Below are 143,162 nucleotides of genomic sequence, written 5' to 3'. Positions count from 1 at the left end.
CCGAGAGTTTGATGAGAAGGTCGATACCACTCTCACGTCTAATAGGAAGCTACAGCCTGCAGCCAGTTATCTTAGCCGCTTCCCAGTCTTTATGCTAAGCTAAGATAGCTTCATATGTACCATACATACATGGGGGTGATACCAATCTTCTAACTCGCATAAAGAAAATAAAAAATGTTGAACTTTTGCAAATTATCTGTTGAGATGCAAAAGCATTCCAGATGTTATTTGAAAAATGTGTGTGAAATTATGCAGCTCCATAGTTTTGTTGCTAATTTGTGTTAGCTGCTAATGTTAATTAGTGCCACTGTGCTGTGTTGTGCTTGTCAGTCTTGATCTTGATGCTATATTTAATTGTTGTAAGCAGTCATCTGGTCTTTCAGATCTGTTTTACATCTGTTGGTTGGCTCTCTTTATAAAATGTTGTCTCAGGCTGGGCTTTGTATTTTTAAAGCTACTATCAGGAAGCTGAGTCATTTCTCTGAGACGTTGGGGTTTGTTTTCCTTTACGATTTTATGTGTTGAAACTGAAACTGGCTCTCACTCCAACAGATGTAACATAAGAAAAATATTTGAAGTAGCGCCTACGCTGAAATCAATCCATCATTGTGTTTAAGCCTGCAACTGTACAGCTGTATGAAAAGACTGAAATCTAACTTTAACTTCTGCACTATCAATATATCTAAAGTGTGTAATGCTTTTAACATAATGTAACAATGAATGAGTGTTGTAGTCTTCAATAAAGCATCATCTATGACTATTAGAAGAATTGAGTGTCTTTGTTTTGATAAGAAAGTTGTTTATACTGGATGACAGTGAGTCATATTTCCTTTCAGAAGGTCTTCATGATTCAATGGTGCGGTTATAATTTTGTTTTGTAAAAGGGATACCACGGCCTCAATCACCTTCACTTTTATATAACGCTTCTCATTGCATACTGACAAAAAATACTGCTTATATTTTATCTTCTAAATTATTTGATGGTTATTTTTTTTTAAGGCACATCAAGTTTGTTATCATCTTGAGTTAGCATGACATTTAGAATAGATTAGGATAGCATTACACATGAATTAAGGATAAATCAGTGTAGGGATACATCCGTTTTTATTCCTTATTTATTCAGAATTTACTCATAAATTGATTATTCTAGTATCTCAACAGCAAAGCATAGACAGAAGTACTGCGGACTGTATAAACAGGCAATAATCCTGACAAGTAGTTAAATCAGATGGATGGGTACCACAACTGCACATAATGCAGTGAGTGAATCTCCCTTTTGGCCTTGAGGAATGCTGTGATTACAGGAAACCACTCACTGTATCAGTATTACATGAGTGATCATTTTAGTTGTCAAGTATTGAAATAAACTTCCTTTAAAATAATTATTAGACACAATAAAGTAACACTTCCTTTCAGATGAAGTGAACGCCTGCTGTCTGCAGCTTTATCTTCCTCCTCCACATTTGGTGCTTCAGCTTGTTTCTAATATGCGCACGGAACAAATTTTTGAGGGTTTTGATAAACAAGTTGATATATTGAAGCCCTTGGCCATGGGTGTGGAAGAATGCAACTATATATACAAAAACGCTTGCAGCTGATCTCTCCTCCAACTCGCTGTGTACTCTTACAAGGAGCTCAGTGTATACAGATGAGTCCTGTTCCACATGCCTTTTTCATTAGCATTTTGACCATTGGAGGAACATTTTCATGAAACTTACGGTAAGAACTTTTCATGTTCCGTCCTGTTTCTTATTTTAAGCATCAAAGTCTGTCGTCTGAAAAATGCTAACACGTGCTACGCAGTCTTCACATTATTTCTTGTCGTATTTCTGCCTTTTAATTACATGAAAAAATTTAAGGTACTACATGGATGGACAATAATTACTTAAGTTTTGAGTCTGATTGACGAAAGAGAAATTAATCAACTATTTCAATGATGGCTGCCTGTTTCCCTCAGCAGATCTAAAGCAGCCTAACTGTGAATAAACATGACATTGTGTTGGCTAAATTTTTAGCATATGTGTATCATTTCACAACATGTTTTATTTATTTTATTGCATGTAAACTGGAAATGATTAATACACATGTTCAAATGTAATCTAGGGTCACTACTTCACATATGATAATGTGTTTTAGATCAGATTACTTTATTTTTGTCGGCATTTTACTGATGAATTATCTACATTTGTTTCCTAGCCCATGGAGCCAGTGACACTTGCATCTGTGGTGAAATTGTGGTCTGAAAACACCAGTGCGTCCCCATCCTTTGATCCATCAGAGTCTCCAGTCTCTGCAGAATGGGAAATTGTCCGCACCATCATCCCCCCCTACATCTTCACCTTATCCGTGCTGGGCATTCTCTTTAACAGCTTTGTCCTGGCGGTGTACCTCGCCCACAAGGATCGACTGACTGTAGCAGAGATCTACCTGAGCAACCTGGCACTGGCTGACTTTATTCTCCTGTGTGGCCTCCCCTTCTGGGCGATGTACATCGTCAATGACTTTAACTGGCTGTATGGAGACGCCTTGTGCAAAATAGTCAACTCCATCATCATCATCAATTTCTACACCAGCAGCTACACCCTGGTCATGATTAGTGTTGATCGCTACCTGGCACTTGTGAAGACTATGAAGGCCAGGTGGCTGAGACGGACGTTTTATGCCAAGGTGATCTGCCTCATCTTGTGGATATTAGGGTTCTTACTGAGCACACCAACCATGGTTTACAGAAAGGTGAAGTTCATTGAGGACTTTGAGACAATGTCCTGTGTGCTGGATTATAATCATGGCAGCTATTGGAAGTTTGCCCATCAGATACTGCTGAACGTGGTGGGCTTCATGCTCCCTGTTCTGATCATTGTTTTCAGCAGTGGGAACATAATCAAGTCTTTAGCTCAGAGGAAGGAGAGTGTAGGTTTTCATGGCCTCAATGACACAAAGGCTACAGTACTGGTGTATGCAGTCACACCACTATTCTTGCTGTGTTGGGGTCCCTTCCAGGTATTCACCTTCCTCGACACTCTCTGTGACGTCCAAGCATTGGATGAGGAGCTGTGGTCCCACACCCTCAACATCGGAGGCCAGGTCTCAGTGTATCTGGCCTTTCTCAACAGTGCTCTGAACCCACTGCTGTATGTCTTCTCAGGACAATACTTTAGGAAGAAAGTCAGTGCCATCTACAGGAAGACTAGACAGCATCGCAGAGGATCAGATATGACAACATACCAGCGCTCTGTTGTGTCAACCTACATCAACAGAGTGGAGCAAATTAAGCCTGTAATTATTTTTAATGCAAATGATTAGATGTGATTCTTCATGACATCCTGTCCTCAACTTCTGTTGCTGCTTATGGAAAAAGAGATGCAATTCACGGGATATGATCCTCAGATTGTTATTTCTAACACAACAATAATGTTGTTATGGGGTTAAGCAGTACTAACAGATGACGTTTTATGCTGTGTAATGGACCCAATCAGAGGTAATGGACATAATCTGTAGAAGAAATGGACTTATGTCTTGCTCTGTGGAAACACAGTATCTGCCTGAATCTGTCTCTTTGAACTGTTACATGGTCTTACTGTTGTGATGTTTAATGTTAAACACACAAGACAAAAACAGACATTTTTTAAATGTTAACTCATGTTTGTCGTCGAATGTCTTTTTTTTTTTTTTTTTTTTTTCTCGTCCATTCCTTCTCCTGACTCCACAAAGCAGTTTACACTCTGCAGGTTAACATGAAAGAATGGCCACATGTGTACCTCGTGTACATTTACATCGCACAGTATATCTCAGCGTGTACACAAAAAATCTATTCAGTAGTAACAATCATCAAAACCCATTACTTTAGCTATGCCTACATATCACTGGAATAATTTGTGTCATCAAATTAACTGAACAGCTTAAGTACTATAACAAGTGATAAAAACATTAATCCTGAATGCTAAGACATGATGTAACATGAGGTATGGTAGGCGTCCTCAACTGCAATTGTCTAAGAGGCAGTTTTTTTTCTAAGCAGACACTGGGGGCCGAACTTAAAAAAGAAAAAGAAAAAAAAAGAAACACCTAATTAGCCAATTATTGTTTAATATTTTCACTCATTTACCAAATTAATGTTATTTGCTATTTAAGTGTCTAAATCAGTGTGAACGGGCCAAAAAATCCATAATGATCACTAAATACTGAACTCGAAAATGATCTCAGATCAGTGTTCGGGACAAAGCCCACAGCTCAGCTAAGAATGAAAGAGTCCTTATCTTAACAAAAACACTCCTCTTCGGTTCAGGATCGCAGGAAGCACGCAGAAATACTCAGTTTCAGACTCAATACGACAAAAGTGATACCTCATCCATATGATAGATAAGCTTAGTGAGTCTCTGTGAGTATCCATAGAGCGGGTGAACTATGAATTATGCACATTTTGGCTTGTTGCCAGGGGTTGGAAAGCTAATCAACAATCACTCCCAGGGTGAAATGGACTTCTTCCACCAGTTAGTACCATTAGATGCACACATTTTATGAATTCATTAATATTCTATGTGCCGGATGGGAAGCTTTAGCTGGAAATTTGAAAACAAATACAGTGTACAACTTTGGTAATTGTTGGGCTTTGAGGAAAACTGACAGCAATCTGCTTGTCTTTGCAAGAGCAGCACCAGCAGTAATACCACTTAGAAACACTGGGGGGAGCTTTGGGAAGTTGCGTTTCCACTTTAAACTGGACCATGTTGTAAAAAGGGAGTCTGTATGATTTGGAAGTTTATGTGAGCAGTCCTGCTCTTTATTGGGTTTGGGGAAATTTATCCAAGACACATTTGCCAAACTGGTTTATTAATCTTCTTGTGAATGTAAAAGTGAAAATACCTCAAAAATCATAATTCTCACCTTTGTGTAAAAATAACAATGCTGCCTTCATCTTCTTCTGCCACCACTGTCCTTGTACACTGCGTGTGTGTTGTGCCAGAATGGAAGGTCTGAGTCTGAACAGTAATTGTGTCACAATCTCGGTCTCTCACTCCCTCTGCTCCACTCTACCTGCCAGCCACGCCCACCTCATCAGCTCTACTCTGCTCACCTGCCGACACAGCTGCAGCTCATCACAATCAGCTCTGCATTTAAGTCTCTCCAGCACTCTCACCCGTTGCCAGATCGTTCCTCTGCAGCATGCGAGACTTTCCAGCGCTTTCCAAATTGATCACCCGTTGCCGACCTTGCCTGTCCCCGACCTGCTCTCCTCGTCTGCCTCCCGGTAAACTTACCTGCCTTCCGTCCCTGACCTCGCGCTCTGCCTCAGCGTTTCTGGTGTCTGACTGCTCTGCTGGTAACGGTTCATCCGCCTGGCTTCGGCTTTCCTCTTGCCTGCTCCCCCTCGGTACTTCTGCTTCCGTGGACTGCTCATCTGGCTTCGACCCCCCCGCCTGCCTCCGACCACCCCTCTGCTCTCTCCTCCCCGGCACCGCTGTCCGATCAGCTGTTTCTTCAGGCGGCGGAGCTCCCTCCTCGTCATCCGCGGCTGAAGAAGGTTACTCCGCTGCACGCCGGCTCGATCAGCTGTTTCTCCAGGCTGCGGAGCTTCCTCATCATCATCAGCGGCTGAAGAAAGATACTCCGCTGCGCGCCGGCTCGATCAGCTGTTTCTTCGGTGGCGGAGCTTCCTCCTCGTCATCAGCGGCTTTGGTAAGCCACTTCTCGTTCCCTCGCTTGAGCCCCAGAGACATTTTGAGAACGCTCAGCCCGGAGAACGAACTTACTCTGATCCATACCTTGTTTCTGGTGGTATTCAATAAAAGTCATTACCAACTGTGCCCGCTCTCCGTTGTACTGCATTTGGGTCCAAAACACACCCGTAACAGTACGATCTGGCCAGAAATGGACCCAGCAGATCCCGCCTCTCCTCAGTCTCGCCTAGCCCGGGTGGAGGGAATGCTCCAGCAGCATGAGGCTCAGCTCGCCTCCAGCGCGGCGGAGGCTCGTCAGTCAGCTTCGGCTCTGGAACAAGCGCTATCTGCGCTAGCCACGCAGGTTCAACAGATGGCCGCCTCCATGACTCAACACGCCGCCTCTGCTTCAGTTCCAGCCCCTCCTGCTCCTCCCCCGGGGCCATCTTCGAGCACCACATCCGAACCCCGGGTGGGGGCGCCAGAACGCTATGCCGGGGACCCTGAGGGCTGCAATCCTTTCCTGACTAACTGCTCTATTCTGTTTGCCCTGCAACCCCACACCTTCGCCACAGAGGGAGCCAGAGTCGCCTTCGCCATCAACCACCTCACTGGAAAGGCACGTTTGTGGGGAACGGCGGAGTGGGAGAGAGGCACGCCAGCCTGCGCCTCTTTCCAGGCTTTCGCAGGGGAGCTCCGCAAGGTTTTCGGACCCGTTTCCTCAGGTCCTGATGCTACTGGGGGACTCATGAGCCAGAGGCAGGGGGATCAGACTGTTGCTGACTATGCCATAGACTTCAGAACCCGGGCTCGTCTCAGTGACTGGAACACTGCTGCCCAGTGTGACGCTTTCCTCAACGGACTAGCTCCTTACATTAAGGATGAGCTGGTCTCGTTTGACCTCCCTAATTCCCTGGATGGACTCATTGAGTTGACCACGAGGCTGGACAGGCGTATACAGGTGAGGAGGAGGGAGCAACGACAAGAGGCAGCAGACCATCGACCTCCCATCCGTCAGCGTGGGTATCCTGTTGCCCCCATCCTTCCCTCAGAACCTGCTCACGGGGGGGTGGAGCCTATGCAGGTGGGACGCACCAGTCTAACGCCTGAGGAACGAGAGCGACGACGCCGAGGGAATCTCTGCCTCTATTGTGGCCAGGCCGGTCACTTCGTCTCCAGGTGTCCAGTAAAAGGGAGGGCTCAGCAGCAAAGAGGGACATCCTGCTGAGCCGATCCCAGAACTCTGTCCCCAACTCACGACCACAGTTCCATGTTCAGCTCCTGCTGGCAGGGGGATCCCATACCCTCGCCACCTTCATTGACTCTGGGGCAGACGTCAGCCTGATCGACGAGGAACTCGCCCGTCAGCTGGAGATTGAGCAGGACCCTCTTCCTCGTCCTGTGCCGGCCAGCGCCTTGGATGGTCATCTTCTGGGGACCGTCACCCATCAAACCACACCTGTCACCATGCTCCTGTCTGGCATCCACCAAGAAACCATCCGCTTCCATATCCTGAGGTCTCCCAACCTTCCGCTGATCCTCGGCTACCCCTGGCTCCGCCGCCATAACCCCCATATTGATTGGGCTACGGGGTCCATCCTGGGATGGAGCCCCTCCTGTCGCCAGGTCTGCCTCAGACAGGCAGGGGCTCCTACTCTGCCTGCCAGTCCCTGTGCTACTCCAGACCTCTCCAGGGTACCCCCTGACTACCACGATTTCCAGGAGGTGTTCAGTAAGGCGAGGGCCACCTCTCTGCCCCCTCATCGGCCCTACGACTGCGCCATCGACCTCCTGCCCGGCTCCACACCTCCCAAGGGTCGTCTCTACTCCCTGTCTGCACCTGAGAGGGAGGCCATGGAGACCTACATCAGCGACGCCTTGGCTGCTGGGATCATCCAACCCTCCTCGTCTCCTGCTGGTGCGGGGTTCTTCTTCGTCGACAAGAAGGACGGTTCCCTGAGGCCCTGCATCGACTACAGAGGCCTGAACGAAATCACGGTGAAGAACCGTTATCCTCTCCCCCTCATTGCCTCAGCTTTCGAACTGCTCCAAGGGGCTACCATCTACACCAAGTTGGACCTCCGCAACGCCTATCACCTGGTACGCATTCGCGAGGGGGACGAGTGGAAGACGGCCTTCAACACCCCCACAGGACACTATGAGTACCTGGTGATGCCGTTTGGACTCACCAACGCTCCAGCTGTTTTCCAGGCCCTCATCAATGACGTTCTAAGGGACATGCTCAACAAGTATGTGTTCGTCTACCTGGATGACATCCTGATCTTCTCCCGGTCCAAGCAAGAGCACATACATCACGTCCAGACTGTTCTGCAACGCCTGCTGGAGAACTCCCTGTTCGTCAAGGCAGAGAAGTGTGAGTTCCATGCCTCCTCTGTCTCCTTCCTGGGGTACATCATTGGCCAGAACCGCATGGAGATGGACCCCGCCAAAGTCTCAGCCGTCACCTCCTGGCCAGTCCCTGACTCCCGCAAGCAGCTGCAACGTTTTCTGGGGTTCGCCAATTTTTACAGAAGGTTCATCCGGGGTTACAGCGCGGTGGCTGCTCCCCTCTCTGCTCTCACCTCCTCGAAAGTTCACTTCCGATGGACCCCAGCCGCCGAAGAGGCGTTCCAGCACCTTAAGGGGCGGTTCAGCTCGGCCCCCATTCTCCTGATTCCTGACCCCGAGAGACAGTTTGTGGTGGAGGTGGACGCTTCTGATGTGGGGGTGGGGGCTGTCCTCTCTCAACGTTCTGCGGAGGATCAAAAACTGCATCCCTGCGCCTTCTTCTCCAGGCGTCTGTCCCCGGCGGAGAGGAACTACGACATCGGTAACCGTGAACTGTTGGCAGTGAAGCTGGCGTTGGAGGAATGGCGCCATTGGTTGGAAGGAACCAAGACCCCCTTTCTCGTATGGACCGATCACAAGAACCTGGAGTACATCCGCTCTGCAAAGAGACTGAACTCTCGCCAGGCCAGGTGGGCTCTGTTCTTTGCCAGGTTCAATTTCACCCTCTCCTACCGACCAGGCTCCCGCAACGTCAAGCCTGACGCCCTGTCCCGACAGTACATGGTCGGGGAGGAGAACCCCTCCCGTCCGGACAACATCCTTCCCACTTCCCGCCTGGTGGCCGTTCTTACCTGGGAGGTGGAGGAGCGGGTAAAGGCTGCCCTGGAGGATCAGCCGGGGCCCAGCTCTTGTCCCCAAGACCGCCTGTTCGTCCCTCAGGAATTGAGGTCTGAGGTCCTGCAGTGGGCCCACAGCTCCCGACTCACCTGTCACCCGGGGATTCAGCGTACCAAGGAGGTTCTGCAGCGACGGTTCTGGTGGGCCACACTAGACGAGGACACCAGAGACTTTGTTAATGCCTGCCCAGTCTGTAACCAGAGCAAGGCCCCACGTCGGGCCCCTGCCGGTCACCTGCAACCTCTGCCTGTTCCTCATCGACCCTGGTCCCACATCTCGCTGGACTTCGTCACCGGGCTGCCACGGTCAGGTGAGTATACTGCCATTCTGACCATAGTAGACCGGTTTAGCAAGATGGCTCACTTTGTGCCCCTGCCTAAGCTCCCATCGGCCAAGGAGACTGCTGAGCTGGTCTTGCAGCACGTGTTCCGGCTCCACGGCCTTCCATCTGACGTGGTCTCAGATCGAGGCCCCCAGTTCACCTCAGCATTCTGGAGGGAGTTCTGTCGTCTCATGGGAGCCTCCACCAGCCTGTCCTCTGGGTTTCATCCTCAATCCAACGGTCAGTCCGAGAGGATGAATCAGGAGTTGGAGACGGCACTCCGCTGCATGGCCTCCAAGCACCCTGCCACCTGGTCCAAGCAACTGCTGTGGGTCGAATACGCCCACAATACCCTCACCAGCTCTGCCACTGGGCTCTCTCCCTTCCAGTGTGCCTACGGCTTTCAGCCTCCCCTGTTCCCAGCCCAGGAGAGGGAGACCGCCTGCCCGTCTGTGGAAGCCTTCATCCGTCGCTGCCGCCGAACCTGGACACAGGCCAGGTCTGCACTCCTTCGGACCGCAGATCGGTATTCGACAGCCGCCAACCGTCGCCGCTCCCAGGCTCCCCCTTACCAGGTGGGCCAGAAGGTGTGGCTGTCAACACGGGACCTTCCGTTGAGGGTGGAGTCAAAGAAGTTGGCTCCCAAGTTCATTGGACCTTTCCCCATCGAGAGGGTCATCAACCCTGTGGCTGTTCGGCTCAAGTTGCCCCGTACCATGCGGATCCATCCCACCTTTCATGTCTCAAGGGTCAAGCCCTTCCGGGAGAGTCCTCTGCTGCCTGCCTCTCAGCCACCCCCACCTCCTCGCATCATTGACGGGGCGCCTGCTTACACGGTACACCGCCTGCTGCGCTCCCGTCGTCGTGGAAGAGGCCTGCAGTACCTCGTTGACTGGGAGGGGTACGGTCCGGAGGAGCGGACATGGGTTCCGGCCCGTCAGATCCTGGATGCACGGCTCATTCGGGAGTTCCATCGCCAACACCCTGACCAGCCCTCTAACATCGCCTTGGCACAAGGGCGGCCCAACACCAACCCTCCTGTATCAGGGACATCTGGGTCTGAAGAGGAAGACGGGGAGTCAGCCTCGGAAGAGGACGATTCGCTCTTGGAGGGCGAGGAGGCTGGGACAGAGGCCTCTGAAGAATTTTAGCCCTCCTCCAGGCCCCCTCCACCCACCCGGCTCCACTAGCACTGGTTGGGACGTCAGGGGCCGTCCCTTGAGGGGGGGGTTCTGTCACAATCTCGGTCTCTCACTCCCTCTGCTCCACTCTACCTGCCAGCCACGCCCACCTCATCAGCTCTACTCTGCTCACCTGCCGACACAGCTGCAGCTCATCACAATCAGCTCTGCATTTAAGTCTCTCCAGCACTCTCACCCGTTGCCAGATCGTTCCTCTGCAGCATGCGAGACTTTCCAGCGCTTTCCAAATTGATCACCCGTTGCCGACCTTGCCTGTCCCCGACCTGCTCTCCTCGTCTGCCTCCCGGTAAACTTACCTGCCTTCCGTCCCTGACCTCGCGCTCTGCCTCAGCGTTTCTGGTGTCTGACTGCTCTGCTGGTAACGGTTCATCCGCCTGGCTTCGGCTTTCCTCTTGCCTGCTCCCCCTCGGTACTTCTGCTTCCGTGGACTGCTCATCTGGCTTCGACCCCCCCGCCTGCCTCCGACCACCCCTCTGCTCTCTCCTCCCCGGCACCGCTGTCCGATCAGCTGTTTCTTCAGGCGGCGGAGCTCCCTCCTCGTCATCCGCGGCTGAAGAAGGTTACTCCGCTGCACGCCGGCTCGATCAGCTGTTTCTCCAGGCTGCGGAGCTTCCTCATCATCATCAGCGGCTGAAGAAAGATACTCCGCTGCGCGCCGGCTCGATCAGCTGTTTCTTCGGTGGCGGAGCTTCCTCCTCGTCATCAGCGGCTTTGGTAAGCCACTTCTCGTTCCCTCGCTTGAGCCCCAGAGACATTTTGAGAACGCTCAGCCCGGAGAACGAACTTACTCTGATCCATACCTTGTTTCTGGTGGTATTCAATAAAAGTCATTACCAACTGTGCCCGCTCTCCGTTGTACTGCATTTGGGTCCAAAACACACCCGTAACAAATTGAGAGGAGAAAGGTGGAGCAAATGGCCAACTTTGACCAGCTAACCTGGTTGCAGTAATTGGGTGGAGACATTCATCAGCCTTTTAGTTTTCCCTGTGTTTCCTATTTGTCCCCTGCCTTGTGTTTTTGTGTCTGTGATGAGCTGGTCATGGCCACTTCCTTCCTCCTGCTGCCTGTCCAACTGCACACCTGAGGCTCATCAAGCGCAAACAATCACTGCAATACAGAAACCCAGCTCTTCACTCCAGTCTCCACCAGATCATCCATTAACCCTGTGTGATAACTTTGCTTCAGTTAATTCTTTGATTATGGATTTGACTCTTGAGTTTTTTCCCTCTCCACCTCAGACTGCCTCGAGCTATACCACACCGGGATCCTCTGCCATAAGCCAGCCAACTTTCTCTCTCTGTCTCATTACTCCTGCCACTCCCCAACAGCCACTTGGCACAGCACGCCTGGATCAGAACGTCATATTTCTGTATTTCTGCAATAAACTCTCATAAGCTGTATTTCCTGTTCCCGTGTTCTTCTTGTGGGTTTCATACAGCAGCCACCATGACATTCAGTGTTCAATGTCAACACATCGGTTCATTAGAGGTTATACTTACAAAAGTATTAAACCAAGTTTTGTAAGCTTTGAGCTAAATTAACATGTCATGCGAACATGCTAATGTTGGTATGCTACTGTAAAGTGAAGTAATTACCATACCCACAGTATTACTGAAATTCTTTAATAGGCCAAGTGTCTTATAATATTTGTATATTATTATATGTCAGTTCAACATTTAGCTGTTGTTAAAAACACGTGTCAGCAATTACATCTGCTGTATGTTCCATATTGATATCCATTTCCAGGGACATATTATCTAAATCTAATAACATTAACAATCATAGTTAATTACTGTGAGGCTTGGTTTTGGCCTGGTTTGATCTTGTTTATGCCCATCCATTGTTGCGATCATCCAATTTCCACAGCTTGCTACGCCTTTAATTACTTGAAAGGTTCTTGGAAAAGACTCAAGTGTATTTTACAGTGGAAGTCCAAGTTATGTAATGCATTTGTGCTGTGCAGACTCAAGACAATACAGAGAGACTCTATGAATTATAGCTTGTGTTGTCAATATAGATATATTTCAGCTGAATTTTGCCAGATGCGCTACCTCTATGGGGCTAGAACAGTGACTGTAAAATTTGGCATCGAAAATCAAATCTGGCCTTGAAAAAGGAAATGTTATGATTGCATGTCCATTCATGCTGTTACAATACAGGAGTGACCTAAAAAGACAAACAAAGACTTACAGAAACAATGTCTCACATTTTATATACCAAATAAATATAAATAAAAAAGGTGTTTTTCACCGAGAACCTAACATTAGCTCTGATAGCTGACATTAGCCTGCGTTCGCTCTGATAGTTGATTGTCTAATGTTAGCGCTCGTTCCAGTAGACCACTGTCACACCAGCATAACATCAGTAAAAAGTTTACTTTAATGCAGACTGAAAACCAGTGATACAAAAGAATAAAGTACAGCATAAAAAAACTGTCATTGAAAAAAGACAGACATGTTACGTTTGTATTTTATTTTTGTGTTTCAATGACAAGCCCTCCGTTTCCTTTTTCATTGCCAAATTTTATTGTCAGTGCCAAAATTTAAAGTCACTGTTCTAGCTCCATACATCCTCACCATTCTCTTTTCACATGGCGCTGATTCTCCCTGGATTTTGACAGCTTATGCAACAGTCAGATTGATGAGAAGGGGGAGGGAGAATAAGGTGTGTGTGAGTAATGTTTATCTAAAACATATCTTCAGCGAAGAGAACTTGCTAATAACAACAACATTAAACAACTATTAACAACTTGAAAGGGATTTGGCATGTGCGGGGGGGTATCTTTAATGCCTGGCATGTGTAGAGCAGATAAAATACCACCCACATTTGTGTAGACACATCTGCATCTAAGTCAAAAATACAGTCTTGACCTCGAAGAGAACGCAGATGATTAAAATTAACATCTCTGAGATCATGTAAAAAAACAAGAATCATGAAGACGCAAATGTCACTGCAAAGAGACAGATGTGTAGATAATGCTATTTCAAGTATAACAGGAAAAAAAAGAAGGTGGGGGAGGGGGTCAATACAACACACCCAGTGATGTTTCCAAAGAGTTGTCTGACATCACTTTGATATCAGTTTCCTTTCTCCTTTAAGAGACTGAGTCAGTAGCAGAGAGGACAGCAGCAGAAGGCACTGGAACAGAGTCGCGTATCTGGACACTCAACATCTGAATAACATCAGAAACAGGAATGACTCCTCAGCCGACAAGGTATGCATAAACTTTATTCGATCTTTATTTTACTTTTCTAGATTTTGCCACTTTTCGCTGTAGTTAACAATGCTCAATACTAGCTCCATTCCATTGTCTGTGAATGTGAGTATGCAGACGCTTTTTGACAATGTACTGAGCTTTATAAAAAAAAAAAAAAAATCCCTATAACAGAAAACGGTTGAATCTAAATACACATGGGCGGAAACAAGCTGTTCACACAAAAGCCAGTATTATCCTGTTTTATATCCAGCCCACAGCCCTTTCACTTTATCTGTCTCAACACGTTTGCAGGAGATAGAATCAAGAGTTTAAAAAAGATGCCTTTATGCATTTAAAGAGAAAGTATCTTAACCCTTAAGAACCCGGACCCATTTCTCCTTCAAGGAAAGTTATGGGGGACATAAAACAGACTAAATAGACCACATAGAACACATTTCTGACATTTTTGTCAAAACAGCGAAATTGTTTTATATATATATATATATATATATATTATTTTATATTCTAAAAATTGTTTTATATCAATTTGTTCAAGAAATGTGTTCACAACAGGTTAAATGTAATTAAGGACATGTTACGTAAGCATTAGAATTCTTAAATGGCTTGAATCTTACCTTTAGCAACAAAAAACAAGCTTTTTAAATTTAGCTAGTTCGGTCATGTGTTAACCTGGCACACACACATCTTGGAAATGTTGTTATGGGAACACAAAATCACATGACCTGTCACATGACCATTAAGGATGTTCAGTATGCGTCACTTCATGAGTTAAAGCCAAGGATAAAGCTGTATGAGGAACTTTCCAGGGCATTTAAAGGACTTGTGACACCTGTGTCACTGTGGGTTCTTTTGGGTTAATGCTTGTAAATGTAGGCGAGGACATGCTGAATGAATGGATACCGTAAATTTCAAAGATTAGGTAAAGTTAAGAGCTAAATAGTAATACACAAGACAACAAATGCATAGCCTATGCACACAAGTGGGGAAAAGTGTGAACTGTGGTGTTACTAGTTTACTTCCAGGCAACTGATTATGTTAGTATGTCAGTAAAAGATGTCAGAGAGCTACAGAAAACTGTAAAAGTTTGTGTTTTGTTAATACATAAATATATTTATACATGTATTAAATTCAATTAAATTACACTTATCATGAATGCAGTATTTCAGATGTGAAATTTGTGGTAAATTGCATGTTCAGACAGACAAAGGTGTTGGACAAATGCAACAATAGCTTTTCCATAGAAAAGAGGACCTTTGTTGTTGACATGCAACAAACGTCCTCAGCAGGAAAGGAAACAGAAACACTGCAGTTCATAGTCAGCATCCCCAAGGCCGGCAGGACATCCCACTCAATGTTATCTTTCAACGCTTATTGTCAAGGAAGCTGCCACCTGGCTGATTTTTGTTCACCTTGTTCATTGTTTGCACGAGTGACTTTGATTTTCTTTGTGAGACTTATCCTGCTACTAATTCCAAATTTTTTTGGCCTGGTTTTCATTATTTTGTTAAGAGTCGTGTCAGCTTGCAACACCAAGAAAACAAACAAACAACCAAAAAATAGTACGTCAGGTATCCAACAAATAATAAGTGTTTAAAAACGATTTGTTAAAGATTAGTTTATCAGCACTTAACATCTTATAGAGGACATACAACAGAATGATAATTAATTTGATGATCTACTTACTTACACAAATGAGAAATTGTGAATGAGAAGCTTTAATTAACAAAAACAGATTTATTCGCTTTATGAATCTTTTCTTTTTGTAAAGTCAATCAAATCTTTTTTGGGGGGGTTTTTTGACAAAAACATTGGGTGTACATCCATTACCACACACAGTCTCAGTACTTCGTTGTAAAATTCATAAATATCTGATTCATACTCAGCCTAAATTTTACCACCATTTTTAATCCACAGACATCTTCTCGGGGAACTGCATTATACTGTGAAAACATGACTATTTTACTACTTTTTCCATGTCACTCAATGTTCAAAAATGTTCAAAATCGTCTTTGCTTTAATGTTTTGTGTTGTTTGCCTTCCTGTCTCTCCGCAGCGTCCCTGCTAACAACACGAATTGTTCTCAAACAGCAACCCAGGAATGGATCATCACTGTGGTGCCGATATATATCCTAATCATCACTGTGCTGGGAATTGTGTTCAATGTGTTTGTCCTGATGGTTTTCTGGTTTCATAAGAAGCCCTGCACCGTGGCTGAGATCTACTTGAGCAACCTGGCTGCGGCTGACCTTGTCCTGGTGTCTTGTTTGCCATTCTGGGCGGTCAACGTATCCAATGATTTCAAATGGCCGTTTGGTCCGTTCCTGTGCAAATTCGTCAGCCTGGGCATCAGCATGAACACCTACTGTAGCATCTACTTCCTAGTTCTGGTTAGCATAGATCGCTATGTGGCACTGGTGCATACCATGTCCTTTGGCAGAATGCGTAGGTCAAAGGATGCCAAAGTGGGCTGTCTGATGGTGTGGGGTTTGGGCTTGCTCCTGAGTGTCCCCACACTCATCTACAGAACGAAAACAAAATGTAATACTTGCACTGCTAAGCACCCAAATACCTCTGTATACCTGCTGTCTGAGGGGCTGCTAACTATATTCATCTTCATCATCCCCATTTCCATTATTTCTTACTGCACTGTAAAGATTATTCAAGCTCTAAATAACCGGCTAAAGGAGCGGTCAAACAGGAGCAGACGGGAGCACAAGGCCACCTCTCTGGTGCTGGCAGTCGTCCTGGCTTTCCTGATCTGCTGGCTGCCATTCCACCTATTTAGGATGGTGGGCATGCTCGAAAAAGCTACACTCCTGAGTGTAAACTCAACAGCCCTAGACACCTGCTTCCAGATCTTCACCTACGTGGCCTTCTTCAACAGTGTTCTCAACCCCATCCTCTACGTCATTATAGGAGACAACTTCCGCAAAAAAGTCAAGGAACTCTCGACGAAGTGGAGCAGTGGAGTGACTTTCAGCATGGTCTCTGTACACTCAAACATGTCCACCACAGGTGTCCCAAGCTGATCTGCAGGATTGAATTGTTTTTTAAAAAAAGAGCTGAAACTAGTATGATTTTATTTTCAACACTTTTACATAATGAAAATGGGCTGCTTTTTTCCCACAAGCAAGATAAGGAAAATATTTGAAGTTATGTCGAAGTTATGTTTGAGTAGTCTGAATATATGAGTATTAAGTAGCATTTCCGCCACACTTTGCAAAAAAGCAAACTCCAGGCAATGCTTTATGTATTGCCATTAGATCCTGCTTAGTATGACTGTAGCATGATTGCGCGCTGAGGGTGGAACATAACCCATGGTTTTATCTAAGAGGAGGGAGGGTGCTGCTCACAAGGCTAATGAGGCCACAGCACTGGTGTATGCTGTCACACTACGCTTCTTACTGTTGTTGAGGTCTGTTCTGAGCCTTTCTCTTCTCTGAGCAACTCTTCAGGAGGGAATTTGGGGAGAAGGAGGACAGAACGTGATCATATGCAGCCACATATCAATCATCCTATCAATCAAGGATGTGGTCATTCAGCACAAGAGATTCGATCTGCCGTCCTTTTGATTTTTCACACAACTTCTGGTGCAACTTCATATGATGTCAGACTCAAATGACTTTATCTGCCATTCTAACACAATAAAAGTACTGCTACATAATTAAACAGTACTACCAGATTTTTTTTTTTTACTGCAGAAGTAATGGGCTCAAGCTAATCTAATGGAAATGTACAAAAGAGATGGACACAGACTTTGTGTCTCTGTGTAACCACAAGGCTCGACAGTTGTAATATGACACTTTAATGATAAGATGTTTGTCTGCGTGCATGATATGTTTCTGAATCTGTTTCTCTGTACTTGTGGTACTCTGACTGTCTTTTTTAATGCTGAACACACCGAAAACAAAACCCGTTTGTGTTTTATATCCATGTAATATTTCTCCTTTGCATCTTTCCTTTTGCCTCCAAAACCAAATTTCACTATGCTGTCTACAAACAAACATGTCCATGCTTGTAAAGTTTGTTGCAAGGCGGTTTATTTACTGCTTAGTGCCACAGGAGTATCGTGTTGGTATCTCTCGACTCTGAAAACAACCCTTGTGTATCAACTGTGATACTTTTTGCATAATCTATTTAATGTAACACCTGTAGTGGCATAAATGCAAAAGTCTAAGATGTTATTTATTGCTGACCTTTTTGTCTGCAAAGTTTTGACACAGATGAATAAAGTTAGACTTCCTTCTACCTCGGGACATAAGTCTATTTAACAAATTCAAATTGCCAACAGCAAAGGCCTTTGTTTCTTCCCCGTCTGCAAACTATTGAAGGGTGTTACCAATGAGGAACGTGGGAAGTATCTCTCCAGTTGGCATCTGTGATCAGTTATCACATTAAGTAAATCCCAGAAATTTCTAACCACATCACTAAAAAAGCGTCAGACCAGGTAAGAAACAGAAGCGGTATGAAAGGGTATGGTTCTTGGCCAGTCCCCAGAGTAATTGTACCCAGTGTACCCAGAGTTTAGCAAATAACTTAGTGAGTTCAGTGTTTATATTGCCAATAGGAAGAATAACCAAAAGTGAGGAGGAAAAAAAAAACAGACTTGTGTTTTAAAAGGGAACATTTTTATGCATCAGAGTGTGTTTACAGGTCTTGGGGAGTACCACTGCAGACAGACTCCAGAGGGCGCTGATGAGAAGTTGTTTGAAAAAGGAAAAACTCTGCAGGTGTGAAGTGAGCTGACCAGACCTCCTCATCTCTGCTTGAGGCTGGAGGCTTGAGGCTACATTAGCAGCTCTTAGCATGACACACCCAAATCTCAGAGTGCACTGTTGGTGGCTAAGTTGCATTGTGGGTAATGTAGGCACCAGGTTTTGACACAGAAGAACGAAAAAAAAAAAAAAAGATCTCTGGTTCTGGATCATTGATTTACATTAATGTACATCATAATTAAAATCTCCACCCTTCTATAATTTAACTGATTTTAGTGTTAGCCACATTCAAACTCCTAAAAATGATCAGGCACTGATTATTCATGTTTTTTTTAACCTTAATATCGAATTACAGCTCCAGCACATCCACCATGCCTTTATTTGAACTAAAAACTCAGTCTCCAGGCTGCTCAGTGTCAACAGATTCCTGTTGTAACGTAAACAGCTCACCAGATCACTATTCCATCTGATGCCGCTTGGCAGTGGCTGCCTTGTCTCAGTGCAGAACACTTTCAAACACAACTGAACTAACAGGATCCTCCACTGCACCACACAAACACGGATGACAGAATATGCAAATACATGCCGTTCCTGGGAAGCCTATCATATACTTAGTTTGTTTTAGCACAAGCTGTCACCTTTTTGCTTTGGTGGAAGTATTCAAATCCTTTACTTAACTAAAAGTACCATACTCCATTTTTAAGTAAAAGTTCTGCATTCAAAATTCTATTTAAGTTAACATACAGATGTATTATCAACAAAATACACAAGATTATCAGAAGAAAAAGTACTCAAAATGCAGAGCAAAGGCCCCCATGACTCTTAAAATGTATTATTAAGGTATCCATTACTATGTCCTACAAACATCTGGATACAGTTTGATCTTTGGGTTGATCCTGTGTCGCACGTCAGCACAGCGGTAACAAAATGACAGCCACACTGAAAGCACTGGATGCTATTTTCATTTTTATCACTGCCAAACATGTTTTGCCAGGAACTATTTGCATTGCGGCGCTTATCTCCGTTCAACACAGGAAAGAGCTTTCCATTTCCACGCTGGCTCGAGGTTTGCTCATCATCACATTAGGATGGATGCAGCTCTTCTCAACCACACAAACACATCTACCTCCTGCGCCATGGAGTCCAGAGTGGGAAAACACATGTATCCAACCGTCTATTCTCTTTTTTTTATTGTGGGCTTTCCGGCTAACTGCCTGTCTCTGTATGTAGCCTGGATGCTGATGAGGAACGGGAACAACATGGCAGTCTACCTCATCAACCTGTCCATCTCTGACCTGCTCTACACAATCTCTCTGCCTGTGTGGATAGAAGTGTCCCTGCTGAGGCCTCTGGGTGGCCTCTGCAGTTTGGTGGCTGTGGTCATGCACAACAGCTTTTACGTGGGCTCGGGCCTCCTTTGCTGCATCTCCGTCGATCGCTACCTAGCAGTGGTCTACCCTCTCCACTTCCACTGGGTCCGAGAGGTGCGGACTGCAGCAGTTGTGAGTATGGCTGTTTGGACCGTAGAGATCACCATCCACATTATCTTGCTCGACCACACGGGGGCGCTGCGAGCATTCTCCTCAAGATGCTTGTGTGAGGAGCGTGTACCAATGACAAAGGAAGATGCCAACCTCGCCCTTACACGAGTCACCCTGGGTTTCCTGGTCCCTATCCTCATCATGGCCTTCTGTTTTCACCAGATCATGCGATCACTCCGACAGAGCACCTCCATCCTGGCACAGGAGCGCAGGAAAGTGGGACTGCTGTTGCTTTTCCTTCTCACAACCTACATAGTGGCCTTTGTGCCCTACCAGACTGTCATGCTGCTCAGGGCCATACTGGAGCCCGGGGCCTGCGTCTGGGCCACGAGGCTCAGAGATCCATACCTGGTCACAGTTGCCACGACCACCATAAACAGTACACTAGATCCTATAATATACTGTTTAATTAGTGAGAGTGCTCATAAAGTGATTGGGGAGGCTTTAGAGAAAGGTAGGGGAGTTTTTAGGAGGAGGAAATGGAAAGAGAACTCTCCTGGAATTCAGTCAGTCTCATAATCACTGTTGTATTTTTGGCCATTAACTGCGAATCAAATGGAAAACTATATATTATTTGGGACTATATTTGTACATTTGTCAATTCTGAGGTAATACCAGAGGTGGTAAGTAAGCATTCACACACATACACACACACACACACACACACACACACACACATATATATATATATATACTGACAATGTTATGCTGTTTCAAAGGTATGGAAATAGGGTGGAGGCATGTCCCTTAACTTTTCACACTTCACTTGTTGATAAAGTCGAACTTAAAACAGCAGCAGCCAATGCTCCGAAAACCTTTTGGCTACAAACAGACTGCCCAACCTTACTGCCGTCTTTCTGTTTCCACAGTGCATATTTGCTTTTATCAACATCTTTAACTATTTTACTACCTTTTGTGCAGCTCTTTCAATAGCTATTTTATTGTCTTTGTTAATTATTTTATCCTGTTTTTATTGTCTTGTGGAGCAGTTGGTAACATCCGTTTTGAAAAGTGTTATATATCAATTATTATTTTTCTTTGGTTATGACGTTTGTCGGGGATGAATGCAGCTTGACAAATACCTGCAGACTCTACTTACATCTTAAGAAAAAATAGGGCCAAACTTTACATTATATTTTCTGTGAAAGAAAATGAAATCTGTTCTTTACAGTTAATGTTTACTTTAAAGAAACACAAAAATTGAACATGAGTCAAAGATAAAGCACAGAGCTCCTTGCGGTGTTTCTTTTTTGTGCCCCCACCCTTCCCAGAAGTGTGTGAAACATTTATTGTTTTATTGGACAAATCATCTCCTTTATTGCAGCAATGTACGGTGGTTGAAGGTGGCGTAAACAAGATTGCATTCACAATTATTTCTTAATGGATTTTTTGAGTTGAATAGAGGAAATGGTGCATATTGCATGAATGGATACTATGTATGGGGTTATTGGTCTTTTTTCTTCGTTGTGCTTCAATGAGCAGTGTTCATTTGCAGTGCCGCAGCAGAAGGATACCAACACTAAGAGGAAATTCAGTACTAAACCACCTAACTTTGGAAGATCCCAATTTTATTTATTTAATTTTGCTGAAGCCTCATATTAACTTACAATGCACAGACATAATAATTTGTACCTATCTTTCATTACGCTGTAACAACATGCAATGGAAACAGATGTCAAGCCGATGTAATGCTTTATCAGACAATAATCAGCATTACCTTTACCTGAGTTCATGTGGGTATTGACACACCAAACATAAAGACCAGCAGCCTCACATAGACTTAGTACCTGAATTATAACACCGGTAGTTTGCTCTGTCATGGCCTGTCACCCAGTACATGGCATACAGTCGTCAGGGACGACAAGGAGGCAGCTGCTGCTTTCTTTAGGCTGTCTGATGAAGCAGTGGAAGGCATCCGAATGAATCCTCTCTGCATCTGTGTTAATGTCTCCGTTTGAACTATTATTGATTTGGAGCAGAATTACAACCGAATAAAATGTGAGTAAACGTTCAGATGAGTTGAGCTGAATTAATGCTTTTCCCTGTAAAATGCTTGCTGAGTTAATGTGTGGTTAATGGTTTAATGTATTGGAAAATAAACTTAATTAAGTGTACTTAGATACTATACTTAGATTATATTTCTAATACTCTAAAGTATACTGCTTATTGACCTGGGTAGAAAACCCTAAACAAAGCCTCAGAAGACATTTTTCAACTGTTTTCACAGGCGGACCAGCACTCTTGATGAGTAATTTGAATTTAATGTGTAGAATCCGTGGAACGCCCCTTTAATTTAAAGTATTATTATGCATTGCTGTGTTGCTTCCTTAATTTCTTCTTTGTTTCTCTACAAGGTATGAGTATTTGAACACCACATCTGCAATGGAAAACTTAACTCTGGACACCAGTTTCTCAAAATGTTACACAGTTCGAAGCATGCTCGAGAGGAATAGGCTTCAGCTTTTCTACCTGGCTATCATCATCGTTAGCATCCCGTCCAACACCTTCTCCCTCTACGTGTCCTGGCAGTACATTAGGCAGAAGAACGAGCTTGGCGTGTATCTATTCAACCTGGCCCTGAGTGACCTGGCCTTCACTATCGGCCTTTGCATGTGGTTGGACTTCCTTCGGAGAGGAGTTTGGGTCCACGGACCCTATGTTTGTGTGCTATGTATCAGCATGCTCTTCAGTAACTTTTACACCAGCGATGCCCTCCTCTGCTGCATTGCTGTTGACCGCTACCTGGCAGTGGTTCACCCATTACAGTACACTTTCTTGAGGAAAGTTGGCACTGCAGCAGCGGTCAGCGTTGTCATTTGGGTGTTGGTGGTCTGTTTCAATGTCACCACCATCACCTGGGAGGAGCTATACCATGAAAACAACAAGTTTCCAACATGCTTTGATTTCTACCTGCCCATTTCAGAGAGGTTGGCTCGGGCTAATGTTGCACGCTTCTTCCTGGCCTTTATTGTTCCCGTTCTCCTAGTGGTGTTTTCCACCGTTGGCATCTGTGAGGCAGTGAAATCCAACCAGGCTACAGAGAAACGGGAGCGTAAACGGATTTTGAAGCTGCTGACGGTCGTTATGCTCTGCCATTTGATATTCTTAGGACCTACCCACATCACGATGCTTCTCACCGCACTAGTGGATGACTGCAGCAACGCTCAGTGGCTCTTCTACCTACATGAGGTCAGCCTAGCTATGTCAAGCCTCAACTGCCTCATGGACCCTGTCCTTTACTGCTTCATTACCAAAATAGGGAAGGCAAATGTCGATCAGCTTATTCTCTTCTTCCAGATAAAGAAAAGAAGCAACAATCAAGATGTGGTTTAAGTTAAATTAAGTACAGGACTAAATAATGTAACAACCTCATAGTAAAATTTACATTTAGACATTAAACAGGAAAAATAATCCTGAAGAACACAGCTTCAAATGTGAGGCATCTTGCAAACATGCTGTTATAAAGCTTTCTATATTTCTACATATAGATCTAGATTTGTCTTATTGTCAGAAAATCTCATAAAAAAGACAAAAACAGTGGATTTGCCTGTCTCTCAAAGCTTTCTAATTCATTCCTGATGAACACATGGATTTTTAACATGCAATAATTCTCTGCTTTGAATGAAAATCTGAGCCTGATTCTTGAACAAAAAAGGTTCAATTAGCTTGTTAAAAAGTTTTAAAATGACTATCAACAGAAATCTATGTTTAAGGAGTCTCAGCATCAAACCTGTCTAAGTGGCAAATTGGACTTTGGCTTCCAAAATAGCCACGAGGTCACAAAACCGTGCTTGTCCTATCTGGATTTTAACAACCTACTTACACAGATAACCTTTATGGTCATTTTCCTGGTGAGGAGGCTGGCGAAAGCTCAACCCTCGTATCAAAGTTTGCACTTAATTTGCTTCAAAGCTAATAAAACCACATTGTAGTGCAATGTGTTTTAACTGACAGTTTACTTTTGCTTGCACTGTACATCTGAGCAGGGTACTTTATTAACATCAGCATGTACTTCTTATCAGCACTGCGTCACGGAGCACAGCTGTTCCATCATGGACTATTTGACAAACATCACAGTCGCTCTCTTCTGTAAACCTACTCTTAACAGACTTTTTAATGTAAATGTGATGCTATATAGTTAATTTTTAACCTCTAAAACTTTTGTCACTTGAGTATTTGGCAAAGCATTTGTCTGTTATTTCCCTTTAGCTTTTTGTGTGTGTGTGTGTGTGTGTGTGTGTGTGTGTGCGTGTGTGTGTGTGTGAATTCAGTGCCATGGGGAGGGGTGATTACCATCACTACCGCCACTTAATGACAGCAACAACAAATGCGTGGAATCATTCAGTAATAACAGTTTACAGTTCCGATGTGCAGCCTCCAGTGTGCAATTTGTGAACATCTCCGCTTAAAATTAAACTGTGTGTGTTTGAGTTTATGTTATTTGACATTTTTGTCATGCTTGCAAACTCCTCATGACATCAACATTTGGGATTTCCTGCATGTTCAAGGAAAAATAAAAGTCATAAGAGAGCTTTCTTACCCTGATTCTGATGATTTTCCCATGAAGTCTTACGATTCTGAAATGAAACACTGGCCAATAAGTCATGCATGTTTAAAGTCCCTTCACAGACAGTTGAACATACCCAAAAGTGTACCTGTAATTGTACCCAAAAATGTAAATGTAATTTAAAGATGTGACATAGAAATCTTTTCTTTGTCTGTTGGCTGTCTTGTCTGTAATGTAAAGTGCGTTTGATTGCCGGTTTAATGTGTAGCAAACTCAAACGTGGATGTATGAAGCTCTCTAGTGGACAATTATGGAAGTGCAGCAAGTTGTCTATTTGACTATTGGACCATTTCAGATCTCTTCACTTTACTGTGACTGGTTTCTCTACTGCGATGAACACAGCAAACGGCCAATCGCATTTTAGAAAAGAAAAGAAAATTCATCCACTTCAACGCTTAAAAACAAGTAACTGCTACCTCATTGAAATGTGGTGGAGTAAAAGTCATTAAGTTTGAAAAAATATTCGATACCTTATTCAATATTCAATACAGATGCTTGAAAAATACACTTAAGACAAGTAAATGCACTTCTTTACTGTACACCCCTGCACATATAATGTGTTTTATTGCAGCAAGCACACCTAATATAGAAATTCATGTGTTCCATTAACATTGCACCTGCTATCTTTATTTATCTTGCATAACACAGTAACCACACACAGACAAACACGTCCCCATAGCTCATACACACACGAGTGAAGAACATGCAAACATACACACAGATTTGATCAACTAAAATAAGGACTAACTTTATGACCTCAGACAGCAGGTGACTCTACATATTGTTTTTTGTTTTAAAGAAGTGTGACTCCTCTCATTTTGCCATCACACCTTCAAAACAACAAAGACTGGAAGCACATGTGCGCTTCCATGTGAGTTCTCCTCCTGCCTCTTTCTTCCCACCATCCATCCATGTCAAATAATATGCTTCACCTAACACTGAATAACCTGCATCAGCAGAACCTGGGGGCTATAGAGCCTATCTAAATACCCATTTTCTCAACTCTCACCTTCCACTGTCCTTGACTCTATAACAGACAGCCTTCTTGAGATATAAAGGACCCACATGTCTGGAGACGGAGGGAACTGAAGATCAATATGTTTTGTCAGTCAGCCCCAGCCTCCACCTGGATGTTGGCAGAGTTTCAGCAGTGGCACGTGTGTGAGTCTGCCCCCTCTCAGGCATGATGAATGAATGGGGCTGTAATCTCCTCTGGTGATCTAAGTGTATGCACACACGTAAAAAAAAAAAACAAACAAACACCATCCTTGTTGGAATAAAAAGGTGAGTCTGTGTTCAAAGTCAAAGTGTTGGTGCAGGACAAAACCTCAGTGGTGAATCTGGATGTGTTTACCAGATTACCTTGTCACTAAAATGGCCCACCTCACGCAACAAGCCCTTTGAGATTTGGTTGGGAGGAAAAATGGGGCTTGAATCGGGAGGCACAGTCCCAGTCATGGCAGCTGTGAGCGGTGCTGGGTGTTGGCAGACAGGCTGTGGGAATATTTGCAGTTATATACACATACTGTACACGTGCTGCAGAGAATATCTGAACCAAATAACACACGTGCTAAAAAAGGAAACAGATGGACAAATATAGCAGTGTAGAGCTGCACAGTTCCAACATTATGTAAGATTTTTGTAATGTAAGCTAAGAATAGAATCACTCTGGTTTTACTGTATTAACTGCAGTAGGTTTAAGAATAAATCAGCCGACCAATGTGATTTTATTTAGATATTAGAATGTTTCCTTCCTCGTTGATTCTTTAGCCTGAAATCTCTTTCCTCCTTCCACTCCTTCTCCACCGTTTTGTCAATTTCATTCATTATTCTAATCTAAAAGCTTTTGTAAATCTGCTTTTCCCACACATATCTCTCTCCAGCTATCTCCCAATCTATAAGCCAAACTGTCCCGCTGTCTCCCTTTCCCACTTGTCTGACTCAGCCATAATAACAGTTATCTTTAGTCACCGGAGAGCAGAGGAGCGAAGAGCTCTTTGTTTCGCTGCGGCTGCTTTCAAAGTATCTGAATGGTTTATTAGTTTGTGCGACAAACTAAAAAAAGACCTCTGTGAATGTGAGCGTTTTTTTTTTTGTGACAGGGGCATCAAGGCATATTCAGCTCTGAGCAGGTTGCATTCATTTTTAATAAAATTATTAGAATTACGCCTTTTTTTCACTTCGAACTGGATTGTTTAAAGATAACATATTTCTGTTCCCATCAAGAGAAGTCTTAATGAAGAATCACACGATGGACATACCGCATGTACATGTACATAATCAATGATTAATCTAATGAATTAAACATGATATTGATGATGTGTTTTATCTGTTTTGTGTTGCTTTGCTTGCAGCTTTTTAATGCGTCCCTCTTGTCCCAATGTCCCTTGTGAAAGAGGTTTACAACCTCACTGGGACCTGGTTAAATAGAGGTTAACAGATCAATTAGTAGTATTATTTATTGTATTCGAAATATAATTTAAGTATAGAAAAGTCATTACAAGTACACTTTTCCTTTTTGTGTTTAATTTGAAGTATGTTTGACATATACATTTAGAAAACATACATTAAGTTATACTTAAATTATTGAAAATTAATATACTTATTCTGAAATACTTAAAGTGGTATTTCAAAGTACTTATAAAAAGTGTACTTTAGTATAAGTGTATTATAAAATGCACCTAAGAGGGCTTTTAAAACTCTACTTAACTACAAATACTTTTAATAGTAACAAAGTATACTTCATTTTAGCTTGTCTACTTAAGTATATTTCCAACACAGTGGTGATATAATACAATATAATTGTGGTAAATTGTGCCCATTGCCCCTTTAAATTTGCATCAATGTGGAGGAAAATAGAGGAAATGACTCCAACTGGAGATGTTGCATTTACAGTATCAGACCCGACGGCCATCAGCACGCAGTGACATTTGTTATCTTTACCTAAACAGTTTCACTGTCGCTGTCAACCCCCATCAATCCAAAATCTGTCTTAAATTCAAACCCAACTCTGGGTGTGAGCTGAAGCCCTCTGCAACACTTCAGCGCCACATGATGCACTTGATTTGTCAGTTTCTCCTGACATCATATCACACTTCACTTTAGTATCTCAGCTGCCAGACACATTGTCAGGCAGATTTCATATCTGTCTCCTGTGGATGTGGAGCGTGCTGGGCTCCTCCGGGTGACTGTCTGACACTCCCTCCAGCCTTTCCTCCTCATCATCCTCCCCGTCGCTCTCAGCACTTTCACACTTCTCCCTTCCTCACGACAGCCCCTTGTGCTGCCAACAACATCTCAAAATCTACAGAGTGAGGAGATTATAATCACTTAAAGGGGAGCAGCAACTCTTGGCATTATAATGCAGTCATATATTAATGTATTAGATGAAATTCTGTCTCTACTTTCAATTTTCTACAGGTTCATGCTCCAGCTTATGTCATCTAGACCAAATACAGACTCAACAATCTGAACAATGTCTGTTTTTTGAAGTCAAAGTTGTGATGTGTTAAAAAGATGAGAAAATGTAAAAACAAGTAACAAATCAAATGGTGGCACAGCTGAAGCAACCAGCAAAAATAATCAGCAATGTTTGAAAAGCCAGGCCTTTATAGGCTCCAGTGGTGCAGATCAGTTGCAGCCAATCAATTTGACTGATTATCTGTCAAATTAACCTGTTTCCATCTTACTCCATATTTTGTTTTTTTTTTAATTCGGTTCATAACTCAGTGAAATGACCTGGAAATATTTAAATGTCAGCCAATGATAAGAGCTGGCTGAGTTCTCTAAATGCCAAGGAAAGGTGCTTCAGTGCTTCCTCTTTTATCTCCTTCAGCATACACTGTAAAATATAATAAGTTGCTAAAAAAAAAAAAAAAAAAAAAAAGAGAAAGAAAGAAAGAATAACTCATTGCCTCAGTAAAAATTCTAAATAATAATTTCAGTTGATGGACACACTGCATACGCATCCTGCATTGTTTGATTCAGTGAAAAACATTTTATTTTTTAATAGGCTACAGGTGGAAACCCTTTGTTATGCATAAATGCCTCACATGGCAGGATCAGATCCCAGTAAACCCAGTTAACAGGGTCAAATCGTGGTGGGACTGATAGTGTTGCTGGAATTATATGGGTTGCTACCATAATGTAGGTAAATGCACTTTGGCTATGTCTAGCTAGCTATTTTTACTGTTTCGGGGATTACCTGAAATAGCTAGAATACTTCCTCCAGGGAGGTCAATCCCACCCACAGCCTTGGTGAGTCACAGTACATTTTTGGGTCTCTGCAATAGAGGAATGGTTTGAAATCCTACTTATACAAACAAGAGCAAGCCAAGTCCGATTTCTGCCACAGGAAGGCTGCAGAATAGCCTGCTGCATGTAAGCAGAACTAAAGATGCACAAACATAGGGGGTTGTGTTAGCCCCCATAGAAGCACTCCTTCTGGGTGATTCATGGCCCCTTTGAACATGGTTAAAAGGAACTGAAAGTGGGCAACTTTCACCATTGGCAACAGGGGACGAATCCATTTTGAGCCTTTCATCATTCAATTCAAAAGGGAGTAATTTTTCTGCTGTAGCAGTGGCTGCCCTCACTGAGAGCGCCTTTATTTAAGAGCACTTTGTAAACATGGTAAGATTAGGATGTGTGCCCATGCATGCTAGGCCACCCTCTCTGGGCACGACACTCAAGCCTTTGTTCTCATTCACACACACTCTAAAACAATTCTAGTTTGATGGATTTGTGATTCTGCAGGATCCCTCGGGGTGAACTGCACAGCTCTCTAATGGGGAAAAGAGCAGTAAAGCTACGACACTGCGGATAATGTGTCCTTAACTGCCAGTATGTTAGAAATAAAAGATCCTTTTTTTTCCATCAGGGAAGTTTTAGGACTGAATCTGGCAAAGTGTCCTAATTTAGATAAAGACCAGATGGATGAAATTGTTTTGCCAAATGAATTTTTTTTTCTGTTGCATTCAAACTTCAGCCTTGTTTAAACGTCACAGTAAATTTGGGTCTTAATCGTGTAAAAATTATCAAAAACTTAAACACAACATGATAATGCAACTTTCAGTAGATATACCACTATGAGGATCGTTGTGAGGTATAAATCACAAGTCTGGTCCTCAGGCAGCGAGATGGAACTCTTCCTTCTCACCTTCCACTGTGACGAGTCATGAACGAAGGCCTGTGGGTGCATTCGGATGTCAGTACCACCCATCACAGCTGCCATCCTCCCCTACAGGTCGTAGAATAAGTTAATAGATGTTTTTAAGTGGTTTTGATTGGTTCACATGGAAGCAAGGAAGCAAAAGAAGTAAGAAGACATGAAAGCACACAGACAGATAAGCAGCGGAGGGAAGGACACCAGTCCGGTGAGCAGCGAGAGCAGCAGATGTGGGTGCAGTCTGCAAAGGGAACGCATGCAACAAGAGCCGGAGAGAGCTGATGCCTCCAAGAGTGAAAGTGTAAAATTACAGTTACTTTCACAGGGTTGCGTGTATGACCCAATAATGTGTCAACGCACCCACTTGAGGCTGCAAAAGCAAAATCGCAGGTTGTGAATGTGCAGGAAAATGAAACATGTCTTTAAATTATATGATTATATAAAATGTTTTTTAGTAAGTTATTTGGGATTCTTCATCTATTTCAAGCAGTGCAGCACATTTAACCACATGTGAAGGTGCACTCCAACACCAAAATGCAACACCATATCTACTTCAGCAGCTGATTCATCAGAAACATGCCATGATATGACACAATGTAAATATTTAAATGTTTTTAAATGGGAGGGTGTGTGTGTTAAAAACACTCTCCATTGCCTCAGAGCAGTGATATGCAGTTGAGGGTTAATATGAGCCTCAAAGCAGCTGGATCAAACACTGTGAAATCCAACACAACAGCCTCTTTCTCAGTTTTCACTGACACTGTGCTTGCAAGGTGTTGATCATCCCTCGGTCTGTATTAAGTGGTTGTGCTGTATGGTGTTACAGTATATCGAGAAACGTTTGTACATGCCTGGTTACTGTAAATACTGCACATGATGGGGGCAGATACTTAAAATGAGAATTATTCTTGGAACACGTAAATGCTTATTTTCATCTATAACTCTTCAGTTGTGTATATGTCTGTAACTTATAAGGTCGAAAAATATACTTTCAGAGCATTTTGATGCACCGCTCAATGTTTTATGGACAGAGATTGATATTTTCCTGCTTCCTGCTTTGCAGAAAGATGGACTCCATGAGCTTCTTCCATGTTGACAGCTGATTGAGTTAATAGACTAATGAACGATGCACAAATAGAAAAAAATATTAATAAAACACTGTGAGGATAAACTGATGGATTCATCATGTGTGGGGGAGGAAAAGAGATACAGAAAGATAGTGAGAGACAGACAAAAGAGAATCGGAGGAGGGGGGTTGAGGTCACTTCCACCTTGAAGATAAAACCTCCACAAACACACACACGCATGCACACACCCACACCCTTTCCATTACATGAAATTTATAGCCCTGCCTTTTCTGACCTGCCTCCCTGATTAATTTCTTTTGTGGTGCTGTCAGCTGGGTCTTTTTCCTGGGTGCCATACACATTCTGACACACGTGACTGTGGCTCCGGGCTAGACATGCACGGACCGGAGACCTTGGGCTCCAGCATCCTGCAACGGAGTCACTTACATAATAATGAATTCTGTCATGTAATTACCCAAAAGCTGCATCAAGGCAAATCCACAGTGATAATGTATATTTAAAAAGATTGGCTCGGCTAAAATTTTGAGAGGAGTGAAAAGAGGAGAGGGATAAAAATAAATTCCAGTGCGCAGAGAAGGGATGCTTTGTTGACATATTGTGTTGGAATAAATTCAGTAAATTGAGAGCATTTGCAGTGAGTCCTGACTTATGGGAACATGTGTCACGACTTTTTTTTTTTAAAAGGGCAAAACTCCGAGATCATTAAGTAGATCGGTATATAGTATTAGTACTGGCAGGGCACATAGTAGCACTTAGCATATTTTTAGTGAGTGTAGAGATTTGGATAATGATGTTAAACTACATAAAATGCATTTAAAAAAAATAGAGAAGATGTTAGCAAGGGAAGACTTTGTGTAACACAGTAACACAGTCTGTAACCTGTGAACTTACTTGTGAATGACTGAGCCTTTCCAGGATGTCCCTTTCATACACAATAATGATACTATCACCTGTTACCAAAGAACCTTTTACCTGTGGAATGTTCCAAATTGGTGTTTTTGGAGCATTCCACATCTTTCCCAGTCGTTTGTTGCTCCTGTCCCAACTTATATGAAATGTTTTGCTGGCATCAAATTCAGAGTAAGCAGATATTTACAAAAATCAATGAAGCTGATGAGCTCAAACATTAAATATATTGTCTCTGTGCTGTTTTCATGATAGATATTTTGACACGTCAAAGTGAGAAAAGCACATGCATGAATAATAAAACCAATGATGGCTGAATCCCATTTAGCAGCTTCAGTTTAAGGGTCCTGTTATCGTGCTCCCTGTCACAGTGCCATGATTTACTGTCGCTTAAATTGAAAAATGTTATTAACTTTAATGTGGTAACACTTGTTTCTATCATGACAAGTCCTGTGATGGCTTTAATTCTGCAATCTAATTTTGTAGCAATGCCCTTGGAAAAGCAATCCCCTTACAGGACACCCTGCAAGACCACCGGTCGGTATATATCGAATTAATATGCTAATGAGTATAGCAATAACCAGCTTTTGAATTTCTTTCACATGTTTATTTATCTGGAAAAAGGCACTCACTACATTTAATGTGATCTGTTCATAAAATAAACCGTACACAACAAATATTCGCTCACAGGTCATGGTCATGGAAAGGTTAATGATATTCATATCAGGTGAACAGGTTACAAGTACAACCAGTGCATGTGTAATCCAGCTTTGGAAATGCATGCAGTGCACGCCAGTGATACATTTTATAATTCTGTAAAATTTAAAGTAGGTGTTGGGTGTATTGTCTGTTTGTAAAATGCAAATAAAGTTTAAAATGGTCATGTGGGCGTAAACGTCTAGGAACTACGGGAAAACATTCAGAAAGGAAACAGGAAAAAGAAACATGGTATATTTAGTTCATATTTTACAGCTCAATGGAAAATTCAACTCAAGTGCTTGGCTGATATAAAAAGGAGTCAACACAGATGCAAACATGCTTGGTGAGTACAAAATCAACAGCATCAAATTCATCAATTAAAAAGTCACTTAAGCAGTCTCAAGACATTTGTGCTAAAGTTGAATGTCATATACAAAAAAAAGAAAAAAAAAATGTGTTTTCAACATTCCTGACAATCTCATGGCCAAAGGTGGTTAAACATGTGTCTGTCGGGTGAATTCCAGCTCAGCGTTGATCCACAACTAAGAAAATGGAGCCAATCATTACTGAAATACATGGTTTTTTTCACCGTTTGAATAAAAGCTGTACATTTCATTTTACTTAAATAAAACATTATTACAGCTGTGATTCCAAGCTTTCAAGTTAGTTTACTGTTAACTGCTATGGTTGTGTTTTTAATAACCATGCACAATCAAGGCGAGTATTTTGTTTTTAGGAGCTCTTAGTATGCAGTGTGCCCTAGGGCTACATTTTCAAAGTCACAAACCATGTAGGAGTAATTGTACATACATGTCAGCTCGGTAAATGCTCGTATCGTCTATTGATCCAGCAGAAACACAACCTCCCACCCTCCATTCATTAAACGTGGAAGTCCTTTTGCAGCAGGCCTCTGAGCTAAAAATAGCCAGTATGAGATGACAAAGTGGAGATCGATAATGTTCCTGAAGATGGATGACATGAAGCTAGCTCTCGGGAAGTCTTGCCCACGCTGTTAAAAATAAGATTTAACATTAGCAGACAGCCGTGGCCCGAGTGTCTCGCAAAAGTCATCGGGGCTGAAAGACGACGAAGCTGTGAAGGTAGCTCCTGTAGAAATCAAAGTTCTTAAGTAGCCCATTCTACAGTAACATCCAGTATGAGGTATTTAACTACAGCCTTTTCTGTCTCTTCTATTCATTCATTTTTGGCAACACTCTTTCTCCCCACGGCTATGGCACGATGACTGAATTTCCTGGGAGCAGTTCCAATCCAAGTATAGGAAACAGAAAGGCACATTTCTCGACTTTTCGCAGGACCATGCACTCTTGTTCTCTGTCTGTCTCACTCTGTTTCTGTCTCTGAATCACTCTTCCATTCAGTATCTAGTCGTTCTCTCCATCTTTGGCCTGTACTGGTAAGAACCCATTCAACTTGGTGCGGTCCTTTGCGTACTGTGACAGGTTTGTCAGACTGGTGTTTCCCTCTTTCCTTTCTCCGCTCTCCTCATCTGGCTCCCCGTCTTCTTCTTCCTCTTCCGTCCTCTCCTCACCCAGCATGGCACTGCCGTTGTTTATGCCTACGCTCGCCCGTCGCGCGTCCTCTGGAATGTTCCTCCGCAGCTCGCGGTTCTTGTTGCGCCTGGCCAGCTTGGTGAGGGATCCGAAGCGCAGGTTGAAGAGATTCTCCTCTGAGGAGGACGCTGTCTGTTGTGTTTGCTCTCCCCCCTGATGGTCGTACGGCTCACAGGCCCCCTTCAGCCTCAGGTTGTTGAGCTTGGTGTCAATGCTCTCTTGGGAGGAAGTCTTGAAGCGGCCAGCATCCAGGCTGGCAAACAAGGCCCTCTTCTCTGGAGACAGCATGTCCAGGGAGTGAGCTCGCTGCTCCAAGCCAAGCTGGCGGCGCTCCATGCTGCGGATGGTAGCGGCCCGCTGGAGCTTGTCATGGATCTCAACACTCAGGCGACGCCGCGTTTCACGGAACTCCGCTCGTACATTTGCTTTCCATTCAGCCGCGTGAGCTTTAAACTCCCCAACCTGTGATGACAGTGCAGTAAGGAAAGGATCAGGAACAGATGAAGAAAGCATGTGAGGTACAAGACATCGTCACTGTGTTAAACTACTTTTTGCTAAAGGGCTTGAACCAATTTTTCAATCAGCTTCTTAGTATGAGTGATGGGCTCCTGAATGAGTGTGTTCACATTTGCACCAGGATCCTGGTTAGGATGTAGTTTTTGGAGTTGGGTTCAGGGGTAGGTTCTGTGATTTGTGCATGTAAACAGCTTATCCTGGTTTCACAAACCTGGATAAGACTTATTCTGGTTTTGAAAAACCTGAATTTGCTACCTGGGGTAACCAGGATGTGACATGTCAACACCTTATGCAGGTTTCTGAACAGAACATAGTGACTGAGATGTTGAGAAATCAAGACACAACTTCAGGCGAACGACAAGAAAACCTGGATCCTGGATACTTATGACTTTGTGCACTGGGTTTTTCATATTCTTTGTAAACACCATATCACAAATGTGACATTTGAATGTGGTGTCATTAAAATGTGATCAAACCCTAACCACACACTGATGGAGGATGTTTGCTTTTTTTTATCCCCAAACTTTGATTTTGAACTTTGATTGATGCTTATTTAGACATAAATATTTAATGCTTTAGAGAAATGCTTCCAGATGATGGATACTGAACGTCATTGTCTCTTCTGTCTGGACTTCTTTAAAAGAGCTTGAACACCTCAAACAATAGCAGCCTGTTACAAAAACCTTTTGACAAAGTCTGAGCAGCAATTATTAGGGAAAATGCGAGAGCAGACAGGAGACACGGAGGAAGCGGCAGCTGAGTGACCTTTTATTTTCTGCCTCTCTAATGTAATACTGAGAGGAGTAATTGAATGAACCCCACCTCCTCTTTGGTCTTTTTAGACAGTACTCGAAGCCAGTCTCCAATCATGCTGAGGACAGCCGCAAAGTACGCCAAGCCCACCAAGATCCAGAACCACACCAGAGGCTTGTACCACTTCATATAGTCGATCCTACTGTTTCCACCTGGAGGGGGAGGGAAAACAGCAGTACGGTCAAATGTAAGTCATGATAGTATGACGAAGCAGTTCGTGACAGAACAACCATAGCTCTACCTGCCACATAGTCTCCAATTCCCACTGTGGTGAGAGTGATCACGACAAAGTAGATGGCCTCCAGTGTGGTCCAGCCCTCGATGTGTTTAAAGATGACAGCAGGGATGGTGACGAAAACAATGCAGCCGGCCAGGATGAACAGGATGGTGGACGTCACTCTGATCTTAGTCTGGCTGATCTGTTTGTGTTTTTGCTGAAAAAGGACAAAATAGGAATAAGGTTGGTATTAGAACTAATACAAGTAATAAAAAAAAATCATCTGAGGGCAAAAAGTGGTAAATATGACTAAAAATAATTAAAACTAGCTTGTTGTTAGCTGCAGTTTTGGAATAATAAGAACTACAAAGACATGAACAAAGAACAGGCAAGTCAATGTGATACTTGCAACTCACCCTGAATATCTTCTCAACTCTCAAGATGCTTTTCACAAAGATGGTCCCCAGCTGGTCTCCAATCCCCGCCAACAAGAAGCCAAAGAGAGGGATGCCAAATATCGCATAAAGGATGCAGAAGATTTTCCCGCCCTCTGTGCTTGGAGCAATGTTTCCATAACCTGTCAAAACAAGGAAAGTGCAGGGGAGAGGAGAGAGAGAGAGAAAGGGGGTGAATGAGGGAAGAAAGGAGGAGGAGGAGGTGGTAGAGCATTAAGTGTAAGATGAGAAGCAGACAATCAAGACTTTATGATGGAACATAATCAACCGAAGCCCTTATATAATGCCTCTTAGTTCCTGTAGCAGGGGTCTGCAGTAAATAAGCTCCTAGAGCGACAACAATTAGGTTCCCCTTAGATATAATTGCATTAATTATGGCCCTACAGTGACAGAGCTACCATGAAGAAGCAGGGCAGGCAGGGGACAAAGCATACAGTATCTTTTACCCAGCTGCTCCCATTTCAACCTTATGTGGTTACAGTATTAACATATCCTGTTGTCAGGAGCATGTTTACTTCCATCTTCATGTGTTTTTCTGATTTTCTCACAGTTTTATCATGAACGTTTTGCATTGAATTTTATTTAAACTAGTTTGAGCACATCTTTATGTTTTGTATTTGGACTGTGAGTTAATCTGAATTTGGAAGTACTAATCATTTAATTAAAATTTCTAATATTTCATAATAATATAGCGGTGAAGTAAATGAAACCACTGAAGGCCACGGCTCAGCAGCATATTAGCAAATGCCATAGTTAATTAAATCTCTGAACCAAAGCACAACAACAGGTCAGGGACATTGTGCTTTTCTAGTCCCTTAAATGAAGGGACATTCAGCCAATAGAGAGAACACAGACACTTAAATGCATCAGCTTTGATGTGAAATTGTGGCTCCTAAATGGAACTATATGTATTATGAGTGGTCTCATTGGATCAAAGCTTCCAGGTTTGTCGCTCGCACTTAAAAAGGATTTCGATTCACAGATTAAGAACATGTTTGTGTTGTAAAAGCCACAAAGCATTTGAAGGGGACAAGAGCGTCTAGAGAGTGTTTGACATAAAGTAAAAGCACATGGTCTATGGCAGCAGTGTTTTGTCAGCATCCTCGGTAATGTTGATCTTCACAGGTTGTCAAATCCCACAGTGCTTTGGCTCTGCATCATTTAGCAGCAGCTCATTGGGGCAGAGGGATTTGTGAAACTCACCTGAGGGCAATAAGAGGGAAGGATTTACAGCCGTACAGACAGTTGTAATGAGAAAACACCTTTGACAAAATGAAAGGACAAATCCCATCTAAAGTGCTCCATTCAAACATGAATTATTGCCCATTATCCCTTAATTTATACGCTCATATAGTTTGGTGGAGAATTTTGTTCATCACCAAATACATACAACCAACTGTTTAAGATCAAGATTTTGCATTTGTGACAATGTAATAATGTTTTTTTTTTTCTCCCTACACATCAGCAGAGCCACCAGTGTTCAGTTTGATATCAATAAATAAGCCATAATGAATTAGATATTTAGATACTGATAGATATTTATTTCTACATTATTTGTTAACTTATACATAAACCACAATTAATTAATATGATCATTCATTTCATAATGTTTTTTTATTTCTTTAATATTGAACACTTTGGGTTTCCATAGCTTTCTGTGCAGACAAAATTATTTTGTGCAGCTTTTGATAGTTTGGGCAGTTGTTTTGTACCATTTCAACAATTAGCATTACACTACTTTATAATGCATCTGCCCCCCCTCTGCTCATGTGACTGGCAGTGGCGCGGCAGCAGCAGGCTCAGAAGTCATTTCAGTTCATCAAGTCTTAGCTGAAGCTTTTTATTCTTATTCAAGTTATTCCTAAGTCATATCTCTGTGATAATACTGTGTAAGTACTAATAGATCGGAGCATATAAAGGGAGACTTTTGGCATTTAATGTATTATAATTCAAAAAGGATTGTGGCGATAATTTCTCATCATGTGGTTTGTCATTAGCTTTAACCTTTACTGATTAAACAGAAGACTGGAGACACGTCTTTGGATCAAATGCATAATTTCCCTTAAAGAGATTGTCTAAAATTCTGTCTGGGAATGTAAAAGCATTAACTGAAGTTGAAGGCACTGAGGCAGACATGTTAAAAATGAATTATGATACTTCAGCACGTGTAAGTTCTTCAATGGTTAATTGGTTAATTAACAGATTTGACAAGGGTGTTAAAGAGTGGATGATTTAAAACTTCACCTATGGTTGTGATGACAGTTCCAGCGAAGAAGAAGGCACTGCCCAGGTCCCAGTAACTGGAATTGTATGATGTGTCTCCAATAGGACTCACTCCTGCACTCACAGCATCTATGGCATGCTGGAAAGAGCAAAACGCACAAATTATAGTCATCATAATTATCGTAAACAGAGGAAATCAGGGTTATGATTGCGTGCCAGCTCAGCTGATGGAACCACAACAAACACACGTGTCCTGATGGCTTGAAGAGAGTGAGCACGTATGTGTGTGCATGTACAGGTGTCTGTTGATGTGTGTTCATGTGTGACCCCTGTCACTGATTGCATAACACTCCTGATGCAATTGAGGATACATCGAGCGTGATTATCTCCAGATCAACCTGGAAGGTCACGCTACCTGATAAAAGAGAGTGAGAAAGGAGAGGAATGAGCGCTGGGAAGGTCCTGAAAATGGGGGAGGGGAATATGAATGAGGACGGAGAGAACTGAATCAGTCCTAGGCCTGTTTCATAAAAGTGTAATAACATGGGTAAGTGGACCCCCATGTTGGGAACCACTGTCCCCCAGCATGGTCTTCTCTGTTTATTTAAGAAAAAATCCCCTGCATGCAAAAAATTCTGTTCCAGCTATTTTTAGATTAAAAGTACTCTGCAGTACACATCACTGTTTTTTTATGCACATGGAAAAACAACCATTGCAATCTCCGTAGTGCAGTAGATATATGTACAAACACGTAGCACGAGATCTGTTGAAATTATTCAGTGTCTGGCTCCTCACATGGAGCTGTTGCTCCTCTCAGCGTTCCGTTCCGTTCACACTGACTAAATCTACACAGACTTTCTCTTGCAGCAGAGAGACCTTTATCGCTCTTTTCTTCAATGTCAGCCGTTTTCTTTAGTCCCCCAGCTTTTCTTTATCCCCACGCCTGTGTACTGGCAGGAAAACATTAAGAAGCCACAATGGCTTCTGCGTTTACTGCATCATTATTCCCACTGATCTCCCTCTGTTCTCCATTATGTAGCCATGAGATGTTAAGATACTTGTACCCTCTCTCCAAACTCCCTGTTAATGGGTATTTTTATGCGAAAGGCATTTATTTTCTTATCTCTGTGGAAATGTATAGTTTGAATTATGCCTCTGGGCACAAATAAACACCAGTTATGATGGCATGGAAGTCATTGTGAGGGATGCCTTTGGTATGAAATAGCTTCAGTGCATTTACCAACATTCCTGGCGGGATATAACACAGAACCTCTTCATTCAGAGCGACCCCCAAACTATCCATGCAAGCTGTTAGTGAGATGCACGTCCATCTAATGAAATATGTATCAACTCTCGTGACATACATTTCAGAGCAGACAGAGAGGAGGACCACTTCCACAAGCATCGCTGCACATGCCTACTCATAATCTTGCATGTGATTACCTCAGCTCCATCAGTGCAGCCCCCCCCTTAATGAGGCTGATTTTTGTATCTAAAATTAGCCAATTACAGTAATGCTATTTCATAGGTTTTAGCGGATGCAGCTACTTTGCAGGAGCAAAATCAAAGCGGTAATTATAAAATAAACCCCCAAATAACCTAATTCTGGACTCAAGGGAGGGCTATAAATAGCCTCACAATGTATCTGAATACTTTATGAGAGGGCCTATTTTTGTCCCTCGCTGTTTTCACAGCCAAGTTCACGCTGCATTAGAAATGTGGAAAATCCTCCCTCTCCACGTGCACTTTTGAGGCATGAGGATGATGACTCTGATTGTGTTGCAGCCTGTTAATTAAATCATCAAATGATGTTTTTGTTTCGCACAGGCTCTCCTCCATTTTGACTGCACCAGCATATTCCTGCAGACACACAATGGTGACGGGCTCTTTTCGCTAATGTGTGTTTTCATTTTCCACACTGCAGGGTCATTAGAGAGCTAACTCACTTCAGATCTTTATCCTCTCAGTGTGTCTTTCTGCCCCACAGCAGGTGATGGCGGTGATCCTGCCAGCATGGTGCCCCACGCTCTCCTTCACCCACCTTCACTGTGAGCTGGTGCCAAGCACTCTCCTCTGCAGCACGTTCACTAATATCCATTGCTTTACCACCTTGAAGCATTAAAGCTGCACAAATGACTGCCAAACAGGAAGACTGGTCCATCTCAGATAAGGCTGATCAAACTGTTTTTGAAGTGAGCACTGAACGCTGCCTGTTTTTGGCCTTGCTTTGACAATAAGGACACATTTTTTCTGATGTTTTATTTATGTGAAAGTAGAACTACCACACTGGAAAAATACTCCATTATAATACTATAATAATTCTCCATCTGCAATACTCCTGCATTCAAAGCCTTAAGTACAAACACCAAAGTATTACCAGCAAATTGTACTTAAATTATCCAAAGTAGAACTACTCATTATAGAGCTCCTGTCTTTGGTACGCCTGTAAAACCTAATGCGATCCATTAACAATAACTCTGCCATAAAGTCCACCTTTTCAAAGATAATAATGTTCGGTTTTGATTGACCGTCAGAGAAGTGTTAATTAACTCTTTGTTAATTATTGAGGCTGTGATTTGCAGTGGTGCTGAACTAGGCTGCATTGTAATCACATGTGTTTCTAATATTCTTCCCCCCCTTGTGTTTGTAAATGGGGTCAATGTGGCCACCGAGTTTATATTAAAGTGTTACAGCATCAGCATTTAAGCTGAATTTTTAAGTTTGTGCAGGGTCAAAGGAGAGCCAATTTAACTACTCTATGTATTGTTAGGTAGTTTAATTTCTGTATGTAAAAATGAACGCAGTGGAGCAAAAAGCAGAGTTCTTCCCTCCGAAATGTGGTGAAGCACTAAATGGAAATCAAGTACTTCAAAATCATATTGAAGTGCAGTAATTGAGTTGTATTCCACCACTGCAAAACCAGTAATGTGTGTTGAGACATCTGAAGACAGGGTCAATAATAACTGTACAGTTATGTCAATATTTATAGTATTTTCATTACTGAGTTTACATTGTGCAGATACCTGAACAGCTGATTCATCATTAGTCACTCTTTGATAGCACTCCACACAAACAACTATAAATTCATATGTTTTAAAAAAAACAATTGAAAATCATGTACTTCATGCTTTGAAAGCTTGATGACGGTGTTGGTTGTGTGTCCTGACGTACTTTTACTGCAGGTAGCTCAGTGTTTATGAAAGTTTATTTGTAGGTAGGTGACTCATCAATAAATGAGGCTTGACTGGTGTCAATAACAGCGCAGCCCCACATCGCGCCACAGTGTGAGTCATCCCGACGGCGCTGAGAAAGCCAATAAGGTCTGCTGCCTTTGTGGGCGCACAGCGGGTAGGTGGACAGTACACATAGTGAAGCAGACGTGAGGGTCAACAGACACACACTCACGTACATTAAGTAAACACATGCTGTGGACCTTCCTCTAATACATCGTCGTCTTCCGTCTCACAGACACACACGCTGCATATACACGCACACTTCCCAAGGTTGCCATTTTTCTGTCAACTCCTCCGCCTGATACTGTGAGTCACCACTGCTGTGTTGCCACAGAGGATCTTTGTCTGAGTGACAAGCTTGACACAGCACCAACAGCCCGATAATGGCACCCGTTAGAGGACCAGACAGACTCTTTGATGGAGTGCTTGCGAAGCAGCATGTCCTGAAGGCCTTTTCTTCAGACAGCCAGGAAGAAAAAGGTGTTATTCGTCAGGTTGAGCTTCATAAATGGCCGATATTTGTGATTTTAACAGTTCTTATATAGTATGGTAATAAATCGATATTATTTCTTCTGATTTAAATTGCTTGACATTTTGGGAAACACACTTACTCCTTTTCTTGCTGAGAGTTAGCTGAGAAGGACGATCCCACTTTCACATCTGTACAGTAAATATGAAGCTACAGCAGCTGGTTAGCTTAGCTTAGCACAAACACTGGAAACATGCCCACCAGCACCTCTAAAGCTCATAATTAAACTGTCACATCTTGTTTGTTTAATGAGCACACAAGCAGAAATGTAAGTACAACAAGCTGTGTTTTAGCAGCAACTGCTCCCAGCAAGAAAATTATGTTTCACACAAAGCACAACTTCTCATTTTTACCTTTTTGTTTTATACAAATGAAACAGGGAAGATAAATATATGTTAATTTGTGTGTTTTAGAGATTCTATTTGGCAGGTTTTGTTATCTATGGACAGAGCCAGGTTAGCTGTTTCCCTGTGTTTCTAGTCTTCATTCTAAGTAAAGCTAAGCTAAGCTAACTGGTGGCTGGTGGTAGCTTTATATTTACTGTATTGACATTAGACTGGTATTGATCTTCTCACCTAACTCCCTGCAGAAAAGCAAATATTCCAACACTGATTATTCTTTTAATACATTCAATTTGTCAGATGTCATAAGGAAATTTCAGACGGGGAAATAACTTGTTAGCCTTTAGTTGCTGGTGAGACATGTCATAAATTATCTCACATATCTGAATTTGATCATTTGTCCAGGAGACAGTCTTGTCTATGATTCAGCTGCTGCTGCAAGTGTTGCTTTGCAGCAGGAGGTCTGTGACTGCTGGCCTGTGCAATGAATAATTGATTCCCTCTGGACCCCAGGCACACCATGCTAAAGGTTTTCATTTCCACGCTTCTCCTCAGGAAACACTGTCATTGATTTTTTTCAAACTCATAATAGCACTTTTGTGGCTCAAAGGTTGAGCACTGCAAGCGAAGAAGAAGAAATGATGCTTCTCCGAGAGGGGAGAAAAGAACAGAGGTGGGTGTTGAGAGGAAGAAAGAGACAGTTAGGCAGTCCAGTATTCACTGGAGCAGTGTTGAAGAAGGTAACATCAACTGGAGCCATTCTAGCGGAAAGTGGAGCACACCAAATGCCATGTGGTTCGTCCTCTCTTGGGGTTTTTTCAAGCTCAGCAGAATCAGAGGAGCCCACTGTGGCACTAATCTGAATCTTGTATTTACTATTCTCAGATAAAATGAGGAAAACATGGAAAGCACATTACTTCCAAAATGTTCTGCTCTCTGATGTGTGTCACATACTGTGGTTCTGCTTCAAATATTTGCAGTGCATTTACTGTATTTCTATATGGTCTCTGAAGAATTACTGCAAAGTAGATTGTCGTGTCAATAAGAGGGATTTGACATCTGGTCCTTCTCTTATCTTTCTGAGCAACTTCTGCAAAGGAGTGTTTGTCTGATCTGAGTCCCACTCATTTTCTATCGCCGCACCCCCTCACAAATCAAACTTTCCGCTCTGCCAACTGCACGCCGACACACCTTAAATCATTTTCCAATCCCACTTCCAGTTGAACATGTCAGCTTGATGTAGTGACCTTAAGTCTTGACCCATAATTCTGGACGTGATACCAGCGAGCAGCGTGAAGCACCGCCATACCCTGTGTTATAAAGTGGCTGACACCGTAAAAAGACATCGTAAAATGCACAGTTAAGTCATGATGTGATGGAATTTTTTTTCATTTTATTTTCACAATCTGCTTGCCATGTGGTTCAGTTCACTCAGGCACAGGAGCAGCATGTGTCAAGTCAGCTTAAATCAGCCTCGGTGTCACAGTTAAAGGGTAGTCAGTCAAGATTTTAACAGGCTGTTTTATCAGGTTTGTAGGTGAGAGATCCGCCACAAAATGATTCATTCTCATAGATGCCATATTCAGTTTGACCATCAGTATCCTAATAATATCCTTTCTACTCAATCCATCCCTCTTTGTGAACGACTGAGCCTTTCCAGGATGCCCCTCTCATACCCAATCATGATACTATCGCCTGTTATCAATGAACCTGTTTACCTGTGGAGTATTCCAAATAGGTGTTTTTGGAGCATTCCACATCTTTCCCAGTATTTAATTGCTCCTGTCTCAATTTGTTTAAAACATGTTGCTGCGTCAGAATAAGCAGATATTTACAAAAATTAATCAAGTTGATGGGGCGTCCCCACTTTTTTGGAAACAGGGTTGTAGATTATTAAGTGTCATAGTGTGACTCGGATCCTGAAATCTTCTTTCAATCCCCTACATTTTACTAAATTTCTACTTAAAGTACAAGATACACCACAGATAGTATTGATAGAGAAACTGACAACATTTCCTCCAGTAAAAATAACAGTGCTGCTGTGGCCGTGAGCTAGTTTCCTTATTTAAAACGTGTGGGTGTTGTTAAAGCCTTGCTCTGGAATTTTATACCACGCTAATACATTTGTTATTGAGGGTATTCAGATACCACTTTGTTATAAAATCTATTCCTCATAACAACCTCTTATGTTTTTGTAATAAAAAAAATGTTGGTCTTGATTTCTTTTTATTGCTTTCTGTTTGCCAGACACAACAAAATCAATAGAGCTTACAACACACAATTCTTGAACGGATTACCTGTGGATTCAGCATGAAGGTCACCTTATTTTCGATCAGGATAAACATCTTAGGGCACAGACAGTTATGTGCCCTTTTCTCCGAGATTTCTTTAATGTACCGTTATGTAACATAATACTGGCATGTGCAAGCATGTACTGTATACAGTGTTTGCCAGCATATGTGAAGTGTCACAGAGAATTATGGGTATCTCTGCTAAAGGATGGAGCTGCCTCTAAGTCTGCTCATGACATTTACCCATCAACTGTCAGCAACCAGGGGGCACAGAGCAGGGGGTGTTTCTTCTGATGGAGCTTTAGTCATTATATAATCAATTCATCGACTCATCGCCGCAGCTGGAAGAAAGCTAGTGAAATTGCTGCTAAAAAGATGTGCCTGGGTTCTATGTAGCTATTAACACTTGTAAAATCTCATCCAGGTGTCTCTGATTTCGTGAGTGGATGAATGCAACCCGCCCACGTGCATCTATGTGCTCAGTGCACCTAAATAGAGAAGTATAATACTAAAAATCCAGAGTACAAACTTAGAATGGCGGTGTTTCACAATAGTAGAGTGGCTGAGAAGTGGAGCTGCATTAGGTATGACAAGCTGACAGCAACTTCCAAAAAGATCACTCTCAAGCGTCTGTCTCTGCAGGAACAACTGAACTGCTCCCAGTAAGCACTTACACTCTGTAATTACAATGCCTGACGCCATAAATACACATTTATGAGAGGAGAACAAGCAGCCAACATAAGAGAAGTTCATTCTTGACCATGGGAGCAGTAAATGTGACAAAACAGTTTCAACTGCATGTCAGAATTTTTATTAACGAATGGATCTGACACAGGTGTCATCAGCATATAAGTATCCATATATGATGTTCCACTCTTCGGTCATGACATGAACCCTGAGCTGGTCCATTTGCTGATCAGGCCCAGAGCAACATTTGTTCTCTGCCAACTCCTGAAGGGAATATCTGGTTCTTTAGCTGCTAAATGCACCACTATGTTCACCAGATGCTCGCTAACCGTGTCTGTCTGCTGCAAGTAGTGTAAAGTGAGTTTATTAAAGCTGTTTTCTCTGAACACAGCTGCAGCAGGCAGCTGAAAAGATGCATGAGAGCAGTGAGAGTGACAGAAAACAGCAAAGTTGCAGGTTGGGCCGCTAAACGATGAGCTGAAACTTATTAGAAATCACCGTAAAGCTGTGGAGAGCTTCAGGTTAATTATTGTAAAAGATATCCATTATCGCCACTTCAAGTTTAGGCTAGTGTGTTATAAATACAGGCAATTTCTGAAACAGAAAGCTGCTCCCAATCAGTCCACTAAAGAGTCACAATTTTTTACTTAATAGTCAAAAACAGATGTCGATGGACAGTGGACACTTCACAGACACTGGAATTAAAGGGTTAATTTGCTGGAGGGCAGTCTGGACATGAAAGGAAGTATCATTCAAGCTCTTCAAGATCATATGACAAGCTAATGAAACCAAAATTAATTACCCTGAACGCCTCTAATTACCCCTGATAGCAATCACCATCTAGAAAACTGCAGCTGTAAAGGTCAGTCCTCTGACTTTCTTCTTTTGACATTCAGTATTATTATAAGAGATCATTTTCATGACTTCCTGTCTTTTTACAAACTAATCAGTTGGTGATGAATGGATTCAACACATGCAATGTACTATTCCTATGCTGTCTGAGGAGCTGGAAGGAGAACACAAGAAAGGCACATCTTAAAGACTCCAAAAGCTCATCTCCACTCACCTTGATGAGCGCCTCCAGCTCATCAGGAGTAACGCAGGGGTGTCTCTCCAGGAAAGAAGCCTTCTCCAGAGTGATGCTGGTCTTCTGGTTGCTCTCAAATGGCTGCTCCAGCGCATTGAACGCCAGACCTCCACAAACCAGGTAGAGAACGACCACGATGAACACCGCCAGCACCGTCTTCCACTTCATCACAGAGTGGAGCGCCGCGGCCGAGCCGTCGCAGCTGGCGTCCATGCTGGCCACCACGCTGGCAGAGCGGGAGGAGATGGACAGGCGTGGCAGTGGGCAGTGGCCGTTGGTCTTAGAGTCACAGCCCATGGGGTTCTGCATGGTGGCCACGCTGGCCTGGACTAGACTGGACTTGGCCATGCCAGGCTGGACCTTTTTGGGAGGGACCAAGTTGGTCTGGACCGCCACTAGGAAAGAATGAGAGGCCAGAGAAGGTTCATTTATGTTTTATTTAGCTTGGAAATTCTTAATTTTGGGGTGGAGATTCTGTATCTTCTGGAAGGATTGTGATGATTTATTATTAATTATTACTATTATTTATTTATTAACAGACTGTTCCAATAATTGGTTAAATTAATCTGTGATAGATTGGACAGGAAGAAATGTGACAACAATCTTCTGACATGTTGTTTTCTAAGCAGCCTTTGAGGTTTTTTGAGTGAGTTTGAAATGACTCCACAGGGCTGATGTGTTTACAGACCCCCTGTCTGTGATAACCAGAGTGTTGCAATAATAAGACGAATTAAAACCAATGAATGGAATGTGTTTAATTGCAGTATTTTCTCCAACATTTAAGCTTTCATGTCGCTTGATGTCAAATATAGTAACAGCAAAGGAACAGTAGGTTATAAAAGATTCCTCGTTCCCAAAGATTTGCAACAAAAAAGCACAGCTTCATCAGGCACAGAGACACCAAAATAAACTGATTAACTTCTTTAAAACATTGTACTTTTCCTGCATGGAATAACGTAATTCATTTTACAGGTGTTGTGAGTCACCGTACAGGTTTAGTACTTCATAATGGCATAAACACAAGCTCATTATAGCCATTGAAAGCCTGTAACCTCCTGCACAAAGCATTACAAGGTGATTTCCTTCCATTACTCTGAGCGAGTAAAGGACTCTTCACAAAGCTGACACTCAAATGCCTGTTATCCAGCATACAGCTGTGTCAAAGTCAGGCCACAGCGAGACTCCGTCACCTCAACATCTCCCCATGCTGAGAATCTGTTTCGGGTTCTGTGCATAAAAGCCATTAGTCGTGTGAAATGGAGCCACAAACAACCACAGCGGCCACCTTAATCACAAATGCAGAAAGCCACGTCATTAAATGAATGAATGGCAAACCTGGAGATTCCTGAGTTGAGGGCAATAATCAGATCTGAAGATTATATGGATGGATATGTACAATAAGACAAAATAAGAAAAACATTTCAGGCACACACACCACTTTGCAGCTAAACCCTTACAGTACTGCTAGGTGGAGGTGAAAACTGAGTTACCCTCTTTGCTGGGAGGCAGGATTCAATTTTTCTAATAGACTGTAAGAGAGGGATAAGTGCCACTTTCAGTCATTGGCTCCTGGATGGGGTTTTATAATAAATGCATGTGTGGTGGAGCAGGTCAGCCAAGTGGCAAGCAGCACCTTGGAGGTAGCCAAATTTAGATTCCTTTAATGTGCATAAAACATTGAATAAGCTATTCAGAGCTTGGCCTTCACCCCATGACGCCCCCACCTGTCTCAGATCTGATGACCTGCCTCACCGCCATGGGCGGAGTCTGTCATCTACAGTGGTGCAACTCTGGAATGTAGGAATAAGAAATTGATCTGTTTGAGAGAGGAACTCTTTTGTTTAATGGCATAGCATCACTTATGGGATATGCTGAGTAAAATGCATGCACTCAGACACCCCACCCCGATGAGTCAAGGACATCCAGGAAGTGTCTCGTTCTCTGATCCAGCAGCTATGAATCCTGTTAGTTAACCCTTGTATCGTGGTATCGTGAGTGAGCCAATTACAGCAAAGTGGTGTCACAAGCTTTGGTAGGTGCAAAACTGCCACTTTCAATTTACAGTATGTGCCTTTAAGGGCGGTGGTTATGGCTATTTTTAGAACATGAGATGAATTAGAAAATTAAGAAGAGAGGTGAAGCAGAAAGACTGTGATCCGACATCAATATCTTCTGCTTTTTTTTGGTGCAGTCGTTTTGATGGATGCAGTAGTAAGCTGGTAAATGAACTGCAAAGACCATGACTAGTCTTACCAAGACATTAATTGCCTTTCATCTCATCTTACGAGGGAGCTAAATTGAATAAATCAGATATGCAGCAGGGCAGAGGCAGCCATACACTGAGGGGTAGATTGGAAAGCTGTCTCTGTTTGACTCTAGTACAGCTAAGTGATTAAAAGAAACAATAAAATCATAAGTAAAGGAATAAATTTTACACCACAGAGGCAAAAGAAAAACTATGAACCTAATTTGGTTTCAAATTTCTTAGGCTGTGTCATCAATCTAACATCGTTTCCATGCCACTGAATTTGCTTCATATTGATTTTTGCAAATTAGATAAGAGCTGAGTGGAAAGCAGTGCTTTCTATCGGATACTATCTGATCCTCCCTCTCTCTCAGCCCTCACTCTCTGTCTCCAGTCTGGTCAAAGCAGGGGAAATGTTCACCAAAGACTCAAGCCCATCATCCACTTTCCTCAATTTAGCCACAAAAAGAATGGAAAAAAAAAATGTGGACCATAATGAGGATAGATGATGGTGATAAAATGTTGCATCAACCATTTACCAAACTGTTTAGTGGGGCACAGTTGTGGTGGGACTTGAGATTGTCAACACTTCAGCATGTCAGCTGCGTATTTTGTGCACAAAGGCATTATTTACCCACTGATGGACAAAATTCAAAACTAAGTCTAGGCATAGTAAACATGAGGGCCAATTTTGGGTTGGCTCAGGTCGGCCCTTGGCTCAGTTAATCCCTAAGGCACTAGACAGGTTGTAGGCGTTTTACTCACCAGCTGAGCCTCAAAATGAAGCGTCGAGTCAGACAGAATAACACAACTTCCGGTGAAAATAATTTCAAAATATAACGCCCACTGAGGAAGTTGCAAAGAGTGTATTAATCTACTGATATGTATTTAAACAAAATTGAGCAAAATGCCCCTATACGTCACATTTGATGGTATCTAAGAGGAGTTGTGGCCTATTTCCTGTAAAAGGGCTATGAGCCATCGTATTGACCAGCCATGTCAAAACATGGAAATTATAGCCTCACGCAGAGAATATTGGGCAAAAAGTTTGTCACGCAGCATTTGTTATGCAGCAATGTTACATGCTTTTATTGTATTTTAACTTCCGGTTTCGTGCTCGTTATTTCTGTTAACTTTACGCGGTTGTAGCTCCGCTCCCAGCAGCGCTGCCTTCCACAGCTGAGCACAAGGAGGATGGAGAATAAAGAAATACCCCCAGCCGCTTTGTCTTGTGTTAAAGCTCCTTTTTTCCAGAATAGAAACGTACAAATAAGAGAAAACGTATCCCGAAATGAACAAAATTATGAATCAGAAATTGTGCAAAACTGTTCAAGAGGGTGAATGATGTAGCTTGATGTAATTCATTGTGTCATGTATCTCAATAAGATACTGCTGAGATTAGGAGTAGCTATTTAAGGACAAATATCTAAACTTATCAGGCAATAAAAAAGCAGTATTTACCGACCTTGTTCGGGGTCCCAGTTAACTTGTTTCCTTGGGTTTTCTATTGGGAATTTCATTTCTATATTTGTTCTCAGTCAAAACGTAGAAGAATTTGTTCAGCGCGATTAGAAAAATACAGGAAAAACAGCCAAATCACGAGGAATTCTTCTCCCACGTCTCCGGCACATCATGATTTCGTGGATTGTGGGTGTAATTTGTTCGGAGGAATAACCCGCATTGTCTGCTTCTGCTGTCCCCCCCTCCTCTTTTTTCTCCACCTCGCTTGGACGCGTGGTGTTCGCCTGACAGACTGAGATACTTGTGAGACCATCACTGAGCTGGCGCACCAAACCGCATCCCTTCTCACACTCAAACATACACACACACACACACACACACACACAAACACACACACCACAGCGGTCCGGTCCACAAACACAGCCGGAGTGCGTCCAAATGAACAACTTTACCCATGCGTTACACCAGCGGAGAGAACAACGGGGAAGGATGCTCGCCTCCGTCTCGTTCCCAAAGCGCACCGCTCCACCTGCCTTTCAATGTAACCAGCTGGAGGAAATTAGCTTCTAGCTTTGCACCACATACATTTTCGTTCATTTATGTAAGCAATTTTTAATACTCACTCTTGTGTTTTCACCCCAAATAAGGATTATCTTCTCATCGTTTGGCAACCGGTGACTGAGCGCATGGCGCAGGGTGGCAACTCAGAGATGTTCGCCAAATCAGCAGCAGACTTGGACCATTACATCATTCACATGTATGAGAAACAGTGCATTATTTAACAAATCGCCTCAGACCCGTCAGCCCCCCCTTCCTAAACTGTGTAGCCTGCTAAGTCCAATGATGAGGCTGGTCATCGGGGAGCAATTTGTAAAGACCTCGGATAAATTATTTTCGGGGAATATTGATCAGAGTACAGAAAAAATCTGTAGAATATGTGAAACTCAAAACTTTGCGCTTTTGTTTTGATGCTTATGAAGCCAAAATGTCCCTTATTTTGTCAAGGTTGTGTTATTCTAACCACAATAAAATCTTCACTTGCAAATGCATCCTAGTGCTACTATTACTACTACTAATGCTAATACTACTATTAATAATAATAATATTTATTTGACCATTTTTACATCACAGTTAATTGCCTTACAACAGACACAAAATGAGCTGAATGTAACATGTTAGCGAGAGAAACACTAGAGAAAATCAAGCACAATATAAGAAACTAAAGTTGCTCATTGATTAAATAAATTACATTAAATTATATCCACCTTTGATTGATGTGACTGCGCTGAGTGCAAGTACTGAGACAACAAAATGCAGTTCAGCATCTGACCACAGGTGCAAAAAGCAGTTGAGTGCAGAGTAATGTGAATACATACAGTTTGTGTGTGTGTGTAATGAAGAGTGTGATTTAGTATACAAAATAAACAACTGGGCATATGATATGAACATAGTGTATACACTACATATCAGATATATGCAGTCGAGACAGATATGAATATGAATACAGTATAGGCCAGGTATGGACAATCTGGACAGTAGTATATGTATGCATGGGTATGTGAAAACATATACAGTAACAGTTAGGTCTATGTGCGGTGATGTGGCAGTAGTGAGTAAGTTGGAAGAAGATTCAAAACAATCTGGCTCTTATCATTATTATTATTATTATTATTATTATTATTTTCATTATTATTGAAAAAGTGTGCAGTAATGTCAGACTCAGCATGCAGACCCAAGGCAGGGGAGGACAGGTGTGTATTTACAGAAAAAGTGGAGTAAAACTGTTGAATAGACACTTGACTTGTCAGATGAAGGTGAAAATAATAACAATGACGACTACATGGTATTTTAGTAACGGCTGCAATGGAACCATTGTTAATGTCCTGTGTTCTACCTGTGCTTTTCCTGCAAAGGTTCTCTGAATCTGATTCACAAGGGAAAGATAAAGACACAAGATTAAGATTCAGGGTAGCAACATTTATTCAGCCAAATCACATTAAATTGTTTCAGGGCAGAAAAGGTTTCGGAGCCTTAACGGCTCAAACTGTAATTTTTGTGATCAAAGCCAAATGAGGATTTTCTCAGCTCATCATAATTGAAAATAAAGCCCGGTACACTCCAAGGATAAGCTGACTAGTCTTTAAAGACCTTAAACAGCATGAGAAAACATTAGGGATGTAGGTATTGCTTAGTGTGTTTCAATCAGAGAGCGCAGCATGATGTATGAGTTGACCAATTTAAATAGATTTAAATGTTAATAAACTGAAAACACTAACCACTTAGCTAAATACGCCGTTCAAAAGGTCTGTTTCACATATTGTCGGTTTCACTACTAAGTAGTTCACCATCCTTTGTTGGTAAATGACGTGAGGGGTTAAAAGGTCAATCAAACAATACAAGGAACATGGCAGAACTAACAATGTGCTGCTGACAGAACGTTCTCATGACAGTGGGTTGAATCAGAATTTATATTTGTTGCACCGTGTTTTCCCACATCGGTCCATTTTTCACACTATTACTATAAATGAGGCAACTTTGAGTGCTTTTTGTTTTCAGCAGGCCAGATGGTGTGTGTGTGTGTGTGCCGCAAACTGCCAGGAAACAGCACACTGGTAATAAACAAGATGGCTACCAGCCATCTCATGGTTATTCATAAACGTGGTGCACCTGCTAGATGTTTTGGACCCTGGAGCACTTGAAAAGACCGTCGCCATCATCATTGTCCCTGTGTCTTTCCACCTATGACAAGTCAAAATGCCTGCTGAGAAAATGGTCTATAGTTTGTGAGAACTGTGTACACAGGTAATGTGCCTATTCCTCCTTCACTGAAAGAGAAATGTAACATCTTCAGTTGCAATTTGCCCCTAAGTCCCATTTTCTAATGACAAAATAAAATCCCAAAATGTTTTATGCATCATTCTACTGTCTACTCTCGTCTTGATGCCAGACAGAGGTCCCTGGAACATGTCAAGTGTTCTAGACCAGTTCCACTGTTTCCGGCCCTTGAGAGCTGTTTTCTGAGTAATGAATTTCTAGCTGCTGCCTTATTTCTTGATGAGACAAATTTAAATAACTGAATTATTTGGAGAGCAGTTGTATATAATTGCACATCAGTGCAAGTACAAGGCCATTTCTGAGTCACCCTGCTCTTAATTAATTGCTCTTTTATGACCAGTGAGGACAATATCGGCTGGCTGTGACTCCAAAAATATCACAACCCCAGCCATGAATCCCATAATGTTGAAACACAATTATACATGTGGGATATTAGTCATTTTGTCTGCCTTTCTTTCTGCTGTCATTAGCATATGTGTTGCATACTATGGACTCAAACAGTTATTTAGAGTTGCTGGTGGATATCTGAAGAGAAGAGAAGAGAGAAGAAGGGACAATCCCCTTTATTCATCACACAGATACATATCATGCCCACACACGCCCATGCACTGGTGAAATTTAACTTCCGCCTTTAACCCATCCTGGTCGTCCTTCCTCCGCGGCAGACCAGGAGCGGTGGGCTGCCATCCAACCGGCGCCCGGGGACCCAGTTCCTTTGTCACCATTGGTCAGGTGGTGATCTTCTTGCATGTTTTTAGTGGGGGTATATTTTATGGAGGATACCCCAGGTGAACACGGGGAGAACATGCAAACTCCACACAGAAAGGAGTTTGCATGTTCCAATCTGTATTTGGGATTAAAATAAAGTCAAACATTTATTGTATGACAATGCTTTAGATAATTATTAATCTGCTGGATTTTATTGAATTAGTTGAGTTAAATCGTTTCTGCCATGGTGTTACTTCAGTTCACTTTTCCCCGTTAAGTGACAGGTGTGTGTGTGTGTGTGTGTGTGTGTGTGTGTGTGTGTGTGTGTGTGTGTGTGTGTGTGTGTCTGCGCACGCGGGGATGGACGGTTCGTTGCGTGCCCTTCCTCTTACGCACGAGCGTGATGACGAAGGCAATCATAGCAACCAGCATGGCGACGGGGAAGCTTTGCACCCCTTCTCGTCTGCTAATGAGCTAGTATTAGGTCGTTACCTTTACGTTACTTGATTATGTTACAGCGTTAAAATGTTCACAGTCACGTACACTGTAGTTTCTAGATGTATCCAAGCTCTGCCGCCGCTGCCCCAGAGTATTTCTAAGGAAAATGGGATACGCTGAGGGCAACATTGTCATGGAATCGAGAATAGGTATGGAGATGCTATTAGCATTAGCTAGCGGTTTGGCTAGTTAATCGGCAGATGGAAGCAAATTCAAATTATGCTGAGACAGCAGCTCAAAGATAAACTCATGCTGACAGAGTAGACTCTGACTAATATGGCTTCAAGTTTATTTAGACAGCGTTCAGCCTTTTACTCGCGTTGCTTGTTGTCAAGACTTAGCTAAACTTGAAGACCAGAACTATAACAGTAACGCTAGCTCGTAACACGACGCTTCAGTTAACGGAAGTTCACGTAAGGCGACGTTATTCTGTTTTTTGAAATTTATAATCACTTTACGTGTTTGCTGTGTGTATTAGTATTTACATTACTTACGTTGGAAAACCAACTACATACTACTTATGATACTACTAATAAAAATTAAACGCAAGAGCCAGAACAGAAATATCACAGGATAAACACAGGATAAATAGTAATTACTCTGACTGAAGGACTGTAGGATTTTTTTGGAGTATTAATCAATGCAGTTATACTGATATGGTTACTTTTGATTGCTTTATCAGTAAATGCAATAGTGACACTTTGCTCTCACAAGCCATCAAAGCCTAAAGCAATGTCTTAAAATCGCTTGATTTCTGACCATCAATGTTATTGACTTTACAAAGATGTAAGCTGAATGCACCAAAGGCTTGCTTGATAAATGATGTAAATGTTAAGCATTTATTAAAATCTCATTCATTTTAGGGAGTGTATCATCTGGACTGGGATGCAGCCCTGGTATGAGAGGACAGACTTTGAAAAGTAGCCGTAAGTATTAATATGTGCTAAAATTATAAGGTGAAATAAGTGAAATGAGAACTGGTCATTTGTGAGATAACAGCTTGATTTTACAGCGTATTTAATGCTGTTCTCTGTTCTGTGTTTTTAGCTTTCTGCCCTCGCTCCTCCAGCAAGTTGACACAGTCAATCATTAAAGACCACATGGTGTCTCACTACAAAAAGGTTTACTCAGCTAAAGGTGAGCTCCATGGCAGAAATACATGATGATGTTTACAATGACATTCAGTAGTCCTAATATGTTGCAGTGTTTAAACCTGTATCTCTGCTGCATAAAAATGAGATAAATAATGTGTTGTGATTCTATATTTTTGCCTTGTTCCTCAGCTGCCATTGATGCCTCAGTACCCAAAAGCTTGATACATAGTGTAAAGTGTAAGTACCCAGGCATCAAATATTAAATGATTACTTGAACTCAAAACACCTTTTTGCCGTTGAAATGAGGATGTATCTTATATTTCTGAGCTCATTTTTCTAGGTAGTATATTTCTCATTTTTAATAATGAAAGTCATGCTTTGCCATTCTTTCACATACCTCACAATCAGGTGCAATGACTCTTCGGTTGTCTTCTCAGGGCGACCTAAAGTCATTTGAGGGCATGAAACAAATCACACAGCAGGTAGAGGATATGTGGGTTCAACATTAATGTAAATTTAATTTTATGACAGAAGAACTCATGGGAGATATAGAGAATCAGTTTATATAATTGTGTTAGATTATCCAAAGGTGACTTTTTTCTTTTAAAGTTCCTCTCGTAGCATTGATTTTACCCCTAAAAACTCTCCATTCATCAAAGTTAAAATATAAAAGTTTTTCCAAAAAAAATAAAAAAAACCCTTCATGCCTAAAAATGGCTTAGATGTAACTCTGTACCTTTGCCTTCATTTACTGTGTGTGGACATATGAAGCCCTGAAGGGAAACTTCTCCCACGTGCTATATGCATTACCTAACCTAACAGCTTATGAGGGTGACCTTTACCATGACGTGCTTTCTTCATCAACAACCCCAATGTCATGTGAAGTTTTCTGTCAGAGTTATTGTAATGAATGTAGCCATCGCCTCATTCAGCCGCTCAGCTATCTGACACTATTTTGAGTAACACTTGCTGTAACTTTCTTCGTCAACACCCTCAAGCCATATAAAATGTTCTGTCAGCATTCGACATGAATCATCATGTAACTTGGCAGGCTAACATTGGCTAACATTATCTAGCACACTGCAGATTTGTTTGAACACAGTCAATGAATGAAACACTAGAAAAATAAGCTTACCAACATGTTGGCTCATGCTCGCTGTGTCCCTGTGTGTGATAAATGGATGGAACAGCGTCAGGCTTCAGTTTAAGCTTTGTGGCAAAACGATGCTCTGGAAAAGTTCTTGCATTAAAAAACACCATGTGGACAAGTTAACAAGATTTAAAACCTGTGTCTGTTATTTTTTTCATTGTCTGATTGCAGACAATGACCAGATCAGACAGGAGCGGTTGAGGAAAGGGGGTCGTCCTCAGTCGGCCCACTCTCTCTCACAGAGGAATAGCAGAGCCTCCTGCTCCTCAGCCCAGGTAAAAAAATCAAGTGCTCAGAAGCTTTAGATGCAAAGCCTACATTATTATTTCTCATTCAAACTTTTCACTATGGACAGTATCTGATAATATGCGATATGTTTGCTTTTTAGAGTAGATTATCTGTGCAGTATGATGACAGCCGCTACCTCTGCTCAAGGAGTTCCACGGTCTCCAGCCCAAGGTTCAGCACTTCCTTTCACGCCAAGGAGATAGTTTATCCGTCGTTTAAAGTCGCCTCACAGAACCAGTTTCATCACGGCTGTCCAGCATCAGAAAGAAAGTACCGGAGCCCAGAAGCGTCTTCGCACAGAAAGCAGTCAGCATGTTCACTGGCAGCTCTAGGAGAGCAGAGTTGCGACAAGACCTTCCAGGACCCCGTTCAGAAGACGTACAGCGGAGACTTACTCCAGAAACATTCACAGCACTTTACCCAAGACAAACCTTTCACCCCTAAGACGCTGAAGTCAGATAAGAGTTCATACCTGTCAAGTTATCGCTACTACAGAGCACCAAGGAGGAAACCTACTCAGGATTGCACTCAGTCAACACAGATGCGAGAGGAGACATTTCATGGAAGGTACCAAACATCTCAGTGAATCTCAAATAGATTTGTGTCTTCAAAACAATCAACAGTATTTTCTAATGTGTTAAAAATAACTTGAATTCTGATGTTTTACGCAGCACAAAAACCAAGGAATGCACACAGGAATTGTATGAGCCATCTCAGGTAATTTTGAGGATTTAAACTGATTATTCCGACAATTTTCTTGTGAGTCACAGACATCTTTAAAACATGTGTCGAAGTGGTTGGACTGATTTTTAAATGTTTTGCCTCAGATCATTGGCGATTAGTGATCAGGGTTTTCTTGCTTGCACTGCACTTCCTGGGTATATTGTGTAAGATACAGCTTCTACCAGGCCTAAAATCTGATCCAGGCCTTAGTAGTTATTGCGTAATTATTTCAGTGAACATTACTACAACAAGTTAAGTATTACTCACAGCAGATGACACAGTACCCAAACAAAGACAATCAAAAGCAGTGAGCCGTAATTATTTGTTGCTTAAGCTCAGTAATCTTTGCTTTTTTTATCGTCTCTATAAACAGCTCTTAAACCGAAGTGTTAACAGCCACGTTAAACATTTGGTCATGAGTTAACCTTGACAATACTGAATATCCCTTCTCATCGTACAGTCCTTTTTGTGTTACAGGGATTTAGCACAGAGCACGCGTGGTCTGAGGATGACTTCAATGGCACATATTTCTCAGCATCTCGACAACAGAGTCGAGCAAACAAGAGCCGAGACCGTGATTTCTTTGATTTCTTGTCCGGGTAAAATTATGACATGCAAATACTGTGTGCCACTTTAAGCCCAATGTTATATCTTGTGTATTTTCTGTGTGAAGTTCTAAAATAATTTTTAAGTGTCATCCTCTAGGGTCTCACCAGATGGCGGGAAATCTCCCATTATGAAGACTGTATCTGCAGAGTAAGTTCTCTGTGATGATGTCTAATGCTTATACAACTTTTACTGATATGGTGGGAAATGTTTGCCATACACATAAAGATTTGACAGCATGATGCTTCTGTGAATCCTAAGAACCATCTGAAATAATGTGTGTGTGAAGAGAATCATCTGTTCTTCAACAGGGAGGAAGAACTGATGTACCTTGAATTCATTTCTGCTGTAACAGAGGACATCTTGTCTAGGGGGCACATTTCAGACAGGTTTGTTGTTGAGGTGTTGAAACGTCTGTGCTTTAATGTTAGTTTAACATGTGCAACCCCGATGACAGTGGCTAATCCCTGTGACTGCCTCCAGTGTCACTGCTTTAGTCCAAGTGTCTGTGTCCTCCTCCAGGGTCTTAGACCGGGTGATAAAGCGCCATATTGACATGAATCAGCATCAGCTTGATGAGGTGAGTGTGTAGCATCATGCAGAATACTAACTATGTGAAGCAAGTCTTGTTACAAAGGGCTCCTCAGCTTCTTCTCACGCATTTGATTGCGTTGTTTGTTTTTAGGGTAAAATGCGCCACCTCCTGGAAGTGCTGCGTAAAGATTTTAAAGAGCCAGTCAACATATCCACCTTCAGCACAGAGCTTGAAAAAGAAGAGAATGGTCTGCTTGATGCATTCCTACCACATCAAGAATCAGGGGGGAACCAAGTGAAGACCACAGAAAACAATGACTCATTCCCTTACGCGTCACTAATTAAATACTGCAATTCACCAGATTACGCTGATCCCTTACTGGTGTCCACGCCCTTAGGCTCTCCTGAAAGGACTGCTTCAACGACTAAAACAAATGAAAAGGATGAAGACGATGACAATCGGGAAAAAGGCATTAGCTCTCCTTGGCTCAGTGAGGACGTTTCCGATAATACAGGAATCAGTGAGGAGGATTTCCATCAAAATCACACAGGCCCAACTGCGGCCAATGAAGTCAGCAATGAAAACCATGAGTACACCAGTATAACCAGTGACAGAGGATTTCATCAGGATGAAGATGAGGTCAGTTGTGATGGACAGTCCAGAGAGCTTGAGGATCTGGGGAGAAGTTTGTCACAGTCACTTCATGTGTCCAGCAATACACAGTACAACAACATGGAGACCGCCGAGCAACATACAAATACAGCTGCTTCTGTCAGTGATGATAAGTTCTGAGCTCTTGCTGTATTCAGGGATTGAATGTCCTTTAATGTTTTTTCGTTACCAATTGAGTGTTTTTCCAGAGAGAAATGTAATATTTGGAGTTTCTGAAAGTATAGTTTTGTAATTTGGTTGTGTTTTCCAAGTTTTTACAAGCTCCACCAGTGTGGTGTTGTAGTCCTATTCTGCATTTTTTTTTTTTTTTTTTTAGCTTTTTACAAAATTATAATGATAATTTCACCTAAACAACAATGTTTTGTGAGTACATCAGAGACTTGAATCTCTCATTTAGGATATTGTAAAGTGATGGTTGAGCTCTAACTGACCTTCAGAGTAATGCTCTAAACATTTCTCAATTATTGCCCTTTAACTATGAGCAAATCTGAAATAATTAAATAAATAGTACTGCACTGATGTCAGGTGTGTGGAATTAGTGTAGCATCCTTTAGATTGAGTGGATTGCAGTGTGTTCCCACCCAGTCAGTCTTAAGTATGATGTAGCAGCAGTTTACATTTTCAGATTTCTAAAGAAACTGTTACAAAGAAACAAATTGTTTGATGTGTTTGACTTGATATATGCCTCTGACGTGTAGCTACTAGGAGCTGACTGTCACCAAAAAGTGTCTTTCCAATCGCAATAAATTTTCTATTCTTCTGCTCCTTGTGTGCTTGGATCTGACTGTTAAGACCGTCTTACAAACTGCCAATTTCTCAGCCTGCAACCCGCAGGAAAACCAGCACGGCCATTATTACTACATTTGATGGTCGTGAACCATTTTGCAAACAATTAAGGGGGGGAACTCCATTGCACAATAATCTGTGTTTGCCAGTACAGCTGTCAGTCGATGTAAAAGGTAAACAGACAGGTCAGCGACCAGCAGTTCCAGGCAGCTGTCCCATTTCTGGCATTTTCACCGCTCGGCATTCCAGCTGTCTGATGTCATGGCTCTGTAAACCTCCATGTATTCCTCCGCCACGGAGGCACTACAATACATTTTGACGCGTCTACTCAAGACAGTACGATAAACCATATGTCTTGTAGAAAGTTATTCAGAGTCAGATAATGTTCCGGTGTTATTTGGCGAGTTATCGATCGCTGAACCTCTGTTGTTAGAGCTATAGATCCGCGGATGTAGACGGAATACGCTTGTTGCTCCACCAATCCCAGGAAGCGAAACACGCTTGGAACTTGAGTGAACTGTCGGACGAAGAGGCATGGAGTGCAACGTTAACTACTTTTGATCCATAAACAAACTACAGAGTAATGAGCACTCTCATTGCGATAAGAGTCTAAAAAGTAGTAATCCATTAACATTGATGGCGGAATCTCTCGGGAGCGAATCCTTGTTGGAGGACTAAACTGCATTTGGCGGCTAACGGTAACGTTAATGTTTTTGGCCAAAATATTTACCGGCGACGTCAGCTTCCCAAGGGTGTCGTCTATTTGCTGGAACATAAGTTAGCATGCAAGCGGTAAAGCTAATGTAATGCTAGTTGTACTTAGTTAACGATGTTAGTCGATGATATATGGAAGCTTTCAATGAAAATCGGCTAGTTAGTGTGAGAAATGTAAAACATTTGGAACAAACTTCTTCGAACTTTGTAGTGAAGTACGCTGTACGTTGTAAAGTAAATAATTTCTAATAAAATGGATGCATGGTTGAGGTGGAAAGTAACAGGGATTTTGCAGTGTTGTGTTCGTCAGTAGTAGCTTGCTGCGTGTTGAATCAGGTCCCTCTTGTCAGTGTTTGGATCAGGCTATGCACCGGAAGGGGCTTAACCTAACCACAATCTTGGGAAAAAGGCTAGCAAACCTTATTATAGACAACCTTAATAATACGGACCAGGTAGCCCACCACAAATTGCCATTTGCTTTTAATAGTTTTTGCAGTGTTTAAACCCATCAACTGTATGAGAGATGGTAACGTTAAGCTAATCCAAGTGGTAGCAAATCAGAGAGTTAGGTCGCTTAAAACAAAATGCTGTATTTAAGAGGATTACTTTCTTTAAGACTTGTGTTTGTCTAGTCTGGCGTCTGTTTCAGGGTGACAGACCGGGTGTCAAATCCTGTACCATATGCCAAAGTATGGTAACATAGTCCTTGGTGATGAGTATGACCACTTAAGTTGTGATTCACCCTGTTTTGCATCCCCTTTTCTAGCTAGTGCTTTGTGTATTGTAGTGTTTTGGAGATGTTCTGACATGTGTCTCCTCTGACTTCTCAGGTCTGTCTTTCTGATCATGAACCTCATGCCTCGGAGCATCCGCGCAGTTTTCTTGGGGTCAGCAAGGAGAATAATTTCTCTGGACTAAGTGAAGACCTCCCTCTCGAAGAAGTGTGAAACATGCCCTTGCCATTTGGCTTAAAACTCAAAAGGACTCGAAGGTATACTGTTTCAAGCAAGAGCTGTCTCGTCACTCGGATTCAGCTGCTCAATGGGGAGTTTGTTGAGTTCACACTTTCGGTGGAGAGCACTGGGCAGGAATGTTTGGAGGCAGTTGCTCAGAGACTCGAGTTAAGAGAGGTATGTACATGTTTTCACGCATTACAAGTACTGATTGTTCTTTTCTACAGACTTTTTTTGAGACTCGCCACCTCAGCAAGAAAATGTTGACGTTCAGGTTGTCACATTCTGTCTTGGAGCTGGTGAGCGGGACCACAGAAACTGAGATAACAGTTCGTCATTGTTTACTCATATTATATAGTGTCTCATAATCCTCATCCTGCTGATAACATAACTTAGGAACTCGTTGAATACCTACACTGCATTTACATGTCATTACATTTATATAACCAGCTCATCACTAGCAAACATACGGTGTATGCTTTTGAAATTTGAATTCAGACAGAAGTGTCAGCTCTCACATAGCATGGACTATATGGTCCAAGAAAAGCAGTTCTGAGTCAGGCCTGAATAATGCACCAAGCTTTTTTTCTGCATACGGTGTCTATAGTCACACAGTGCCACCACCTGTTAATCATGAACTGAAAGAGATGAAAGCCTGAGTGCTGCCCTTCCTCGTTGCACCTCATATCCACAGTAGATACTGCTGAATGTGCAGCCGATCTGGCGTGGGAACTTGCATTATGTGACAGTGTCTGTTATTTTGCTGCGTAATGTAGCAAGGCTTCATTTGTCAGTGGTCTGTAGTCGTGCTTCTGACAGGCCTCCACCCTCGTTTAGAGATTGTCTAGTATGCGGTTGCAAATGCCTGGGACAATTGTGCAATCATGTGGTTCTCTCAGTCTTCGATCGAATGGTTGTGCAGGCTCTTTCACTGTAATTGATTTAGAAAGTAGATTTGTTATCAACACTTGGACTGATGTTTGTTATCAGTCATCAGACAACCAGAGTTCAGTGTCACACTTCAGCCACTGCTAATGATTGTGCTGCATAGGTAAACAGTCCTGTGTTTAAAAATCTGTGTGAATGCAGCTTCTGCCTGATGTTGGTAAAATGTAATGAGGACATTTCCTCATGGTTGCTAATCAATATTATCTGCAGTAAAACAGTTATTTTGGCAAGTTATTTTCATGTAGTGTTTTGAGAGTGGCTGCAGATCAGCTCAACTGTCCTTCGTAAAGCAACGAGCCTACAGGGGTTACTTCACGTACCAGTGTTTATTGTCGGATGTTCAGACAGTCACAAGACCAAACAGGGGGAGCCAACAGCCTATAAATGTAGATAAAATTGCAGTGGTTGAATTTTCAGGTCTGCATATGTTTTGAATGTTCTGTAGATGATTAGGAGAAGACCTGCAGTTTTGTGCACTTAAAATAAGCGACTAAACAGGAGATATGTGTGATATTGTTCTCAATAATTAAATAATAGTGTTTAAAGTTTAATACTTCATGTGTGTCTTGATAAGTATGCATTCCTTGTAGTTTACTACAGTAGTAAAACCATTATATGTTGTCTCAGAATCCACGATACCACTGTTGTTTCAGGCATAATGTTTGTGCTTGCTGTCTTTGCTTGGCAGATAACATACTTCAGCCTGTGGTACTTCAACAAGCAGAACCAGCAGAGATGGATTGACTTGGAGAAGCCGCTGAAAAAGCAGCTGGACAAGTACGGGCTGGAGCCCACCGTTTACTTTGGAGTCGTGTTTTACATACCCAGTGTCACCCAACTGCAACAGGAGATCACAAGGTGATGTTCCTACAGTGACACTAGGTGTCTTGTCTGACCTCCTAACCTTATTAGCTTTGCAGCAGTTTATCTTCTGTATTTGAGAAGTTTTGCTTCTCAACCAAGAACACATTTGGTCAATGGCTGCTTGTGTATTCTCAGCTCTTGAGTAACCCTCTCTTTCTTGACAGATATCAGTATTATCTACAGCTGAAGAAGGATGTTCTGGAGGGCAGGATCTCATGTTCACTAGAACAAGCTATTCGTTTAGCTAGCCTGGCAGTGCAAGGTAATATGAATGTATAATATTTGCTGTGTAATAGGACCTTAAGCCTGATTTCTGAACAGGAAGTTTGTTCCTGTTCATTAAGATTTTTGCTAAAGTGGCTAGAAGCAGGGCTCGAGAAATGGGACTTAGTGTGCAATTTCAAGTATTCTTAACCACATTTTTTTTATTTCCACCTCGTGTCTTGTCGAGTGTCTGCTGCTCACAGTAGTTTGTCTGAAACCTCTGTTCAGCCACTCGCCCAAGGCTTTAGAAGAACAGTTTGTGAACTCCCCTTGCATGAGCTTTAGCCCTGACACGTCCTCCAACTTTTGCCCAGCCAGAAGAATCTCAAACACTGCTGGCAAAGTTATATCAGGCACTGCAACTTGCCGGCCTGGGTGTTAGCATAGCAGAGCCGCTGAGATCACTTACTGTTGCAGCCATGTTCAAATGACCAGTGTGCAATATGTGCCCTGGAGTAGCGCCAAAGGAAACTTCTTGCAAAAAACCCCTTTAAGATTTAGTCTTTGCCAAGTTGTCATGCAACCTTATGCTGTCAATAAAGTTGTTTAGTTCCTACTTTGTGTCCCTGGCGAGGATATTTTGGAGTGAAGGGCAGTTGCAGCTTCTGAGCAGTGCTGATGCTTGGGATACCCAGCATTGTTGTGAATGTTGCCAGCAGGCAGGCTGAAGCTGGTACCAGTTTTGGACTTCCACGTTGTCAGACGCTGAAGCAATTCCCTTTCATAACAAACGGGCCCCTCCTCTCCTAAAATTAGTCTTTCTTGTCATCAAACGCTGCAGCTTTCCAAAAGGCATGACACCATTCTGCAATTGTTGCGTGCCTATTTTGCCTCGTGTTAAATCCAGAAATGAGCATGCAATAGGGTTTTTTCAGAGATCATTGCTGTATTTACTCACTTATTATGTCTTTTTTTTTTCTTTGGTCCACAGCTGACTTTGGAGACTTCAATCGGTATGATTCCCAGGAGTTCCTCCAGAAGTTTGTGTTGTTCCCTATAGTAAGTGTTTAAGTTTTTACGTGTGAAATCAAAGTTGTTGCAGCTGTCTTGTGCTCATGTGTGTTTGACCCCAGCGTTGTGTCAATCCTGTGTCTGTCTGTCTGTCTTTGCAGGACTGGATCCAGGATGAGCGAGTGCTGGAAGAGGCCACTCAGAAAGTGGCTCTTCATTATCAGTCCTTCAGGTGAGCAGGTGTTCACAGCATCAGCCAGCCTGTTGTGTGTGTGGCCTGGTACCAGATCCTTTTTTAGCACTTTGTCTTAAACGATGGCTGCCTCTCATCACTCCATTTAGCCTGTTTCATTTTAAGTCACACTGGAAATTTTTCTTCACTGCTCAACCTGTTACCATGACACAGTGACTTGTTTGAATGACTGTACCATACATTTATGCACTGCTTTGCCTGGTTGTCTTCCTTTGTTGATGACGGTTTGGTGGGTTTTGATGTTTGTTTTTCAGGGGTTTATCAGCCCCAGAGGCAGAGATGTTGTACATGCAGGAGGTGGAGAAGATGGAAGGCTATGGCCAGGAAAGCTATCAAGCCAAGGTAAGTTTATGAGGTCCAACCTGTGGGCCTCAACAGTACTGAAGAAGCATGACATTGGCTTATATGTAAGCTGCATATTATCACTACTGCTGCACAGTGTGATCAGAGAACTATAAGAAAACACAAATAGTCTGAATTCTTCTACCTAAAAGTCTGTTCTGAATGTCTTTATCCTCTGCTTTCATCTGAACAGGACAGTACAGGCACAGATGTTAGCCTGGGATCCTGCCTCGAGGGCATCTTTGTCAAGCACAAAAATGGCAGACCGCTTCTCTTATTTAGGTAAGTCCAAAAACAAATTGGAGAATGTTTGTTCGGCTCTTACATCATTGCTTAAATGTCACGAAATAAGATCTACTTCTAAATATGAAACGCCAAATTAAAGCTCTCTCTGGAAACTTGTGACTCTGAGCAGTAATTATATTGAATCAGATGATTCTGTCGGCGTCGACTGAATTTTGGGGCACAGCTCACAGCTATTCTTAGGTGAAGGTTGCTTCCTGCTGCATCACTTAATGCTTTCTACACGTGAATGTGGCCCAAGAGGAAATGAGTGATTTAGATTGTGGCAGCTGATAAGAACTGTGGGACCATTGTCTGTCATTCAAGTGAGCACATGAACATTCTTGACCTTGGCTGAGTTGTATCTATCTACATACCATTATGGGTACTAGATACCTTTCTGATCGACTCCCACACGTGTGGTTTTTATTATTCATTGTTAAAGCAGCGCCACAGTCTCTTTAAAAGTGCAGCAAGATTTTGTGACCACCATGACTTCATGTGTTTTTTTTTTCCCTCCTCTTTCTCTCTCTGCCACTGTGCTTAAATTGGCTGTGTAGGTGGAATGAAATTAACAACATGAGTCACAACAGGTCCTTCTTTGCCCTGGAGCTAACCAACAGAGAGGAGAGTGTTCAGTTCCAGACTGTAAGTCTCTGCTGCCGTCGCACCTTCTCTTCTCTCACCGTCCCCTGGGACATTTCAGGCTCTGATTTGATTTAGCAAAATTGGCAATTCGCTGCGGAGCGTACCATCAGCTAGTCTCAACAATACACCTGTGTTTGTGTGTGGTTAGAGCTGTAGCCGAGGCTGCTTGGGTATGTTATGAATGTGTGGGTCATCAAGTCACATGCCATTAGCTGAAACTCAACGCAGAAGTATTTGAGGGCAAACACAGGAATGCTCTGAGATAACTGAACAAACACAACCTCTGTACTAATTGTTTCAACATCTAATGTTTTTTGTTTTTCCTTTTTTGCACAGGAAGACATGGAAACCTCCAAATATGTGTGCCGGATGTGTCTGGCCAGGCTCAAGTTTTATAAGATTAACAAGAGTAGCCTGTAAGTGTTTTTAACACGTCTAGCCGAGTTCCTGTCTCTTTGTTCTTTGTCGTCTCGTGCATGTGTCTCCTCTTTGGTGTAGCCTCACTTCTACCCTCCTCTCTCTTCAGAGAGGAGTGTGACCCCCTGCCTTCTGAGGGCTCCCAGAAGTCCCTTCTCACTCTATCCTTTCCTCGCTTTCCAATGCTCTCTCGTCCCTCTCTGCCTTCTAATAAGGGGTGAGCAACACTGTCAGCCACCACCTACAGTATGCCTATTAAGCAGGTGCCAGTGCACATCCCCTTCTGGTTACCCTAGCCCATCAGTGCCACAGCCAACAGGCTGTCTGTATCTGAAAATGGCTTTGGGTTGTCAAGCATGTAATGATTGTTCATACAGGAATAAGAAATTTATTATAGTTGATCTATTATTTGTTATTTTTTGTGGTCGTGTACGTTCGACCAGCAGTTTTGACTTAAAGGTCATTTTATACTTTTGAATTACAATCTGTGATTCAGTATGTGTTAGAGTCCTGTAATTCATTCAGTATCTGTCTTTAATCTTGGTCTTAGTCAGCCTTTCACTTGGCCTAGATATCAAACTTCAGGGCTTGTAGAGTGCTGACTGAAGTGTGTCAATAGAATCAAGTATTGAAAGTTAGCACTGACTGTTTTTTCAGATTCGTGTTCACTTTGTATTTTTTCTTTGTGCAAATAGCTCAAATTTTCAAAGTTTTGACTGTATTTTATTCAGGCCAAGTCCTTATTTGGCTTCTTATTTGATATTTAACAGAGAAGTTTGCCATGTTTTGGTCAATACAGGTCAAACAAAATTCTTCTCCAGTACTGCAGCAAAAACTTTGCTTTGTGAACTTGAGCGAGTTGAGCAACATATGTTAAGTTTGATGGGTTGACCTGATCGACATTTCGCTGTATGTATGTGTTTTAAAAGTTAAATGGCAGAAGGACACAGTAAAGGTATCGGAAAAAATGTTATTAGTATTACATTGTCATCTTTTTGTGACCAACCCTTGTCTTCCCACCAGCCAAACCCAGCCCACAGTCGTCAACCCAGTCAGACGGAGATCCTCTACTAGAATATCTCTGGTAATGCTTGCATTGCACGACATGATGCATATTGAAATCATTATCAAGGAGTGTGCAACCGCACGGTTATATTGCTGTAACTGAATGCCTGTCTTGTTGATTGACAGCCAAAGCCTCAGGCCTACATGATGCCCCCTCCACAAATGCACTACAATGGACATTTCACAGAGCCTTACACCTCATCACAAGGTAACTCCTCTATAGAGAGTGGCTTGCAATTAGCAACCTGAAAATGAGTGCATGGGGTAACATTGAAAGTTATTACATGCTCATAAGTTTTTTGCACTGTGATTGGCTGCACCATCGTCAGCTAGATTTTAATGCAGCGCTGTTTTGCTCTCTCACAGACAACCTGTACATGAACAGTCAGAACGGTTATTACTACCACTCCCAGACCAGCCTGGACTGCTCTCCTCTGGAATACGGCAGCGGAGGGCGTTTACGTAACGGCAGCGTGTACAGCGCCCACAGCACCAGCTCGCTGACTAATCCCCAACACTACCTGCAGCCCTCACCCATGTCCTCCAACCCCTCTATCACTAGCGATATTACCAGGCCGGACTACGTCCCCTCGCATCGCCACAGCGCTCTCATCCCACCCTCCTACCGTGCCACTCCTGATTATGAGACAGTGATGCGTCAGAAGACCCGAGGAGCAGGAGGAGGGATGGTTTTGTCTCAAGAGCACCGGCAGAGCCACTCCATGAGGAACCTGAACATTGGAAACTCGTACGCCTACAGCAGACCAGACCCTCTAGTTTACAGCCAGCCAGAGATCAGAGGGGAGCATGGCGGAGCAGCCCAGCACCACCACTATCCCTTCCATCTGGGCTCCAGCTTCCACAGCCCCTCTCCATACCCCTACCCCACAGAGAGGAGGCCTGTAGTGGGAGCAGTCAGTGTCCCAGAGCTCACCAATGTCCAGTTACAGCAGGCACAGGAGTATCCAGCTCCTAACATCATGAGAACACATGTGTACAGACCGCCTCCACCCTACCCGTACGCCCATCCCCGGCCTGCCAACAGCACACCTGACCTGTCGCGTCACCTGTATGTTAGCAGTAGCAACCCGGACCTGATCATCACAAGGCGTGTACACCACTCAGTCCAGACTTTCCAGGAGGACAGCCTGCCTGTTGCCCACTCTTTACAGGAAGTGTCAGAGCCTCTGTTCAGTGGACCCCCGCAAAGACACCCATACCACGCTCAGAAGCGTAACTCCATTGAGATTGCTGGATTAGCGCACAGTCTCGAGGGGATGAGGGTCAAAGAGCGGGCCATGTCTTCCTCAGCGGCTGAAACCGCCACGCCCCCTCCTGTCCTGCGTGGCGGCCGCTCTCAGGGCTCTCAGCTCAACGTGTTTCTGGAACGTACAAAGACGGAGGACAGGGGTGACATAAAGGAGGACGTACAGTATGGGCACAAAAAGTCCCTCTCGGATGCCACCATGCTGGTTCACAGCAGCGGTGAAGAAGAGGAGTTTGAGGACGACAGCGGACGTCACACTCCTCTTTCTCAGGATACGGTAGCAGCGATTGTTCCCGACCAGCCGCCACAGCAGCATCACAGCTTGACTTCTCTCTCCTCTCTGACGTCTCAGCAACAGACTCCCATGGAGCCGCCTCCAGCGTACCCCATAGGCTCCTCTCTCGACCCCTCTATTACCAGCTCCCTGACCTACAAGGTTCACCCCCTGATCCAGGAGAGCGAGCCTCTGTACCTGCTGTCAGATTTACGACAGCCCAGGATTATGCCGTCGGTCTCCGAGGGTGACCTGAGTGGCCAGGCCAAACAGAAGACTAAGAAAGACTTCAAGAAGAGGCCTGTGTCTGATGTGCCTCCTGGGAAGAAAACAGTTGAGGGCTTGCCCCCTGCGGTGAGTCTCCTGCTAAGCTTAGAGCCATCGTATTAATGTCTTACTTAATTCACAGCTAACATATCAAAACATTCAGTCACACTGCAGCGTTATCCTCCTTGTAGCTGCACTTTAATACTTCAGAGAACCAGTTCCAGGCGGTGAACAATCCCTCCCCCTGGTGTCTTCAGTTTTCTAAAATAATGGGTTGTTTACCTGTGGTTTTTTTTTTTTTTTTTCAACACACCTATGTCTCATACTGAGATCATGTGAGTGTGCACGTACAAAGTATTAGGGGTAGTTTCATTAGCCATCTTTGAATGACGCAAGCAGTCTTCACTTTGACACATGTTGAAAGAATGTAGCTGGACTACCCTGGAGAACCGGATAGGTGACATTCTCCCACAAAGCACCCAGCGAGGCTGCGCTGTCCCTCCCTCTTGTATACTTGCTTTCTGTCAGTGAGGCTCACCCACAGTCATCCTCACTTTTTCTCTGTCTCCACTCTGTTGTCTTACCAGGGCATGAAGAAAGGAGCGAGGTCAGAAGTGAAGAAGATGGGCCCTCTGAAGGTGGCCCATCTCAACGGCCTGTCCGTGTCCAGGCAGCCAATGCACAACGAGATCAAGGACGAGCCGGAGAGAGCCTCTAATGACGAGAAGGTAGGGCACTTCAGAGTTCGTGGTTGGCTTCTTGAAATGTGGATTCGTGAAGCAAAAACAAAGGTAACGCTTTGTTTAGGCCGTAGGTCTTTAAGAGACATGTGAGGGTTGCTACATGTGTATTGTTAATGACTTCCCATTTAGGAACCTTGTTATGGCCAGGAACAAGCTCATTAGCAGGAGCTGCTGGTCGTGTTGGTATTCAAAACCTCCCGGTAGGTGAGGCCTCTTTCTGAAGGATGCATGAAGGACACACAGCAGCCTTGTTCGTCGTGATGCATCATGATCGTGATCATGAGGAAATTTTAGGATTATATTGCGTGTCACGTTGGTGTTTTGGCAGTTGCAAAAGTACCGAAGCAAGAGAGCAAAAAAGCGGATTTGTTTTAAAGGAGGAGATCCATACAAACTGATTTTCACTACCAGATTTTATACTGTCATGCATCCAAAATCCTGCTGCAACACCAGTCAGCAGTTTACAGGAAAGGATGTCCTCTTATGGAATGCATAACTCCACCTCTTTCCACAGTAATAGAAAGTAAAAATACAGTAATAGAAAGTAAAGTACAAATGAGCTGCTAATTAGGTTTCAGTCTCTCTGCAGATTTGTCTTCTAATCCACTTTTCACAGGGATTTTTGATTTTTTGTCTCTTTGTGAATCTAATTCATTCATTTATATGTCATGCAAAGTATCACTGCTGATTAAATCTTGACCAGAGATCAGGAATTGATACTATACATCTCAAAGGCAAAGTCAAAATGAGGAAAACCTGTTCATGGGGGTGATGTTGTTTCCTTCTCTGTGTGTGTTAGTGTAAATTTCTAGAGCAGCATATGGAGCGGGGAGAGCTGTTAAAGGAGTACGAGAGTATCCCAAAGCGCCATCCGTCAGCGGAATATACCATCGCCCAGCTGCCGGAGAGCGGAGACAAAAACCGCTTCCAAGACGTCCTCCCCTATGACAGCACCCGCGTGGAGCTGGTTCCCACCAAAGAGAACAACACAGGATACATCAATGCATCACATATTAAAGTAAGTTGTGTAGAGATTAATGTTATCATCCAGACATCCAAATACTCCTGTCCGTTACATCTGCTCATGAGAAGCAGGCATGCTACTCGCACGGGGCTGTTTGGTGGTTTGTGGGAAGGTAATGACTGCTGCTCAGTCACATTCACTCCTCTGTCTCTGACACAATAGACTGTTCTGACGCAGAGTCATTTCCATTTTCTGCTGATCTGGCTCTCGGCTGTTAGAAGAATCACAGATGAGATCCTGTGACGGATAACTTGTGTCCTGTGTCCTTAGGTAACAGTGGGTGGACAGGAGTGGAGCTACATTGCCACGCAGGGTCCGCTGCCAAACACGTGTCAGGACTTCTGGCAGATGGTGTGGGAACAGGGTGTCTCCATCATTGCCATGGTCACTGCTGAGGAGGTGCGTCTGTTGAATATTTACGCCTCCGCTTTTTTTTTTTTTTTGAGTTCCTTGTCACTGCCCAGACTGACCCTTTTTGTGTGTCATCTGCTTCCTCCAGGAGAGCGGCCGAGAAAAGAGCTTCCGCTATTGGCCCCGACTTGGCTCGCGACACAACACGGTGACGTACGGCCGCTTCAAGATCACGACGCGGTTCCGCACAGAGTCCAGCTGCTACGCCACCACAGGGCTGAAGATCAAACACCTCCTGACGGGCCAGGAGAGGACTGTCTGGCACCTGCAGTACACAGACTGGCCTGACCACGGCTGTCCTGAGGACTTCAAAGGCTTCCTCAGTGAGTGGGACCAGTTAATCCTTTTGTGGTCATCATGCTTTTATGATCTACCCGAAAGAATAATCCATGTGGTGCGATGACACAAAATCAGTCTTGTAGGAAGTAAAGTAAAGACAGCTGGTGGAGATGAGCTCATAGAAGTCTGAAAAGGACACCAAAGTGTCAAAACTGCTGTATTCATTTCTCATGTGCCTTCAGATTCAAACCTAACGTGAGTGTTCTCGTCTTCCAGCTTACCTGGAGGAGGTCCAGTCTGTGAGGAGACACACAAACAGCATCAGTGACCCAAAGAACACCAACCTGCCTGTGGTGGTCCACTGCAGTGCTGGAGTGGGACGATCTGGAGTGGTCATCCTGTCTGAGATCATGATAGCCTGTCTAGAGCACAATGAGGTGAGCTCCTCGCTGTCCCAAAAGCAGAAAATACACTATAAAACCCGTGTAGTGCAGCGTACTTGTTCTTGGTCTGTGTCTGTCTCATACTAAAAGTCTGTCTCTTTCAGACGCTGGACATCCCAAAGGTCCTGCTGAAGGTTCGTGCTCAGAGAATGATGATGGTTCAGACCTTGGCTCAGTACACCTTCATCTACAGGGTCCTCATCCAGTACCTCCGCAACTCCAGGCTCATATAAGCACAGGTGTCTGTCCGGCCCGAGTCATCACAGATGACGGTGGGATGGAGCTCCGGGTTTATGCCAAACCGCACTGTGATGATGCAGCTTCAATGTAGCGGTCAGTGTTTGGCTGTATTAAATCAGACAGGGCTGAAGGAATTATATGTGGATAGAGAAGAAAGACGTGACACCACATGAAGGAGCACAGACATGTGACCTGCCTCCAAACAGTATTATGTTAGTTTTTACATACATTATCGCTTAATTAAACCCAGCACTTTCACAGTACTTAGCTGTACATAATGAACCAATGTTAAGCTGCATTTAAAAAAGAAGTCATTATTATAGATGTGCATCAAAAACAGCTGATGAAGGTCACTTTTGACATAGATATGTTTTGGGTTGCTGTTTGGTATCTGTTGGTTCTGATAATGAAGGACGTTTCTATACTAATGAAGACAGAGCGGGTGAAGCTCTGACTGTCTCATATGAAGGTTTGATGGTGGAGCTCAGAGCTCAGACGATTCAAACTGGTGGTACACCAGAGGTCACATGATGGCTTTGTTGCTGCGTTTAACTTAATAAGAATATACAGGGCTACGTTTAGCAGAGCGATGCTAATGTATAGCCTGTGATTTGACTGTGCTACTTGCTTGCTACGGGCAGATTTCATGTTGAAAAAGCCCCAGTACCCACCAAACAACAAAGCTAAAACACAAATGTACATATTCTCTCAGTGCACAAGGGGGGTTGTCCTTGCAGAGAGGGGTGGGAGATGGTGGGTCGGTCTTTGTAAAACACTGGATTAACGGGAAGCAGAAATGCATCGCGCAGCTGATTAGTGAAGTAAAAGATTGACTGAGCAGGTTTTTGGGTTGAGAGTAAAACTGGACAATTCATTTTATACTCTTTGTTTTCATCCCTTTTTTTTTTTAAATCATGAAAACTCTTGAGTGCTGAACCTTTAAATATTCTGTCAAGACAAAGTGCCTAAATGTCTACATTGTAAAGTTGAAAGCTGTGTTATCTTTTTGGACAATATGAAGGAAAGTTTTCTCATTCAGTGTCATTTATTGCTTGTTTGATTGCAGTGATGTGTGTTTATTCATGCCAATCGATGCCGAGAAACAATGAAATTAAACATAATGAATTCGCCTTAGATCCCGTAAATTATGACCGTGTTCAGATGTAACTCACCGCGCAGTGCAGCTGGCTGTGGTGGTCAGTGTTAGTGTGAGGCTCTAGTTAACAATATTCCACCTGCCACGTGTGTTTTCACTCCGGTGAGACATGCTGCTCTGCAGAGCCGCTGTTACAAATGGCCTCCTGACTCTTAATGAGCACATCTGACCAGCACGTGTCCACTTCCTGCCGCAGCTTTAGAATGACGAACTTCACCTGTACAGAAACGATGCTTACAGGCATCACAAAGTTTACATAAAGTATCTTTTAACCAACATTCATTTGGAATATTTTGCCTGTATTATCAATTCAAGGTGCCAACTTAAGTTGCAAATGGCCAAAGTGAAGTGACTGTTAATCCCTCATTTGTCTTACCCTCATGTTTTTGTTGTTAGTACAGACACACGGGCAGCGATCTTACTTAACTGGAGAAAAATCCGTCTCAGCAGACGCTGAGGTGTATTTTAACTGGATCTTTTTAAGGCCTGTGTAAATTTGCTTTGTGTTTTTTGGTTTTAAGATACTGATCGAGTCTTAGCGTGGACACTGAAAAGTGAGTTTTGTGGCCACGGTGCACGTGTTTTGTCCATGTACAGGTATGTTGTTTATAATGTACACAATGTAAAATTCTGCTTTTATGAATATTGGTTATTGTACAAACTATGTATAAACTGTATCTATTGAACAGAAAATGGTATGCCATTGGAAAAAAAAACAAGTGTAGAAAGTCTTTTCAGCCAAGAATAAATATTTGGAAATAAACTGTTTCTCCTTCATGTCACCATCTTGCCACCTTGTGGTAGGAATTAGTCAGTGGCTCTCTCCATCTCTGGTTGCACTATTTCTGTATCTGTTAATTACATCAACATAAGAGGGAGCTTACATTATTGGAAGAGATCTTTATTAAATAAATTGAGGTGAAAACAGATCACAGTCATGATAGCTGGTACAGAATCTTCATGGAAATGTGGTGAGAGATATTTATCAGTCCGAAATGTAAATATGGATTTAAAAACAGTCTCTTGAGGACACTTTTTTTGTCCTCAGCCTGTTTCCTAACAGGTAGCAGTGGTTTCAGTCATCAGGGTGCGCACTGACAACTCTGCAAGGCGAGATCACTTCTCGCCATTTGCCTTTTAAGTTTTACAAACATCATCGTCTTCGACATCCTCCACTCAATCCTTCAAACAGTTCAATTACATGAGCTTAAAAAGCAAAATGTTCAGTGTAAAGAATTCGTATTTCATGCTGAGTAAAACGGATGTAGTGTCTTTGTCCCTCTGAGTCCACTCAGTGGTGCCTGAACTTTGGCAAAAATGCAACCCGTGCCCAGTTCCACACTACAGACTATTTATTTTAGTGTAACAGAAATCTGCTGACTTGAAAGATTAAAATGTTTTTGGTTTCTCGTGATGTTCCTGTTTTCCAGGAGCTGCTACTCCATTTCCACTGTGCATTTCATGGTGGGAGAAAAGGGCCCAACAGTGCTCTCAAAAATCAATTTTTTTTTTTTTTGGTCAAACCTCCTTAGAATTATTATGCAGTCTGGATTTGGGACAGAGTTGCAGATTTATGGCTCAGTGCACATGTTGCAGCATTTGTTTTGTGTTAAAAAAGGTTCTTGTACAGTAACACTGGTGTTTCCACTTCAAAAACACTCATGAGAATATTAAAAAAGCAAAAGGAAAAAAACTAATAAAAGTGAAAATCGGAGCATTATGAATCATCTAAAAGAGGAAGAAGTTTCACTGGAAGTTCAGTTTTCCTCCTCCACCGAAAAACAGAACTGACTTCACGCGAGACGCTAAAAGGGGAAACAGAAGAGAAATTAATACTGGTACCGTCCTCTCTTTCCTCCGTGTCCACCATGTCCTCCATAGCTACCATGTCCACCATGTCCTCCTTGGTTCCATCCACCTCCTTTCCAACCTCCACCACCTCCTCCTCCTCCTCCTCTTCCTCCCCCCCATCCACCTCCTCCTCTTCCACCACCACCACGGCCTCCCCAGCCGCCACCTCCTCCACCGTCTTGTCTTTTTTGCCATGGTGGCATCTCAGGAGGTGGTGCTTCAATCTCCGAGGGACGTCCTCCTCTGTCCGGGACTCTCCCCATCAGGATCTGTGGATAAGCGAGAAGAGCAGACACACAGTTGTGTCAGACGAAAACATCAGATTTAAAGCGTAAATTGGGAAAGCGGAAGCGTTCTTCTGCACCTTGTTGACAGCACAGGTCGTCTTCTCCCTGCTGGAGCCGCTGCTGGTCTTCACCACGTTGCAGATGTCTTCTCTGGCAGCCAGCAGCTCGGCCATGTCCACTGTGGACTGTGGCCTCAGAGAGTGTCTCTTAGGCTGGTAGGCCCTCGCCATGCTGTCCACCTTCACCTAACAAACCACAGGCACACATTAGAGAGACAGAGCGCTGTTCACCGGAAAAAGATCATTCCCAGCGAAATCTGAAATGTCGGAATCTGATTTTCACCCGTTTCGATTCCCCTGGACAGGAGAAAGACAGCAGAGTATAAAACACTTTGATGTGTTATTATCTGAACGTGCCTTGGCTCTGTCTGACCAGCCAAAAGACTGAACGGTGACGTCGAGCCGTTTGATCAGCATCCTGCGCCGACACTCGTACTCCGACGACAGGACCGCGTTGATGCTGCGCAACTTCTCCTGCAGAGAGGAAACAAGCCAAAGTGAGCTAACATTTAAGTCACACCCAGCAACTAATATACAGATACAACAGTTAAGAAGACACAGTCTAAATTTCAGATCTACTCACCCACTGTTCACTGCATAGAGGTTTCTTTAGCACCGGGTTTCCAATGGAGCCGTTTGGAAGCTCTTTAAGCACTTTATCAACCTGCAGTGACACACATGGTTTAAAGCATTAGCACGATACAAAACAAATCTTTTTCATTTCAATGGTAGAGATCATTGCAGACAGGACACACACGGACCCAGTTAACATTTAACGCTCTAAACATTGTTACTAAATTTTTAAAATCAACATGAAACCAAACAGGAAGTGAATGCAAGGGGCAAGCGTAAAACATCTTTTGTCGGCACGCACAGCTACAACACATACTTTTTATTGGGTTTGAGTCATAGATATAAAACAAAAAGACTCTTAATGAAGATGCATCTTTTTATACTCTCAAATTCCAACAGGTTAATTTTGATGAATGTTCATAAGCAGCATTAAAGAGTCCCACCTTGTCTTGGACTTGAGAGAACACTCCTGCTGCGTCCTGTCCTCTGGGCTCCGGTAGGTTCAGTGTTTCAGAGATCGCCCGGAGCTCCTGACACGCTGGACTCTCTTCAGTTTGTTCATCAGGGACTCCTCTGCTCCTCACAATCTGAGCTGCCTGGAGCTCAGAGCTCAGAAACACTTGATAGGAGACACAAAGATCAAAAGTTACTCACTGACCACACAGGGAGCTCAGAGCACACTGATCGAAGTACCAGTGATTACATACAGACAAACTTGAGATGGTCTTTTGCATTTGGCACACTGCCCTTGAGGATCCTTGAAACGACGTCTTTGTAAGGACAGTGCAACTCCTTCAGCAAACCACTCATCTCCACCTGAAGGCTGTCCATATCGTCTGGGGGGAGGACAGGCAGAGGACAGGTTGAGAGAAAATGAGACATCAGGGACAGTTTGGGGCGTCAAAATCAGGTGTGAATGGATGTGGCTCACCTGGACCGGAAGTAATGCTCTCCTCCAGATCACACAGCGGCTTTAACCTGGATGCCAGCCACCTACAGAGCTCCACAAACTTAGCCGAGGACAGGCCTCCTTCTGCGGCTGTGAGCAGCGCCTTCTCCTCCAGCAGAGGGCCGTCATAGCTACGGACCAGTGCCGTAGTGAGAGAGGAGTCAAATTAGCATAAAACACCCAGATATTATACGAAGGTATTGTTCCCACCAGCTACTTTACACCCAGCTACTGAAGCCACTCAGTGGCTTTCAAACACGCAGGCTTAAGCATGACAGTGACTGTGACGTTAGACGTAATGCTAACATGCTAACAGTAAATTAGCTTACCCAAGCTGCTCTAACGAGTCCAAAATGTCACACTCCATGGCCGAATCCGCGAGGTTTGTACATGTGTTTGTCTACTTAAAACATGACGACGTTAAGGCTACAACAACGTCAACATCTACAGTTTGTGTACCCATTCATTTCTGCGGCGCTAACATGCCTGGCAGCTGCAGTGCCTCCTTGCTGTTCCGATTGCGTACGAGAGCCGGAGTGAAACGTTCGACAATGAATATGTGGTTCCGCTGCGATGGTTCCGCTCCAGTACTGCATGTGTAAATAAGTAGATATACCACAATAGAAAACTGCAACTTCAAAGTCAGAATTCGACCCAAATTTTTTAAATAAAATGTGTTTAATTTTTTAAAAGTAAAAGCATTCACTGTTAAGAATGACGTTGATAAGGAAAATTGTTCAAATTCGTAAAAGGAAATGATGAGCTTATCTCCAATTTGTGAGTTGCTTGCTTTAAAAGCAGTTGAAGGACAGTTCTTTACGGCTGAGAAAAATAATTTTGTCTGAATTTGTTGATAAGTTAAAACAAGGCTTTAATGCTCCTAAAAGCTTATTTTTACCAGACGTTACTGTATTTTATGATCCCTCATCACACTGACTGTAAAATATTAATCTGGAAAAGTAACTAGTACAGTTATCAGGTAATTGTAGTGGAGTTAAAAAAAACAAAAAAACAAAACATTATCACTCTGTTAAATGTAGTAGAGTAAAAGCAAGTCAGAGGAAATGGAAATACATAAAATAGTGCCTAAAATGATCAAAATTAAAATCAAGTACTTTAGTAAATGTACTTAATTACTTCTTTCCAATTCAGTTGTTGTAAATGCTTGTTTTAGGTTTCATTCAAGGTTCACTACTGATCACATAATCGACTGTATCTGAGTCAAAAGTAGTTTCTCTGTGTAACTTCTATCAATATAAACCCTCATCTCCTTATACATAAGAACCAGTGGTGGACTGTAACAAAGTACATTTACTCATGCACTGGAATCAAGTACAAATTTGAGGTACTAGTACTTTCCTTCAGTACACTCTCCACTACATCTCAGGAGCGAATGTTTCTTATAAACTGAAGGATTAATTGTCCCTTGCGGCTTAAGATAAACTATTTCAACCCTCTTGGATTATCTGGAAAACTCATCATCACGGAGCAGAAAACGGTTTGTTTTTCTGAGCTCAGGAGAAGTTGACTTTTTACAGATACACAGTTCTCACAGGGCGCCACGATAAACCTGATGATTTTATAGAATATGATGCATTACTGTAGATTAACATTCACAAGAATGCAGCAGTATTGTATATAATAATAAAACACTGACAGAAACTTTTTACTGCACAATGAGTAGTTTCGCTTTTGATAAGTCCATTTTGCTGATAATACCTACTTTTATTTCAGTGAGGTTTTGAATGCAGGAGTATTTTCACAGCTTCCATGACTGATAATCGTAACAGTGTCTTGTCACCACCTTGAAGCATTTGGGGTAGAAGCTGGAACTGAAGAGCGTTTAATTAAAACACAAACATTAATGTGTCAGAACTGTTGCAGATTCATTCTATGTTGGCCAACAAATCATTTCAGCTCTACTTTGATATAAATGGTCGAAGTTGTGTGCTGGAGATCTCAGTCCCGACAGCTGAACTTCACGTGTTTAGAAAAGAGGCAGAAGGTTATTTAAACCTTCTTCTAATCACGCTGGACTCGTCTCATTCCTGTTTGCTGTCTGCAGACCTTCTCGCTTCCGGTCCGGTTTTCAACATGCCACAAGCACTGGTGAAAAGAAATACAAGGAAGCCTGCACGGCAAAAGATTAAAACTCACCATTTTATTATGATAATGTTATTTGATATGTCAAATTACAAGTGTATGATGTAACATAAAAACAGTTACAAACATATGTATGCATATTTACATTATATATTTATGAAAAGTAACGAGCTACATCTGTATAAAGAAAATACAACTATGACATGAGTTATTGGGACTATAAATTTTACATCATATACTTGGTATTCTCGAACCATGATAAGAAATACCTAGACGTGTAGAAACCAATAGAACCAGAACGAGAGATGTTAAATTATAAAATGGAAACTAGGATGGACGTGAGGCACTTTTTTGAGGTTGTCAGGATGTGAAAAAGCGATGGCACTAAGAAACTTCAAGAAAACCAAAAGGATGCACAGGAAAGAAATATGCACAAAGAGAGAGAGAGAGAGAGAGAGAGAGAAAGAAAAAGAAAGAAAACAGGCAGTGTTTACAGAATAGTTAAGAGTAGTACCATTTATACTGCAAGTTTCAAAACACAAATGTCTTCCACTATTTAGAACTAATCACATAAATGTTACATCAAGCGCTGTAAGATGAAAAAAAGCTTACATATAGTATCATCAGTGCACCAAAGCATTGGAGAATTGAAACATAACCACTCAACTGCTGTGAAAAGTAACCTTCTTAAAACAATACACTGAAGAGAAACAGGTTTATATAGCTTTTTTCTTTTTTAATCTACACAATGTCAAGAATGTACACTTGTATGCATTCCCAAAGATATGCACAATTTCCAAGATTGAAAGAGGATAAAAGACTAGCAGCAAAGTGGTTAAAACTGAAGTCTTATATAATGCAGGTCAAAAAAATATATATATTAAAGCAGACAGACACATGTTGCATATATAATACAGTACATGACAGGAAGTTGCACTGTGCTGGTTAATGCAGAATGAGAAGTGTTATTTCAGCATTCTCTACACTTTGTATAAATGCACGTCCTACATTTTGCTTCTCAGCCAGCAAGTTTTAATCAGGTTCATCAAACCTTGGTTCAGCTTGCAATAATGCAGGGCAATCCAATTCCAATGGGAGAATATGACAACCAACCAAACATTTGGTTACACACCAACCCCGCACGCACGCACGCACACACACACACCGCCAGCCCGCCGGAAACTAACGCACACACGCGGCTCACGCACTGGTGGGCGCACAAGAACGCACGTATATAGTAACACTCGCGCACCCACACACACACGCACAAGTGTCCACTTCATCACACACGCAGCATCAAACATTTAAAAACTCACCGTCATGGTTATATGCTGTTGGAGAATTAGGGTTTAACAGTCGTTCATAGCTGATTTTCTCTGTCAAAACAATAAAATTAGTGATTGTATCTAGCAGCTTTATACGTATGTATGTATATATATATTCATATATATCAAACTTTTGAAACAAGTGGACTGCCACTACTGTACCGTGTTAGCACTATCCTTCTTTCTACCGTACAAAACTAGAGAGAAACTCTATTAGAAGCTCAATAGTCATTTCCATCACAAACGCCCTCTACTTTTCAATGTGAAATAATACTAAAAGGTGACCTATGTACATAATGCTGTCAATTGAAGCTACAGTATATGCTGACAGCAACGATAAATACAGCTCCGTCTTCAAAATTTCAAAGACAGAAAAAGCTGGGATTATTATCAGAACTTAAATATAGTGTTAAGTATTTACAGGTGTTTGGAGTTTGGTACCAGGGGTTGCTCGTCTACCTATATAGAGTTAAAGTGTCCTGTCCCGTCACTGACTCAGTCTGCAGAGAGGTCAATGTGTTTCCCACGTTAGAAAGTTTGCATAGAAAGTAAAGGGAGCGTTGGTCGGGGTGGAATTAGGAAAATTAAACGTTTCTCCTGTCGAGACCGAGGCGCCACTACGTCGTTTTTAACCAGGAGTGACAGGAGCTGAGGCGAGGTGCACGTCTGTCAGCAACAGCCCAACAGCTGCACCGAGTCGAACTTTAAACGTGCCTCAGAGTCAGGGATGATTTCAGTTATTGCAGCCAGACGTCCAAACTGAACTGTTATCACTGCTGGGAGTTTGTTCTGGTCTAAGTGTTGTTCTTCTGGGTGGGAGATGGGGTTCAAACACAGCTGGACTCTGGCGTGCAGTCTGCCGAGCCCCCGTTTCCCAAAGGATCTTAAAGGAGTAGTTGAGTTAATCTGAGATAGTTGAGAAGATGGATACCACTGTCAAATCTGGTAAATGTTAAGGGAGAGCCAGCGGCTGGTTAGCTTAGCATAGCTGTAGGAGGGAAACAGGGGGAAACAGCTAGCCTGACTACGTCTAAGAGGTAACAAAATCCACCGACCACCACAGCTAAAGCTCACTAAATAACATGTTACATCATTTTTGTTTCATCTGTACAAAAACCAACACAGAGGTAGGTACGAATCAAACAAATGAGACGTAACACACTAATTAGTGACCTTTAAAGGTGCAGGCAGACAGATTTTGTTACATTTGGACAGAGCCAAGCGAGACGTTTCCCCACATATCCACTTTTTAAGCTATGCTAAGCTCAGCGGCTGCTAGCTCCAGCTTAATACCGAACAGGAAGCTAAGGCAGCGGTCTTGATCTTCTCATCTAACTTTGGGAAAGAAAGCAAATTAGTAAACGACTCCCTCAGCAGTCTGCTCGCCTCTTTGTTCACTGGAGCCAACAGACGAAGATACTTTGGGAAACAGGAGGCCGGTTCGTGCCGTTACAAGTCAAAGCCTTCATCACATAGCCAGTGGCGACGTTACATGACATCAAATCAAACAGTGCATATGCAGACCTATGCACACTCACGCACACACACACACACATACATACATCACATCTGTATGTTTTTTTTAATAGCTAAGATACTCAGCATTCCTGAAACAATGCATTCATTCATTCATTCATTCAGGGCCTGTTAAATGAAGACACACGGATGGAGTGGACTTTAACTTCTGAGGAACAACGTGGTTACAACGACATTTACACAGGAGAGGAGGGGAAAATAAAACAAAGAAAACCACCAATTCATGGGACAAACATTGAAATTTGGAGAGGGTGCTGCAACCAAAGCTCGGAGAGCAGTGCTTTCACGCCAAATTGGATGTTAAATTAAGTCGAAATTAAGTTTAAAATCTGCGGGATTCTCAATAAAAGAATAGCCTACTTTAAGTGCCTCGTCGTTTAACCAAGGAGCACTGTCACCCCTTTACTCACCGAAACAAAACTTGCTGGTTGAGCAACATTTTCAGCCTTTGTTTCAAAAGTAATTATAAAATGAGCAGGAAAATAACAGTGAAGAAACAAAAACACCAAACAATTTCACTACAGCAGTAAATAACCGGACTACAACTGAAATTCACTGGAGTGGATGAAATTGTCACGTATTGGTTTCAATTCAAATGGTTCAAGAGGTTCTGATGCTGTTCGCAAGACGTGGAAAAACTGTTTTGGGGAAGTCGGCATGGTAGAGTCCTTACCATTTTTTCCCTTCTCATCACGGAGTCGATCCCTTTATTTTGGAATGCAATCAAATGGTCTAAATCACCTCGGGAAAGTTGTCATTTTAGCATCTTCTTGCTGAATGTCAGAAGCTGTACCTTCGAAAACAAGCTGTTAACTTTTTGATTTGTTCTTTTTTTTGTTGTTTTTTTTCAACATTCGATGGAAAGGAAAACAAGGAATTGGCCATACATCCACCACAGCAACATCTCTCAAATGTTAAAATTACACTAAATACGGTGGTTAATGTACCACAAGAATTTGAGAGGGTTACCTTAAGTCGAAGGGGGCGGGGGGGGGATACCATTTCTAGTGCACTTTTCTCTGTCTAGTAATTACATTGTCAGCAAATGCTTAAGCCATGAAGGAAAGGCCACTGTTACCCAACTGCAAATTCACAAAAAAAGCAAGAACAGATCCCTTTTAGCATACTCAAACAGCAAGTATTTTTTCTGAACGCAGAATAGTTTTGTTTTCTTTTTTTTGTCATCAAGTTGTCGCTCTCTGTACAAAAGACAATTTTCCTTCATAAAGTTACACATTACTTGTAGTAGAGTTCTGACGTTTGTGGCCTGGCTTTGTCAATGCATGAGAGTGGATGTGAGAGGGGTGTGTGTGTGCGTGTGTGTGTGAGTGTGTGTGTGTGTGAGTGTGTGTGTGAGTGTATGTGTGAGTGTACAGGTGTGTTTAGTAACATCTCCAAGTCTATTAATCTTGAAGCCTCCTCCTCCTCTCCTCCTCAGATTAAGCTCCTGAACTTAGCTTGGTGCTCAGAGCCCCCACAAAGCATATGGTTTGTCCTCCACTGCTGCTTGTCGGCGACAAACACAAACTGAAATCTCCAAAAGCCCTCAGAGCTGGGGATCAACAACATATCACCCCGTCTGAGAGGGAATGAAAAAAGGACGCCGGCTTTTAATTTTCCGCTTTTATCCACTTCCTGTGTTAGCTAGCTTTGAGGGTGTCCCAGAGTCCGTCGTCAGGTCACCCTGCGGCCTTGTGCTTGCCCCCACAGCAGCGGCAGGCCTCGCCACAGTGGTGGCAGGCGCGCAGAGGCAGGTAGCAGCACATGCAGGGCGCGATGAAGGAGAGCGCCACCAGGGCCAGCCAGCGCAGACAGAACTGCTCGTCGGACGTGTCACACGAGCAGGGGTCTGAGAAGTCGCCCTCGGAGTCGGACATGCAGTGGTACAGCATGCTCTCGGCGCACAGCATGCAGCTGACTTTGTAGATGCACTGCTTGATCGGGTCGGGGGCGTCTTGGCACTGCCCCCGCCAGTTGTCTTCGTGGTTGAACATCTCCCGACAGTAGATGCAGCGCGAACGCTCGCCGTCCTCCCGCCGCCGTCTGCCCTTCTTGGACTTCAGCAGGGGCGAGGGCTGAGTCTTGATGGCCGTGTCCTTACCCAGACCCAGCCCCATGCCCGTTCCAAGGCCCATACCGGGGCCAGAGTGGGAGTCCCCACCGGGGCCGTCGGGGAAGAGGTACTCGCACTTCTTACTGTCCAGTTTGTGGAAGGCGGTGGGGAAGTCCAGGTCCTCGCGGTCGGCCTCCTGCTTGCACATGACAGGGTGGCGATAGTCCTCATAGCCGCGGATGAGCACGTCTTTGCGTGGGTTGATGCGAACGATCTCCTCTTCGTCCATGTGAAAGCTGACATGGCGGGTCGACTTAAAGGAGACCTTGGAAGGAGGAGAAAGTGAGAATTACTCAACAAGAATACAATTTTTGGTTGTAGTAACTAACTTATCTAACAGGCTTCAATCTTGCTCTAAGACATTTTCATAACCATCAGACAGAAATTCTATGGAACATCAAAGATGTGACTGGCTGAATGAAGAAGAGGCAGACCTGTGGAGGCAGGTAGCGCCGGTTGCTGGAGGGGAACTCGTCGAAGGGTTGGGCGGGGACGTAGCAGCCCCTGAACAGCTCGGTGGAGACGACGTTGTTCAGGCGAGAGAAGGGCTCTTTCATTGGGGTACAGATGGAGGGAGGCTCATCACACACCTACAGAGACACAGACAATAATTCAAGTCAGCCAGCTGAGTTTGACAGACAGCTTGTGGAGACGCATTCAAAGGAAAACTCGTGTTTGCCTTCAGAAGGACGCACATCAAAGAAACATCTGTGCGCCGCCTTGACTCATCAATTAATTGGTTACTTACAAAAACAATTTTAGAATAGATGAATACTTTGGGGAATTTTTGCACGCACTCAAAGCAGTTATATACTATTTTAAGGCATCACCTCAGGCTCTGCTAAACGGTGATGTGCAATCATCATTATTTTATACATACATGCTAAAAAATGATCAGTTGAAGCCCTTCACATCCATCACTCTCACATTCTGTGTTACCATTACGCTGTCAAAAGCACTAATGGTCCATCAGTTCACTTTCCATGACCACAACTGTTTTGACTCAGGGTGTGTAGGCTGTGTGTGTGTGTGTGTGTGTGTGTGTGTGTGTGTGTGTGTGTGTGTGTGTGTGTGTGTGTGTGTGTGTTCCACTTTAAACCACCAGGGGGCATCCTGCGCCCACGCCTGCCCAAATGACTGTGCTGTGTGGTGATGACTCAAGGCCCCTTCTGTTAAGAACTCAGAGTTCCCATCAGCCTTGCATGTGTTCCCACAAACATTTTAGCTGATGCAAAATCTACAAACACGGGCCTAAAAAAAGAGGCACTCGAAACATGCGAAAATAAAGCGAGAGAAACGTTGGAAACCGTGTGAGCATTCCTTCCACCTCACACCAAACAACCTTTTAATTACAAGAGGGAAGCTCACTGTTGGCATCAATCAGAACGAGGGGGCTATAAATAACATCTTTGTGAATGCCACAGTCTGCAAACGCATTTGAAAATATAAACACGGCAAAAATGTATTTGTACACATTGATGGAAATAAAGTAAATAGTTAAAGATCCGATAGGAATGGTCCGATACTTCAGTGCTCATGGCAACAAAATCAAAAGTGAGGGCTATTCATGATTCATGTGTGCAGAGGTGATGAGAGATGGGGGAGGATAGTCGGTTATTACATCAAGAGCCGTGTGATGATATTTCACGTCCAGCGTTATTTAAGCGCTACCAACTGGACAACGTCCGCGCACCGAACCTCACATCACACACGCAAATCCCATGAGTGTGAGCGGAACTGGGGCTGATTCGATTCACAACGGAAAATTAAAAGTGCGCCTTCCTCCTCAGTGCAGCCTTTAGAGGCAGTCTGAAAACCATTCAAGAAAATCAATCAAGCAAAACTGCTAAATAAATGTCTTCAAGGTTACATCTCTCTCCACTCAGAAATACACAAACATGGACACGCGCCGAGGTATCTTCACACGTACGACTTCGATCCAACCGCAGTCGAGCCTCGCACACACTGGCTCGCTGTCCCTCTTTTCCCACACACACCCCGACCTCATCAAGGCAGGGTTAGTCCTCCTCTCCTCTCCTTCTCCCACCCTCTCTCTCTCTCTCTGCTCTGCGTGTGGAGGAGGCTGCTGGCTCTGGTTAGTCAGTGCCGTGTGTAAAGTAGCCCACGCCAGTGCTTTAACGCACAGCGGAAATCTGGTTTGCTCCCAGCTGCTGCTACAGTAATTACTGTCCTGTGGTTGCTAAGAGATGCTTCCTTTGACTTCTTTTTTTTCCCTCTCTTTCTCTTCTTTTTTTCCTCTCTCTCTCTCCTCTGCTTGCCCCCCCCCCCCCCACCTCTAGACTGCTAACACATGGTGTGTGTGTGTGAGTGTGTGTGAGACTTTGCTCCTTCTTTGCCTCCAAACATACCAAGTGGTGTAACGCACATCCAGAGCGTCTGCAGGGGAATGTGAGGAATAGGAGACAGTGGAGGGAGAGAAGAGAAAGAACAGAACAGGAAAAAATGACTTTGTGTTGTATTCATGTTTGGGTGTGTGTGTGTGTGTGTGTGTGTGTGTGTGTGTGTGTTAGAGAGAGAGAGAGAGAGAGAGAGAAAGGGAGAAGGAGAGCGAGAGGCCAAAGAGTCTGCCGAGGGAATGTCATAAACCAGCTCCAGCTGGAGAAATGCAGCACAGAACTTAAAAAGCCAGATGACAGCTGTGTGTGTATGTGAGAGAAAGAAAGAAAGGAGCGAGGGGTGGGGCGGGGGTGGGGGGTGAAATGGGAAACAGACTCGGGCTTCCTTTTAAAGCGCTTGCCTAAGCCCCACCATTCAAAGGCATGCGTGGGGGCCAATCTGGAGCGGAGCTGACCCTGGAGATGTGGCTGGGTGAGGGAGGGGAGGGGGAGACGAGGGATGGAGGTGGTGGGAGCCAGGGGCAACCTGGCTCCATGCACTTCCGCCCTCAAAGGCGCAGGGGCTCAGGACAGGGAAGGCTGGGGTCGGCCCACATACTGGAAACCCAGAGAACATGCTGGATCTCAGCAGTAGACATGAAGAGGAACAGAGGCGATGGTGTGCATGTCCGGCTGTTTGATCACAAACACTGACTGGTTTACGTCTGTATACATGTATACACACTCTAGAAATAGGGTAAATGAGGCAAATCATGAGGAGTGCTCATCTCTGTGTCTTGTTAACTTGAAAAAGGTCCAGGAACCTCCCCATGTATCTCTCAAATATGCCTATTGGCTTTGTTGCCCAGAGTTAGATAACAGGATAGAGGGCAATCTCAGGTCTGTAGGATAAATATTAAGCTACAGCCAGCAGCTGCTTAGCTTAGCTTAGCATACAAACTGGACACAGCTAGCCTGGCTACCGGTGCCTCGAAAGCTCACTAATCAACGTTTTATATTTTGGCTGTTTAATATGTACAAAAACTAAAGTGTAAAAAGCAACAAGTTGTGGTTGCTTTGCTCGGCCAAAAATTACCACCTAACCAGTAAAACCAGAGCCAGGCTCGACGTTTCCCCGCTTCCAGTGTTTATTCTAAGCTTCACATGTATGAGGAGTCGTATCAGTTCTCATCCAACTCTTCTAACAAAGCCAAAAATGTCAAACTGTTCCTTTAAAGTGCTCTTCCTCCTGGCTCCAGGGTGCTTTATGGAGCACGGCTGAGCCTCTGGTCTAAGAGCGAGGCTGTAAAAGCCAACTGGCCAACAAAACCTCTGTGTACTAAACTGATAAGAGAAAACTTCCTGCCAGAGCTAAATTAGAAGCGGATGCTTTCCTGTGGCATTCGAAAAAAATGCGTTTTACTTTGTACAAGCGGAAGGACTGTGGTGGTACAGCATAATTCCTGGCAGTGGGTCATCACAGCTGAGTGGGGTGTTGCGCAACCACATTTTTGTTGTTGTTGTTGTTATTTTTTTTAAAAAATATGGGTTAAACATGTTGCGTGTGTTTCTGAGTGACAGGAAGAATGTGGTAAGCTTGTGAAGGGCATTCAAGAGGGTGCTGAGCCTCAGTAGGCAGGATGTGGGTGGAGAGGACCGTCTTGAACACATGAACACTGACACACACGCACGGACAAGCCGGCTCACCACCACACACACAGGAGTCCGGCGCTTGCAGCAATGCAAGGCTATGGTGAATTCCAGTAAAGATCAAGAGATTCTTTTTAAACATGTCTGAATCTAATCAAGGAACTGAAGGAGGCTGGATGGTGACCTCCCATGCTGATGAGACAGTGTCTGCTTTCTCAACAAGGTCAAGGCTACTCAGGACCCATCTCCTGCTTCTACAGGGGGGGGCCCGTCAATAACACAAGCGAAAGGCCAGAACATAGGGGAGGTTATCTGTGCGGACAGTGGTGTGACTTTAGAATGGAGCACAGAGCAACGCGGCTAATATCGCGCCTTGTTGTGTGCTGGTATTTGCTAGTTCCTTGGCTGCAGCACTTGCCGCTGGTTCACTTCTCCTTCTCTGTAGCCCAGGTCTCCGACCGCAACATTCGGATGCCAAATCACCATGGTGACACCCTCGGTGGCTCACTCACTGAACCTTGTGAACACCCCCTTCTACCCCCCTCCTGCTGCCTAGCAACAGTGGTGCCATTGGATTTCCTGTATGTTCAGGCTGATTCCTTAAAGAGGAACTTCGCCACAGGAACAGGAACGCAGCTCTCCCTCCTTCACTGCTCCTCTCGCCCACGATGCACAGGATGTAAGATACCAGGGCAGGTCAAAGGTGATGACTTGACTCTGACAACGCACAGCTAACAACTCTTAGGAGGCGCCGGGTAGTGTCAAAGATCTGGTGGGGCAGTCTCAATAGTCAGCAAAAACTACAAACACAATGCAATGCAATACAGCGGCCCTGACATTAATTCTTGTCGAGGCTACTATTTGAGTTATTTGTGTGCTGACTCAATTCTTAAGTATGTTTTGAAGCTGTGCCTTTGTGTGCACCATAAACTACAGTGTAAAAAATGACCAGAGTTGAATCAACACCTCTCTGGCACTGTGTCAACAGTAATTAATAACATGTTTCACAAAGGTAGCACCTAGTGCAGGACTGTTGTCTGAGGTTTCTGCATTTCTTGTCACTCAGTGTAAGTGTGCATTGCAAGAACGGCCCTTCACGCCCACAAAGGTGTCTTTTCACCTACTTCGCAATCAGAAGTAGAACAGGTGACCGGCGTTCCTGTAACAGCCTGATATCTAAAACAAATCAACATGGGTGTGTAGACGTGAACTATAGACCTGCTGCCTTTCTCTGCTGAACAGACGACGGCATTCTTAACCACACGTCAGCAGCCAATAGAGCGCCACATGCCAGGAACAGGGCAAACATATACATTTCTTAACATAACGCACCTTAACAGTTCTCAACCTGTCAACAAAAAGAGGCCCAGCTCATGAAGCAACACATCCAGTTTGGAGACCACTGCAGTCACAAAGCATTTTCACCACGACTGCCTTTGAACAACCAGCTCCTGAGGCAATACTTATTATATCGGCATCAATTGCAACAAGACTGACAGCAACCAAGTTAGATTGATAGAGACAGCCGAGCCTGCTCTAACACATTTGCTGGCCAACACCCAGCTTCACCTCAGGGTCTGGCTGGCACTAGTTAAACACCTGTAAATCTTCAAGAACAACTGTTAGAAAACAAAGGCAGGTGTCAGCACCTGGGTGGGACGCATCAGGGCTCAAACATATGGCTCAGGTTCTAGCTGTGACCTGCCTCCTCTTTAATCGCGCGGGAGAGCCGAGTGATGAATCTAATTTCACAAAAACCTACACCAGGTGCGCTTCAACATTATAATCATCCATTTCCCACTCCATGACACGAAGACACATCATTAAAAATCACATCATTAAAAATGAATCCTCATGTTTAATGTTTAGTTTTTTTGTTCATGTTTCAAAGTGTAATGCATTTTCTGACAAAAAAAAAAAATGCTGTTAGCCTGAATAAATTTGGTCCAACACACTCAAACAGAGAAACTAGACTCCTCCAAGTCAAGAAAACATGAACATGGACTCATCTGCACATACACAAACACTTTTTTTCTCAGCTTTAATCTCACTCACCGGTAGTCCATCCTCAGGAGTGTCCCCTTCCCCAAACGACCGACAACCTGAAAGAGAGAACAAAGAACCCAGACGGGAAACAGATCAGAGGCCTGACTAGATCATTTTATACACTCAAACCAATACAGGCACTGCTGCAGTTAAATAAGTGACTAAAAGCTTAAAACAGTACATGGTCATTATCTACGGCATTAAAACCTCCTCACACATAGTGTCTTGGATAGCTTAATTTGAGTGACTAACAGGAGGAAAGACTAGTTTTTATAACTTTACCACTGGGGGGCGAAACCTCATGGAACACCAGTGAAGTCTTGCACCAGACGTGCCGACTTCCTCGTCCCATTTTCAAACTGTAGCTACGTTTGTAAGAATATGTGTAATCGAACTGTATTTATCAAAAACCATTTCACTCTCAAAGGATGACATCTTCTCCACAACGCACGTCTGAGCCAACAGATTTTCGCTGCTGATTTTCATCAGGCCAGAATAAGAAGAGACTTCTGCTTTCCTCTTGACTGTAGCCTAATGGGGAAATGAAAGCTGCTTTGTGTCAGTGGGGCACACAGAAGTTAATGAAATATGCATGCCTAGAATAATGTAACCCCAACCTATGCTAAAGCGCCATGTGCCATTTCCGCATCCAAAACACCTCGTCTGCTGATGCTGGAGCCTGAGCTTATGTTTCAGGTATTGGGCCGACCATGTTACAGCTTTTCATTACAACAGAGAATGAAATGGTGGATGGCGTAACCCGAGGAAGGACACTAATGTTACTGATATTTTAGCACAAAGTGCTGTTTTGTTAAACCCTTTTTCCACTCAAGCAGGAAGACGTTTTTCCGATTGAGAGCGCCGCTGTTACATAGATAATATTGTTATATTGGCAATATTGTAGTATTACTGCCCTTTATAAAATAAAACTACCCACAAGCTCTATTTAAATACTGTATCACATTCTGCTGTAAATTGTAATTGTGTTCATATGTGCCAATGCGAAAGCACCACACTTCACTGTGGGAGTTCAAAGTGTAGCATTTCATAAGCAAAGCATGACATACTGCAGTCAAAGTCTGGCAAATAAAAGGAGTGAACAACTGGTGTCAAACGGCTTTCAAGATAATCACTGACTCAAATGACACCATGATGTCATACCTAGCTTTATGTGTGACTTGTGAGCTGATGTTCTTTGTTTCAATTCTGCATTCTTGGTCTTATTACTTGTGCAAATTAAAGGTTTTCTGATACGGTCTGTTTTGCAATGCAAGTGTTCATGATAAACACAGAATTTATACATGCAGCATGCTAAGAACTCAGTTATTATGACATGTCTGGCCCCAGATCTGTTTTGAGATGTGCTGCAAGTTGGACAGCAGGCTCAACTGCTAAATGGTGTTTTAAAGGGACATGACGTGTTATACCCATGCGATTCCAGCTGTATGATTAAGATTAAAATATCGTACTGTTTACTATAATATTACTTTACAAGACTGATATTCAGACTTGTATTGTATTTTTACACACAACGCTAGTGCACGTCTCATGAAAACAAACCTGGCACTTGATATTCGAGCGGCAACAGCAGCCAGAATATTCATTATAAAAGAAAACACTCTTAAAGAAACTTAATAGAAGGGAAAATGGTTGGGGCCACTGTCTCGGCAATGTTAGGGAAAACAGGGATTAACCCATTTCCACTGGGATGAAGGGGAAACTGTTTGTACCTGGGGCATCAAGAGGTTCTTTTTAAAACTTAGGCTCACTTAATGAGGATCACTGAGGCCTCATTTGAAGCTGTGAGGCATCAGTCAGTCTGTCTGTATTCAGGGAGGAAATGCAGCAACAGTGCCGTCTCTGCCACAGAGAGGCCAGAAGAATTCACTGGGCTTGAGTCAGTCCATCAGTCTGTCTGTCTGAATCACACGGAGAAAGGTGTGTGTGTGTGTGTGTGTGCGCATTTCTCCACTACAGAGAGAAAGAGGCTTCCTGCAGCACGACTCTGGCGGTGCTGGGCTGCGAAGCTGCCTGAGCCATGTGCCCGGCGTTGCCATGGCAACAGAGGACTGCAAGACTGGTACACACACGTGCGCACACATACACACGGGCAAAACATATTCTCTCTCTGCCTCTTCTCTCCCCACACACATTCACGCAGCAGTCCAGCAGCAGAACGATGCAACAGGAATACAGAAGAACCTGCCTGCCTGAGCTGAAGAGAGGCATTACACAACACTGGCAGAATACAGAAGATGCCAGGAGAGAAAGGAGAGCAGAGGCAGGAGAGGACAGCGAGGGAAGGAGAGAGGGAGAGGGAGAGAGAGGCACTGGGGAGAAGAAAGTCTCCATCAGCTGCTCTAGCTGACATGCACAGGAAAGAGTTGAAGCGTTTACAAGCACGCAGAAACTGTACAGCTTCCAAGAGTCCAGGGAGACTTCGACAGACACCCCGAAATCCAGTCACAGTCAGTGTGCTATAGGGCTGTCGACGAATATTCTCAATTCCAATATATAAAATAATTGTAAACAACAAACAAACAAATAAAGACATTTAATTGCTAAAATTAATACTCCATCGTGAAAACAAAATAGTACTAACATGGTGGCTCCTCTTGCACGGACCTGCGCCGCTGCACTGAATGCACTGCATGACGGACAAGGGTCACACAACCAGAGTTTATGTTGTCCGGCCATCACTGTTTTTTCACTGGGAAAGTCTGCTAAAGTCCGACTTAGATGTGAATATACTATGGCTCTACACGCTGGTATCTGCTGCTTCTCTGATGTCCACTCGCTCTCTTGCTCCTCTTTGGTGAATTAAGAGTTTATTTCGACCAAAGCAGACTTGGTGGTGATGGTTGGAACAGTGAAAGACAAACCAAGACGGTTTTGGTGAGTTTTATTTTGTTTCTGTGGAGTTTGAATGAAGTGTGTTTTATGATGCTAAAATGACTGTTTCTGTAAATGGAGTCTGGTGGCTTTGGCGAGAGCAACATAGCAGTTGTTTCTGGTTAAACAAAAAGGATCTCACTCTTTAACAAAAAAGGTCTATCTCTGTAGGGATCCCTTCCATAACGTTGTCAGACACTCAGAATAACAATCTGAGCCTGTCAGTGGCAAAAACAAACACTTTTAGTGGACGTACATTGACGGTGCACAAACGGTCATAGGTATTACATGGGCTGCAGCACTGTCACTCGATACTGGACCAATTAAATATAAATAGTAAATAAATAATAATAAAAATAAAAATTGTTACCTCCATTAGTTACTTGGACGCAAAAACATACTCTAATGGTTGATCCTATGTGGGGGGGTTTTTTCAGGAGGAATAATCAAACGTTATTTTGGCCAATTTTGACAGTTCTTCATAAATAATATACTATTGAAACACTGATTAATTTTCTGTCAGTCGACTAATATATGAAATCCAGTTAAAAAGCCTCCTCATTTTCCATCTACAGCTAAAATTCACAGGCAGAGCTAATTGCAAGGCCAGCCTTCCAGCTGTTGCCCATGATTACCTTTTACCTAGACTATGTGTGGACTTGTGCCCAGGAAGTGCAAATCTCAGATAAACGCTTGTGGGCAAGTAGCGGCCGATGCCTCGCAGTGATAAGCCTTTTACGATATGCTCTCCTATACCTCCTCTATGCTCCCCAGGGTTCCCAGGTCTAGAGAGTAAAGGAGATTATAGTTCCCCAGCCAGCCAGCCAGCGTCTTGTGTAACAGGCTGCGGCTGGGTGGCAGATTGCTGAGCTGGCAATTCTCCTGCTAATTGGATGACTTTGCTACCTCTGGCACTGTACTGAAAAATAATGCTTATCAGGACCCAGAGCTGCGAACTGAACTCAAGACACTCAACTCCGCCAAAGTGTAGTATCTAGTTTAACTTTGAAAAAAAGTGTATGAATGCCACACTGAACAAAGACACAACAAACCCTTTTTTTTTAAGACTGGACTAGCCAGTCCTCAAACTTACTTACCAAGTCTACACAGCACAAAAGCCCAACCTGGTCAAGTTTCTTGAGACTAGAGCGCTGCCCCTATCTCAGGTTGCCACTCCTATGTGTCCCAACTCCTGCCCTACCTCTTTCTTAACAACCCCCCTCCCCTGTCCTATATCACCCACTGTCTGGGTACAGCATTGCCTTGCCAGTCTCTACAGGAAGCGGAGAGTTTATCTGGGCAGCTGGCGCTGATAAGATAACGCAGGAGGGGTAATGCTTGGGTGAGTGAGCAGGTAGCAGTGGGGGGAAGTCATCAACGCTAATCAACGCTATGCATCTCTCCTAGAACAGATGCTAGGTCAGCCATTACAAAGCCAATGACACACAGGCAGGCAGGAACACAGGCTGTAGATACCCGCTAACAGAATGCATGGCATGTTCATACACATACACCCGTATTATTTTACACATACTGGATGGCTGCCAACATACACAGTATAGTGCGACCTCTTAGAGGGAATTCCAAACAAATCTGGTGTTTTGCTGATAGGGTTCTAAACTCCAAAAACACACACATGCAGGCACCATTAACTACCCGCCAACACATACACCCACCTTGGTTGATGTCCTCAATGGCCCGACGTATGCCCCGGTCAAAGGCACGGGCGTCAGCGGGGCTCTGGAAGGTCAGGCCGAACTTCTTGTCGTTGATCCTCCAGTGGTGGAAGATGGGGTTGACCTTGTTGTATACTAAGTCTTTCTGCAGGACACACTCCAGAACCACCTGACGACACACACACACAGTTTCATGGTGAAGCAAGGCACATTAGCACTCAACAACACTGTGATTACATTCGGTCAAGCTTAAGTTGTTAGTATGAAAACTGGAAGCATCATTTAAAGGCTTGATGAGGAAACTCACTGGGTAACACGCATGTAAATCCTTCATCTTACTCCTCACCCTAAGCTATTTAAATGTGTCACTTTCAATCATTCCACAGCACCGCGAGGAAGAGAAAAGAGAGAAAAAGATTGAGAGCAGGGGCCTGCATCTGGAACCACGTAACTCCAGAGTTTCTAAAATAGAAACCAAAAAAAAAAAAATCATCCTAAACCCAATAATTTAACGTACGTCTTTGGATAATTTGTAAAACACATTCTAAATGGTGGGGTTTTCATTACAGTTGATGATAAAGTTGGAGAGCAGCGGTGGTGGCAGAAGAAGGGGAGGTTGAGTATGTTTTGGAGCCATGCAAGCCAAGTGTGTGGCAGAGAGACTGTGTTTCCAAAGCCTATTATTAATCAGGGCTACTGGGCCGCCTCCCGGCCTTCCTCTAGGCAGATTAAATGAAATGAGAGACGGCCATTACAGTCTTTGAGGCTTTTTTACCGTCGTGCACAAGGGGTGGCTTAATGGGGTGTGAATGCGTGAGCGTGCGCGTGGCGAGAGAATGCGTGAGCACAGGAGCCGGCGTGATGAAAACCTCGACGACCCGTGTGCTGTCCTGTGCATCTTCGCGGCGCAAATGCCTCGTCCGGGGACAACGGTCACAAACCAACACTCGACAACTGAAAGCAGATGGCACGGTTCGCCGTGGAACCGGACAACAGTCAACACGCACACTTAAAGAGGCTGATACGTGGCAGCTGTGTGAGAGGTTGATGATATGTGATATGTGTGTCAGAGAGGGTGCACACAGGTCTACATTTCATTCTGAATGTCTGACTGAGAGCTGCTTTTTTACGCTCTTTTGCAAGTGTACCGCAACATCGTTTTTATGCATGTGGAAGATGTGTCTAACAATATCTGTCCTTGTGTCACAACTGCATGCATGCCTCCCTGAGTAAAAGAGGGCAAAGGTTAAGCCTGTGTGTTTACTCAGAGCCAGTGGATGAGAGGGATGGATGTGAGGAGGATGGGGTGGCAAGGAAGGGGTGGGGTAGGTGGGGTGGGGGGGGGGGGGTCCGCTGTGCCTCTAGGGCTGATTGTGGAGGCGAGACTGAATGGAGCCGGAGCAGGTAAGGTGAGCGCACAGCGAGGCCGACAGAGGAGGAAGTATCACAGTTGCATGGAAGGACGATACTTAACACCGCATTCCACACTGCGCTCCGAGAAAAGAGAGGAGGAGCCACCCTGACTTAGGTTCACAAAAGAGATAGAAGCAGAATGGAGGCTAGAGATCTTAGAGGAGGCGAGGAACGGACACAGAGACAGACGGAGGTAAGACGTGCAGAGAGTAGAGATAGCGTGAGAGCGGAAATGGGGGGGAAGTGGATGAGAGGGAGAGAGATGTTTACATGCAGGCAAGAAACCAAGAGGGAGAAATCAGCCTATTATCTACACACACAGCCTTTGCCATCAGAATTATAATTATTCCACAACCTGATAATCATTTCAAGACATTTCAATAACAATGCTTGAAATAAAAGGATATATTATAATCTGAATTGTCTTGGAATAAAATTGTGTTTGTTTTGAGCGTATAATGTAATTTGCAACAAATTAGTGCATCAAACATGTAGATATAGCATAAAAAGATGGTGTGCATTAATATTTACACACTGAGTTTAAGGCATTGGTTGCAACTGATACACATTCTCCCTTCAAGCACGAGTTACAGCTAATAAACCATATTTTGCTTGCAAGTCAAAACAATCACATGACAAGGTTAACAGTAGAGACTGTATCGACAGGGCCCTCGCCCAATGGCAAAGCTTTTCAGAGTCAGCTCGGACTCCACCGCATTCCCAGCTGTATCAATCAGGAAGTCACAGACTACGGACGACAGGAAGCGAGGTGAGAGCAAAAACGAGAGATCTGTCATAATCCGAGAGCCAGTATGGTTAGTAATCATCAACCAATTAGAGCTGTAGTTTTAAAGAGAGTCAGAGAATCAGAGTGAAGGGGGGAGACAGAGAGAGAAGGGGGGTAAGGAGGAGAGTGATTGGTAGCTATATGGAGAGCCAGCTGAGTCATCACCAGTACACTCTGTGCCGCATCACTGCGCTTATAGACAGATCCCCTCCACCTCTTCCGTCTCCCGTCTATCTGGCTCCACCTCTGTTTCCTGCTCTTTGACTACACACATTTCTTTCCCTGATTCATCTCATATCTTATGCACCCCAATCACCTCGTTTCTAGCAGCCAAAATCGTGCCTTTGTGATTTCAAAATAACTGCGTCTCTAATCTGTTTTCCCTCCGTCGAGCTCAGGTTCCTACCAGGTTGCTGTTCTGTCAGTTTCCGGCTGAATTAAAACTGGAATTATATCCTTTAAGATGACAATGAAAGGCATCTAAAACACTGAACTGTACTCTCCTTTTCTGTGTTTCAGACATAACAAATCAGACCAAACAGCCTCAGACACTCAGAAGCTCTTCCCCGGACTTCTTTTTTCTATTTTCAAAATCACTCATACAACATAATTATGGTCTTTCATTTACCTCTGAAATCAAAACGGTGCTGTTTTAGACAACACTGTGGTAACAAGTACTGATATGGCCCTGCATTATTCCTGACTCTGACTAACATATTCTTATGTGTTTTTTTCTGTCGCTGTTGTTTTCATGGACTCATCACTCCGCCTCTCCTCTTCTGGTGCCCTCAGACTGTCGGTAGCGCTGTGGTTGACGCCGACGGCGTGGCACTGGGTGGCATCCCGACAGACCTACATATGGCTGGGTGTTTGTTGTGGTGGCTGGGGGTAGACTCTGACGGTGATAGGGGTGTTTTACCACATCCCAGCAGAGTTGCTGGGGTCTCTGAGCCATGTCTGTACCCTGTCTGAACAACAGCATTCCCGTCACACCCTTTCCTGTGCCACACACACACACACACACACACACACATGCCTGGATAGCAACGTACAAAACACAAACACGCTGTAAACACAAAACACACATAAAATGTGTTCAGTCAAAGAAGATTAAAAAAAGGTGATTTAGACGTCCCGCTGTAACAAGCCTCTGATGACTGATCGTCAGGAGCCGCCAGATTCTGTGCATCATGGTGGCCTCCTCGGTCCCCTGACATCTGACAGACGCTCAGATTTACACTCTCATTACCACAGACCAGGATTATCCCAGTGCATCTACAGGATCTGTTTCACATCTACAACACAGAATGAGTCTGTGACAAGAAGGTCATGAGCTTTACAGCACGTACAGCAAAAGCCATAAGGATTAAAACTACAGAACAAAATGACCCCGCGCTTTGAAGGTGACGCGTCTGTATGTGTGCGTGTTGTACATGACGCTGTATTGTCTTTTTGCTCATATACACATCTCTTATAAAGTGAAGCGCCGCAGTTGAATGAAGCCTTATAGCAGTTGATTAATTAGTTTGCTGGCTCCAGCTTTTCGAATGTGAGGATGTGTTGCTTTTCTTTGCCTTACAGTTGATTGAATATCATTGGATTTTTGACTTTTGGTCAGACAAACAAGCATTGTGTTTACGTCATCTCGGGCTCTGGAACATTGTGGTGGCTATTTCTCAGCATGTTCTGTTGAGAAATTGGAAATGACTGGCAGATTAATCCATAATGAAACTAACTGTCAACTGTAGCCGTACTACAAATGAAAACAGCTTTTTGAACAAAATCCTAATTTTTTTTTTTGGATATTTATCCAAAACAACTAGACATAGTCAGTGTGTCAATCCACACAGCAGCTAACGAATATTCCAGAGGGAAATATGAGCATGTCTAAAATACCACTTTCCTCATATTTTAACTATATTAACTTCAGAGCGCGTTACACCTTTTTTTACTGTTAGAATAACCAGGAACATATTTTCCTGGCTTAATTTACTGACATGTACAGTCTTTACACCACACATCAACAAAGAGGAAATGCTTACTGTATAAAAAGGTGGGCAAATACTTGTGTACTCATGGAAAACCAGAGTGAGTGTGAATTTCCAGCCCCTATTCCATATTTTAGGTCCCTTCCAAGCTCTTTGTGCGTTTCCCACATCCCTCATCCCACATTCTTTTCTCCTGAGTAATCTGCCCTTCTCCCTGATGATATCATCATGCATCACAGCATCACGCAGTTCGCTCCTATTTTCAGATACCTGCGCCATGGAGGAAAGCCAAACAACCACTTCCTGTGTGTGTATGTGTGTGTGTGAGTGAGACAGAGAGAGGGGAGTCTGGGAAAGGGGGGCTCAGGGTGATCTCATCCATGAGAATGCACCATCTCTGGTTTGTGCACCTGAATGTGCAGGAAAGAGAAGGAACGACTGAATAAAGAGGAAAGTAAAGGCATGAACTTGTGTTGTGTTAATATGAATTTATGCAGCGTAGCATAACCTAATACATTCAAATGAGCTTACCAACTTGTCTTTGAGCCTCTCGCCCTTGATGTGGAACTCCACAGCAGTGGGGCTGGGACTAGGGCTGGGGCTGGGACTAGGACTGGGGCTACAGGGGCTGAGGTTGCTGCTGCTTCCTCCACTGCCTCCACTGTGGGTGCTGCTGCTGTCCTCCGCCCGGCTGACCTTATAGACGGTGACACAGCTAAGGCCTCCGCCCCCCAGGGGAAGCCACCCACCGCTGGAGTCATCCCGAGTCATGACCACTGCTCTCACACGCGCATAACTGTCACTGTGGAGGAGGAAGGGAGGAAGACGAGGAGGGTGGAAGGAATAAGAAGAGAGGGAAAGAGCAAAAGAAAAAACAATGCTTTTAGTCAGTATAATCAGCAGTAATCAGCATTTAAAATTCTCAATCAGGGTTTTTTTTTCCTTGAGGGTCTTTTCTGGTGACCTTTTATCACTTGGATTACAAAATCATCATCCAAAGTGGACAGCCTACATGGAATATCAGCCCACATAATACAGCTGGACCGCAGCATAAACCAGCCTCAGCACAGCACATGTAGCCTACACAAAATGGTCGTGAATGTGTAGCGAGGAAGACACTATACAGACATAAAAACGAGCAGGAGACAGGTCTAAAATGTCTACATCACATTTAAAAAGAGTTCACCACACGCCAGAACGGCTCTGATGCCAGGATCGAATAAAACAAATGAAACCGTGGGGAAATCTGGGTGGTGGCAGCCGCTATTACTAGTTACAAGTGAGCATAAAATCTGCAACAAATCTAAAAATAGACTGTGAAGGAGCACAGTCAACAATTCAACTCTGGATTAAATGTATATTTTGGTTTTAGTGCATTATATAATAGACTACTGGCTACAATTTTTAAAGCGTGGAGCAGTCAGTTTATGTTTAACCCTGGCCAGGGGGTGACTGACCATGTGGCCAAGTTCAGGCTCTGGCCACTGCTCATTTCCAACATTTCCCCTAAAGCAGGTGGTTTCAAACTTGACAGCACACGACGGCTGCTCAAGCCCACGTCAATCTCTTCCTTTTGTTATTCTCAATCATATTCTGGTGCTATATTCTCATTTTTCTCAGGTCTCTGCTTAGGGCTTTGAATGACGGTACGATACGGTTATCTCTCATACATAACATTATCCATGTAACTGAAGGAAAACATACCAAGAACAAAGCAGAAATGAAACATTGGGGGGATTATTCATTATATTATGAAAGCCTTTAAGTCTCAGAGGTTTGACATGAGGCAGCGTGTTCAAAAATGTATAAAACTTTGGGTTTTTTCAAACACACAGCAACACAAACACATGCATTATCATTCAAATGTCAAATAGCCACAAACTGGAAAAAGGCTGAACAGCCATACAGTGTAACAAACCTCTACTACACTATCGCAGCATGCATTGCCACATTGGTCCACGTTTATCAGCAGACTGTATCACACTCATAGCTTGATAAAGACTATTATAAATACATCACAAATGCACTGTGTCTATTTGTCCCTTACGCCATGTTTCTCTCCCTGCCCGCCTCCTTTGCCTCTCCGTCCCTTCACTTGGAGTCAGATGTTTCTCTGATTAGATAACACAGACTGAACTGGGCCACCGGAAATGACAAAGGTCAGGGTGTGCTGAGGGCAGCATTTTGCAAAAACTCCTGGTAACATATTAAAGACTGAAGAAGATGTGAGAGCTGACAGAAACGGGCAAAGACAGTCAAGAATGTGACTGCCGGATGTCTTCCTGTGACACATTGCTCTCTGACCGACGTTCGGGTTGACCAATGAGGATGATGTCACAGGGTCCTGAGTGTTTTGTAAAGAATCTCTTCTCTGATTTTGGCCAAATATGAAAACGGTGATTAAGGGAGAGGAATGTCACTGACTTTCACCATGTAATACATTACGCAGTTAATTAGTAGCTCCTGCTCTAAAAAGAACAATGGCTGCGTCCTACCCCTCACAGCCTCTCCTGTCTGAATCTTGGCCGACTCAATAAGGCTAACCTTTGGCCCCCTGCCTTCCACACCCTTGGTAAACCTCAGCGCACAGGTTATTGTTTAGTAATTCATCTAAGAGCCAGGGAGCATTAAATCTGAAGCTGTGTTTTTCTCGGTGTGAAGGCTCTGATATCTTGGCACCTGGAAACACTTGATTGATGAACATGATGAATACAGGTGACAATCAATAACACAGACAGCATTTTTGAAAAGCACACACTTAGTTCTGTCTAGTTCTAGTTTGTTCAGACTAGAGGTTGACCAATTGTGGATTTTTAAAGGCCAATACACACACTGCCAAACTCCCCGACTCCCCCTCAGTTGGTGTAACTGGTGGCATAAAACAGACTCTGTGGGACAGATAATCATAAAGATAACAGCGGAGGATATGTGAAAGACATAGAGACCGTCACTTTTTTCTGCTCTGTTCGTGGACTTTCACACTGCTTCATGTCGGACGGTCACATGGTAACGTTTTTTCCATGGTGCTGTGGATACTAGTGCCTTGCTCACCATGTGTTTATAATGCCATACTCTAACCAACACCTTTATCATGCTCATAATTTACAAATACAGCTGTTATATAAAGTTAACTTTGATCTAAATATAAATGATCTCAGGTACACACTGACATTACCGTGACTTCCATGCAAAACCTGATGTATATGCTGGCATGGCCGGTGGAGGCTACTGGGCCAGTGACCTCTACTTCACACAGACACAGACGATGTCTGGTCCACAGCTTCACTGTTTTGGTTCACTCTCACTGCTCTCTTAGCATTCTTTTCAGCAAAAAAGCTCTAAAACCCCACTGTAACATTCCTTATCAGCTGACAACTAGCTGGTAAATACAGCGAAGCATTTACCACTTAAACAGAGCTGGTAGAGACCAAAAACAGAGATAAAAGGAGGGTATATATGGATTTACATTCATCAATTAGCCAGAGATATGACTCCAAATGAATCCTAATGTTGCTACATAACAGCTGAATGTGCAAATAAGCAACCGTTCGCCTTGTCAAATTGAAAGGTGATGATACATCATGCTACAACAGAATTACTTCTGTTTTTATTACTGCTTCAAATCCCAGTCAGGTGATTGACCATGCTTCTGTCAGTGGTGAAAGACACGTTTGTAATATTACTGATCTAATAACAATTATTATGTTATACTAATTCATTCAATATTATTGACAATCTTTCCTTGTTTTGTCTGTCCCACAATTCCTCACACAAAGTACATGCAACCAATACTGAAAGCCCATCAAATCCTTCAATGATCTAAGGTAGAACTGTGCGCAGTGCTGCCTTGCCAGTCTTTGTATGGTCTCAGCAAGGCCTCGTCAGTCATGGTGCAAACAAAAGTGGACAATACTGGAAGTCTTTAGTCGCTATTACAATCATCACACTTCCAAGGACATTTTCGAACTTAATTTTGTCATTTTTCTGCCACTTAATGAGTGAACTGATCCAAAAATAAGCAACTATTCTGCCAATCAATTAAATATGAGCAAATAATAACGGATAGTCGAGATGGACAACAACATACAGAATTCACCAAATTACTAACATGATCAAACTCTTAGCAGCTTACATCTACCCATATTCACATCAGTTTTTATCTCTGTCATGTGCTGCCCTAAAGTTTGAGCAGGAGCCAGCCGTGGGAGAGTGACACAACACAACCACAACTCACTTCCCCCTTGCAACCTCCCAGCAACACCCTTTCTGGTTACACCTTTTAACAGCGCCACAGAAGTAGTGCTTAAACTGAGACGACAACAGAAGAAAAACTCATTTTTGAGCAGCATAACAGGCAGTAAAAGAGGGAAATACTGCTGCTGTTACACCCCTCTATGGCCCCCAATAAAGGATGCGGGTGATGGGTGCAGGAGGGGCTGTCAATCAGGCAGGGGTCCCTGGGGTGAACAGAAGGCAGGCGGTGGTGTCGCTCAGCCATGACCAGGGCACAATGACCAGGGCCTGACCCTTCAGACCTACCATCACACACATGCCAGCAACCATGACACTCACAGGGAGGGGGGCCGGGCCCAGAGAGGAAGTTAAGTGAACTTTGTATACGTGCATTTTTGCATCTAGCTTAAACTGCCCATGTTAACCTCATTTTAAGAGCAAGACAAATACCTGAAACAAGACCTGGTCATTTCTGCAGTGAAATTTTCAATAATCAAAATCTCCAGAGTGCACTGCTGAAACCTGCAGACCATCAGCTAAACTCAACCCAACCAACAGAAATCAAGCGAACAAGATCAATTCAACAAAATCTGAGAAACAGGGAAATTAAAGCTTCCATCAGCTGCTCTTCTTCTCCCTCACATAAAAACCTTTACTTTCTTACGGTAAAAACAATAAGAGGTCCAAAAAGATATTTCAGCGCAATACACACACACACACACACACACACACACACACACACACACACAGAACGAGAGAGAGAGAGTTCAGAGTGGGATAGTGGAGACAAAGGCTGGCCTCCACGCCCCTTGCTGCGAGCACACAGTCGACTGGACACACAATTGAGAGCGGAAGCAGATCAGCTGGCCTGGGCTTGCAAGTAGGGGAGAGAGGGAGGAGAAGGGGGGGAGGGAGAGATAGAGAGAAAGGAGCCCCCCATTCCAAATTATTCCAAGTTATTCTGCTGGATGACTGACTTCATTTCCGACCAAAAGCAGGACAGAAAAACGGAGGGAGGGGTGAGAGTGTAACGGAGGACTGTGGGGGGAGGAGGAGGCGGTGGTGGATGGGAACAGGGTGGAGACCAAGGTGACAGTCAACAGCTCCCTCCCGCATTTGAATATGGCCTTTTCCAATTCATAAAAAAGATGCGCCTTTACGGCCTTTATATAATATAGCATATGACAATGAGAGAGTTAGCAGTATCTCCCTACTTCAAACCTTATTTAAAGTGAGAACAACGAGCAAACAAAACAGCATGACTTAGGAGAAGAGGAGAGGAGAGGAGAGAAAAGAAGAGAAGGCATGATGGGGGAGCACGTGCGGACCAGGCAGGCCTGGGCCTCGAGGCCGGCTGCTCCAGTGTATGGTGGAGAAGGGGGATCCTGGGACAACCATTTCCTAAGTTGACAAAGTGGCCGTTTGTGTGCTGCTCCGGCCCATGGCTCACTGGGCTCCAGCATGCCATCATGCTTTGCTCCTGTCTCAGCCTTGGGCTTCCCACCCCAGAGGGGAGTGGTGGGGGGGCGAGGACAGGGGTATTGGGGAGGGGGGTTATGAAAGAAAGACAGAAGGGTGAGAAGAAGGGAAGAAGGAGAAGGAAGAGGAGGAGTGCGGGAGGAGAGGAGAGAGAGAAAGGATGTGGCCTGAGCCCTGGGTGCTCGCCAAGTCACCCTCCCTTTCCTCCACTTCGTCTCCCCCTTCTACCCAACCCCTCCCCGGCTGCCTCTCTCTACACAATGGCCGCTTCTCTGCTGAAATTTCACGTTATTGGATCCCGGGCCTGGAGTTTTGTCCTCCCACAATGTCCAGGCAGCGGAGCATGCTGCAGGGGAGACACACTCTGCAAGCTAAAAGCTGGAAAACCATTCCTCCTTTCATTAGCATCAGAAAAGGGGAGAAAAGTCCCCCCAAACAAACCTCTTTTTTCCATCGCCCCCTTTCCTCCCCATCTCTCCCCTGTATCAAAACCGGAGGAAAGCTGTCAAGCTCGGTCAAGCTCCACTAGGCCACTTTGGTTCGTAAGACTTTTGAGGGGGAGAAAAATCATTAAAATATCATTGGGAAAATAAACACAAGCTACTTATCCCAATCCGATTCTATAGATTATCCTCCAAAAGGAAAGCAATCACTAGGAAAGTAGAGGGGGGAATGGAAGATGGCGTGAAAAGCTACTCTGCGTGACTCACTCGCTATGCTTACTACAATGTGTGGCCATCTTCACCAGCTGTTATCATAGATAAAATATGCTACTTTTACATCTCCTCAACAGCTTTAACCTTGCCTAAAATGCAATACGCCTTGGATGCATTCAATGTAGATCAACTTGCCAAAAGATCTACACAAGTTCAAGGCCTGCAGAAATAATGTAGCAGGAGAGTATGTAATATTTGAATGCAGACAAGAATTTATGAAATGTAATCCAGCATAATATTTCCCTCCAAGATCAAAATCTAGAGTAACAAACGGCAACTTGGAGCTAAAGCTGTAAGCGGATAAAGTGGTGCAGTTTCCTTCATTGTGATCACGCCTCATTGAAGAAATGAATAACATGCAATCTGGGACTCAACCGTCGATTCCAGCAGTGCATCTAATCTGAACGGTGCAAACTAGCTGGCCAATTAGCCACGGTTCAAATCCCCTAAATAACCAGTGGCAAACTCAAGGGCACAGACATACCCAAAACAAACACCAACATGACCCAACATGGATGCAGTGCAAATTATGACATAAGGCCAGAACAAGACACTTTTGAAGGGGCTGTCTGTCAGCCATTAATAAAACAGAACTAATGAGAGGAACAATGCCTTCAGAAGCACCAACAGGCAGCCGGCATCACAGGCCTGCTACATTAGCTGCAGTGAAAACTAATATGTTGGCTATAGAAAGAGAAGTGAAAGAGAAATTTGCCCTATCTCCTCTCAACACCTCAGGCTGCTGGTGAGTCATCTCCCTCACAAGAACATTCAGCTTAGCTACCAACTGACTCAGGAAAAAAAAAAAAAAAAAAAAAAACAGAACAAGCCTACTCTGCTGCTGCACCACACAGTGAAGCTACACTTCAAGCTCACCACCATCCTTTCACAGAAATACCGCCTAATATGACGACAAATTAACCGATCATAGTCACTTCTGGTAGCATCCGTCACAGGCAGCACTTAGTGGGTCAAATAAGCCTGTAGCCCAAATCAAAGATAGACCTAAACCAACAAATGGATGTCAAAACTCTTCACTCAGACAGGGTTTCGAACACTGATTTTCTAACCAACCCCTCTATTACTGGATTGGGCCTGCAACCCCAACAACAATGTTCGAGGTGCCGCTGCGCCGTGGCACTATAAATCAAAAGAATCCCATATGTGTATCCAATGCCAAAAAACTATTCTCAAACATCAATCAAATCCACATATTGAGATGATCTTAATTTGAACCGCAAGCATTTGGAAAATTAAAACCTTGCGCTTGCCATAAAAAAAAAAGAAAGGAAAAAAAAAAAAGAGGAACCACAAAATTCGACTGCTGCGGTGTCTCTGGTCTTCTTTGATGTAAGAGTAGTCCCCAGGGACCCGAGTGTCTACTCGTCAGTTACTCGGAGACCAAGGGGGAGACAGGAAGCTGAGGGAACAAGGCAGCCGTCTAACTGTGGGAGAAACCATCAATACGTCTCAGGAGCAACTGGGGAAGGATAAACCACCAAACCATGATGATGGCCCATGGCTGTAAAGAGAAACTGCCATGACAAGTTGTAAACCATCACAGCATGCGCCGTTGTTGGGAATAACATAACATTATCATTATCATCAGCATCGTCAGAAACCAACCTATTAGTCCATCTTGAAAATCAATTAGATTCACATTCAAGCCGCTTTCCGCTGAATCTCTGTCTCTCAGATTTAAAGGAATCAAGAAACACTTTCGCCAACCAATAAAAGTCTGTTCCAAAGTCTAAAAATAGCCACTAGACAGGACGAACTCTGATCAAAAGTTACTCAGCAGATAAAAATATATGTTCTTCCAGGCCTCCAATTTTAATCCTGTTTGAAAACTTGACTCATTAATTCATTCATTTGATAACATAAAGCTGTTTGCTTGAATTCACTCATCTAGGATCTGGGCCCATCTCTCCCAGAGACACATACACATGCCAAATGTTCCCAGAGAAATAAACACAAAAGTGTGTGTGTGTGTGTGTGTGTGTGTGTGTGTGTGTGTGTGTGTGTGTGTGTGCGTGCACAGATGCACACACAGAAACCCCTTCCTGTTTTCAAAGTGTTTGGAAACTCAACCAAAGACACAAGGTTTAGGATTTACATCTGTGCCCTTTTATGTCTGTGGCCTCGCAGGAAAGAACCATCTCAGCCCAGCTGCAGCAAAGAGCTCACAACAAGGCCCAGCCTTCATGCTCCCGCATGCAGCACAACTGAAAACAATATCCACAATTCAGACACTTAGCGCTGAAAGCACTTCTTGGAGGCACTGAGATATGGTCTGCGAACATCAGAGGCCCTTCTTGACAAAGACATAAAGACAAGCCCTGCGATCTGGATGTTTTGATGGAGACACACACACACAAAAAAAAGAAATAAGTTTTTTAGTGCAGGCTTCACAGCCTGCATACACAGCTCAGGTCCACACACCAGGTCTCTGTCTTACAAATAAGAACTTTTGTTTGAAACGTGCTCTAAATACACTGCTGACATTTACATTTATGCTTGCTCCTAAAATACTTGAAGAGGAAATGAAAATTATAAGAGGGAAGTGGCCCGGGTTTAAAATATACAGAATCCAGGCCTAAATCTGGCCATGGGAATGGAACAGTCCACCACTATACAAGGCCTGTTCAGTCTGTTGGCTTGTCTCAGTTACAGACAGCCCAAGCCCTCTGGTTATACAGAGGATCATTGTCATTAATCACGCAAACAATACGACAACTTCTAATATAACAAGCAGCCAGTCGGACATAAATACCCTGTATGCAAAATAACTTTTAGAATTACTCAGCATTTACCCCGAGCAAATAAGGAGAACCTGAGAGGAATTCAATGTAATGACACCTTCAATTCTACATTATATGTATATTTTAGAGGTATATCTAAATCTAACAATATGTAAGAACATGCTTAGCAACCAGTTAAGGAAAATGCAGGCACAATGGCCCTTATGTATATTTGTCAAATAACACATTTCATTAGTCTCTATAAACCACTGTGGTCACAAGCAGCACTTCCCCAAAAGAATACAGAAGCAAAACCAAAGATGTGTTCAGCTCAGCAGACTTTGTCAAAGGTAACATATGTCTGTAAGCTTGGACTAGTTCAGCTAGTAAAGCTAAGTGTTCATGGAAGTCACATCCAACAACTGGCAATAACCTCAAATAATACCATCTATAAAAAAAAAAAAAAAAGTCCAGGAAATTATTTAGCTTAACATAAGGGCCACAGGATATAGGCAATTACCCAGGCCATAAAGCACTAGCCTAACAGCTGAAGTAGCTGTCTCCCTTTGTCGTTTCAGGACATGATGGGGGTTGTTTAGGAGGAATGTGTTTGGAAAGCTCTGCAACAGGAATGGGAGTGCAAAACAGCCCTCAGGTGATAAGATCACGACACCCACATTGGCAGATAAAACGCCGAGCTGTCAAATCAATCACACAGATAGGAAGAGGACACAGAGGGAGGAATCGCAGAGGGATCACCTGACTGGCAGCAGACAATGCCACAGAACTGCAGGAATCTAAAACAATGAGGCCGTACTGTGTGCACGTTCAGCGGAATATAGAGGCAACTGACCTTCACTGATAAAAACGGATGAGGGATTCATTTGGTTCGCTTTAACAAAGGCCTATATGAACTGAACTCGACATGACAAGCTCCTTGATTTCTGATTTCCTTACGGTATGGATTGAGGGAGGACAGAGAAGCCTGTCAGGCTGTAACCTTCTACATGGTCCTGAAGAGAAACCTTGAGCTTGTGATGTAAAATGTTAGAACAAGCGATTCACATATAAAGACTAAGTAAAAATAGAATCTACAGTACACAGACAAAAGGTAGCTGTACAGTGCACCCCAGCAGACTACCACCTTGGTTGAGATGAATATTTTAGATAAACGTGACATTCAGCACAGAGGCTGCTTTGCATGTACTTTCATAAATCTCCCACTTCTCTCAGCACGATGGTAGTCCTCATCTGCAAAAATTCACATGAGCCTTGCATCACACCGCGCTCTCCACACCAACACGCATCCCGGCGCGGACGCAAACCAAAATCTGACAAGGCTTTACGTGCCTTCTTGTCATTTCAGCCCTGAGAACATAGCTGCACCAAGGCCAAGTAGCATGTTCTCAGCAAAGGGTGTGCTGTGTGTACACCAGCTTGGCTTACCACCCATCATTCAGACGAAACCACTTCAGGACTATCGCTTCACACATTTTTCTGGGAGATTTTCAAATCAAATGTTTACAGCGTGGGCTACAGGAGCACAAACATGTACATGGAAGCATCAAGTTAAAAGATAACCAGAATTCATGCTGACAATTTCCATTTCTTAAAGAAATTTAGCAAGTGACTCATCAAAGATCTGAATTTATCTTATCAATGGAAGAGAGCACAGCGTCATAATGTAGAAACAGACCTACAACCATGAAAATCATTTTGATTATCAAGCCTGATGGTTAAAAAAAATTAACAAGATGCAAAATATCAGATGTTTTTATGAATAACTGTCATTAGAAAGAGCTTATAAAGGTGTTTCTCTTGAGCAAAAATAAATGGCTCCGGCAACGCTCTGTATTCAGTTCACTCCATTACTATGAATCATACAACAGCCAGAAAGGTGGTGGAATCATAGCAACAATGTTTGGATCACTTCGCCATCTTAGCTGCTGCCATCATGCAGCGTGGAACAAACCCTGCATCTACTGTAGCTTGCACACCATAGATGATCTGTAGCCTATGGCACTAGGTCCCAAAGAGGGACCTGGGGGGCCTCGAGGAGTCCCTGAGGTTTGCAGGGAGTCCCAGCAAATTCAGGAACGGTTTAATTTCACTGTACTTTGTCTGACTGGAGGTTAAAGCGATGAGAAAACGGATTCAGACGACTGTGAGAATCCGAGGTTTCACCCCTCCCACTACCATTAAACACGCCACTGTGGGTTATTACACAATTTAAGCTATATCATGACTAACTGCAAAAATCACGTCACATAAATTTCCCCAGAACAGAATACAGTCAACTGAGGGTGAGTGGTGTAACTGTAAACTATTTGCTGTGGCCTGATGTGAAGAAAAAGAACTCCATGACATATGTTACATAAAAAAACAGAAGTGTAGTTCAAGGACAAGGCCTCCATGCATTAAATCAATCAGAGCCATAATCGGCTAGATAAATGGAATGGGGGAAAACATGGGTGTGTTTCGAACATCAAGCCATGACACTGTAAAAGGCTGAAAGGGGCATATGACTTCCTCTGTGACAAATACGCGATCAAAGAAAATCCTCGGAGATAGAGAAGAAACGGCGCTGGAATAAAACACGTGCGGCGCTTATGCAAAATAAACCACTAACAGACGAAAACTGGTGTTTTACGTGAGATGCATTGTGCAGGAAATGCAGGAAATGTGATCATTGTGTGATCGGCGGTGCAATGCGAAACAGTGTACAGTGCTGTGAATGGGCAGGCAGGTACTTTATGAATGGAAGGGATCATGTGACCGCAGCACCTCCCGAAGCAGATATTTCTCACTGACTGTCAACAAGCGCACACAAGGGATCAGCCCATTAAAACAAGACCAAAATGCGACCTGAAATGGACGCGACGTGCACAAAAACACCTCATGTGCAGATCACAACCGATGTCCGTGGGTTGCGGGGATTTGGGCGTGCGTGTGGCGCCTTTTTTTAAGCGTTTTTATGAATGGAGATCGTGATATGTAAATGAGTGTGATTGAGAAAAAAAAATGGCATCTTCAGCTTTTCAACGTTGACACAGCCGCGATCGGCTCGAAGGCTTGTTCGTTTCAGAAAGGCTGGGCTGAAATGCAAACATGATGTGCGCGATTTTAATCGATGATTATGATCCGAAATCATGGCGGACGACAGTTACATACAGATCTAGATTGTGACTACAACGCTTTCTGATCACGATGTACTGATCAGAGATGTCTGAAAATACTCACATTTAGACTGGATTATTGCTTTGTACATGTCTACAACGAGTGATTCCTCATCAGCTGTTTTATGACTGCAAACCTTGAAAGCAATAATACGTTTCTCGTGTATGTGATTGTCCTGTTAAATAAATCATATGCAGCCGACACTCATTTGTCTATTTACATACATACATACTGTGGTCTAATATGAATTCTCACAGCACACTTAGATGATAAGAATTATTAAGAATGAGATGATCTTATTGTTACTATGGGCCTGAGCCATTGCTTGTCAGCCACTGCTCTCCATAAACTCCTAATATAATCCACAGATTACCTTTCTATTAGCCCATAAAGCCATCAAAACAAAACAAAACGACGCGTCTCTGCTTCTTTTTGTTGATATTAAGAAAGTAGGGTGATGAAATACCAGCGTCGCTCGGTGGAAATGTCATTGGGGGTGCAAAGCTCATCGAGTAAAGCGTGTGTTAATACCCGAAGACATGCAAGTACATATTATTACAGCTGTACGTGTACATGGAGAAAATGCATCAACAGTACTCACTCGTTGTTTGGATTTGTTGAATCTTCACTCATTTTTTTCCTCACGGGGATCCAAATCCTAGCAATAGCATCGACGACGCAGTGACGGCGGGATAAAATACCACAAATATCACCATTTTCCTTCACATATAGAAAATACCCCTATTTCGGATAGTAAGTAAACCACGTACAATGGGGCATGCCTCACTAAGCGTCCCTGTGAGTAGCAAGTGGAGCTAGCTTAACGTTAGCTTCGCTGGCTGGAACTAACGTTAAATCGCGAGGAGGAATGACAACCGTTGATTCATTTTATCCTCCCTGGAAGTAAAATCCGACCACAACAAACGGGCCATCGGCATCATCCTCCTCAACACACACAGATCCCCGGGTAGCAAAGACGTGAATAGATCCTCAAAAATTGTAGAGATTGTTGAAGGCTGTAACGTTTGGCAGGTTATTTATGGCTGGCTGTCGAGCATCCATTCGCCAACTTCAGGTCCAGGACAACACTTGAAAAAGCGCTGTGGAGCGTCGCTCCGTCAACGTGTCCGAGTAATTTGCAGTAAAGGCATCCGAAGCGGAAAAAAAGGGCTCAGCTGCTCTCGATATGAACACTGACGCGTGAAGTAAAAGCTTCTACACTTGAAAATTTCCTTGAGAAGTTGTTGGACATCTGCTTTAATCGAACTCCATTTTCAACTCGGGGGGAATGAAACATCGGAAAACTGGGCGGATGTGTCGACCCTCGCTTGAGAAAATTAGATCCTTCCGCGACGTAGTAAAAACATAACACTCCTGCGATAAAATATGTTCAACCCGCACGCAGTTCATCGTATCTCGTTAAAGACTAACGCATTTTGTGCTGACCTGCGTCCCCTCGTAGCCGTGTGCTGTAAATTAGGAGCGTTTCTCTCCAAAGTTGACCTAAAGTAGTCCCCGCACTTCCCAAAAGAAGTTTCCCTTCAATCACGCATTGATACAAGAGGGAAGCGTCCGTGTGATAGCACGCAAAGTAGAAAATAATCTGGAGGAAGGACTTGGGCAGACACACACACTCGGCCATTAACTATTTCTGTTGTTTTCTTTCATTAAGCAGCTTCAACGTGATCGACCGCCCCCGACACCACTTTTTAAAATCAAGGTGTTAAATTGTGGGGGAATGCTTTAAATGCACACAGCAACGACCGCTGCAGCACGTGGAAGTACATTAGACCCCCTTCACGATTTCTGTGGCTGAAGCCAAGCTGCTATTTACATCTGAGCGATTTTTGATTCATCATTCACTTGTAATGCATACACGATTAGCTTAAAAACAAAAGGGAAAGTAAAAGGCTTTTCAGAGAAGGAGGATATTTTCTGCAGAACAAGTGAAATTTCTTCTGAAGGCTACTCTGAAAGGGAAGATAGGGGTGTTGTTTAAGTAATGTCATGGCTTATGATGGTAAACAAAAAACAAGGCATGAGATTAAACCCCATCATCACTAAACCACAAACGGGGGGGGGGTTGAGCTTGCACACTTGCAAATTTTGTCAAGGACGGGACTAAAACACACACTAGCAGGTCTGGTCCTATGTTTTAAAGCCGCCCCACCTTGCACCCCAAACTGTCACCAGGCAGCTGGAGCGCACTCCAAAACACAGCAGCCTGAGAAGCAACCAGAAAAAAAACCCATGCGTGCACCTATGAATCTTATTTTCAAATGTGTTCAAAGCCTTGCAGAGCGAATCGGCGGCTTGGTTGCGTAAGACTTAAATGCTATTGGATTTCTGTGCTGTGTGGAACGGCGAGAGATCGGGCTAAATGATTCTGCCTGGTTGTCATAGTGACTGCATGTTGTGTGAGAAGTTTCTTTGTGTTTCTCGGGCTTTCATACGGCTTGTGCCACAGCCTTATGTCGCAGAGCATATAAAACACCCCTCTGTGTCACTGTATATAGATAGCCTGTGGACACAGGGCCCTCACATGTCGCCCTGACACATATTGTGCACTCCTTTTGGTATCTGATTAGATTTTCTCTCTGAGGTGTGTGCTGCTATCCTGATGGCTGCCGGAGAGCGAAGGTGAATCGTCTCTTGGGATTGTTTTCTCACCAAGTCTGCGTTTTAGTAAATGCGGCCTCTTGTTTTGGCTTCGTCCTTCTTGAATTGGGTTACCGCTGTCATTACCGAGCTTGCGAGCGCAAATAAAGTGTTCCTTGTTTCAAATGGAGCAGAAAAAGCGATGACCATGAATTTTCCCACTAGCATGCCTGTATCCTTTAGAGTATTCAGAGTTCAGGAAGTCAGCCTTCTTTCTCATCTCACAAATGTGTACGGCCCAAGTGCATTTCCTGTGTTTTTCACACACTGAACACAACACACTGTAGTGTACTTAAACAAGGCAACAGGATGTTTAGCTAACAGAGGCATCCCTTGGCTTCCCTCACTAAGTGCAATCAGGGTCATCACAATTCTCTTTAAGACGGTAAACAAGCTAACATTCCTACATTGCCAGCAAGCAACCGCAGAATAAAGGATGTTTCTATCTTAACACAAACCTCATTCAGCAGAGTCCAACACAAACAGAACCGTGCTTGACTTTCAGGAACATTGCGGAAATGATCTGCAGATCGTAGTCTGGTGTTTGGTCACGTTTCTTCATTTGTCAGTAATTACTTTAGCACTGACACTCATGTTCGAAACTTATTTTGCTAGATTTGACTTGTTAGCCCACTTACGAATTTGAGAGCTTTCATTTCTGACTTGAGATATGAGTTAACACTCGAAATGCATGAATGAAAGCTTTCTAATGTTGACATGAATCCTAATTAATCTGCGTAAACCTGAAAGGTGTGTAGGTTTGGAGTGGACTGTAATGCTGACTTTGAGTGGCTGTTTGCAGATAATAAACAGAATTTGAATAAGTTAAATTGACAAATTGAAAATTCACAGATGAACTTGACAGTCAACAGACAGTGAACAGGGACAAACCAAAGGTTATTACGGCATTTAAAACCCACAGAAACATCTCTACATGGCCACTTTTATTCAAAATAACACAGGGGATTCATTCCCAGCATTGGACCATGAGGACTAGAATCAGATGATGGCCTCAAAACACAGGTGATGTGATCACCAGCTCAGGCATCCTCTGGTCACAAGAGAGGAGAAGTGAAGGCCTCTCTTTGTACAGCGACTATGGACAGGAAATTCAGTGTCTGTGTAGCTGCTGCCATACAGTCTGCAGAGACCTCAGAGCTTCTAGTGAGAACAACCGGAGATGGCTGCTGACAGCTCTTGGTAAATAAACTAATCTTAGGATCCCCTGCCTTATATTTACCTCCCTCTTTTTTCCCCAATTAGCTACTTTTAAACACATTTACTTTTGTTGATGTGTGGACTTCAGTTTTTTTATGAGTGGTACATTCTTTGGTACAAAGAGTGGAGAGAAACCATTCTTAAAAACACACACCTGTATGGTTTCTCCAGTTTGCCTGCAGGACCCCTCGGACAACAGCGGTGGACTCCTGGCAATCTGGGCCAAAGAGGTGTGGCTTAAACAAGAGGTGCTGATTTTTAAAGGCCTGGCAGCTGAACACAACAATGCATACCTATGATTAGTGTGGGCCTGGCCTCGGAAGCCTGCAACTTTTAGGCACGCTAATTGTAGGGTGTTGAGTAGAAAAAGGTGTAGTGGCTAGAGGGGAAGGAAGTGTGAGGGCCGTCAGGCATGTTTGACTATGTGCTGTGTGCTCGCTCTCTCTCTCTCTCTCTCTCTCTTTCTTTCTTTCTGACTGTGTGTATATGCACATGACCAGTGCAGAACTAAAGATGCAAACATTTCTGATATTCCTTAGTCGTCCCCAGAATATTAGTAAAGAAATCTTTGATGTTATTTAAGCAGCATGAAGCCCCCCCCCCCCCCCCCCCCCCCAGATTTTGTTTCAAGAATGTCTTAGAAGACAGATGGATGTGGATAACTAGATGAGTGAAGTGTGTCAGGCTTAAAGAGCTGGTCTTGTGACCACGCACAAGGATGTTGGTTCAGATGGAAGGTCGTTATGGCTGCAAAGTTCTTGATGATAACACATCTCTGGGATTGTGTAAATTCTGTAAATGGTTAGAATTTGAACTATGTGAACTTGCAAAAACTGCCCTGGAATGTGCTTCAGAGGGGGAAACAGGTTGTGTGCTATGCTTGTGCTTATGCTTGGATTATTAAACAGAAAACAAAAGTTTAGCAGTAAATTATTATTATACAGCTTTCTATATATATTATACATAACATGTGTCATGAGACGACAGTCCGTCACTCTGCTTTCGATTTGCTGTTGGTTTTGACGCCTGGCTCGATTACAGTTAAAGCTCAAGATCTGCTTTACAGTAAAGTTGTACCAGTCGCTAACGTCTCAGCTGCAAAAATGGGAAACTAAATTGGTTTCAGCCACAGTTAGCGTTCTCGGTGCTCGAGATACTTCCTATTGTTTGCATGTTGTGCGTGGGCTTGATTGAAACCTGATCTAGCTGGGGAAGCTGTGTTTAGGGTGAGGTGGACAGGCCTTTGTTGCAGCCTGAGGGGTGTTTATTTGGGCGGCTTCAGTTGGCTTCCCTGTAATCATCATCCAGCCCCACAGGATAGAAGGGATTAATGAATATGTTGGAGGGGAAGTTACAGATGACTATTTACCATTCTCATGGAGATGAGAAGGAACGACATGAGAGACGCAGCAGAAGAAGTTTGCGTGTGTGTGCGTGTGTGTGTGTGTGTGCGTGTGTGTGTGTGTGTGTGTGTGTGTGTGTGTGTGTGTGTGGGCAAGTGCATGCATGTGCAGTTGTGTGTGCATTTATGTATATAAGAAAGAAGAGGAAGGAAAGAGAGCTAAAGAGACATCCTTTTTTGATTATCATTTTCTCATATTGATATCTTCTTACAATAAACTTGAAGGAATAGTTGACATTTTGAGAAGTGGGCTTATTAGCTTTCATGCCAAGAGTTAGTTGAGAAGCATGATACCATTTTCATGTCAACAGCCTGTTAGCTTAGCTTAGTAAAGATACTGGAAACAGGCGGAAACAGCTAGCACAGCCAAGAAATGATACAGCACATAACCCACCATAAAACCACAATGCTAAAAAAAAAAAAAAAAAAAGACTCTTCCTGTATTGGGGCATATACCAATTTTGCGTCCAATGAGGTTTGTGAATTTTTTTGACACCACCATGGCTTTGCAAAGAGAGTAACTGCTAAGTGCTAACTAGTCTCCCAATGAACAGTTGGACTGACCAAACACAACTTTTGAGACTGATGGAGGCCAGTTTCACAGTCGGGAATAATGTTATGGTATGTGATTTATAGAGTTTCCTGATGGACAGATAGTGTTCCTTGTTGCTAAAGTAACCGCCACTTGCTCTTAAGTGTAGCTGCCTTGTGCTAGTTAGCTCGGTTAGCCGTGCAGCTAGTGGTCCTATCAGCTGGCTCAGGCCTCCATTGGTCTCTGAGGCTGTGTTCAATCCCAGAGTCAGCTTTTAGCTATTGTAAATGCCAATCAATATCCACGACAAGTCCCTGTTTTCACAGGAAACATGTAAATATGCATAAGCAAATGGCCTCCTGCTCGCTGTTTCCTGGGAACTTTAAATATGAGGTCATAGAGTTAGTTTGACTCATTGCACCATTTTTTTTTTTTTACCATTTACATGCTTTGATTGTCCAACAATGCAAACAGGATTTTACCATAGAGGCTTTAATAATCATACTGTTTAAAAAAAAAAAAGATGAACCATGATTAATTTTCACTGTGTCGTTTTCACTGCAATGTTTCCATTCTGCATCAAACGAGAAGGAATCAATGACTGTAAAACCTCTGAGTCAGAGATGACTCCTCACATTACTCTTTGGAAGAGTGTTCAGATGGCCTCCCCGTTCCCAAAACTCACCCCTCACTCAAAACTGCCTCCGCACACATACACACATTTTGCTATGAAAATCTCGTAACAATAAGTTGCCCCCCCCCCCCCCGTCAGCTGTGTAGCCCTCATCCCCATCCCTCTCTTTCTCTCCCCCATGGCCCCCTCCACTTAATCCTCCCGCTCATCTGGGAACCACCAGCACCCCTCCATGAAGAGACGCTTTGTGCCCAGATTATTTGATTGTTTTCAGATGTTGAAGCTTTCCTACACAAAAGGGGAAGAACAGGGTTTGTCCAAAAGCCCTAGGCTACTTGGCCAATGGATGGACACACAGGGAGGAGGGGGAAAAGAAGGGATCGGCGCGGGGCTCAGGGAGCGGACACACGAGTCAGGAAGTGACCCCTGCAATGCCAGATTACAAACAATGTGCTCTCTCAACTTCTGCAGTCCTCGCTGTGGAACATACCACTTCTGCGACAGCCAAAGGGGTGGCGCTTGTGGGAGGAAGGAAGGACGGTTTCAGCCCTCTCTCTCCCTCTCTCTTTAATGCTGCATCCATTCAGTGAGCGGCGGAGGGAGTAGGTGGGTTGGGGGTAGTCGGGCCAGGAAGGCACTTCACTGATGAAAAGTCGCCACATGGAAATGGATGAGAAGTGGGCTGAGGGGGTTGGGGGGGTGGGTGAGTGGGAGAAGGGCGGGAATTGGCTTGCGCTACCAGCAGACATGAACGGGGATGTAAAGGGAGGGAGGTGAAGGATGAGAGACAAGGAAGGAGAGAAAGGATAAGGATAGCGATGGGGAATGCAAGAATAGGGGAAGTAAGCGAAACGGTGAGGGAGGAATGCCAGAGAGTAATGGTCTGATTCAGGGCTTGTCAAGCATGGAGTCCCGTGCCTGTCAAATAGCATGTAACCAACAACCTTTTTCTCTGTCTAATGGTGGAATGGTGTGGAAGGGAAGCAGCGCGTTAACACTGAATGGAGCTTTTGTTCTGGGGGTTGTTGTGCCTTTACATTTGACCAGTCTGCAGAAGAGACTTAACATGAGGTCCCATTCCTTCTCTCATCAAACCACCTATCTCTCCATCCCCTTTTCCTGCAGTTGTCTCCCAGTAACCACTTTTATCCCCTTAACTTGCCTCACCCTTGTGAAGATTTAATTATTCATGTTCTTCCTGTGTGTGCTGCGTTCGTTCACATAAAGACTACCTGGGATAGTCTGTATTATTCTTGTCTAGAAAGAAGAGAAGCTAAGCAAATCTCCTGATAAATGAAAGAAAAGACCCGGATGGACACACACACACATACACACACACTCCACCCCCGTCTGCACTGTCATGTGTGACTCACAGTGCATCGCAGCACCGTATGAACTTCAAAAAGAGGCTGGCTGTACATTCACAGTGTATTCAACCCCTGCTCTTTAAATAGCTCAGCCTCCTCCGAACAGAAAAAAATCCATGCATTAAAAATGACTGAATCATACAAGAATTAAAGAGCCAGAGAACATTTTTTCACATAACGTAGCACACAGCATCAGCCCTGCACAGACAACACTAGTTTGTCTTGGTTTAAGCCTACATGTTGTTCATGTGAGCGAGGTAGCACATGTATGTACAGTATGCTTTGTATGTGTGTCTTGCACAGATTTATGTGGGTGTGTGTGTGGTTAGCAGAATGCTAATGAGGTAATAGGCTGTCTCATGTTTGGTTGTCATGCTCCTTTTTATTTTGTTGAAAAATGTCATATACACACAGCTATATTGTATGATCACCTATAAGTGCTTGTATGCACACATGGGTACGAATGTACATGCCTACACATGTTGTATTTGTGATTGAGCATAAATATGTGTTGCCGAACTTCGTGTTTTTTGTCTAAATGTGTGTGTGTGTGTGTGTGTGTGTGTGTGTGTGTGTGTGTTCTGGAATGCACCTGGCCTGATAGGCAGGCAGAGGAATGCTGAATACTGTCTCTCGCCCAGGGAGGCAGGGCTGGAATGTGGCCCAGGCCCTATTCTTCCCTCCACAGGAGAGCTGCAGGTTCACACACACACACACACACACACACACACACACACACATACACACATGGCTGCACATCCAGTCCTAAGGCCTGGTTCCGCTTGCAGCCAAGGTTCCACGTGCACCTGTGTGTCTGTGTGCATATGTATGTGTGTGTTGGACAGGGGTGTAAAAGTGCTTTCCTGCCTGCCTGAGTGTATGTGTGTGTGTGCATGCACGTGCTTGAATGAACAAACTTCTCGAGAGTGCAACCTGAGAGCAATTAATTTTTCCTTTCGAGCAGGAGCTGTGTAATTTTCATTGCTTCACGCATTGTTATTAAGTCGTTCCGTGGTGCTGCAAATTCCAACCAACAAAGTGAGCTTGCTGCTCCTTTTAAAACTTGCCAGATCTACTGGTCCTTAACTTCAACCCTTTCAAATCCCAACACACTCTGCTGACGGTCAAATCCTTAACCCACAGCGTCTGAGTAACCCAGTTAGTGTGTTGTAATTTAATTGAATGGCACAGAAATTTAGACTTAAAGATCTGCTCCAGACAAGTTCGAAGATGTATATAAAACACTGTACTTTTAGTGAAAAGTCCATTCTCAGTATTTGTGCATTGGAGGCTTCAGGTTTCCATATTGCACATGGTGAAAATTGGACCAGGACTGGCTTCCAAACTGTTTGTGATGTGACAGATCCTGCTTGTAGGCCCACCTCTTTAAAACTGGATTTTAAACAAGCACAAACCTTCCACTTTCAGCAGATTAATATGAAAACAGACGTGTGGTGTCAAACCCTGCACATACATCACTCCGCACAGCGAAGCTCAAACATTCAACTGTAGGAACAAGAAGAAAAACATATTTTGGAGTCAAAGGGGACAATGCAGATTTTGCTGTAGAAACAAACTTGCACATCTTGTATCCACATGCACAGAGTTAACCTTAAGTGCTGTATACAGTGTAGCAAACAGTGTAAACCCCCCAGAATTCTACTGGATTTACACAATACCAACCTAGACCCAAAGTAAACAAGAATATAAACTCTCATTTGGATCCAAGCAGGAGTACGTCAGCATTTTCCTCTCTTCCTGCTGTGGTGTGCTGTATATGAAATGTTATCCATTCTCTCCTCGGAGCTGCCTCCGGCCTGAGCTCGCTACGTAGCACTCACATCAAAGAGTTAATTAAAGAGCCTAGGAAGTATGGGGGAAGTTGCTCTATGGTTTATATGTCTGTCACCCGCCAGCACACATGCAGACCGGAAAACTAGGTCTCTTAATTGATCGGGAGTAATTAGTCTGTTTCCTACAGCGTGTGGCTTTTCAGGGTCCTTTGGACAATATTTGACTAACGTGATGTTGTTGAGCTTTCTAAAGGAGCCAAATGTATGAAAAGATTCTTGGACGAATTTGTCTAGAAAATGGAGTCAATTTAACACAACGATTATTCGTTCCCGTAAGCATTATCAAAAACCACAGAAGCTTGGTTTCTGTAAGTTTGGCCACTTGGGAATGACAATACCACAAAACCAATCACATGCTTTCAGTCAAAAGTCCCTCGACATGATTTTCGAGAAAGGAAGACAACAGCTGTGCACTCCAAACTCACCAAAGTGTGTTTTTATTTTTCAAAACCTATGAAAAAAAAAAAAAGACGGTCCACATAGTGCCTCATTCAGAGATAATTTACTGCATGGCAGTCTTGAGACTTGCAGAGCCAATCGATTTTTGCATTGCTTTTTTGACCTCCAACACAGCACCAGGATCTCTGGACTATTTTCTCAAATGGCGCAAATAAACAGGGTCCATGTGTTTATTTAGAATGAGGAGAGGGAAAGAGAATTGGAGAACACAGAAGGGAGGGAGGCGAAAAAAAGGGATGTGGGCGAGGGTGAATGGAGGAAAGAGGGAGACGGAGGGGTAAAAGTGGTGGGAGTAATTCTACTATTAGAGCCTGTTGCATTGACTCTGACCGTGGCCTGAAAGCCAAATCAAAGTGTTTCCATTCACAGTGAAAGTGGCTTTATGTGGGCTGACAGTAGCACTGGGGCACTGGGCTGTATGACAGAGCCCCGGTGTCACATGGACACAACTCCTTCTTAACACTGCTGCCTGCTCTGTTCATTTGTAATGATTATCACCTGTTAAACTCCATTGTTTATTGTGTACGTATGCAGAGACCCACTGTTCATCTGCACATAGATGTTAGTGTTTGCCGATAAATAAGGTTTTATGTGCTAACCTACCTTCAGCCTATATACCTGTGCAACTGCACCTGAGCCAATGTGCTTGTATGTACTCGTGATGAATTGTTCATGTGAGAGTGGAAGGGCATCACGTGTAACCATGTAGGTGTGTGAATGAACAAGCAGCAGCTCCTGTTGCTAGGTGAAATCTGAACGGCGGATTGTCGGTGCTTTCTTTTGGTCTATACTGCCATCATGTGGGTGAAGATAGTATTGTGAAATATTGTAACAATTATTCTGTGATCCCCACTGTTTAAGTCAAGCTCTCTTCCAGGAGAGGCCCAAGTAGAGACTAGAGTCATTCCCAGGACCAAGGTTAAGCCAAGACTGAGGTTTAGAATGTAGCTTTGATTTCTACTCATTTTATTCACTATTTTGGTATGGACTTGAAGTTCATTGTTGGACACAAAAATACTAATGCAAACCCAAGGCTACGACAAGTCTGAAGCAAAGCACAGGACAAGAGTCAGAAGCAACAAGGCTTCAGTTTTATCCTGAAAAGCACACAGCAACAGTTTGGTGAAGTAAGTGTGGTTAGCACCCCCCTGTGGCTGATGGTGTGTGCTTCAGGAAACTGGTCTCTGCCCATAGTGTAAGCCATGCCTTTCCTTTATCATTCTGCTCTGATGTACGCCAGGACAAGATGGTTGATATTTTCAGTTTGCCAGTTTTTATTATGTTTTCTCATATCTAGCAAAATAATAATTATTAGTATGATCCACATTCATTAAACACATTTATCTACACATGTTCTTGTGGCAGACCCAAACAGGCCTTCAACAACATCAGGCTTTCTATTATTAATATGGAAAATGCAATTTAGTCTTCATGTTCCACATGTCTGCAAACTTGCATTTGTATTGTAAATGCAAAACTGTGGTAAAATGTGTTTGTATGAGTTGCTAATATAGCAATAATGAATGCAGTGTGCATCTTATTCCATATCAGAAAGTAAAGGTTTAAATGCATGTTTTATGGTGCAAATTGTGTTCCATGGTGCATTCATGGGTATTTAGAAATGTGTTTTGTTTATACACTTTATTGCTCCATTGCATGGGTGTATTGTTTCTCAGCCAAGGCACCAAAACAGGAGCGAGCGTATCTCAAAGCTGTTGCAAAACGTTGCACATCATTGGAACAAAACATTGTTGCAAAACACATGGTGCAATGAAACACAGCCATTTTTGTTATTAGTTACACCTGGGTGTCCATTGCTCACCTGCACACAGTGTGGTCTCCCTTCCTCTCCGCTTGCATCCATCTAACTCTTCATCTTCTGTCTGTCTTAATTACTGAAATATGTTCTGAGTGACTTTTCTTCTTCAGATTTTCTGCTCCACAATATCATTGCAGCTAATGATGTGAACTGTAGCGACTGCTTATAACAGCCTGCTCAAATAAACCTAAACTATTAGACAATACCGCTTGACTTCCGCGTCACGTGCATAACCCTATACGTTGATATAGTGCGCAGGTGGATTTTCATTGTGCCTACCTGGATGTGATGAGTACAGAGAAGTTCTGTATCATGTAGTACACTTAATGATGGACGAACTGTGGATAATGGTTAGGTTTGTATTTATTGTACCTCGGCATAGGTAGCTGAGACTGCATATACCGTAACTTTATTCACAGATGATTCACTGCACCGCCCGACCAGCACGCTCAGTGACCCAAATCGAACGCGCCCTCGAGGTAACCGCGCGTCCAACAAGTCCACCGAGTGAAACTGTCTCAAAAAGATGAATATTTGTCGAAATGCGGAAGCGTGGCTAGCTTTCAGGCGAGGAAACAAAGACACAGTATGGAGAAAGAAGTTTCCAAACCAAAGAAGTTGCATTTTGTTCCCTGAATTGTCGTCAGCAAAGGAAGAAGAAGACGCTAGCTAGCAAGAGGAGTCGCCGGCTAACGGTGAGTTTAAATCGGCATCGTCTGCTGTTGTGTTTACGGAATTTGGCTTTATGTGTTGTCTGGCTTGGTGCTATCTCTGCTGTTGAATGTGCAAGATGATGTGCCTCGTGGGCCTGTCTGAGTCTTATATGTAAACATGCTGCACCCGCCGTGGTGTCCACGTCCTTGGCTTTAATCTGGGGTTCAGTTTGAAAGGCTAACTGAAGTCAGACTTTTCATGGTACGGTTTCCGGGCTCAGGTTTGTGGTTCGATCCCCGGCCCCTCAGGTCTACATGTCAATGTGTCTTTGGGCAAGATACTGGGCCCAGGTGGTTGAACATAGAACTGTGTGTTACTGCGCTGTGTGGTCGGTAGACTGCAAAAACGCACTATGAAAAGGCAGTCAGTTTACCATCATGCATAAGAAGTTGGTTAGTTTGTGAAGTGCTCCATCCTTTGGTTGCCATCAGCTGGGATGAACCATGACATGTTTATTAATGTAGGATTTTGCAGGGGGTACCTGAAAATGCTGGTATTTCTTTTCTTTTATCTCTTCATTTTACTTTGTAAGTTTTTGTGTGGGTATCGTAACATAGTTGATGCATTATTACATTTTTAACACACTTCATACTGCTTCATTGTTTCAGCATGCATGGATGAGATTAAGATCTCTTACTGTGTTTCTACACAGATTAATCAGTTCAGCTGAGTTGTGCAGCGTTATGTGAAGAGCTCTCAATGTACAGCAGCAATACACACAAACAAATTAGAGAGAGGGGAGAGAGAGACGGAGAGATGACCTTATCAGAGACAAACACATGTTTACTGATGGTGAAAAAAAACCAAACTTTGCTTGTTTTCTGGATACCAAACCCCCATCCGAACACGTAAAGCACACATCTGTCTCCTCGAGGCGTGTCACCCGTGCTTTGATCATAGTGATGTGTTCATCCCGTCACCATGAAGGGATGAGTGTCATTGTCATTTAACACACCCCCTTGCGAAGAAACAGCAGTGTGTACCCCAGACATTTATATGTGCAGCCACACATACGTATGCACACACAGGAGCGGATTCCACCAGCAGCTCTGTCAGTTTGTGGCATCTTGGCAAAACATTTGTCCATTACATCAACATCTGGCTTCAATTATGCCAAACATGTAGTTGGTAAGAACATCCCAACTTCCTCCGCAGTGTCGTGTTTGTTTGAAGTATACTTTGTCAACTTGATGAGCGGGTCTTGATTAAAAATTCTTTTCAACTTGCTAACCCTGATGATAAGGAGAGCAAGGAGCAGCATGCTAGATGCAGAGCAACCACTCATTACCAAATAGTAAAGATGCAGAGAAAAATGGAAGTAGGTGAAGCATTTCTACAACCCCAGGTGTGGCAGGTGTTGAGGGGCTGCAGAAAGGACTTTTAAATGCTGCCTGTTATCTTTGAGTCTGCTTTTATGTTGAAGCTGAAGTCTCAAAACTTCAACTTTCTTATTGTGACAGTAGTAGTAGGAGAAACCTAAAAACCGAGAGTTTCTATCTGACTCTAAATCAGCCCGGCTGATAATAGCTTTGTGTAATGTTTGTGTATACGTTGTTAAGTAACAGTTAGTGGGAATTTAGAAACAGTGTCTATATTACAAAGATCGTCCACTGGAGCGGGCTGACAAGTTGATTTTTAACCCACTCAGTTTATCCTGCTCCCAGTTCATTAAAAAAAACAAGATTGCTGCTTGTGTTATGTGTTACCATTTTTGGAAAATTCCTATCTGCCCATATGTTAATATCAGATTTTTAAAAGTTGCAAATATTTCTATAAGTTTTTACAGAACTTAGGAACTTTTTTTTTGGAGGATATCTAGTTAAAAGATGAATTTTGTGCCAATCGACTAATCGTCGCAGCTCTAGTGTCATCATGCAGTTCTTTGCACACTTCCACCCAACTTCTTCTTGAGCACCTGTCCAATCAGTCAGTAATTGAAAGCACCTGTGCGTGTCTGCAGGACAGCAGAGGCACTGGCTGACTTGTGGTCTAACCTGTCGACTGCTTTTGAAGTTTCTTGTTGCTGTGGTGGAATCACCAGTGCACTGCGGTACGTCAGCATGCACAAGTTTAGTTTATCATATTGCTTAAGTTATTTTGATTGACACAAAGCAAACATGTTGTCAGTTCATACACAACAATGAAAATGTAATCACCAGTAGGAGGGATTAAATTGGAGCTCTCCCTACTTCTGCAGCAGGAGTTGTTGTGATTTCATTTAAATTGTGGTGGAGAATTTGGTTGCCAAAATAATATGCAAATGTGCAACTTGGGTGGCAGTAGTTTGGCTTCATTGTAAAGATAGCTTCTCTGTATGGGCAAGTATTTGTTTACTCAAAGAGATTTGAATTCTTATGAGACCTAAATTTTGTTTTGTTTACCCCTGGGGCCTCAAGACTCAAAGGTGGACAATATATCTGTCATCTAGTACTGAGCAATTATTTTTGTATAATTCTAAAGCTTTTAAAGTGAAGCTGACAAAGTTTTTGCAACATTTTACGTTGTTTAAAAGTGTGAAACTCATGTGCCTCTGCATAAAATCTTAACATTTGAGTGCTTGTCTATACAGTAATTTCGGTCTCCTATTATTTATGATCAGTGAACGTTCACGTTACAGTATATTTTATTCATCCCTTTGGAGGAATTTGCCCTATCAGAACCAGCACTGTTGTTTTGAGAAATAGCACCATTTAAAGTCAGCATTTGGTGGTGTTAAGAGGGAACTTACATCAGTGTAGTAATGCTCTATTTAGTAGGTTTTCAGAAGAGGATATTTGGAATATTTTGACAGTTTGTTCCTCTGAAATATTTCTGGCACGTCTGACCCAGCAGCTACCGTAACCTGGTGCTCCACGCCTGTTTGCTTTTGTTGTAATTTACCTGTAACAAGCCTGGTGACTGGAATATCTCTGCTGGCTGACCTGTACTTTCCACAGAGATATAGTGTTTCATGCGACGTTCCATAGGTAAACACCAAATGGGCAGGTGCCCTCGTGCAGTGGGCAGAGGACTTCACACTGCTCTCCCAGCAGTTTGCATTTCCAGCTTTCACTTCCTGGTCAACGAAATATACAAACAGGCCCTGCTGCTGAGTGGTAATAAAGACTAGCTGTCTTTTTCAGGTTTCCAGCAGTGTAGAATGAGTGGGAGTTTCTTACTTCCTTGCTTCATTTGTGTCAGTACAGCATCTTTTTTTGTCACTGCACCTTGTCTCAAGGCAGTTTTGGGATATGAACAAACTTCATCATCGTGTTCTCATTATGAATGAAAAGGTGTATTGAAATAATTCTTTTCAGTCTGCAGAACAAGGAATATGCTACGTAGTGCTGTGGGAAACCAAAGAAATTGATAGAGGGACGTTAAATACTAAAAATCACAATTTCTGTCTAGATTCTATGTAGTTTCATGTCGGTGATATGATTAGAGATGTCCTGAGCTGATCCTAAGGGTCCAGGCTTATTTTATTAATGGATTGTGTGGCAAAAATAAAGCTCTTCAAAATCTGATCCTTTCAATACTGTGCTCTACGGTTCTGTCCACCTCAGCCTGCAGAGCTCCTCTTCTTAATGACAGCCGGGCTCTATGCTGTGAGAGCGAAAAGCATAATTTGAATGTGAAAAATGATTGGGTTGCACCAGTGATTGACTGTTCTGGCACACAAAAAGTGTATGTGCTTTCTGCAAGCAGTGTCTGTACTCGGCCAAAGATTATTTACGAGGTCAAAGAAGCATCACTCTGACACTCCACTGTACAACCGCGGGTGGCCTTGCTGTTTTGTAGTCCCAGCAACTCCAGCAAAGTCTCATCTGCAGTGAACTGCTTCATGTCAGAAGTCTCATTCTCCCAATTAACCTTCAGTATTTGGATCAAGGAGCTGGTGAAAAATAATGTGTGCCAGTTTAGAAGGCAGATACATATTTAATCCACAAGTAGTATCCACATAAGTATTGCATCAGACTCTGTATTGGAGATACCCAATATTAAAAATTGATTAGGATATCCACAGTTATGATGTTTCAAAGTAGTGAATCTGGACCTGTTGTTGTTCACCAATCAGTGGGCTTCATTAGTTCAGGCAGACCACAGTAACCACGGTTAGTTCCTGAAATACTGTCTGATAACTACAAACGCTCAAGGAACATCTGTGCTTGCTAAACTGTATTTTTTTGGCTCCTCTGTCTCTTGGATGTGTTTGTGATCTTTGTACCATTGTGGCAGTGATGTTAAATGTCCACTAGAGGGCACCGTTGTTGAGTGTTACCCTCTGGAGCTGACAGTTGTGGTAACTCAGCACTGTTTTACAGTAGATTTATATCTTATATTGTTCTGTGATTAAAACATTTTGTTTGTTGATGTAGAGCTGATATGTTTTACTTATTGGATGATCAAATGAGAAAGGTAGAGAAGCAATAACATAGATTGTATTACAACTGTGTATGAGCTATGAGTTAGAAATGAGCTTTTATAGAAGTGTAAAACATATTCACTCCACCTGTTATTTTATGATGTTTTATTACTTAAACTAACTTTCATTATGTGGGAGTAAATGCTAATCAAACAGATGAAAAGCTCTTTAACCACATTGATACAAATGTTGTTTAGAACTATGTATGTATGTATGTGTATATATATATATAAATGGGAATACAACACATTATTATTTGATTATACTGTGCGTAAGATTAAATGTATTCGATTGCAGCAAGAGCACAATGCCAGCAGTCATGTTTTCAGGTTCATGTTAGTGCCCCTTATCAGTTTAATCATTAATTATTTAATTTCCCCAGTGAAAATAATAAAGGTGATTTCCAAGTCACCAATATGATATTCGGTACGTTGCCAACACAGATGCTATGTAGGCCACAATCATATAAGCCATAAATTCATACATCATATATTCTCAGTACTGTAAGTGTGCCACAGCGTCGACACAGGGACAAAACCCTGAGCTCCCAAAGAGCAGAGCTGTGTGTGACTCAGGCGACGGCTGCTCCTCTTGCTCTCTGAACTCGGGTGCTTCACCTTCAACTGCAGTCTAAGAGGAGACGCAGGGAGGGAGAGGGAGGGCGCCGAGAACCGGGGGGGGGACGTGCCACATATTAGAGGAAGTTCATCCTCTGATAAACACATAGCTACACATCCCACCGGACCCACTGTCTGAGATGCCAGCCAGTGCTAAATGTGAACTTGTCTGAGCTGCACCACTACAAGGGGAGAAACCGCATGGAATTCATGTTTTGTCCCTAGGTTGTTCGTTTGAGAGCTTTAGAGGATTTTAATGTGCCTCTCTGTACCTCACAGTTTCCATTCAAGGGGCTCTCCAGACGCAGCGCAGTTCTTCACAGAAGACATGCATAATCATGGCAGAGGGGAGGGGATGAAACAAAGAAGAGATGTGTAAAGCATCATATACATATGGCACTTTATATTGTACCCCTTTCAGTTATTCTTATGGGTGTTTTGGTTTTAGGTTTGATTTTTTACGTTGTTACACACAAAGGAAACAGCCGCGGCTCAGTACTTCAAAGGAGCCCCGGCAATCCCACATAGACAGACCACATTTCAGCGGAGCATGCTGTGCTGCGCTGCACTGTGCTACAGACAGACAGGAGCTGTTATGAAGAAGAGGAGACCATGGCTTCTCATTAAAAACACTACTGTTTCCTCCACAGATTACACTGCTACGGGAAAACTACACAGGGAAGACACCCTTGCCACATCTACAGCTGAAAGATGCAGTGTTACATGATTGGAACTGTCAAATAAAGCATACAGTTGGAGAAGTCTCAAAACAAGTGTTCACAAAAAAAAATGACAAAACATTTTTAATGGAAATGATTGACAGGTTGTTTACAGAGAAGTCTCAGCGTTCTTGATGTTGAGAAATGTCTAGCCTTTTTGTGAGGCCTGCGTACTTTCAGCTTGTTGTTGCACCTTACACCTGGTCAAGACCTGATGGTTAAAAGGCCAGAAGAGTCTACAGGCTTGTGTACACTAGGTACCGCACATACGCTTGGCTGGCATCCCAGGGCTGCATGACAAAAAATGTGCAGTGAGGGAGTTGTGTTTGGGAACCCATCGTGATTTTGGCACCCATTGCTGGGTCTGCTGATGTACTGTGCACCAAAAGTTGACAAAGACATTTCCTACACATGCATTTGGTTACTACCTCTGTATTTACGGCTCCATTGGGTCTTCTTTTAAGGCTCATAACTCTACTTGCATTTTAATTGTTGTAAGTTTTTTCACATAAATTAAACCCAGGGAATAATGTATTGATGTAGATATTAAGGCCGCAAAAAAAGTGTGAATGATTGTGCATGTACATAAGTTCTTTCAGTCGTATTTAATCTGGCATACTTCACACAAAGCTGTTTTTGGTGTCACTTGAGGGGGAACATCAGACCCAGGATGGCCAGGGTGTATATTATACATCCAGCGAGGGGTTCTTTGGAAAGTGCAGAGACATTTATTAGTGAAGCCAGGGGTGGTGCACTTTCATTTCCTGGTTTTAATGGAGAGAGTCTCTCGGTCCTTACGTGGGTCAAAATGAGACTTTAATGTTTTTTTTTTTTTTCTGCTGCTTCTGAGGACGGCGAAAACAGAAAACCTCATTCTTTCTCATTTGAAGTTGTTCGTTGCTGTGGTTATACATTATGTGGTTTAAAGGTGTAATTGGTAGTGTCAGAGAATTTTTTCGCCTCGTCATTTTTCACTGTCAGAGAGGATCAGACGTTGTCATTAGACGGGGCTTAAAACATGTGGAAAAGATGACCGTCTTACATTCATTCTTTGTTGAAAGGGACAGATATCAGACAGTGCCCTAATCTCTTTGGTCATAGTGCGGGTTCTCTGTATGTGAGCAGGTTACTAATCAGTATTCCCTGCTGCGTGAATAAATGAGCGAGTAAGGGTTGTCTCCTGCAACTCAGGGCTGGGTCACGTGCATAAATAAAATACTGTACCATACCGTGACATTATCTAGGGCAGCTCTAGTCTACAGCAGTGTCCTCTTACAGTAACTGTGGCGCCTGCGACTCACCGTCACATCATGACCTGAATTAGAGGACTGCGTCTGACAGTGAACTTGGTACTCGCTGCCATAAACTCACTGTCGCAGTTAAGGCAGATCACACTGATAAACACATTCACACTGGAGAGCCAACATGCACAATGCCACAAATGGTGTGCTACTGGCCTTTAGTTTGGCGGTTAATTGTTTGTTTATTATATTTTTTTCTTCTCCCGTTTGGTTTAAGTGAAGTTTCTCTGATAATCTGTAAGCAGTGCAATTTAGAACACCGTTAAAGAACCACAGAAGTGGAACAAGTGTAAACATGGTAATTGACCGCCATACTAAAGCTGCATTGCCGAAAGCGGCCTCTGGATGGCAGTGTCAGGCTGTGCTACCTGCTGTCAGCCTCAGCTCTCTCATTAGTGAGGTCTAGCAGGCCCCCTCCGACATGTCTCATAAATGTCAACACCAGTACAGCAGGGGACAGTGGGCCTGGATGTAACAAACACAGACGCCATGAAAGTCCACTCTGTCTGTCAAATCAATCACCGCGGCAAGCCACAAGCTGCATGTTCACACCTCACATGGAAACTACCTGCAAGTTGGCATTTGGTTAGTTTAAAGATGCAAAGAATAAATCCCTGTGGGGTTGTTAGGAATTATTTTGATCTTGAATGTAAGACAGAATTTGTCGCGTAAACCGTACAGACTTTGGCATTGGTTTTTGTAAATTCCTTTGTGTATGTATATGCCTGTAGTGTCTCTCCAAGTTACTGTCACCTTGCTGTGGTCAGTAAGTCCCTTCTTCTATACCCTCTATCCCACCCTATACCCTCCTCCTCCTCTCTTCTTTTTCTTCTCCATTCTCTTTCCCCTTCGCTTTCCCATTATCAAGCCATGTGCTGCCTGCACTCTATTCCATTCTCTTCCAATCGGGCCACAGGAGCAGGTGGATTGGAGATAACTTGCGCTGTGCTTTGTTTTCGCCCTGACACTGTCATTAATCATTGCCCAAGCCACACTTCAACATATAATAATAAGGACTGGCTGCTGTGTGGGGGCTGCCGCCCAATTGCCTTTCATTGCGCGGATGCCAAATTGGAGGTGAACGGCCATAGCCAGACACTACTCCCCTGTCCCCAGACTGTCTCATCATTTAGGTATTTATCCATCTCAGCCTTGTCTGTGGAGCTTCTCCCTGCCCTCCCAAGAGGCCTAAGATTGTTAGGGGGAGGATCAGATTTGTTGCTCGGGCTTTTTGGCTTTGATTCTGTGCCTATAAGTTAGGGATTAGAAGCAAATTTCCCACAGGGCAGTGCTGGATTTGCTGGTGTTTAACTGTTTAACCTGTCTTAGTCTTGTGTGGCAAAGGGGTGCAGGCTGTGGTGGGAGGGAGAGGAAGCAGGGTTTTGGAGAGAGACTGGTCAACAGGCCCAGAGAGACCCAGGTGGGCTAAGCCAGAGCCAGGCCAGCATTGATAAGAGAGGGTTCCTTATCCATCACATCTCCAGTGGAGTTGTTAGAGCACCAAAGCGTGTGTGTGTGTGTGTGTGTGTGTGTGTGAGGGAGAGGCTGAGAATGCATAATAGGTTGTGTGTGTTTGTGAGTGGCTTCCCCTGGGTACCTCAGACTAATAAATCAGAATCATATTGGTCCTCCTTCAGTTACAACCCTCATGTCTTGCCTATAATACACAGCACACGAGAATAAGTAGCTACAGTGTATTTTGCAAATGGACCAGTGAGTTATCAATTACGAGGGCCCCAGACATATTTACAGACACTTGATCCCAGGATCAAGTTTGACCTCAATATTTATATGTAAACTAAACATAAACATAGCATACTCTAAATATAAAAGTCTCTCGCTCACACAATTATTTTGTGTTGCAGATCGAGTGAATGTTGATTGATATAGTGTATACACATGTGATATAATATTTAATTTAAAATGTTGGTTAAAGATACTCAAAATCCTAAAATTCCTTTCTTTTGATCCTAAGCTACTTGAAAGTGGAATCTGAAAAACCAAGAACGTTATTAAATTAATACACTGTAGATACAACATGCTGCAGATGTCTTCAAGGGTCGTATGGAGAGAGGCAGGCTGGTACTTGGTTTGGGTCTGGGGTTGGGTTTTCGCCTGTAGCCACCCTTTGTGGGCTGTACTCCAGAACAGACGGGGGCAGACCAGCAGGAGGATCCTTGTCCTGTCAAGCATAATCCAGGCAGATTACGGTGATCAGAGGGGAACTTTGGAGCCTTGAGCGTGAAGGTGTGCGCTTTGGGCCCTGCCATTTTCTACAAACAAGAACTAAATCCGAAGGTGTACACACCTGGATGGCAGCAGAGAGAACGGCCTGGGCTTTGATCCCCTCCATCACCATCGCTGCTCACCTCCTTTGCACAGTGCATAGGTGTATTAGTAAGTGATGTTAGACAGGCGAATGTCAACGAAGACTGGAGGATTGGCTGGACATTAATGCTGCACCCATTAGCTGTGCTCTTAATGGGTTTGTGTGTTTGGTTTCGAGCTCAGACCTGCAGAGAGGTGAACTCACATTGTCACTACAGGCATAACTCAATCCATAAAGAAGGTATTATGTCTTTCACACCATCACTTCAGCAGTTTGACATATACCAGCTCACTGTTCTATACTTGCAAATGGTCTAATTTTGCACTTTGAATCTCTGTCTATACATATCTTGTGAACTTTTATATCATTCTGACATGTAGACAGTAAAGAGCTCCATGTCTCCTTTGGTGCTGTAGAAATATACTGCAAAACTGTATTGATCTTTAATTAAAGAAGCTCTTAACCTTGGCTGGGCAGAGGACCCCCAGGCCAGTGAGTTAATTAATGTACTAATAGTCATAATATTTGTGCTGTGCACGGGAGGTACATAAAAGATTATCTATTGTGTGAGCAGTTTATCAGCCCAATGATGCTAGAGCCCCGTGCTGTGCGTATATCAATATTATGGGCAAAAATCTGCAATACAGACAGAAGAAGAGGGTGAGTCGGTCTTTTAATATCTCCCTCGGTTCATCAGCAGTTTAGCAAGGCCCTGTTTTACCTCCTGGGATTCTCCTCTGATCGTAACCAGGCGGCATCGATGGGCCTTTGCAGGCACTAATGCTTCGCTACCTTGACAACACACAGCAGCCATAAGCCCTCGAAAAGATCCACTTCTTCTCCAGATGAGTCAGGGGTCCCATTGCACCGTTTACTCCCTGGGAGGACGTCTCATCCTTGGATCAAAACCTCATACTACTGACCTTTCAGTTACTCCCACCAAGCACCAGACCGCCTCATAAACTGGTCCCACTGAAGGAGGGAGGGAGCAGGGGAGAATGTGTGCGTGGGGGCCCAGACACACTGTGATATCACCCTTTATAGCTTTATTGATTTCCTCTCAGGATGCAACTATTAACATTGAGCTGCGATGGTCGCTGCTGCTGTGTTGTTCTCTGCAGGTAAGAAGACTGGCTCACACCCCCGGCCTTGTGGATTGTGCATAGGGGGTAGGGGGTGGTGGGGTTGGGGGAAGCACAGGGGAGGCACATGCTTTTATAATTAAGGTCAGCTGGGATGCATTACAGCATTTGGAGGTGTTAAAACGGGCCCTCCTCAGAGTATGTTGGCATTGCCCATGCTCGTAAATTAGCCACGCTCCCCGCTGATGTTCGGGACAGGAGATGTGGGGTGGAGGGAGGGAAAAGGCGGGGAGTTAGGTGGATGACTGAATGTAGACACGAGGCTGGATTTGTATTGTATTGTATTTTTATATAATGTCTTTTTCTCCCCCCAAATCACTGGTTTTATGTGTATATGACAAAAAGCTATAAGGAGCATGTTTCAATTAAAACAAATGATGTAGAATGAGGTCTTGTTCACTGTATACAACCTGTAAATTTCAATTAGTTACGCATATGGATGTCTTGTACTTTACTCTGAACAATAAATAAATATAAAAAATATTCATGTAAAGCTAAAATATCCCACAAGCTACAGAAAACATCTAGTTTCTTTGTAAACCATTTATTACGTATACTAAGTCTGTCAGTGGTTCAATCATTTTTCTGTGGCATGATCCACTGTCAAAATGTTTGAATTGTAATAATTCTGGCGTCAGCAGCACATTGAACCCCCACAACCTCCCAGAAAAGTTAATTAATAGGCAGAAAAAGTTAAATAATGGGCAGGTAGGTCAACAGATGCTCCCACAGAGTGAACAGAGGTGTGTGCGAGCTCTCTTTGGACCAACACTGGCTCCAATGAGGCGGGCAAAACAAAGCAGAGCCCTTCAGATTCACAATGGGGACACTGTCAGCAAGGACGGCGGAGGGGAGAGGGAACAAACAGAACACAAGAGTTTCACAAACAACCTGTCATAAGGCATTCAGCAGGACAGGTCTGACTGGGACACCCAGCTCACACCCTGTGCCGGGGGGTGAGGCAGGGGTCATACCTCTGATGCACAGTGGAAGAAGTGTGACAAGCAGAAGGAGTGGGAGACAGAGACGAGGAGGAAATATCAGGGTTTGGGTACATGGCATCTTAATACTGCTGACTTCTGACGTGACGTCTATTGTCTGGAGTCGGGTTTATGCAAGGTGTTATTCTGTCATAGAACGAAGACAGAGAGCGTGTCTTGTAGCCGTTTGTAACCGTGTTTACCTGAAAGACTGAGGGCGTATACATGCTTTTAGTTTCTAATAGCATAGGATTTGAAAGGTGGAATGAATGGCTTTATTAATGGTTAATATATTAATGCTTTATAAATGAGTAATTAGACATTATTTAGCACAACTTTTGCCTGGATGTGAAAAATACATTTAGTTAGTGGGTATCCTGTGCAAACTTATTTTTTCCTTCCTCGTCATTCAGCTCTTTAATTTACCAAAAAGAACTAACAATTCTTTTCATTATCGATTAGTTTTCCAATCAATACACATTTCTGAAATGTTAAAGAGTTTAAGTATGAAAACATTTCCATCCTAAGTCTCCAGAGCCTGAAATAACATCTCCGCAGTCCAAAACCCGAAGACAAGAGAAACTTTACAATCACAGAACATTAAGACGTTGGCGAATATTCACTTTTGAGAAGCTGGATGCAGAGAATTTATGGCATTTTGATCAAAGTGACTTAAATGATTAATCGATCACCAAGATTGTTGCAAATCCTAGACACCCTCTGGAGAAGCAATACATCTGGATGAAAATATCTGTATTATTAGGTCATTACTGAGCTATAAAGCATTAATAGATCATATATTGATGATTGATGAAGCCTTACTCTTATAAAGAAACCTTATTTGAAGTTACCAGTAAGACAAAGCAGAATTTTAAATGGTACTAGACCATTCAAGTCAGTAGCAAGGCTTATAAATAACTTGACTCCATAATTACAGGAAAAGGACTACTAATGCTAAATCTCTATTCTAATGACAACCATTATTGTCATTTTGATTTTGTGGTATTGATTTTAGCTTTTGGTTGATAATTCTGGACTACTTTGACAGCTCATAGATAGCAGTCATCACTCTGACCCTCCCGAGAGTAAGCTGAGTGCCAGAAATGTGACAGAAACAGAGTAATCAGAGCCTGTGCCTCTGACCATTGTTCATGTTTGCTAACCAGAACTCATGGAGTCTCTCTGTGTTGCTTCTTTTTCAATCAGCTGACGTCTGTTTGCGGATCACAAAAGGAAAACATCATTAAAATGCACAATGTATTCTCCTTTGGAAGAAGTTTCAAATTTCTACATTTTCAGTCTATAAAGGAAGTATTTAAAGGCTAAATCCACGCTGACTCACAATGGGCTCGGTGGCAAGTTTACATCCTCTGACGGTTAGCATAATTACCATCTTCCCACTCGTACATACCAGTCACCTTGTAATTCAGACTAGGACTTCGGTGTAGCTGTGATGCTGTGGAATCGGGTTTGGCTTGAACTTTTGAACCGACAGAGAGCAGTGCAGCAGCAGTGAGCCATCAGTGGTTGCTTCCTCATGTGTTGCTGTCAAATTCGTGTTTCATAAAGTCCACAATTAGCTTCTTCCGGGGTTGAGTCTAAAATTGAGACTTTGCCGAGAAATCATCAAGTGTTAATAGATATTGCTCTGGAGAATAATGAGTATGAGAATGATTAGACAGTATAATGAGGAACTAAGAGCAGACTTTCTCATTATTTTCCCACATCATTGCATTTCTTGTTGCATCCTTACCGCCTTGCCAGGTTCACTGAGCTGTACTTCCCGATCCTGCATGTAAAACCCGGACGCGACCGTCTGCTTGAGCAAAATGGAATGAAATCTGTTGTACGCCGCTGAACTGTCACACAAAAAATATAGTAATGGGCCTCAACCTGCCACCACTGTTCACAGGTGTTTTTTTACAACAGTATTTATTTGACCATTATGTTAAATTGTCCCCATAAAGCCGCACTTGGCAGCACCATCCTCTGAATCTCTTTGTGAGCCACTTAAGTATACCACTGGGGGTTAGTGTGTTGCATAGACCCAATATGGTCGCTTTAAACTGAATAAATAAAGCCAGTTAAGTTAGGCTGTGCCCCCTTTTTGGAAACAGCTCTCAAATTTTGTGGCTTTTCATGCATGCTGTAAGTGTTGCCATAAAGTTGTGAAGTGTACCTCTAGTACATGCTTATGTTTATAGTATTTGCCTGTCTCATTGCATTCGAAAAATGGATTGTAATGATTACATCTGGAAGGAAGGTCAGTTTTTGACCTCTTGTGAGCTTAAAGCAGATTAGGTATTATATCTTAAACTTCTTGGTAGCCGGTCTTTGATATGGACTCTCTGCTGACAAGTTAAAGAAACAGCACAGAGCGCACAGGATGAGTATCACAAGATATGAGTATATATCTCCTTAAATTTCTAAGTTGCAGATCTGGAGTTCAGATGTTCTCTTCTTTTGTGATGCTGTTGTGATCTAGAGGACTGTTGACCACAGGCAGGCAGCCATAAAATGAGGGGGCCTGACTCTGTTGAGACCACCTCTATTCATGGCCCCGGAGCCACTGGATGCTAAGTGGCAGCCGGAAAATCACAGCTGTGGGATCAAGCACGCCACATTAGGAGAGAAAGTCCGGCCCCAAACAAGGGTACAGTAGAGCACAAATAGAATACCAAAGGCGAGCTGATGTTCTCACTGATGTTGAGGCACCGGCACAACTTTCACAGGTTAAAACCAGAGTGCTCGGAGGCATTTGGTGCAGCAGATTGTGATTCGCTTTTAGAAAATAGCTGTGATTTCTTGTAAATTTTGCACCTACAATAAATGTTGCCCTATTAAATCAGAAGTATTTAGATATGCTATTGTTGGACAGGTTGTTAATTACTTGAATAGAGAAAGGAAGGAAGGAAGGACGGAAGGAAGGACGGAAGGAATGGAATATTGTGACATTTACTTACTTTAGATCTGCTCTGAAGGAAACCATGCCAAATAAGTTTCTTACGTCTTACTTTTCTGCTTGCACAAAGAGACACTTGGTCCTTCGTTACACCCTTTGGACAGAGCCTCCCCATGAGTTTTCGCTGAATTTCAGAGACAGGGCATTTTTCTACAGCAATTTACACTCCTACAATTATAGCGTTCTGGTGCAGATATGGTGTCGGCCCCTCCTCCTTGACCTCTGCCCTTTGCGAAGCAGGCGAAAGTGTGTTTCCTGATTAACGGCTGGCTGAGGTACATGGCTTCAGCTCCAGCACCTTGTCCTCCCAAACTGAGGTGACAGTCTCCTAGGCTCTTTATGGAAATTAACTGCAAAACATAGCCAATTAGACCTGCGTTATTTAGAACGACTCAGCTTTTCACCCTGAATAAAAGCGGGCCCAGATAAGACCCGTACACTCAGACACTGCAGCAAATTAATGTGAAGTTGGTGGCCTGCCAGTAAGCCAGTCCATCTAAAATGGGGACATTAAAAGCATGAAGGCAAGTTTTTGTATAAGCTGTAAATTATTTCTGAATAGAGCACAAGATGATTTAAGAGTGGGGTTTATGAATACCTTAGACAATTAGACACTGAACATATTAGAAGTCAGAGATGTGGTAGGATGGTTTGTTAGGGCAAATTAGCAAAAGACTATCAAATGCTATACTCCGATTTGTATTTTTGGCTTTTGTTTACTGGACAGTTGCTGGCCAAATTTTCCCAGGTTCTGCACCTTTTATTCCAAATGTGTAACTGGGAATTAAGCATCTGTATAACGTCTTTTCACTCCACCAGCTAAAGATAGGGCTCTTAGCCTGATACGCTGTCTTAATTTTCCCTTTCTCAGGTCACTGCGGAGAGCGACGGCATTAGTCTGAGGAGGAGGGTCCTTGCTCTATGTGCAAGAATACACTGTGGAAGTTGCAAAGGGCAGAGTCTCTAGGAAATCTACTCTTTCTTTGAAAAAATGTCACGGGAGAGATAGGAGATTGGCACCACAAAGAGCCCAAAATAGCACGGGCTGCTACGCGTTGTCAGACAAGATTTGGGCTGAGACATTGACTTTTGTTCTGCAAAGTATTGGCCCCTGAAAGGGAGATGGGAGGTGTAAAAATTGTGATTTCTCCTCTTCCCCTGGTTATGTGCAATACATTACCCTCCTGATAATGCATGCTGCTGGGACTGAGGTTTGTAACGTCACAATCATTCCTTGTCTGCAACAAAAGAGGTGTACTTAGGATCGGGGTGCAGTTGGGAAATGGGTAAATATGGATGCTAGTTCTTCGATTTTAGGTGAGCGGAGTCAGTGGTTACAGAGGCAGTTATTTATCAAAGGCATACTGCCTTGTCCAGAAGATTAGCGCAGATCCCAAACCCTTCTGCTTTCCCATAACTCCACTGCACCCACATTCAACATTTCTTCCTTCTGCCTTCCCCATGATAACAAAGGCCTCATATATTTTATGCAGGTTTGCCCCTTGGCCACATAATAGGATTATGAATAATTTCTACAAATTTACAAAAACAAATCACATGGCACGGCTTAGAGTTTGCTAATAATTTCTCCATAGCTGATAGATCAAAGCAAGGCGCAGGGACTGCAGAGCCAGGCAGTAGATTGACCCTGGTCAGGCATTTTTAATGAAAGGGTTAATCTCCTCAGAGGTGACTATTCAGGAGCAAGCAGTGTGACCAAATGAAGAATTCAGGTCTGGGATAAGGAGGAGAATAGTGGTCTTGAGGGTGCTGTTGGGTGACAGCGAGGAAGCCTTGAGGAAAAACTGTGTGATGCTGTATTTGAGCCCATCTGACCAGACCTCCTCCCCAATCCATTACTAAAAGAAAGAGAAAGGTGGGAAAAAAGTCAGGCTGTTTAAAGAACCTATGGCATGTAGGCCCAAGGCTATTTCATGGATGACCACAAACAAGCTTCCTCTATTGGCTCTGAAACCCCATGAAAAGAAAAACCCTTATAGTATGCAGGCATGATGGCGGCTGTGTGCATACTCATACACAGAGACCAATGGGGACGCATGCACACACACACACTCTCACACAAACACTCTCCCATTAGGACGAATGCTGTTCCTCTCAAAAAGTACCTGAATGTACTTAGAGTCCTGGCTGTTTGGGATAAACTTTGTTGTCAAGCACCTCTTGTGCTACTGTAAGCACACATGCCCTCTTGTGAGTAATTAGACTTGAATACCTTCCAAAAGAAGAGAGAGGCTAAAAAAAAAATAAAAAAAAAAAGATGCTTTTATAAATGTATAAGCCTTGGCTGGTTAAGGAGGTTTAGAAATCTCATCATGACAGTGGCAAAATGGGCCTCTTAGTAATTAGGAACAAATGAAATTGCTTATCACTTATGGAGTTACTGTGCCAGCCATTTGGCTGTGTTCAGAGGGATTAATCAGAAGGCTATTGACATTACATTGTTCCACAATTATCATTCATACGTTTTATGGTAATTGGGCATTTTTTCACTGAGGAATTAAGGTGCCTACGTAATTCCAGACAAAATGAACATACGCAAACACAAACATTAATCAAATCCCCGAAATAGCACCGCAACATTTCAGCTGCTGATAATCACGCAACAGAGTGCTGAAATGAAACGTTAAAAATGAGGATGTCAGTTCTCTCTTTGAGAGAAGCTGAAATGCCATTTTAATAATTCATTTACATGAGTGATAGTTATTCATATGGAGTTGAAGATGTATTAGTGCCTAAATGAATCAGTGATTGAAGGAATAGCAAGGTTTATACAGCATCTTGTAAATGTTTGTAAATTGGAAACATGATGTGTGAGACTGATTTATTACATCTCTTACTGGAGGTATAGAATAACAGTTCATTTAAGCTTTCTTCATAAGGCTGGTCGCCATGTTGCATAAAGCCTCCTGGTTACGATAACAACAAACCGCAACGTGACATCAACCTAATAAAACCAATAAAAAGCACTTTGTTCTGAATGCAATCAAAACTTTGGCCATGGAGCTCCTCCCCCGTGCTCCTTTTCCAATACCTTCCCAACAGCACCTACATGTGAAAATTACATGTCATTGTCCTAATGGCCTGGGCCTGCGGGCGGGGGTTGATAAAGGAAGACTTTGCCTAATGCTTCCATAAACGTGTTAGGCAAAGTCCAGCAGGATGTAATTGCGTGTAATATATTTACAGAGGATTGATGTCCCTCCCACGACCCACCCACCAGGCAGCAACAAGCGGCGGTTAGCTCACCCGGGTCACTGTGGATGAGTTCTGTGTCCACTCTGTCCTCTTCACACCAAACAACAAGGCGCAGAGACTATGGAAAGTATTGGAGTGCAGCTTAATGAGGTAATTAGTCAAAGGCCATGACAATCCTGGGAGGCTAATACCTGTGACCTCTTGATCCTGGATTCCTGACACGTCTCCGGAGGCTGTACAGGAAAGACCGCTGTAAAATCCAAACACTGTCACCTCGGCCAGACACTCCAGCTAATTTTTACCTAGAATGTGTGATATTACACTTCAAGATAGGAGACTTGGGATTCAAGCTGAGCAACCCCTCCATTTCTCTTGCTTTTTTTTTTTTGTTTAATTACCCCCACTATGCAATAATTGGCCTGCCCCCTGTCCTTCCCTGCAGAAAAATAAACCTTAGCAAACTTAAACTACTTCACCTGTTTATTGAGAGAAAGAAGCTGTGGAGGATTGACAAAGGTAGTGAAAAAGCACAAGAAAGAAATAAGGATGAAGAACACAAAGCAGGTTGATATTTTTTCCCCCTCTCCCATCCCTTTCTTTTCTTTTTATCAGGTTACGTGACTGGAGGCTTCATTAATCACCACCTCGACAGCCTCTGCCAGGGGGAACTAACTGCATTTGGCCCAATTAGGCGCTGTAGAGACAATAGGAACAGCACAAGTTGTGCCTCTATGCCAGGAGCCAAGCGTTGCCTCCCTGTCATTACCTACAGAAAGGGAAAAATTAACCCCTACCAGCTTCCCTGCTTTCCTCCATTGATCCGAGGCTTTAGTGGTGTCCCTGGAGCGTGGCAGACAATTACAGATATTATTACATCTGCATTGATTTTTTTTTTTTTTTTTTTTAGAGAGAGCAGAGTGTCTCCAAGCAATTAAAAAAATTACAGTTCGGAAGTGGGCCAATTAAAATGCCCCTGGCCCTGGAGGGTGGCGGCGGTGTTGGTGGGAATGGAGGGACGGACTTGACTGTCAGAATGTTGCATTTTGTACAATAATGTGTACATTCACATGTATGCATTAAAACAGAGTTGTCTGGTTGGCCTGCGCTGCCTATTGAGAGTATCATTAGCACCAACATATCTGTTGAAAATGTGACTATTGTGTCAGTCTGTTTGGTCCAGGTTTAGGCTCAGATGGAGGCTAATGTTGTCAGGTTTACTTTGTAAAAACCATAGATAAGTCATTGATGTCAGTAAGTTGTCATTTCAG

At 43.3% G+C, this 143,162-nt stretch overlaps 8 protein-coding genes across 11 annotated transcripts; 5 read left to right on the top strand and 3 right to left on the bottom strand.

Annotated features, from left to right (window-relative positions):
- The first annotated feature begins 2,199 nt into the window (after positions 1-2,199).
- Positions 2,200-3,303, top strand: bdkrb1 (bradykinin receptor B1). Its single transcript, XM_076749557.1, has one exon. The coding sequence runs from the start codon at positions 2,200-2,202 to the stop codon at positions 3,301-3,303; it is 1,104 nt and encodes a 367-aa protein (XP_076605672.1).
- Positions 3,304-13,482: 10,179 nt separating this feature from the next.
- On the top strand, positions 13,483-17,802 carry LOC143331828 (B2 bradykinin receptor-like). The gene is made up of 2 exons (XM_076749012.1): positions 13,483-13,582; positions 15,639-17,802. The coding sequence occupies exons 1-2, from the start codon at positions 13,563-13,565 to the stop codon at positions 16,612-16,614; spliced, it is 996 nt and encodes a 331-aa protein (XP_076605127.1). The 5' UTR covers positions 13,483-13,562; the 3' UTR covers positions 16,615-17,802.
- Positions 17,803-19,535: 1,733 nt separating this feature from the next.
- On the top strand, positions 19,536-23,174 carry gpr65 (G protein-coupled receptor 65). The gene is made up of 3 exons (XM_076749073.1): positions 19,536-20,220; positions 21,113-21,116; positions 22,196-23,174. The coding sequence occupies exons 1-3, from the start codon at positions 19,536-19,538 to the stop codon at positions 23,172-23,174; spliced, it is 1,668 nt and encodes a 555-aa protein (XP_076605188.1).
- Positions 23,175-32,157: 8,983 nt separating this feature from the next.
- Positions 32,158-50,677, bottom strand: kcnk10b (potassium channel, subfamily K, member 10b). 2 transcript variants are annotated; one of them, XM_076749539.1, is made up of 7 exons: positions 50,561-50,677; positions 46,211-46,626; positions 38,085-38,202; positions 35,802-35,962; positions 35,410-35,602; positions 35,178-35,320; positions 32,158-34,301 (listed from the first exon to the last, which is right to left on the bottom strand). In XM_076749539.1, coding segments are annotated over exons 1-7 (1,683 nt in total). In that variant the 5' UTR covers positions 50,562-50,677; the 3' UTR covers positions 32,158-33,650. The 2 variants fall into 2 exon arrangements, with proteins under 2 accessions (XP_076605654.1, XP_076605653.1); XM_076749538.1 differs by lacking the exon at positions 50,561-50,677 and adding an exon at positions 49,942-50,242.
- Positions 50,678-53,891: 3,214 nt separating this feature from the next.
- On the top strand, positions 53,892-59,809 carry spata7 (spermatogenesis associated 7). 2 transcript variants are annotated; one of them, XM_076749492.1, is made up of 12 exons: positions 53,892-54,127; positions 54,842-54,904; positions 55,026-55,115; positions 55,262-55,309; positions 56,394-56,497; positions 56,611-57,077; positions 57,182-57,227; positions 57,711-57,832; positions 57,939-57,989; positions 58,151-58,228; positions 58,362-58,419; positions 58,525-59,809. In XM_076749492.1, the coding sequence occupies exons 1-12, from the start codon at positions 54,085-54,087 to the stop codon at positions 59,164-59,166; spliced, it is 1,812 nt and encodes a 603-aa protein (XP_076605607.1). In that variant the 5' UTR covers positions 53,892-54,084; the 3' UTR covers positions 59,167-59,809. The 2 variants fall into 2 exon arrangements, with proteins under 2 accessions (XP_076605607.1, XP_076605608.1); XM_076749493.1 differs by lacking the exon at positions 53,892-54,127 and adding an exon at positions 54,310-54,391.
- A 550-nt stretch (positions 59,810-60,359) lies between these two features.
- Positions 60,360-74,393, top strand: ptpn21 (protein tyrosine phosphatase non-receptor type 21). 2 transcript variants are annotated; one of them, XM_076749359.1, is made up of 20 exons: positions 60,360-60,530; positions 61,377-61,676; positions 63,136-63,305; positions 63,476-63,573; positions 64,507-64,574; positions 64,688-64,758; positions 65,034-65,121; positions 65,315-65,403; positions 65,964-66,051; positions 66,388-66,467; positions 66,578-66,685; positions 67,492-67,552; positions 67,660-67,741; positions 67,900-69,428; positions 69,929-70,069; positions 70,884-71,102; positions 71,379-71,507; positions 71,608-71,842; positions 72,075-72,235; positions 72,346-74,393. In XM_076749359.1, the coding sequence occupies exons 2-20, from the start codon at positions 61,497-61,499 to the stop codon at positions 72,472-72,474; spliced, it is 3,726 nt and encodes a 1,241-aa protein (XP_076605474.1). In that variant the 5' UTR covers positions 60,360-60,530; positions 61,377-61,496; the 3' UTR covers positions 72,475-74,393. The 2 variants fall into 2 exon arrangements, with proteins under 2 accessions (XP_076605474.1, XP_076605475.1); XM_076749360.1 differs by lacking the exon at positions 66,578-66,685.
- A 131-nt stretch (positions 74,394-74,524) lies between these two features.
- Positions 74,525-77,894, bottom strand: fam98b (family with sequence similarity 98 member B). The gene is made up of 8 exons (XM_076747901.1): positions 77,686-77,894; positions 77,339-77,487; positions 77,115-77,243; positions 76,851-77,026; positions 76,418-76,498; positions 76,192-76,308; positions 75,853-76,020; positions 74,525-75,757 (listed from the first exon to the last, which is right to left on the bottom strand). Exons 1-8 carry the CDS (start codon positions 77,721-77,723, stop codon positions 75,467-75,469), a joined length of 1,149 nt encoding a protein of 382 aa, XP_076604016.1. The 5' UTR covers positions 77,724-77,894; the 3' UTR covers positions 74,525-75,466.
- Positions 77,895-83,168: 5,274 nt separating this feature from the next.
- On the bottom strand, positions 83,169-113,220 carry spred1 (sprouty related EVH1 domain containing 1). The gene is made up of 6 exons (XM_076748287.1): positions 112,169-113,220; positions 99,753-100,023; positions 95,034-95,202; positions 90,475-90,521; positions 84,868-85,023; positions 83,169-84,698 (listed from the first exon to the last, which is right to left on the bottom strand). Exons 1-6 carry the CDS (start codon positions 112,198-112,200, stop codon positions 84,000-84,002), a joined length of 1,374 nt encoding a protein of 457 aa, XP_076604402.1. The 5' UTR covers positions 112,201-113,220; the 3' UTR covers positions 83,169-83,999.
- Positions 113,221-143,162: the final 29,942 nt, after the last annotated feature.

The sequence above is a fragment of the Chaetodon auriga genome, chromosome 14 (genome assembly GCF_051107435.1).
Source record: "Chaetodon auriga isolate fChaAug3 chromosome 14, fChaAug3.hap1, whole genome shotgun sequence".
NCBI classification, from domain to species: domain Eukaryota; kingdom Metazoa; phylum Chordata; class Actinopteri; order Chaetodontiformes; family Chaetodontidae; genus Chaetodon; species Chaetodon auriga.
Note: the sequence above shows the minus strand (reverse complement) of the source record. Positions and strands in the feature narration are given on the sequence as shown.

Bases quoted from the DNA above. Each gene is read 5' to 3' on its own strand.
- bdkrb1 (XM_076749557.1), top strand. From the start codon at position 2,200: ATGGAGCCAGTGACACTTGCATCTGTGGTGAAATTGTGGTCTGAAAAC.
- LOC143331828 (XM_076749012.1), top strand. From the start codon at position 13,563: ATGACTCCTCAGCCGACAAG. The intron at 13,583-15,638 runs GTATGCATAAAC...GTCTCTCCGCAG, and splicing joins ATGACTCCTCAGCCGACAAG to CGTCCCTGCTAACAACACGA.
- gpr65 (XM_076749073.1), top strand. From the start codon at position 19,536: ATGCTGATGAGGAACGGGAACAACATGGCAGTCTACCTCATCAACCTG.
- kcnk10b (XM_076749538.1), bottom strand. From the start codon at position 49,996: ATGAAATTCCCAATAGAAAACCCAAGGAAACAAGTTAACTGGGACCCC. The intron at 38,203-46,210 runs GTGAGTGGAGAT...TGCTCTTTCCAG, and splicing joins AGCTGGAGGCGCTCATCAAG to CATGCCATAGATGCTGTGAG. The intron at 35,603-35,801 runs GTGAGTTGCAAG...GTCCTTTTTCAG, and splicing joins GAGTTGAGAAGATATTCAGG to CAAAAACACAAACAGATCAG.
- spata7 (XM_076749492.1), top strand. From the start codon at position 54,085: ATGGGATACGCTGAGGGCAACATTGTCATGGAATCGAGAATAG. The intron at 56,498-56,610 runs GTAAAAAAATCA...TTTGCTTTTTAG, and splicing joins CCTCCTGCTCCTCAGCCCAG to AGTAGATTATCTGTGCAGTA. The intron at 58,229-58,361 runs GTTTGTTGTTGA...GTCCTCCTCCAG, and splicing joins AGGGGGCACATTTCAGACAG to GGTCTTAGACCGGGTGATAA.
- ptpn21 (XM_076749359.1), top strand. From the start codon at position 61,497: ATGCCCTTGCCATTTGGCTTAAAACTCAAAAGGACTCGAAGGTATACT. The intron at 66,052-66,387 runs GTAAGTCTCTGC...TTTTTTGCACAG, and splicing joins AGAGTGTTCAGTTCCAGACT to GAAGACATGGAAACCTCCAA. The intron at 71,843-72,074 runs GTGAGTGGGACC...CTCGTCTTCCAG, and splicing joins GGACTTCAAAGGCTTCCTCA to CTTACCTGGAGGAGGTCCAG.
- fam98b (XM_076747901.1), bottom strand. From the start codon at position 77,723: ATGGAGTGTGACATTTTGGACTCGTTAGAGCAGCTTGG. The intron at 77,027-77,114 runs GTATGTAATCAC...TCTCCTATCAAG, and splicing joins AGACCATCTCAAGTTTGTCT to TGTTTCTGAGCTCTGAGCTC. The intron at 75,758-75,852 runs GTGCAGAAGAAC...GCTTATCCACAG, and splicing joins CGACCTGTGCTGTCAACAAG to ATCCTGATGGGGAGAGTCCC.
- spred1 (XM_076748287.1), bottom strand. From the start codon at position 112,200: ATGAGTGAAGATTCAACAAATCCAAACAACGA. The intron at 95,203-99,752 runs GTAAGCTCATTT...GTGTGTCGTCAG, and splicing joins AGAGGCTCAAAGACAAGTTG to GTGGTTCTGGAGTGTGTCCT. The intron at 84,699-84,867 runs GTCTGCCTCTTC...CCTCCTTCCAAG, and splicing joins GGCGCTACCTGCCTCCACAG to GTCTCCTTTAAGTCGACCCG.